Here is a 144,179-nt window from a genome sequence, read left to right as displayed (position 1 = left end):
AAGTGTTGACCTTACAGATTTAACCCTAAGAGTTAACCTTAGGACTGAAACGTTAAGACTTAACCCTAAGACTTATCCCCAAGACGTAACTCTAAAGAGTTAACCCTAAGACTTCAGCTTGTGATTTCAACTTTAGACTGAACGCTAAGACTTAAAATTACGATTTAACATTAAGATTTAACCATAAGACTTAACCCTAAGACTTCAGGTTAAGTTTTAACCTTAAGACTCAGCCCTGAGACTTAGTCGTGAAATTTATCCATAAGACTTATCCCTAAAACTGAAAACTGAGACTTAAACCTAAGATTTAACCTGAAGACTTAACCCTAAAACGTAGCCCTGAGACTTATCCTTGAGCTTTAACCTTGATACTTAATCCTGAGACTTAGCCCTAAGACTTATCCCCAAGACATAACTCTAAGGCTTAACCCTAAGACTTAACCTTAAGACTTAACATTAAGACTTAACCCTGAGACTTAACCATAAGACTTATCCTCAAGATTGTACTCTAAGACTTAAGATGAAGACTTAACCCTAAGACTCAATCTATGAGATGTAAACTTAAGACTTAATGAACCCTAAGACTCAATCTATGAGATGTAAACTTAAGACTTAACCTTTAGGAATTAACCCTGACACTTAACCTTAAGGCTTAACCCTAAGACTTAAGCTTAAGGTTTAAACTTAAGACTTATCCCTAAGACATAAGCCTGAGACTTAACCCTAAGACTTAACCTCAAGTTTAACTTCAAAACTTAACCCTAAGACTGAATCCTAAGACACAACTTGACCACGTAACCCTGAGACTTAACCTTGAGACTTTACCTTGAAATTTAACCCTGGGATTTAACCCTAAGTCTTAATGCTAAGACTTAACTTGAAGATGTACCATTAAGACTTAACCTTAAAGCGTAACCTTAAGATTTACACTCAATACTTAACCCTAAGACTTAACCCTATGACTTAAACTTAAGGTTAAACCTTAAGACAAAACCTGAAGACTTAATTCAAAGACTTATCCCTAAGACTCAACACTGAGACTTAAACCTAAGATTTAAGACTTAACCCTAAGACTTAGCCCCAAGACTTAAGTCTAAGACTTCAAGTTATGAATTAAACTTTAGACTTAACCCTAAGACTCAAGCCATAAGACTTCACCTTAAGACTTAGCCTGAAGACTTAACCTTAAAATTTAACCCTAAGACTGAACCCTAAAATATAACTTTTAAGACTTAACAATAAGACTGAACATTAGGACACAACCTTACGACTTCTACCCTGAGACCTAACCTTGAGACTTAACACTGAGATTTAACCCTAAGACTTAACTTTAAGATGTAACATTCGGACTTTACCTTAAAACTTAACCCTAAGCCTCAACCTTAAGAAGTAACTTGAAGACTTAACCCTGAGAATGAACTCTAAGACTTCAACTTAATAATGAACGCTCAGATATAACCCTCAGACTTAAACTTAAGAAATAACCCTAAGACTTAACCTTAATATTTAACTTGAAGATGTAACCTTAAGGCTTAACCCTAAACTTAACCCTAAGAGTTAACCTTAAGTGTTGACCTTACAGATTTAACCCTAAGAGTTAACCTTAGGACTGAAACGTTAAGACTTAACCCTAAGACTTATCCCCAAGACGTAACTCTAAAGAGTTAACCCTAAGACTTCAGCTTGTGATTTCAACTTTAGACTGAACGCTAAGACTTAAAATTACGATTTAACATTAAGATTTAACCATAAGACTTAACCCTAAGACTTCAGGTTAAGTTTTAACCTTAAGACTCAGCCCTGAGACTTAGTCGTGAAATTTATCCATAAGACTTATCCCTAAAACTGAAAACTGAGACTTAAACCTAAGATTTAACCTGAAGACTTAACCCTAAAACGTAGCCCTGAGACTTATCCTTGAGCTTTAACCTTGATACTTAATCCTGAGACTTAGCCCTAAGACTTATCCCCAAGACATAACTCTAAGGCTTAACCCTAAGACTTAACCTTAAGACTTAACATTAAGACTTAACCCTGAGACTTAACCATAAGACTTATCCTCAAGATTGTACTCTAAGACTTAAGATGAAGACTTAACCCTAAGACTCAATCTATGAGATGTAAACTTAAGACTTAATGAACCCTAAGACTCAATCTATGAGATGTAAACTTAAGACTTAACCTTTAGGAATTAACCCTGACACTTAACCTTAAGGCTTAACCCTAAGACTTAAGCTTAAGGTTTAAACTTAAGACTTATCCCTAAGACATAATCCTGAGACTTAACCCTAAGACTTAACCTCAAGTTTAACTTCAAAACTTAACCCTAAGACTGAATCCTAAGACACAACTTGACCACGTAACCCTGAGACTTAACCTTGAGACTTTACCTTGAAATTTAACCCTGGGATTTAACCCTAAGTCTTAATGCTAAGACTTAACTTGAAGATGTACCATTAAGACTTAACCTTAAAGCGTAACCTTAAGATTTACACTCAATACTTAACCCTAAGACTTAACCCTATGACTTAAACTTAAGGTTAAACCTTAAGACAAAACCTGAAGACTTAATTCAAAGACTTATCCCTAAGACTCAACACTGAGACTTAAACCTAAGATTTAAGACTTAACCCTAAGACTTAGCCCCAAGACTTAAGTCTAAGACTTCAAGTTATGAATTAAACTTTAGACTTAACCCTAAGACTCAAGCCATAAGACTTCACCTTAAGACTTAGCCTGAAGACTTAACCTTAAAATTTAACCCTAAGACTGAACCCTAAAATATAACTTTTAAGACTTAACAATAAGACTGAACATTAGGACACAACCTTACGACTTCTACCCTGAGACCTAACCTTGAGACTTAACACTGAGATTTAACCCTAAGACTTAACTTTAAGATGTAACATTCGGACTTTACCTTAAAACTTAACCCTAAGCCTCAACCTTAAGAAGTAACTTGAAGACTTAACCCTGAGAATGAACTCTAAGACTTCAACTTAATAATGAACGCTCAGATATAACCCTCAGACTTAAACTTAAGAAATAACCCTAAGACTTAACCTTAATATTTAACTTGAAGATGTAACCTTAAGGCTTAACCCTAAACTTAACCCTAAGAGTTAACCTTAAGTGTTGACCTTACAGATTTAACCCTAAGAGTTAACCTTAGGACTGAAACGTTAAGACTTAACCCTAAGACTTATCCCCAAGACGTAACTCTAAAGAGTTAACCCTAAGACTTCAGCTTGTGATTTAAACTTTAGACTGAACGCTAAGACTTAAAATTACGATTTAACATTAAGATTTAACCATAAGACTTAACCCTAAGACTTCAGGTTAAGTTTTAACCTTAAGACTCAGCCCTGAGACTTAGTCGTGAAATTTATCCATAAGACTTATCCCTAAAACTGAAAACTGAGACTTAAACCTAAGATTTAACCTGAAGACTTAACCCTAAAACGTAGCCCTGAGACTTATCCTTGAGCTTTAACCTTGATACTTAATCCTGAGACTTAGCCCTAAGACTTATCCCCAAGACATAACTCTAAGGCTTAACCCTAAGACTTAACCTTAAGGCTCAACCTCAAGACTTAACCCTGAGACTTAACCATAAGACTTATCCTCAAGATTGTACTCTAAGACTTAACCCTAAGACTTAAGATGAAGACTTAACCCTAAGACTCAATCTATGAGATGTAAACTTAAGACTTAATTAACCCTAAGGCTCAATCTATGAGATGTAAACTTAAGACTTAACCTTTAGGAATTAACCCTGACACTTAACCTTAAGGCTTAACCCTAAGACTTAAGCTTAAGGTTTAAACTTAAGACTTATCCCTAAGACATAATCCTGAGACTTAACCCTAAGACTTAACCTCAAGTTTAACTTCAAAACTTAACCCTAAGACTGAATCCTAAGACACAACTTGACCACGTAACCCTGAGACTTAACCTTGAGACTTTACCTTGAAATTTAACCCTGGGATTTAACCCTAAGTCTTAATGCTAAGACTTAACTTGAAGATGTACCATTAAGACTTAACCTTAAAGCGTAACCTTAAGATTTACACTCAATACTTAACCCTAAGACTTAACCCTATGACTTAAACTTAAGGTTAAACCTTAAGACAAAACCTGAAGACTTAATTCAAAGACTTATCCCTAAGACTCAACACTGAGACTTAAACCTAAGATTTAAGACTTAACCCTAAGACTTAGCCCCAAGACTTAAGTCTAAGACTTAAACTTATGAATTAAACTTTAGACTTAACCCTAAGACTCAAGCCATAAGACTTCACCTTAAGACTTAACCTTAAAATTTAACCCTAAGACTGAACCCTAAAATATAACTTTTAAGACTTAACAATAAGACTGAACATTAAGACACAACCTTACGACTTCTACCCTGAGACCTAACCTTGAGACTTAACACTGAGATTTAACCCTAAGACTTAACTTTAAGATGTAACATTCGGACTTTACCTTAAAACTTAACCCTAAGCCTCAACCTTAAGAAGTAACTTGAAGACTTAACCCTGAGAATGAACTCTAAGACTTCAACTTAATAATGAACGCTCAGATATAACCCTCAGACTTAAACTTAAGAAATAACCCTAAGACTTAACCTTAATATTTAACTTGAAGATGTAACCTTAAGGCTTAACCCTAAACTTAACCCTAAGAGTTAACCTTAAGTGTTGACCTTACAGATTTAACCCTAAGAGTTAACCTTAGGACTGAAACGTTAAGACTTAACCCTAAGACTTATCCCCAAGACGTAACTCTAAAGAGTTAACCCTAAGACTTCAGCTTGTGATTTAAACTTTAGACTGAACGCTAAGACTTAAAATTACGATTTAACATTAAGATTTAACCATAAGACTTAACCCTAAGACTTCAGGTTAAGTTTTAACCTTAAGACTCAGCCCTGAGACTTAGTCGTGAAATTTATCCATAAGACTTATCCCTAAAACTGAAAACTGAGACTTAAACCTAAGATTTAACCTCAAGACTTAACCCTAAAACGTAGCCCTGAGACTTATCCTTGAGCTTTAACCTTGATACTTAATCCTGAGACTTAGCCCTAAGACTTATCCCCAAGACATAACTCTAAGGCTTAACCCTAAGGCTCAACCTTAAGACTTAACATTAAGACTTAACCCTGAGACTTAACCATAAGACTTATCCTCAAGATTGTACTCTAAGACTTAAGATGAAGACTTAACCCTAAGACTCAATCTATGAGATGTAAACTTAAGACTTAATGAACCCTAAGACTCAATCTATGAGATGTAAACTTAAGACTTAACCTTTAGGAATTAACCCTGACACTTAACCTTAAGGCTTAACCCTAAGACTTAAGCTTAAGGTTTAAACTTAAGACTTATCCCTAAGACATAAGCCTGAGACTTAACCCTAAGACTTAACCTCAAGTTTAACTTCAAAACTTAACCCTAAGACTGAATCCTAAGACACAACTTGACCACGTAACCCTGAGACTTAACCTTGAGACTTTACCTTGAAATTTAACCCTGGGATTTAACCCTAAGTCTTAATGCTAAGACTTAACTTGAAGATGTACCATTAAGACTTAACCTTAAAGCGTAACCTTAAGATTTACACTCAATACTTAACCCTAAGACTTAACCCTATGACTTAAACTTAAGGTTAAACCTTAAGACAAAACCTGAAGACTTAATTCAAAGACTTATCCCTAAGACTCAACACTGAGACTTAAACCTAAGATTTAAGACTTAACCCTAAGACTTAGCCCCAAGACTTAAGTCTAAGACTTAAACTTATGAATTAAACTTTAGACTTAACCCTAAGACTCAAGCCATAAGACTTCACCTTAAGACTTAACCTTAAAATTTAACCCTAAGACTGAACCCTAAAATATAACTTTTAAGACTTAACAATAAGACTGAACATTAAGACACAACCTTACGACTTCTACCCTGAGACCTAACCTTGAGACTTAACACTGAGATTTAACCCTAAGACTTAACTTTAAGATGTAACATTCGGAGTTAACCTTAAAACTTAACCCTAAGCCTCAACCTTAAGAAGTAACTTGAAGACTTAACCCTGAGAATGAACTCTAAGACTTCAACTTAATAATGAACGCTCAGATATAACCCTCAGACTTAAACTTAAGAAATAACCCTAAGACTTAACCTTAATATTTAACTTGAAGATGTAACCTTAAGGCTTAACCCTAAACTTAACCCTAAGAGTTAACCTTAAGTGTTGACCTTACAGATTTAACCCTAAGAGTTAACCTTAGGACTGAAACGTTAAGACTTAACCCTAAGACTTATCCCCAAGACGTAACTCTAAAGAGTTAACCCTAAGACTTCAGCTTGTGATTTAAACTTTAGACTGAACGCTAAGACTTAAAATTACGATTTAACATTAAGATTTAACCATAAGACTTAACCCTAAGACTTCAGGTTAAGTTTTAACCTTAAGACTCAGCCCTGAGACTTAGTCGTGAAATTTATCCATAAGACTTATCCCTAAAACTGAAAACTGAGACTTAAACCTAAGATTTAACCTGAAGACTTAACCCTAAAACGTAGCCCTGAGACTTATCCTTGAGCTTTAACCTTGATACTTAATCCTGAGACTTAGCCCTAAGACTTATCCCCAAGACATAACTCTAAGGCTTAACCCTAAGACTTAACCTTAAGACTTAACATTAAGACTTAACCCTGAGACTTAACCCTAAGACTTATCCTCAAGATTGTACTCTAAGACTTAACCCTAAGACTTAAGATGAAGACTTAACCCTAAGACTCAATCTATGAGATGTAAACTTAAGACTTAATGAACCCTAAGACTCAATCTATGAGATGTAAACTTAAGACTTAACCTTTAGGAATTAACCCTGACACTTAACCTTAAGGCTTAACCCTAAGACTTAAGCTTAAGGTTTAAACTTAAGACTTATCCCTAAGACATAAGCCTGAGACTTAACCCTAAGACTTAACCTCAAGTTTAACTTCAAAACTTAACCCTAAGACTGAATCCTAAGACACAACTTGACCACGTAACCCTGAGACTTAACCTTGAGACTTTACCTTGAAATTTAACCCTGGGATTTAACCCTAAGTCTTAATGCTAAGACTTAACTTGAAGATGTACCATTAAGACTTAACCTTAAAGCGTAACCTTAAGATTTACACTCAATACTTAACCCTAAGACTTAACCCTATGACTTAAACTTAAGGTTAAACCTTAAGACAAAACCTGAAGACTTAATTCAAAGACTTATCCCTAAGACTCAACACTGAGACTTAAACCTAAGATTTAAGACTTAACCCTAAGACTTAGCCCCAAGACTTAAGTCTAAGATTTCAAGTTATGAATTAAACTTTAGACTTAACCCTAAGACTCAAGCCATAAGACTTCACCTTAAGACTTCACCTGAAGACTTAACCTTAAAATTTAACCATAAGACTGAACCCTAAAATATAACTTTTAAGACTTAACAATAAGACTGAACATTAAGACACAACCTTACGACTTCTACCCTGAGACCTAACCTTGAGACTTAACACTGAGATTTAACCCTAAGACTTAACTTTAAGATGTAACATTCGGAGTTAACCTTAAAACTTAACCCTAAGCCTCAACCTTAAGAAGTAACTTGAAGACTTAACCCTGAGAATGAACTCTAAGACTTCAACTTAATAATGAACGCTCAGATATAACCCTCAGACTTAAACTTAAGAAATAACCCTAAGACTTAACCTTAATATTTAACTTGAAGATGTAACCTTAAGGCTTAACCCTAAACTTAACCCTAAGAGTTAACCTTAAGTGTTGACCTTACAGATTTAACCCTAAGAGTTAACCTTAGGACTGAAACGTTAAGACTTAACCCTAAGACTTATCCCCAAGACGTAACTCTAAAGAGTTAACCCTAAGACTTCAGCTTGTGATTTAAACTTTAGACTGAACGCTAAGACTTAAAATTACGATTTAACATTAAGATTTAACCATAAGACTTAACCCTAAGACTTCAGGTTAAGTTTTAACCTTAAGACTCAGCCCTGAGACTTAGTCGTGAAATTTATCCATAAGACTTATCCCTAAAACTGAAAACTGAGACTTAAACCTAAGATTTAACCTGAAGACTTAACCCTAAAACGTAGCCCTGAGACTTATCCTTGAGCTTTAACCTTGATACTTAATCCTGAGACTTAGCCCTAAGACTTATCCCCAAGACATAACTCTAAGGCTTAACCCTAAGACTTAACCTTAAGACTTAACATTAAGACTTAACCCTGAGACTTAACCCTAAGACTTATCCTCAAGATTGTACTCTAAGACTTAACCCTAAGACTTAAGATGAAGACTTAACCCTAAGACTCAATCTATGAGATGTAAACTTAAGACTTAATGAACCCTAAGACTCAATCTATGAGATGTAAACTTAAGACTTAACCTTTAGGAATTAACCCTGACACTTAACCTTAAGGCTTAACCCTAAGACTTAAGCTTAAGGTTTAAACTTAAGACTTATCCCTAAGACATAAGCCTGAGACTTAACCCTAAGACTTAACCTCAAGTTTAACTTCAAAACTTAACCCTAAGACTGAATCCTAAGACACAACTTGACCACGTAACCCTGAGACTTAACCTTGAGACTTTACCTTGAAATTTAACCCTGGGATTTAACCCTAAGTCTTAATGCTAAGACTTAACTTGAAGATGTACCATTAAGACTTAACCTTAAAGCGTAACCTTAAGATTTACACTCAATACTTAACCCTAAGACTTAACCCTATGACTTAAACTTAAGGTTAAACCTTAAGACAAAACCTGAAGACTTAATTCAAAGACTTATCCCTAAGACTCAACACTGAGACTTAAACCTAAGATTTAAGACTTAACCCTAAGACTTAGCCCCAAGACTTAAGTCTAAGATTTCAAGTTATGAATTAAACTTTAGACTTAACCCTAAGACTCAAGCCATAAGACTTCACCTTAAGACTTCACCTGAAGACTTAACCTTAAAATTTAACCATAAGACTGAACCCTAAAATATAACTTTTAAGACTTAACAATAAGACTGAACATTAAGACACAACCTTACGACTTCTACCCTGAGACCTAACCTTGAGACTTAACACTGAGATTTAACCCTAAGACTTAACTTTAAGATGTAACATTCGGACTTAACCTTAAAACTTAATCCTAAGCCTCAACCTTTAGAAGTAACTTGAAGACTTAACCCTGAGAATGAACTCTAAGACTTCAACTTAATAATTAACGCTCAGATATAACCCTCAGACTTAAACTTAAGAAATAGCCCTAAGACTTAACCTTAATATTTAACTTGAAGATGTAACCTTAAGGCTTAACCCTAAACTTAACCCTAAGAGTTAACCTTAAGTGTTGACCTTACAGATTTAACCCTAAGAGTTAACCTTAGGACTGAAACGTTAAGACTTAACCCTAAGACTTATCCCCAAGACTTAACTCTAAAGAGTTAACCCTAAGACTTCAACTTGTGATTTAAACTTTAGACTGAACCCTAAGACTTAAAATTACGATTTAACATTAAGATTTAACCCTAAGACTTAACCCTAAGACTTCAGGTTAAGTTTTAACCTTAAGACTCAACCCTGAGACTTAGTCGTGAAATTTATCCATAAGACTTATCCCTAAAACTGAAAACTGAGACTTAAACCTAAGATTTAACCTGAAGACTTAACCCTAAAACGTAGCCCTGAGACTTATCCTTGAGCTTTAACCGTGATACTTAATCCTGAGACTTAGCCCTAAGACTTATCCCCAAGACATAACTCTAAGGCTTAACCCTAAGACTTAACCTTAAGGCTCAACCTTAAGACTGAACCCTGAGACTTAACCATAAGACTTATCCTCAAGATTGTACTCTAAGACTTAACCCTAAGACTTAAGATGAAGACTTAACCCTAAGACTCAATCTATGAGATGTAAACTAAAGACTTAATTAACCCTAAGACTCAATCTATGAGATGTAAACTTAAGACTTAACCTTTAGGAATTAACCCTGACACTTAACCTTAAGGCTTAACCCTAAGACTTAAGCTTAAGGTTTAAACTTAAGACTTATCCCTAAGACATAATCCTGAGACTTAACCCTAAGACTTAACCTCAAGTTTAACTTTCAAAACTTAAGCCTAAGACTGAATCCTAAGACACAACTTGACCACGTAACCCTGAGACTTAACCTTGAGACTTTACCTTGAAATTTAACCCTGGGATTTAACCCTAAGTCTTAATGCTAAGACTTAACTTGAAGATGTACCATTAAGACTTAACCTTAAAGCGTAACCTTAAGATTTACACTCAATACTTAACCCTAAGACTTAACCCTATGACTTAAACTTAAGGTTAAACCTTAAGACAAAACTGGAAGACTTAATTCAAAGACTTATCCCTAAGACTCAACACTGAGACTTAAACCTAAGATTTAAGACTTAACCCTAAGACTTAGCCCCAAGACTTAAGTCTAAGACTTCAAGTTATGAATTAAACTTTAGACTTAACCCTAAGACTCAAGCCATAAGACTTCACCTTAAGACTTAACCTGAAGACTTAACCTTAAAATTTAACCCTAAGACTGAACCCTAAAATATAACTTTTAAGACTTAACAATAAGACTGAACATTAAGACACAACCTTACGACTTCTACCCTGAGACCTAACCTTGAGACTTAACACTGAGATTTAACCCTAAGACTTAACTTTAAGATGTAACATTCGGACTTAACCTTAAAACTTAATCCTAAGCCTCAACCTTTAGAAGTAACTTGAAGACTTAACCCTGAGAATGAACTCTAAGACTTCAACTTAATAATTAACGCTCAGATATAACCCTCAGACTTAAACTTAAGAAATAGCCCTAAGACTTAACCTTAATATTTAACTTGAAGATGTAACCTTAAGGCTTAACCCTAAACTTAACCCTAAGAGTTAACCTTAAGTGTTGACCTTACAGATTTAACCCTAAGAGTTAACCTTAGGACTGAAACGTTAAGACTTAACCCTAAGACTTATCCCCAAGACTTAACTCTAAAGAGTTAACCCTAAGACTTCAACTTGTGATTTAAACTTTAGACTGAACCCTAAGACTTAAAATTACGATTTAACATTAAGATTTAACCCTAAGACTTAACCCTAAGACTTCAGGTTAAGTTTTAACCTTAAGACTCAACCCTGAGACTTAGTCGTGAAATTTATCCATAAGACTTATCCCTAAAACTGAAAACTGAGACTTAAACCTAAGATTTAACCTGAAGACTTAACCCTAAAACGTAGCCCTGAGACTTATCCTTGAGCTTTAACCTTGATACTTAATCCTGAGACTTAGCCCTAAGACTTATCCCCAAGACATAACTCTAAGGCTTAACCCTAAGACTTAACCTTAAGGCTCAACCTTAAGACTGAACCCTGAGACTTAACCATAAGACTTATCCTCAAGATTGTACTCTAAGACTTAACCCTAAGACTTAAGATGAAGACTTAACCCTAAGACTCAATCTATGAGATGTAAACTAAAGACTTAATTAACCCTAAGACTCAATCTATGAGATGTAAACTTAAGACTTAACCTTTAGGAATTAACCCTGACACTTAACCTTAAGGCTTAACCCTAAGACTTAAGCTTAAGGTTTAAACTTAAGACTTATCCCTAAGACATAATCCTGAGACTTAACCCTAAGACTTAACCTCAAGTTTAACTTTCAAAACTTAAGCCTAAGACTGAATCCTAAGACACAACTTGACCACGTAACCCTGAGACTTAACCTTGAGACTTTACCTTGAAATTTAACCCTGGGATTTAACCCTAAGTCTTAATGCTAAGACTTAACTTGAAGATGTACCATTAAGACTTAACCTTAAAGCGTAACCTTAAGATTTACACTCAATACTTAACCCTAAGACTTAACCCTATGACTTAAACTTAAGGTTAAACCTTAAGACAAAACTGGAAGACTTAATTCAAAGACTTATCCCTAAGACTCAACACTGAGACTTAAACCTAAGATTTAAGACTTAACCCTAAGACTTAGCCCCAAGACTTAAGTCTAAGACTTCAAGTTATGAATTAAACTTTAGACTTAACCCTAAGACTCAAGCCATAAGACTTCACCTTAAGACTTAACCTGAAGACTTAACCTTAAAATTTAACCCTAAGACTGAACCCTAAAATATAACTTTTAAGACTTAACAATAAGACTGAACATTAAGACACAACCTTACGACTTCTACCCTGAGACCTAACCTTGAGACTTAACACTGAGATTTAACCCTAAGACTTAACTTTAAGATGTAACATTCGGACTTAACCTTAAAACTTAACCCTAAGCCTCAACCTTAAGAAGTAACTTGAAGACTTAACCCTGAGAATGAACTCTAAGACTTCAACTTTAATAATTAACGCTCAGATATAACCCTCAGACTTAAACTTAAGAAATAGCCCTAAGACTTAACCTTAATATTTAACTTGAAGATGTAACCTTAAGGCTTAACCCTAAACTTAACCCTAAGAGTTAACCTTAAGTGTTGACCTTACAGATTTAACCCTAAGAGTTAACCTTAGGACTGAAACGTTAAGACTTAACCCTAAGACTTATCCCCAAGACTTAACTCTAAAGAGTTAACCCTAAGACTTCAACTTGTGATTTAAACCTTAGACTGAACGCTAAGACTTAAAATTACGATTTAACATTAAGATTTAACCCTAAGACTTAACCCTAAGACTTCAGGTTAAGTTTTAACCTTAAGACTCAACCCTGAGACTTAGTCGTGAAATTTATCCATAAGACTTATCCCTAAAACTGAAAACTGAGACTTAAACCTAAGATTTAACCTGAAGACTTAACCCTAAAACGTAGCCCTGAGACTTATCCTTGAGCTTTAACCTTGATACTTAATCCTGAGACTTAGCCCTAAGACTTATCCCCAAGACATAACTCTAAGGCTTAACCCTAAGACTTAACCTTAAGGCTCAACCTTAAGACTGAACCCTGAGACTTAACCCTAAGACTTATCCTCAAGATTGTACTCTAAGACTTAACCCTAAGACTTAAGATGAAGACTTAACCCTAAGACTCAATCTATGAGATGTAAACTTAAGACTTAATTAACCCTAAGACTCAATCTATGAGATGTCAACTTAAGACTTAACCTTTAGGAATTAACCCTGACACTTAACCTTAAGGCTTAACCCTAAGACTTAAGCTTAAGGTTTAAACTTAAGACTTATCCCTAAGACATAATCCTGAGACTTAACCCTAAGACTTAACCTCAAGTTTAACTTCAAAACTTAACCCTAAGACTGAATCCTAAGACACAACTTGACCACGTAACCCTGAGACTTAACCTTGAGACTTTACCTTGAAATTTAATCCTGGGATTTAACCCTAAGTCTTAATGCTAAGACTTAACTTTAAGATGTACCATTAAGACTTAACCTTAAAGCGTAACCTTAAGATTTACACTCAATACTTAACCCTAAGACTTAACCCTATGATTTAAACTTAAGGTTAAACCTTAAGACAAAACTTGAAGACTTAATTCAAAGACTTATCCCTAAGACTCAACACTGAGACTTAAACCTAAGACTTAAGACTTAACCCTAAGACTTAGCCCCAAGACTTAAGTCTAAGACTTAAACTTATGAATTAAACTTTAGACTTAACCCTAAGACTCAAGCCATAAGACTTCACCTTAAGACTTAACCTGAAGACTTAACCTTAAAATTTAACCCTAAGACTGAACCCTAAAATATAACTTTTAAGACTTAACAATAAGACTGAACATTAAGACACAACCTTACGACTTCTACCCTGAGACCTAACCTTGAGACTTAACACTGAGATTTAACCCTAAGACTTAACTTTAAGATGTAACATTCGGACTTAACCTTAAAACTTAATCCTAAGCCTCAACCTTTAGAAGTAACTTGAAGACTTAACCCTGAGAATGAACTCTAAGACTTCAACTTAATAATTAACGCTCAGATATAACCCTCAGACTTAAACATAAGAAATAGCCCTAAGACTTAACCTTAATATTTAACTTGAAGATGTAACCTTAAGGCTTAACCCTAAACTTAACCCTAAGAGTTAACCTTAAGTGTTGACCTTACAGATTTAACCCTAAGAGTTAACCTTAGGACTGAAACGTTAAGACTTAACCCTAAGACTTATCCCCAAGACTTAACTCTAAAGAGTTAACCCTAAGACTTCAACTTGTGATTTAAACTTTAGACTGAACGCTAAGACTTAAAATTACGATTTAACATTAAGATTTAACCCTAAGACTTAACCCTAAGACTTCAGGTTAAGTTTTAACCTTAAGACTCAACCCTGAGACTTAGTCGTGAAATTTATCCATAAGACTTATCCCTAAAACTGAAAACTGAGACTTAAACCTAAGATTTAACCTGAAGACTTAACCCTAAAACGTAGCCCTGAGACTTATCCTTGAGCTTTAACCTTGATACTTAATCCTGAGACTTAGCCCTAAGACTTATCCCCAAGACATAACTCTAAGGCTTAACCCTAAGACTTAACCTTAAGGCTCAACCTTAAGACTGAACCCTGAGACTTAACCATAAGACTTATCCTCAAGATTGTACTCTAAGACTTAACCCTAAGACTTAAGATGAAGACTTAACCCTAAGACTCAATCTATGAGATGTAAACTAAAGACTTAATTAACCCTAAGACTCAATCTATGAGATGTAAACTTAAGACTTAACCTTTAGGAATTAACCCTGACACTTAACCTTAAGGCTTAACCCTAAGACTTAAGCTTAAGGTTTAAACTTAAGACTTATCCCTAAGACATAATCCTGAGACTTAACCCTAAGACTTAACCTCAAGTTTAACTTTCAAAACTTAAGCCTAAGACTGAATCCTAAGACACAACTTGACCACGTAACCCTGAGACTTAACCTTGAGACTTTACCTTGAAATTTAACCCTGGGATTTAACCCTAAGTCTTAATGCTAAGACTTAACTTGAAGATGTACCATTAAGACTTAACCTTAAAGCGTAACCTTAAGATTTACACTCAATACTTAACCCTAAGACTTAACCCTATGACTTAAACTTAAGGTTAAACCTTAAGACAAAACTGGAAGACTTAATTCAAAGACTTATCCCTAAGACTCAACACTGAGACTTAAACCTAAGATTTAAGACTTAACCCTAAGACTTAGCCCCAAGACTTAAGTCTAAGACTTCAAGTTATGAATTAAACTTTAGACTTAACCCTAAGACTCAAGCCATAAGACTTCACCTTAAGACTTAACCTGAAGACTTAACCTTAAAATTTAACCCTAAGACTGAACCCTAAAATATAACTTTTAAGACTTAACAATAAGACTGAACATTAAGACACAACCTTACGACTTCTACCCTGAGACCTAACCTTGAGACTTAACACTGAGATTTAACCCTAAGACTTAACTTTAAGATGTAACATTCGGACTTAACCTTAAAACTTAACCCTAAGCCTCAACCTTAAGAAGTAACTTGAAGACTTAACCCTGAGAATGAACTCTAAGACTTCAACTTTAATAATTAACGCTCAGATATAACCCTCAGACTTAAACTTAAGAAATAGCCCTAAGACTTAACCTTAATATTTAACTTGAAGATGTAACCTTAAGGCTTAACCCTAAACTTAACCCTAAGAGTTAACCTTAAGTGTTGACCTTACAGATTTAACCCTAAGAGTTAACCTTAGGACTGAAACGTTAAGACTTAACCCTAAGACTTATCCCCAAGACTTAACTCTAAAGAGTTAACCCTAAGACTTCAACTTGTGATTTAAACCTTAGACTGAACGCTAAGACTTAAAATTACGATTTAACATTAAGATTTAACCCTAAGACTTAACCCTAAGACTTCAGGTTAAGTTTTAACCTTAAGACTCAACCCTGAGACTTAGTCGTGAAATTTATCCATAAGACTTATCCCTAAAACTGAAAACTGAGACTTAAACCTAAGATTTAACCTGAAGACTTAACCCTAAAACGTAGCCCTGAGACTTATCCTTGAGCTTTAACCTTGATACTTAATCCTGAGACTTAGCCCTAAGACTTATCCCCAAGACATAACTCTAAGGCTTAACCCTAAGACTTAACCTTAAGACTTAACATTAAGACTGAACCCTGAGACTTAACCCTAAGACTTATCCTCAAGATTGTACTCTAAGACTTAACCCTAAGACTTAAGATGAAGACTTAACCCTAAGACTCAATCTATGAGATGTAAACTTAAGACTTAATTAACCCTAAGACTCAATCTATGAGATGTAAACTTAAGACTTAACCTTTAGGAATTAACCCTGACACTTAACCTTAAGGCTTAACCCTAAGACTTAAGCTTAAGGTTTAAACTTAAGACTTATCCCTAAGACATAATCCTGAGACTTAACCCTAAGACTTAACCTCAAGTTTAACTTCAAAACTTAACCCTAAGACTGAATCCTAAGACACAACTTGACCACGTAACCCTGAGACTTAACCTTGAGACTTTACCTTGAAATTTAATCCTGGGATTTAACCCTAAGTCTTAATGCTAAGACTTAACTTTAAGATGTACCATTAAGACTTAACCTTAAAGCGTAACCTTAAGATTTACACTCAATACTTAACCCTAAGACTTAACCCTATGATTTAAACTTAAGGTTAAACCTTAAGACAAAACTTGAAGACTTAATTCAAAGACTTATCCCTAAGACTCAACACTGAGACTTAAACCTAAGACTTAAGACTTAACCCTAAGACTTAGCCCCAAGACTTAAGTCTAAGACTTAAACTTATGAATTAAACTTTAGACTTAACCCTAAGACTCAAGCCATAAGACTTCACCTTAAGACTTAACCTGAAGACTTAACCTTAAAATTTAACCCTAAGACTGAACCCTAAAATATAACTTTTAAGACTTAACAATAAGACTGAACATTAAGACACAACCTTACGACTTCTACCCTGAGACCTAACCTTGAGACTTAACACTGAGATTTAACCCTAAGACTTAACTTTAAGATGTAACATTCGGACTTAACCTTAAAACTTAATCCTAAGCCTCAACCTTTAGAAGTAACTTGAAGACTTAACCCTGAGAATGAACTCTAAGACTTCAACTTAATAATTAACGCTCAGATATAACCCTCAGACTTAAACATAAGAAATAGCCCTAAGACTTAACCTTAATATTTAACTTGAAGATGTAACCTTAAGGCTTAACCCTAAACTTAACCCTAAGAGTTAACCTTAAGTGTTGACCTTACAGATTTAACCCTAAGAGTTAACCTTAGGACTGAAACGTTAAGACTTAACCCTAAGACTTATCCCCAAGACTTAACTCTAAAGAGTTAACCCTAAGACTTCAACTTGTGATTTAAACTTTAGACTGAACGCTAAGACTTAAAATTACGATTTAACATTAAGATTTAACCCTAAGACTTAACCCTAAGACTTCAGGTTAAGTTTTAACCTTAAGACTCAACCCTGAGACTTAGTCGTGAAATTTATCCATAAGACTTATCCCTAAAACTGAAAACTGAGACTTAAACCTAAGATTTAACCTGAAGACTTAACCCTAAAACGTAGCCCTGAGACTTATCCTTGAGCTTTAACCTTGATACTTAATCCTGAGACTTAGCCCTAAGACTTATCCCCAAGACATAACTCTAAGGCTTAACCCTAAGACTTAACCTTAAGGCTCAACCTTAAGACTGAACCCTGAGACTTAACCATAAGACTTATCCTCAAGATTGTACTCTAAGACTTAACCCTAAGACTTAAGATGAAGACTTAACCCTAAGACTCAATCTATGAGATGTAAACTAAAGACTTAATTAACCCTAAGACTCAATCTATGAGATGTAAACTTAAGACTTAACCTTTAGGAATTAACCCTGACACTTAACCTTAAGGCTTAACCCTAAGACTTAAGCTTAAGGTTTAAACTTAAGACTTATCCCTAAGACATAATCCTGAGACTTAACCCTAAGACTTAACCTCAAGTTTAACTTTCAAAACTTAAGCCTAAGACTGAATCCTAAGACACAACTTGACCACGTAACCCTGAGACTTAACCTTGAGACTTTACCTTGAAATTTAACCCTGGGATTTAACCCTAAGTCTTAATGCTAAGACTTAACTTGAAGATGTACCATTAAGACTTAACCTTAAAGCGTAACCTTAAGATTTACACTCAATACTTAACCCTAAGACTTAACCCTATGACTTAAACTTAAGGTTAAACCTTAAGACAAAACTGGAAGACTTAATTCAAAGACTTATCCCTAAGACTCAACACTGAGACTTAAACCTAAGATTTAAGACTTAACCCTAAGACTTAGCCCCAAGACTTAAGTCTAAGACTTCAAGTTATGAATTAAACTTTAGACTTAACCCTAAGACTCAAGCCATAAGACTTCACCTTAAGACTTAACCTGAAGACTTAACCTTAAAATTTAACCCTAAGACTGAACCCTAAAATATAACTTTTAAGACTTAACAATAAGACTGAACATTAAGACACAACCTTACGACTTCTACCCTGAGACCTAACCTTGAGACTTAACACTGAGATTTAACCCTAAGACTTAACTTTAAGATGTAACATTCGGACTTAACCTTAAAACTTAACCCTAAGCCTCAACCTTAAGAAGTAACTTGAAGACTTAACCCTGAGAATGAACTCTAAGACTTCAACTTTAATAATTAACGCTCAGATATAACCCTCAGACTTAAACTTAAGAAATAGCCCTAAGACTTAACCTTAATATTTAACTTGAAGATGTAACCTTAAGGCTTAACCCTAAACTTAACCCTAAGAGTTAACCTTAAGTGTTGACCTTACAGATTTAACCCTAAGAGTTAACCTTAGGACTGAAACGTTAAGACTTAACCCTAAGACTTATCCCCAAGACTTAACTCTAAAGAGTTAACCCTAAGACTTCAACTTGTGATTTAAACCTTAGACTGAACGCTAAGACTTAAAATTACGATTTAACATTAAGATTTAACCCTAAGACTTAACCCTAAGACTTCAGGTTAAGTTTTAACCTTAAGACTCAACCCTGAGACTTAGTCGTGAAATTTATCCATAAGACTTATCCCTAAAACTGAAAACTGAGACTTAAACCTAAGATTTAACCTGAAGACTTAACCCTAAAACGTAGCCCTGAGACTTATCCTTGAGCTTTAACCTTGATACTTAATCCTGAGACTTAGCCCTAAGACTTATCCCCAAGACATAACTCTAAGGCTTAACCCTAAGACTTAACCTTAAGACTTAACATTAAGACTGAACCCTGAGACTTAACCCTAAGACTTATCCTCAAGATTGTACTCTAAGACTTAACCCTAAGACTTAAGATGAAGACTTAACCCTAAGACTCAATCTATGAGATGTAAACTTAAGACTTAATTAACCCTAAGACTCAATCTATGAGATGTAAACTTAAGACTTAACCTTTAGGAATTAACCCTGACACTTAACCTTAAGGCTTAACCCTAAGACTTAAGCTTAAGGTTTAAACTTAAGACTTATCCCTAAGACATAATCCTGAGACTTAACCCTAAGACTTAACCTCAAGTTTAACTTCAAAACTTAACCCTAAGACTGAATCCTAAGACACAACTTGACCACGTAACCCTGAGACTTAACCTTGAGACTTTACCTTGAAATTTAACCCTGGGATTTAACCCTAAGTCTTAATGCTAAGACTTAACTTTAAGATGTACCATTAAGACTTAACCTTAAAGCGTAACCTTAAGATTTACACTCAATACTTAACCCTAAGACTTAACCCTATGACTTAAACTTAAGGTTAAACCTTAAGACAAAACTTGAAGACTTAATTCAAAGACTTATCCCTAAGACTCAACACTGAGACTTAAACCTAAGACTTAAGACTTAACCCTAAGACTTAGCCCCAAGACTTAAGTCTAAGACTTAAACTTATGAATTAAACTTTAGACTTAACCCTAAGACTCAAGCCATAAGACTTCACCTTAAGACTTAACCTGAAGACTTAACCTTAAAATTTAACCCTAAGACTGAACCCTAAAATATAACTTTTAAGACTTAACAATAAGACTGAACATTAAGACACAACCTTACGACTTCTACCCTGAGACCTAACCTTGAGACTTAACACTGAGATTTAACCCTAAGACTTAACTTTAAGATGTAACATTCGGACTTAACCTTAAAACTTAATCCTAAGCCTCAACCTTTAGAAGTAACTTGAAGACTTAACCCTGAGAATGAACTCTAAGACTTCAACTTAATAATTAACGCTCAGATATAACCCTCAGACTTAAACATAAGAAATAGCCCTAAGACTTAACCTTAATATTTAACTTGAAGATGTAACCTTAAGGCTTAACCCTAAACTTAACCCTAAGAGTTAACCTTAAGTGTTGACCTTACAGATTTAACCCTAAGAGTTAACCTTAGGACTGAAACGTTAAGACTTAACCCTAAGACTTATCCCCAAGACTTAACTCTAAAGAGTTAACCCTAAGACTTCAACTTGTGATTTAAACTTTAGACTGAACCCTAAGACTTAAAATTACGATTTAACATTAAGATTTAACCCTAAGACTTAACCCTAAGACTTCAGGTTAAGTTTTAACCTTAAGACTCAACCCTGAGACTTAGTCGTGAAATTTATCCATAAGACTTATCCCTAAAACTGAAAACTGAGACTTAAACCTAAGATTTAACCTGAAGACTTAACCCTAAAACGTAGCCCTGAGACTTATCCTTGAGCTTTAACCTTGATACTTAATCCTGAGACTTAGCCCTAAGACTTATCCCCAAGACATAACTCTAAGGCTTAACCCTAAGACTTAACCTTAAGGCTCAACCTTAAGACTGAACCCTGAGACTTAACCATAAGACTTATCCTCAAGATTGTACTCTAAGACTTAACCCTAAGACTTAAGATGAAGACTTAACCCTAAGACTCAATCTATGAGATGTAAACTAAAGACTTAATTAACCCTAAGACTCAATCTATGAGATGTAAACTTAAGACTTAACCTTTAGGAATTAACCCTGACACTTAACCTTAAGGCTTAACCCTAAGACTTAAGCTTAAGGTTTAAACTTAAGACTTATCCCTAAGACATAATCCTGAGACTTAACCCTAAGACTTAACCTCAAGTTTAACTTTCAAAACTTAAGCCTAAGACTGAATCCTAAGACACAACTTGACCACGTAACCCTGAGACTTAACCTTGAGACTTTACCTTGAAATTTAACCCTGGGATTTAACCCTAAGTCTTAATGCTAAGACTTAACTTGAAGATGTACCATTAAGACTTAACCTTAAAGCGTAACCTTAAGATTTACACTCAATACTTAACCCTAAGACTTAACCCTATGACTTAAACTTAAGGTTAAACCTTAAGACAAAACCTGAAGACTTAATTCAAAGACTTATCCCTAAGACTCAACACTGAGACTTAAACCTAAGATTTAAGACTTAACCCTAAGACTTAGCCCCAAGACTTAAGTCTAAGATTTCAAGTTATGAATTAAACTTTAGACTTAACCCTAAGACTCAAGCCATAAGACTTCACCTTAAGACTTCACCTGAAGACTTAACCTTAAAATTTAACCATAAGACTGAACCCTAAAATATAACTTTTAAGACTTAACAATAAGACTGAACATTAAGACACAACCTTACGACTTCTACCCTGAGACCTAACCTTGAGACTTAACACTGAGATTTAACCCTAAGACTTAACTTTAAGATGTAACATTCGGACTTAACCTTAAAACTTAACCCTAAGCCTCAACCTTAAGAAGTAACTTGAAGACTTAACCCTGAGAATGAACTCTAAGACTTCAACTTTAATAATTAACGCTCAGATATAACCCTCAGACTTAAACTTAAGAAATAGCCCTAAGACTTAACCTTAATATTTAACTTGAAGATGTAACCTTAAGGCTTAACCCTAAACTTAACCCTAAGAGTTAACCTTAAGTGTTGACCTTACAGATTTAACCCTAAGAGTTAACCTTAGGACTGAAACGTTAAGACTTAACCCTAAGACTTATCCCCAAGACTTAACTCTAAAGAGTTAACCCTAAGACTTCAACTTGTGATTTAAACCTTAGACTGAACGCTAAGACTTAAAATTACGATTTAACATTAAGATTTAACCCTAAGACTTAACCCTAAGACTTCAGGTTAAGTTTTAACCTTAAGACTCAACCCTGAGACTTAGTCGTGAAATTTATCCATAAGACTTATCCCTAAAACTGAAAACTGAGACTTAAACCTAAGATTTAACCTGAAGACTTAACCCTAAAACGTAGCCCTGAGACTTATCCTTGAGCTTTAACCTTGATACTTAATCCTGAGACTTAGCCCTAAGACTTATCCCCAAGACATAACTCTAAGGCTTAACCCTAAGACTTAACCTTAAGGCTCAACCTTAAGACTGAACCCTGAGACTTAACCCTAAGACTTATCCTCAAGATTGTACTCTAAGACTTAACCCTAAGACTTAAGATGAAGACTTAACCCTAAGACTCAATCTATGAGATGTAAACTTAAGACTTAATTAACCCTAAGACTCAATCTATGAGATGTCAACTTAAGACTTAACCTTTAGGAATTAACCCTGACACTTAACCTTAAGGCTTAACCCTAAGACTTAAGCTTAAGGTTTAAACTTAAGACTTATCCCTAAGACATAATCCTGAGACTTAACCCTAAGACTTAACCTCAAGTTTAACTTCAAAACTTAACCCTAAGACTGAATCCTAAGACACAACTTGACCACGTAACCCTGAGACTTAACCTTGAGACTTTACCTTGAAATTTAACCCTGGGATTTAACCCTAAGTCTTAATGCTAAGACTTAACTTGAAGATGTACCATTAAGACTTAACCTTAAAGCGTAACCTTAAGATTTACACTCAATACTTAACCCTAAGACTTAACCCTATGATTTAAACTTAAGGTTAAACCTTAAGACAAAACTTGAAGACTTAATTCAAAGACTTATCCCTAAGACTCAACACTGAGACTTAAACCTAAGACTTAAGACTTAACCCTAAGACTTAGCCCCAAGACTTAAGTCTAAGACTTAAACTTATGAATTAAACTTTAGACTTAACCCTAAGACTCAAGCCATAAGACTTCACCTTAAGACTTAACCTGAAGACTTAACCTTAAAATTTAACCCTAAGACTGAACCCTAAAATATAACTTTTAAGACTTAACAATAAGACTGAACATTAAGACACAACCTTACGACTTCTACCCTGAGACCTAACCTTGAGACTTAACACTGAGATTTAACCCTAAGACTTAACTTTAAGATGTAACATTCGGACTTAACCTTAAAACTTAACCCTAAGCCTCAACCTTAAGAAGTAACTTGAAGACTTAACCCTGAGAATGAACTCTAAGACTTCAACTTAATAATTAACGCTCAGATATAACCCTCAGACTTAAACTTAAGAAATAACCCTAAGACTTAACCTTAATATTTAACTTGAAGATGTAACCTTAAGGCTTAACCCTAAACTTAACCCTAAGAGTTAACCTTAAGTGTTGACCTTACAGATTTAACCCTAAGAGTTAACCTTAGGACTGAAACGTTAAGACTTAACCCTAAGACTTATCCCCAAGACTGAACTCTAAAGAGTTAACCCTAAGACTTCAACTTGTGATTTAAACTTTAGACTGAACCCTAAGACTTAAAATTACGATTTAACATTAAGATTTAACCCTAAGATTTAACCCTAAGACTTCAGGTTAAGTTTTAACCTTAAGACTCAACCCTGAGACTTAGTCGTGAAATTTATCCATAAGACTTATCCCTAAAACTGAAAACTGAGACTTAAACCTAAGATTTAACCTCAAGACTTAACCCTAAAACGTAGCCCTGAGACTTATCCTTGAGCTTTAACCTTGATACTTAATCCTGAGACTTAGCCCTAAGACTTATCCCCAAGACATAACTCTAAGGCTTAACCCTAAGACTTAACCTTAAGACTTAACATTAAGACTGAACCCTGAGACTTAACCCTAAGACTTATCCTCAAGATTGTACTCTAAGACTTAACCCTAAGACTTAAGATGAAGACTTAACCCTAAGACTCAATCTATGAGATGTAAACTTAAGACTTAATTAACCCTAAGACTCAATCTATGAGATGTAAACTTAAGACTTAACCTTTAGGAATTAACCCTGACACTTAACCTTAAGGCTTAACCCTAAGACTTAAGCTTAAGGTTTAAACTTAAGACTTATCCCTAAGACATAATCCTGAGACTTAACCCTAAGACTTAACCTCAAGTTTAACTTCAAAACTTAAGCCTAAGACTGAATCCTAAGACACAACTTGACCACGTAACCCTGAGACTTAACCTTGAGACTTTACCTTGAAATTTAACCCTGGGATTTAACCCTAAGTCTTAATGCTAAGACTTAACTTTAAGATGTACCATTAAGACTTAACCTTAAAGCGTAACCTTAAGATTTACACTCAATACTTAACCCTAAGACTTAACCCTATGACTTAAACTTAAGGTTAAACCTTAAGACAAAACTTGAAGACTTAATTCAAAGACTTATCCCTAAGACTCAACACTGAGACTTAAACCTAAGATTTAAGACTTAACCCTAAGACTTAGCCCCAAGACTTAAGTCTAAGATTTCAAGTTATGAATTAAACTTTAGACTTAACCCTAAGACTCAAGCCATAAGACTTCACCTTAAGACTTAACCCGAAGACTTAACCTTAAAATTTAACCCTAAGACTGAACCCTAAAATATAACTTTTAAGACTTAACAATAAGACTGAACATTAAGACACAACCTTACGACTTCTACCCTGAGACCTAACCTTGAGACTTAACACTGAGATTTAACCCTAAGACTTAACTTTAAGATGTAACATTCGGACTTAACCTTAAAACTTAACCCTAAGCCTCAACCTTAAGAAGTAACTTGAAGACTTAACCCTGAGAATGAACTCTAAGACTTCAACTTTAATAATTAACGCTCAGATATAACCCTCAGACTTAAACTTAAGAAATAGCTCTAAGACTTAACCTTAATATTTAACTTGAAGATGTAACCTTAAGGCTTAACCCTAAACTTAACCCTAAGAGTTAACCTTAAGTGTTGACCTTACAGATTTAACCCTAAGAGTTAACCTTAGGACTGAAACGTTAAGACTTAACCCTAAGACTTATCCCCAAGACTTAACTCTAAAGAGTTAACCCTAAGACTTCAACTTGTGATTTAAACTTTAGACTGAACGCTAAGACTTAAAATTACGATTTAACATTAAGATTTAACCCTAAGACTTAACCCTAAGACTTCAGGTTAAGTTTTAACCTTAAGACTCAACCCTGAGACTTAGTCGTGAAATTTATCCATAAGACTTATCCCTAAAACTGAAAACTGAGACTTAAACCTAAGATTTAACCTGAAGACTTAACCCTAAAACGTAGCCCTGAGACTTATCCTTGAGCTTTAACCTTGATACTTAATCCTGAGACTTAGCCCTAAGACTTATCCCCAAGACATAACTCTAAGGCTTAACCCTAAGACTTAACCTTAAGGCTCAACCTTAAGACTTAACATTAAGACTTAACCCTAAGACTTATCCTCAAGATTGTACTCTAAGACTTAACCCTAAGACTTAAGATGAAGACTTAACCCTAAGACTCAATCTATGAGATGTAAACTTAAGACTTAATGAACCCTAAGACTCAATCTATGAGATGTAAACTTAAGACTTAACCTTTAGGAATTAACCCTGACACTTAACCTTAAGGCTTAACCCTAAGACTTAAGCTTAAGGTTTAAACTTAAGACTTATCCCTAAGACATAATCCTGAGACTTAACCCTAAGACTTAACCTCAAGTTTAACTTCAAAACTTAACCCTAAGACTGAATCCTAAGACACAACTTGACCACGTAACCCTGAGACTTAACCTTGAGACTTTACCTTGAAATTTAACCCTGGGATTTAACCCTAAGTCTTAATGCTAAGACTTAACTTGAAGATGTACCATTAAGACTTAACCTTAAAGCGTAACCTTAAGATTTACACTCAATACTTAACCCTAAGACTTAACCCTATGACTTAAACTTAAGGTTAAACCTTAAGACAAAACTTGAAGACTTAATTCAAAGACTTATCCCTAAGACTCAACACTGAGACTTAAACCTAAGATTTAAGACTTAACCCTAAGACTTAGCCCCAAGACTTAAGTCTAAGACTTCAAGTTATGAATTAAACTTTAGACTTAACCCTAAGACTCAAGCCATAAGACTTCACCTTAAGACTTAACCTGAAGACTTAACCTTAAAATTTAACCCTAAGACTGAACCCTAAAATATAACTTTTAAGACTTAACAATAAGACTGAACATTAAGACACAACCTTACGACTTCTACCCTGAGACCTAACCTTGAGACTTAACACTGAGATTTAACCCTAAGACTTAACTTTAAGATGTAACATTCGGACTTAACCTTAAAACTTAATCCTAAGCCTCAACCTTTAGAAGTAACTTGAAGACTTAACCCTGAGAATGAACTCTAAGACTTCAACTTAATAATTAACGCTCAGATATAACCCTCAGACTTAAACTTAAGAAATAGCCCTAAGACTTAACCTTAATATTTAACTTGAAGATGTAACCTTAAGGCTTAACCCTAAACTTAACCCTAAGAGTTAACCTTAAGTGTTGACCTTACAGATTTAACCCTAAGAGTTAACCTTAGGACTGAAACGTTAAGACTTAACCCTAAGACTTATCCCCAAGACTTAACTCTAAAGAGTTAACCCTAAGACTTCAACTTGTGATTTAAACTTTAGACTGAACCCTAAGACTTAAAATTACGATTTAACATTAAGATTTAACCCTAAGACTTAACCCTAAGACTTCAGGTTAAGTTTTAACCTTAAGACTCAAGCCTGAGACTTAGTCGTGAAATTTATCCATAAGACTTATCCCTAAAACTGAAAACTGAGACTTAAACCTAAGATTTAACCTGAAGACTTAACCCTAAAACGTAGCCCTGAGACTTATCCTTGAGCTTTAACCTTGATACTTAATCCTGAGACTTAGCCCTAAGACTTATCCCCAAGACATAACTCTAAGGCTTAACCCTAAGACTTAACCTTAAGGCTCAACCTTAAGACTGAACCCTGAGACTTAACCATAAGACTTATCCTCAAGATTGTACTCTAAGACTTAACCCTAAGACTTAAGATGAAGACTTAACCCTAAGACTCAATCTATGAGATGTAAACTAAAGACTTAATTAACCCTAAGACTCAATCTATGAGATGTAAACTTAAGACTTAACCTTTAGGAATTAACCCTGACACTTAACCTTAAGGCTTAACCCTAAGACTTAAGCTTAAGGTTTAAACTTAAGACTTATCCCTAAGACATAATCCTGAGACTTAACCCTAAGACTTAACCTCAAGTTTAACTTTCAAAACTTAAGCCTAAGACTGAATCCTAAGACACAACTTGACCACGTAACCCTGAGACTTAACCTTGAGACTTTACCTTGAAATTTAACCCTGGGATTTAACCCTAAGTCTTAATGCTAAGACTTAACTTGAAGATGTACCATTAAGACTTAACCTTAAAGCGTAACCTTAAGATTTACACTCAATACTTAACCCTAAGACTTAACCCTATGATTTAAACTTAAGGTTAAACCTTAAGACAAAACTGGAAGACTTAATTCAAAGACTTATCCCTAAGACTCAACACTGAGACTTAAACCTAAGATTTAAGACTTAACCCTAAGACTTAGCCCCAAGACTTAAGTCTAAGACTTAAACTTATGAATTAAACTTTAGACTTAACCCTAAGACTCAAGCCATAAGACTTCACCTTAAGACTTAACCCGAAGACTTAACCTTAAAATTTAACCCTAAGACTGAACCCTAAAATATAACTTTTAAGACTTAACAATAAGACTGAACATTAAGACACAACCTTACGACTTCTACCCTGAGACCTAACCTTGAGACTTAACACTGAGATTTAACCCTAAGACTTAACTTTAAGATGTAACATTCGGACTTAACCTTAAAACTTAACCCTAAGCCTCAACCTTAAGAAGTAACTTGAAGACTTAACCCTGAGAATGAACTCTAAGACTTCAACTTAATAATTAACGCTCAGATATAACCCTCAGACTTAAACTTAAGAAATAGCCCTAAGACTTAACCTTAATATTTAACTTGAAGATGTAACCTTAAGGCTTCACCCTAAACTTAACCCTAAGAGTTAACCTTAAGTGTTGACCTTACAGATTTAACCCTAAGAGTTAACCTTAGGACTGAAACGTTAAGACTTAACCCTAAGACTTATCCCCAAGACTTAACTCTAAAGAGTTAACCCTAAGACTTCAACTTGTGATTTAAACTTTAGACTGAACCCTAAGACTTAAAATTACGATTTAACATTAAGATTTAACCCTAAGACTTAACCCTAAGACTTCAGGTTAAGTTTTAACCTTAAGACTCAACCCTGAGACTGAGTCGTGAAATTTATCCATAAGACTTATCCCTAAAACTGAAAACTGAGACTTAAACCTAAGATTTAACCTGAAGACTTAACCCTAAAACGTAGCCCTGAGACTTATCCTTGAGCTTTAACCTTGATACTTAATCCTGAGACTTAGCCCTAAGACTTATCCCCAAGACATAACTCTAAGGCTTAACCCTAAGACTTAACCTTAAGGCTCAACCTTAAGACTTAACATTAAGACTTAACCCTAAGACTTATCCTCAAGATTGTACTCTAAGACTTAACCCTAAGACTTAAGATGAAGACTTAACCCTAAGACTCAATCTATGAGATGTAAACTTAAGACTTAATTAACCCTAAGACTCAATCTATGAGATGTAAACTTAAGACTTAACCTTTAGGAATTAACCCTGACACTTAACCTTAAGGCTTAACCCTAAGACTTAAGCTTAAGGTTTAAACTTAAGACTTATCCCTAAGACATAATCCTGAGACTTAACCCTAAGACTTAACCTCAAGTTTAACTTCAAAACTTAAGCCTAAGACTGAATCCTAAGACACAACTTGACCACGTAACCCTGAGACTTAACCTTGAGACTTTACCTTGAAATTTAACCCTGGGATTTAACCCTAAGTCTTAATGCTAAGACTTAACTTTAAGATGTACCATTAAGACTTAACCTTAAAGCATAACCTTAAGATTTACACTCAATACTTAACCCTAAGACTTAACCCTATGACTTAAACTTAAGGTTAAACCTTAAGACAAAACTTGAAGACTTAATTCAAAGACTTATCCCTAAGACTCAACACTGAGACTTAAACCTAAGATTAAAGACTTAACCCTAAGACTTAGCCCCAAGACTTAAGTCTAAGACTTCAAGTTATGAATTAAACTTTAGACTTAACCCTAAGACTCAAGCCATAAGACTTCACCTTAAGACTTAACCTGAAGACTTAACCTTAAAATTTAACCCTAAGACTGAACCCTAAAATATAACTTTTAAGACTTAACAATAAGACTGAACATTAAGACACAACCTTACGACTTCTACCCTGAGACCTAACCTTGAGACTTAACACTGAGATTTAACCCTAAGACTTAACTTTAAGATGTAACATTCGGACTTAACCTTAAAACTTAACCCTAAGCCTCAACCTTAAGAAGTAACTTGAAGACTTAACCCTGAGAATGAACTCTAAGACTTCAACTTTAATAATTAACGCTCAGATATAACCCTCAGACTTAAACTTAAGAAATAGCTCTAAGACTTAACCTTAATATTTAACTTGAAGATGTAACCTTAAGGCTTAACCCTAAACTTAACCCTAAGAGTTAACCTTAAGTGTTGACCTTACAGATTTAACCCTAAGAGTTAACCTTAGGACTGAAACGTTAAGACTTAACCCTAAGACTTATCCCCAAGACTTAACTCTAAAGAGTTAACCCTAAGACTTCAACTTGTGATTTAAACTTTAGACTGAACGCTAAGACTTAAAATTACGATTTAACATTAAGATTTAACCCTAAGACTTAACCCTAAGACTTCAGGTTAAGTTTTAACCTTAAGACTCAACCCTGAGACTTAGTCGTGAAATTTATCCATAAGACTTATCCCTAAAACTGAAAACTGAGACTTAAACCTAAGATTTAACCTGAAGACTTAACCCTAAAACGTAGCCCTGAGACTTATCCTTGAGCTTTAACCTTGATACTTAATCCTGAGACTTAGCCCTAAGATTTATCCCCAAGACATAACTCTAAGGCTTAACCCTAAGACTTAACCTTAAGGCTCAACCTTCATTAAGACTTAACCCTGAGACTTAACCATAAGACTTATCCTCAAGATTGTACTCTAAGACTTAACCCTAAGACTTAAGATGAAGACTTAACCCTAAGACTCAATCTATGAGATGTAAACTTAAGACTTAATGAACCCTAAGACTCAATCTATGAGATGTAAACTTAAGACTTAACCTTTAGGAATTAACCCTGACACTTAACCTTAAGGCTTAACCCTAAGACTTAAGCTTAAGGTTTAGACTTAAGACTTATCCCTAAGACATAATCCTGAGACTTAACCCTAAGACTTAACCTCAAGTTTAACTTCAAAACTTAAGCCTAAGACTGAATCCTAAGACACAACTTGACCACGTAACCCTGAGACTTAACCTTGAGACTTTACCTTGAAATTTAACCCTGGGATTTAACCCTAAGTCTTAATGCTAAGACTTAACTTTAAGATGTACCATTAAGACTTAACCTTAAAGCGTAACCTTAAGATTTACACTCAATACTTAACCCTAAGACTTAACCCTATGACTTAAACTTAAGGTTAAACCTTAAGACAAAACTTGAAGACTTAATTCAAAGACTTATCCCTAAGACTCAACACTGAGACTTAAACCTAAGATTTAAGACTTAACCCTAAGACTTAGCCCCAAGACTTAAGTCTAAGACTTCAAGTTATGAATTAAACTTTAGACTTAACCCTAAGACTCAAGCCATAAGACTTCCCCTTAAGACTTAACCCAAAGACTTAACCTTAAAATTTAACCCTAAGACTGAACCCTAAAATATAACTTTTAAGACTTAACAATAAGACTGAACATTAAGACACAAACTTACGACTTCTACCCTGAGACATAACCTTGAGACTTAACACTGAGATTTAACCCTAAGACTTAACTTTAAGATGGAACATTCGGACTTAACCTTAAAACTTAACCCTAAGCCTCAACCTTAAGAAGTAACTTGAAGACTTAACCCTGAGAATGAACTCTAAGACTTCAACTTTAATAATTAACGCTCAGATATAACCCTCAGACTTAAACTTAAGAAATAGCTCTAAGACTTAACCTTAATATTTAACTTGAAGATGTAACCTTAAGGCTTAACCCTAAACTTAACCCTAAGAGTTAACCTTAAGTGTTGACCTTACAGATTTAACCCTAAGAGTTAACCTTAGGACTGAAACGTTAAGACTTAACCCTAAGACTTATCCCCAAGACTTAACTCTAAAGAGTTAACCCTAAGACTTCAACTTGTGATTTAAACTTTAGACTGAACCCTAAGACTTAAAATTACGATTTAACATTAAGATTTAACCCTAAGACTTCAGGTTAAGTTTTAACCTTAAGACTCAACCCTGAGACTTAGTCGTGAAATTTATCCATAAGACTTATCCCTAAAACTGAAAACTGAGACTTAAACCTAAGATTTAACCTGAAGACTTAACCCTAAAACGTAGCCCTGAGACTTATCCTTGAGCTTTAACCTTGATACTTAATCCTGAGACTTAGCCCTAAGACTTATCCCCAAGACATAACTCTAAGGCTTAACCCTAAGACTTAACCTTAAGGCTCAACCTTAAGACTTAACATTAAGACTTAACCCTAAGACTTATCCTCAAGATTGTACTCTAAGACTTAACCCTAAGACTTAAGATGAAGACTTAACCCTAAGACTCAATCTATGAGATGTAAACTTAAGACTTAATTAACCCTAAGACTCAATCTATGAGATGTAAACTTAAGACTTAACCTTTAGGAATTAACCCTGACACTTAACCTTAAGGCTTAACCCTAAGACTTAAGCTTAAGGTTTAAACTTAAGACTTTTCCCTAAGACATAATCCTGAGACTTAACCCTAAGACTTAACCTCAAGTTTAACTTCAAAACTTAAGCCTAAGACTGAATCCTAAGACACAACTTGACCACGTAACCCTGAGACTTAACCTTGAGACTTTACCTTGAAATTTAACCCTGGGATTTAACCCTAAGTCTTAATGCTAAGACTTAACTTTAAGATGTACCATTAAGACTTAACCTTAAAGCGTAACCTTAAGATTTACACTCAATACTTAACCCTAAGACTTAACCCTATGACTTAAACTTAAGGTTAAACCTTAAGACAAAACTTGAAGACTTAATTCAAAGACTTATCCCTAAGACTCAACACTGAGACTTAAACCTAAGATTTAAGACTTAACCCTAAGACTTAGCCCCAAGACTTAAGTCTAAGACTTCAAGTTATGAATTAAACTTTAGACTTAACCCTAAGACTCAAGCCATAAGACTTCACCTTAAGACTTAACCCGAAGACTTAACCTTAAAATTTAACCCTAAGACTGAACCCTAAAATATAACTTTTAAGACTTAACAATAAGACTGAACATTAAGACACAACCTTACGACTTCTACCCTGAGACCTAACCTTGAGACTTAACACTGAGATTTAACCCTAAGACTTAACTTTAAGATGTAACATTCGGACTTAACCTTAAAACTTAACCCTAAGCCTCAACCTTAAGAAGTAACTTGAAGACTTAACCCTGAGAATGAACTCTAAGACTTCAACTTAATAATTAACGCTCAGATATAACCCTCAGACTTAAACTTAAGAAATAGCCCTAAGACTTAACCTTAATATTTAACTTGAAGATGTAACCTTAAGGCTTAACCCTAAACTTAACCCTAAGAGTTAACCTTAAGTGTTGACCTTACAGATTTAACCCTAAGAGTTAACCTTAGGACTGAAACGTTAAGACTTAACCCTAAGACTTATCCCCAAGACTTAACTCTAAAGAGTTAACCCTAAGACTTCAACTTGTGATTTAAACTTTAGACTGAACCCTAAGACTTAAAATTACGATTTAACATTAAGATTTAACCATAAGACTTAACCCTAAGACTTCAGGTTAAGTTTTAACCTTAAGACTCAACCCTGAGACTTAGTCGTGAAATTTATCCATAAGACTTATCCCTAAAACTGAAAACTGAGACTTAAACCTAAGATTTAACCTGAAGACTTAACCCTAAAACGTAGCCCTGAGACTTATCCTTGAGCTTTAACCTTGATACTTAATCCTGAGACTTAGCCCTAAGACTTATCCCCAAGACATAACTCTAAGGCTTAACCCTAAGACTTAACCTTAAGGCTCAACCTTAAGACTTAACATTAAGACTTAACCCTGAGACTTAACCATAAGACTTATCCTCAAGATTGTACTCTAAGACTTAACCCTAAGACTTAAGATGAAGACTTAACCCTAAGACTCAATCTATGAGATGTAAACTTAAGACTTAATTAACCCTAAGGCTCAATCTATGAGATGTAAACTTAAGACTTAACCTTTAGGAATTAACCCTGACACTTAACCTTAAGGCTTAACCCTAAGACTTAAGCTTAAGGTTTAAACTTAAGACTTATCCCTAAGACATAATCCTGAGACTTAACCCTAAGACTTAACCTCAAGTTTAACTTCAAAACTTAACCCTAAGACTGAATCCTAAGACACAACTTGACCACGTAACCCTGAGACTTAACCTTGAGACTTTACCTTGAAATTTAACCCTGGGATTTAACCCTAAGTCTTAATGCTAAGACTTAACTTTAAGATGTACCATTAAGACTTAACCTTAAAGCGTAACCTTAAGATTTACACTCAATACTTAACCCTAAGACTTAACCCTAAGATTTAAACTTAAGGTTAAACCTTAAGACAAAACTTGAAGACTTAATTCAAAGACTTATCCCTAAGACTCAACACTGAGACTTAAACCTAAGATTTAAGACTTAACCCTAAGACTTAGCCCCAAGACTTAAGTCTAAGACTTAAACTTATGAATTAAACTTTAGACATAACCCTAAGACTCAAGCCATAAGACTTCACCTTAAGACTTAACCTGAAGACTTATCCTTAAAATTTAACCCTAAGACTGAACCCTAAAATATAACTTTTAAGACTTAACAATAAGACTGAACATTAAGACACAACCTTACGACTTCTACCCTGAGACCTAACCTTGAGACTTAACACTGAGATTTAACCCTAAGACTTAACTTTAAGATGTAACATTCGGACTTAACCTTAAAACTTAACCCTAAGCCTCAACCTTAAGAAGTAACTTGAAGACTTAACCCTGAGAATGAACTCTAAGACTTCAACTTAATAATGAACGCTCAGATATAACCCTCAGACTTAAACTTAAGAAATAGCCCTAAGACTTAACCTTAATATTTAACTTTAAGATGTAACCTTAAGGCTTAACCCTAAACTTAACCCTAAGAGTTAACCTTAAGTGTTGACCTTGCAGATTTAACCCTAAGAGTTAACCTTAGGACTGAAACGTTAAGACTTAACCCTAAGACTTATCCCCAAGACTTAACTCTAAAGAGTTAACCCTAAGACTTCAACTTGTGATTTAAACTTTAGACTGAACGCTAAGACTTAAAATTACGATTTAACATTAAGATTTAACCATAAGACTTAACCCTAAGACTTCAGGTTAAGTTTTAACCTTAAGACTCAACCCTGAGACTTAGTCGCGAAATTTATCCATAAGACTTATCCCTAAAACTGAAAACTGAGACTTAAACCTAAGATTTAACCTGAAGACTTAACCCTAAAACGTAGCCCTGAGACTTATCCTTGAGCTTTAACCTTGATACTTAATCCTGAGACTTAGCCCTAAGACTTATCCCCAAGACATAACTCTAAGGCTTAACCCTAAGACTTAACCTTAAGGCTCAACCTTAAGACTTAACATTAAGACTTAACCCTGAGACTTAACCATAAGACTTATCCTCAAGATTGTACTCTAAGACTTAACCCTAAGACTTAAGATGCAGACTTAACCCTAAGACTCAATCTATGAGATGTAAACTTAAGACTTAATTAACCCTAAGGCTCAATCTATGAGATGTAAACTTAAGACTTAACCTTTAGGAATTAACCCTGACACTTAACCTTAAGGCTTAACCCTAAGACTTAAGCTTAAGGTTTAAACTTAAGACTTATCCCTAAGACATAATCCTGAGACTTAACCCTAAGACTTAACCTCAAGTTTAACTTCAAAACTTAACCCTAAGACTGAATCCTAAGACACAACTTGACCACGTAACCCTGAGACTTAACCTTGAGACTTTACCTTGAAATTTAACCCTGGGATTTAACCCTAAGTCTTAATGCTAAGACTTAACTTTAAGATGTACCATTAAGACTTAACCTTAAAGCGTAACCTTAAGATTTACACTCAATACTTAACCCTAAGACTTAACCCTAAGATTTAAACTTAAGGTTAAACCTTAAGACAAAACTTGAAGACTTAATTCAAAGACTTATCCCTAAGACTCAACACTGAGACTTAAACCTAAGATTTAAGACTTAACCCTAAGACTTAGCCCCAAGACTTAAGTCTAAGACTTAAACTTATGAATTAAACTTTAGACATAACCCTAAGACTCAAGCCATAAGACTTCACCTTAAGACTTAACCTGAAGACTTATCCTTAAAATTTAACCCTAAGACTGAACCCTAAAATATAACTTTTAAGACTTAACAATAAGACTGAACATTAAGACACAACCTTACGACTTCTACCCTGAGACCTAACCTTGAGACTTAACACTGAGATTTAACCCTAAGACTTAACTTTAAGATGTAACATTCGGACTTAACCTTAAAACTTAACCCTAAGCCTCAACCTTAAGAAGTAACTTGAAGACTTAACCCTGAGAATGAACTCTAAGACTTCAACTTAATAATGAACGCTCAGATATAACCCTCAGACTTAAACTTAAGAAATAGCCCTAAGACTTAACCTTAATATTTAACTTTAAGATGTAACCTTAAGGCTTAACCCTAAACTTAACCCTAAGAGTTAACCTTAAGTGTTGACCTTACAGATTTAACCCTAAGAGTTAACCTTAGGACTGAAACGTTAAGACTTAACCCTAAGACTTATCCCCAAGACTTAACTCTAAAGAGTTAACCCTAAGGCTTCAGCTTGTGATTTAAACTTTAGACTGAACGCTAAGACTTAAAATTACGATTTAACATTAAGATTTAACCATAAGACTTAACCCTAAGACTTCAGGTTAAGTTTTAACCTTAAGACTCAGCCCTGAGACTTAGTCGCGAAATTTATCCATAAGACTTATCCCTAAAGCTGAAAACTGAGACTTAAACCTAAGATTTAACCTGAAGACTTAACCCTAAAACGTAGCCCTGAGACTTATCCTTGAGCTTTAACCTTGATACTTAATCCTGAGACTTAGCCCTAAGACTTATCCCCAAGACATAACTCTAAGGCTTAACCCTAAGACTTAACCTTAAGGCTCAACCTTAAGACTTAACATTAAGACTTAACCCTGAGACTTAACCATAAGACTTATCCTCAAGATTGTACTCTAAGACTTAACCCTAAGACTTAAGATGCAGACTTAACCCTAAGACTCAATCTATGAGATGTAAACTTAAGACTTAATTAACCCTAAGGCTCAATCTATGAGATGTAAACTTAAGACTTAACCTTTAGGAATTAACCCTGACACTTAACCTTAAGGCTTAACCCTAAGACTTAAGCTTAAGGTTTAAACTTAAGACTTATCCCTAAGACATAATCCTGAGACTTAACCCTAAGACTTAACCTCAAGTTTAACTTCAAAACTTAACCCTAAGACTGAATCCTAAGACACAACTTGACCACGTAACCCTGAGACTTAACCTTGAGACTTTACCTTGAAATTTAACCCTGGGATTTAACCCTAAGTCTTAATGCTAAGACTTAACTTTAAGATGTACCATTAAGACTTAACCTTAAAGCGTAACCTTAAGATTTACACTCAATACTTAACCCTAAGACTTAACCCTAAGATTTAAACTTAAGGTTAAACCTTAAGACAAAACTTGAAGACTTAATTCAAAGACTTATCCCTAAGACTCAACACTGAGACTTAAACCTAAGATTTAAGACTTAACCCTAAGACTTAGCCCCAAGACTTAAGTCTAAGACTTAAACTTATGAATTAAACTTTAGACATAACCCTAAGACTCAAGCCATAAGACTTCACCTTAAGACTTAACCTGAAGACTTATCCTTAAAATTTAACCCTAAGACTGAACCCTAAAATATAACTTTTAAGACTTAACAATAAGACTGAACATTAAGACACAACCTTACGACTTCTACCCTGAGACCTAACCTTGAGACTTAACACTGAGATTTAACCCTAAGACTTAACTTTAAGATGTAACATTCGGACTTAACCTTAAAACTTAACCCTAAGCCTCAACCTTAAGAAGTAACTTGAAGACTTAACCCTGAGAATGAACTCTAAGACTTCAACTTAATAATGAACGCTCAGATATAACCCTCAGACTTAAACTTAAGAAATAGCCCTAAGACTTAACCTTAATATTTAACTTTAAGATGTAACCTTAAGGCTTAACCCTAAACTTAACCCTAAGAGTTAACCTTAAGTGTTGACCTTACAGATTTAACCCTAAGAGTTAACCTTAGGACTGAAACGTTAAGACTTAACCCTAAGACTTATCCCCAAGACTTAACTCTAAAGAGTTAACCCTAAGGCTTCAGCTTGTGATTTAAACTTTAGACTGAACGCTAAGACTTAAAATTACGATTTAACATTAAGATTTAACCATAAGACTTAACACTAAGACTTCAGGTTAAGTTTTAACCTTAAGACTCAGCCCTGAGACTTAGTCGTGAAATTTATCCATAAGACTTATCCCTAAAGCTGAAAACTGAGACTTAAACCTAAGATTTAACCTGAAGACTTAACCCTAAAACGTAGCCCTGAGACTTATCCTTGAGCTTTAACCTTGATACTTAATCCTGAGACTTAGCCCTAAGACTTATCCCCAAGACATAACTCTAAGGCTTAACCCTAAGACTTAACCTTAAGGCTCAACCTTAAGACTTAACATTAAGACTTAACCCTGAGACTTAACCATAAGACTTATCCTCAAGATTGTACTCTAAGACTTAACCCTAAGACTTAAGATGAAGACTTAACCCTAAGACTCAATCTATGAGATGTAAACTTAAGACTTAATTAAACCCTAAGACTCAATCTATGAGATGTAAACTTAAGACTTAACCTTTAGGAATTAACCCTGACACTTAACCTTAAGGCTTAACCCTAAGACTTAAGCTTAAGGTTTAAACTTAAGACTTATCCCTAAGACATAATCCTGAGACTTAACCCTAAGACTTAACCTCAAGTTTAACTTCAAAACTTAACCCTAAGACTGAATCCTAAGACACAACTTGACCACGTAACCCTGAGACTTAACCTTGAGACTTTACCTTGAAATTTAACCCTGGGATTTAACCCTAAGTCTTAATGCTAAGACTTAACTTTAAGATGTACCATTAAGACTTAACCTTAAAGCGTAACCTTAAGATTTACACTCAATACTTAACCCTAAGACTTAACCCTATGACTTAAACTTAAGGTTAAACCTTAAGACAAAACTTGAAGACTTAATTCAAAGACTTATCCCTAAGACTCAACACTGAGACTTAAACCTAAGATTTAAGACTTAACCCTAAGACTTAGCCCCAAGACTTAAGTCTAAGACTTCAAGTTATGAATTAAACTTTAGACTTAACCCTAAGACTCAAGCCATAAGACTTCACCTTAAGACTTAACCTGAAGACTTAACCTTAAAATTTAACCCTAAGACTGAACCCTAAAATATAACTTTTAAGACTTAACAATAAGCCTGAACATTAAGACACAACCTTACGACTTTAACCCTGAGACCTAACCTTGAGACTTAACACTGAGATTTAACCCTAAGACTTAACTTTAAGATGTAACATTCGGACTTAACCTTAAAACTTAACCCTAAGCCTCAACCTTAAGAAGTAACTTGAAGACTTAACCCTGAGAATGAACTCTAAGACTTCAACTTAATAATGAACGCTCAGATATAACCCTCAGACTTAAACTTAAGAAATAGCCCTAAGACTTAACCTTAATATTTAACTTTAAGATGTAACCTTAAGGCTTAACCCTAAACTTAACCCTAAGAGTTAACCTTAAGTGTTGACCTTACAGATTTAACCCTAAGAGTTAACCTTAGGACTGAAACGTTAAGACTTAACCCTAAGACTTATCCCCAAGACTTAACTCTAAAGAGTTAACCCTAAGACTTCAACTTGTGATTTAAACTTTAGACTGAACGCTAAGACTTAAAATTACGATTTAACATTAAGATTTAACCATAAGACTTAACCCTAAGACTTCAGGTTAAGTTTTAACCTTAAGACTCAGCCCTGAGACTTAGTCGCGAAATTTATCCATAAGACTTATCCCTAAAGCTGAAAACTGAGACTTAAACCTAAGATTTAACCTGAAGACTTAACCCTAAAACGTAGCCCTGAGACTTATCCTTGAGCTTTAACCTTGATACTTAATCCTGAGACTTAGCCCTAAGACTTATCCCCAAGACATAACTCTAAGGCTTAACCCTAAGACTTAACCTTAAGGCTCAACCTTAAGACTTAACATTAAGACTTAACCCTGAGACTTAACCATAAGACTTATCCTCAAGATTGTACTCTAAGACTTAACCCTAAGACTTAAGATGCAGACTTAACCCTAAGACTCAATCTATGAGATGTAAACTTAAGACTTAATTAACCCTAAGGCTCAATCTATGAGATGTAAACTTAAGACTTAACCTTTAGGAATTAACCCTGACACTTAACCTTAAGGCTTAACCCTAAGACTTAAGCTTAAGGTTTAAACTTAAGACTTATCCCTAAGACATAATCCTGAGACTTAACCCTAAGACTTAACCTCAAGTTTAACTTCAAAACTTAACCCTAAGACTGAATCCTAAGACACAACTTGACCACGTAACCCTGAGACTTAACCTTGAGACTTTACCTTGAAATTTAACCCTGGGATTTAACCCTAAGTCTTAATGCTAAGACTTAACTTTAAGATGTACCATTAAGACTTAACCTTAAAGCGTAACCTTAAGATTTACACTCAATACTTAACCCTAAGACTTAACCCTATGACTTAAACTTAAGGTTAAACCTTAAGACAAAACTTGAAGACTTAATTCAAAGACTTATCCCTAAGACTCAACACTGAGACTTAAACCTAAGATTTAAGACTTAACCCTAAGACTTAGCCCCAAGACTTAAGTCTAAGACTTCAAGTTATGAATTAAACTTTAGACTTAACCCTAAGACTCAAGCCATAAGACTTCACCTTAAGACTTAACCTGAAGACTTAACCTTAAAATTTAACCCTAAGACTGAACCCTAAAATATAACTTTTAAGACTTAACAATAAGCCTGAACATTAAGACACAACCTTACGACTTCTACCCTGAGACCTAACCTTGAGACTTAACACTGAGATTTAACCCTAAGACTTAACTTTAAGATGTAACATTCGGACTTAACCTTAAAACTTAACCCTAAGCCTCAACCTTAAGAAGTAACTTGAAGACTAAACCCTGAGAATGAACTCTAAGACTTCAACTTAATAATGAACGCTCAGATATAACCCTCAGACTTAAACTTAAGAAATAACCCTAAGACTTAACCTTAATATTTAACTTTAAGATGTAACCTTAAGGCTTCACCCTAAACTTAACCCTAAGAGTTAACCTTAAGTGTTGACCTTGCAGATTTAACCCTAAGAGTTAACCTTAGGACTGAAACGTTAAGACTTAACCCTAAGACTTATCCCCAAGACTTAACTCTAAAGAGTTAACCCTAAGACTTCAACTTGTGATTTAAACTTTAGACTGAACGCTAAGACTTAAAATTACGATTTAACATTAAGATTTAACCATAAGACTTAACCCTAAGACTTCAGGTTAAGTTTTAACCTTAAGACTCAACCCTGAGACTTAGTCGCGAAATTTATCCATAAGACTTATCCCTAAAACTGAAAACTGAGACTTAAACCTAAGATTTAACCTGAAGACTTAACCCTAAAACGTAGCCCTGAGACTTATCCTTGAGCTTTAACCTTGATACTTAATCCTGAGACTTAGCCCTAAGACTTATCCCCAAGACATAACTCTAAGGCTTAACCCTAAGACTTAACCTTAAGGCTCAACCTTAAGACTTAACATTAAGACTTAACCCTGAGACTTAACCATAAGACTTATCCTCAAGATTGTACTCTAAGACTTAACCCTAAGACTTAAGATGCAGACTTAACCCTAAGACTCAATCTATGAGATGTAAACTTAAGACTTAATTAACCCTAAGGCTCAATCTATGAGATGTAAACTTAAGACTTAACCTTTAGGAATTAACCCTGACACTTAACCTTAAGGCTTAACCCTAAGACTTAAGCTTAAGGTTTAAACTTAAGACTTATCCCTAAGACATAATCCTGAGACTTAACCCTAAGACTTAACCTCAAGTTTAACTTCAAAACTTAACCCTAAGACTGAATCCTAAGACACAACTTGACCACGTAACCCTGAGACTTAACCTTGAGACTTTACCTTGAAATTTAACCCTGGGATTTAACCCTAAGTCTTAATGCTAAGACTTAACTTTAAGATGTACCATTAAGGCTTAACCTTAAAGCGTAACCTTAAGATTTACACTCAATACTTAACCCTAAGACTTAACCCTAAGATTTAAACTTAAGGTTAAACCTTAAGACAAAACTTGAAGACTTAATTCAAAGACTTATCCCTAAGACTCAACACTGAGACTTAAACCTAAGATTTAAGACTTAACCCTAAGACTTAGCCCCAAGACTTAAGTCTAAGACTTCAAGTTATGAATTAAACTTTAGACTTAACCCTAAGACTCAAGCCATAAGACTTCACCTTAAGACTTAACCTGAAGACTTAACCTTAAAATTTAACCCTAAGACTGAACCCTAAAATATAACTTTTAAGACTTAACAATAAGCCTGAACATTAAGACACAACCTTACGACTTTAACCCTGAGACCTAACCTTGAGACTTAACACTGAGATTTAACCCTAAGACTTAACTTTAAGATGTAACATTCGGACTTAACCTTAAAACTTAACCCTAAGCCTCAACCTTAAGAAGTAACTTGAAGACTTAACCCTGAGAATGAACTCTAAGACTTCAACTTAATAATGAACGCTCAGATATAACCCTCAGACTTAAACTTAAGAAATAACCCTAAGACTTAACCTTAATATTTAACTTTAAGATGTAACCTTAAGGCTTCACCCTAAACTTAACCCTAAGAGTTAACCTTAAGTGTTGACCTTACAGATTTAACCCTAAGAGTTAACCTTAGGACTGAAACGTTAAGACTTAACCCTAAGACTTATCCCCAAGACTTAACTCTAAAGAGTTAACCCTAAGACTTCAACTTGTGATTTCAACTTTAGACTGAACGCTAAGACTTAAAATTACGATTTAACATTAAGATTTAACCATAAGACTTAACCCTAAGACTTCAGGTTAAGTTTTAACCTTAAGACTCAACCCTGAGACTTAGTCGTGAAATTTATCCATAAGACTTATCCCTAAAACTGAAAACTGAGACTTAAACCTAAGATTTAACCTGAAGACTTAACCCTAAAACGTAGCCCTGAGACTTATCCTTGAGCTTTAACCTTGATACTTAATCCTGAGACTTAGCCCTAAGACTTATCCCCAAGACATAACTCTAAGGCTTAACCCTAAGACTTAACCTTAAGGCTCAACCTTAAGACTTAACATTAAGACTTAACCCTGAGACTTAACCATAAGACTTATCCTCAAGATTGTACTCTAAGACTTAACCCTAAGACTTAAGATGAAGACTTAACCCTAAGACGCAATCTATGAGATGTAAACTTAAGACTTAATTAACCCTAAGACTCAATCTATGAGATGTAAACTTAAGACTTAACCTTTAGGAATTAACCCTGACACTTAACCTTAAGGCTTAACCCTAAGACTTAAGCTTAAGGTTTAAACTTAAGACTTATCCCTAAGACATAATCCTGAGACTTAACCCTAAGACTTAACCTCAAGTTTAACTTCAAAACTTAACCCTAAGACTGAATCCTAAGACACAACTTGACCACGTAACCCTGAGACTTAACCTTGAGACTTTACCTTGAAATTTAACCCTGGGATTTAACCCTAAGTCTTAATGCTAAGACTTAACTTGAAGATGTACCATTAAGACTTAACCTTAAAGCGTAACCTTAAGATTTACACTCAATACTTAACCCTAAGACTTAACCCTAAGATTTAAACTTAAGGTTAAACCTTAAGACAAAACTTGAAGACTTAATTCAAAGACTTATCCCTAAGACTCAACACTGAGACTTAAACCTAAGATTTAAGACTTAACCCTAAGACTTAGCCCCAAGACTTAAGTCTAAGACTTCAAGTTATGAATTAAACTTTAGACTTAACCCTAAGACTCAAGCCATAAGACTTCACCTTAAGACTTAACCTGAAGACTTAACCTTAAAATTTAACCCTAAGACTGAACCCTAAAATATAACTTTTAAGACTTAACAATAAGCCTGAACATTAAGACACAACCTTACGACTTTAACCCTGAGACCTAACCTTGAGACTTAACACTGAGATTTAACCCTAAGACTTAACTTTAAGATGTAACATTCGGACTTAACCTTAAAACTTAACCCTAAGCCTCAACCTTAAGAAGTAACTTGAAGACTTAACCCTGAGAATGAACTCTAAGACTTCAACTTAATAATGAACGCTCAGATATAACCCTCAGACTTAAACTTAAGAAATAACCCTAAGACTTAACCTTAATATTTAACTTTAAGATGTAACCTTAAGGCTTCACCCTAAACTTAACCCTAAGAGTTAACCTTAAGTGTTGACCTTACAGATTTAACCCTAAGAGTTAACCTTAGGACTGAAACGTTAAGACTTAACCCTAAGACTTATCCCCAAGACTTAACTCTAAAGAGTTAACCCTAAGACTTCAACTTGTGATTTCAACTTTAGACTGAACGCTAAGACTTAAAAATACGATTTAACATTAAGATTTAACCATAAGACTTAACCCTAAGACTTCAGGTTAAGTTTTAACCTTAAGACTCAACCCTGAGACTTAGTCGTGAAATTTATCCATAAGACTTATCCCTAAAACTGAAAACTGAGACTTAAACCTAAGATTTAACCTGAAGACTTAACCCTAAAACGTAGCCCTGAGACTTATCCTTGAGCTTTAACCTTGATACTTAATCCTGAGACTTAGCCCTAAGACTTATCCCCAAGACATAACTCTAAGGCTTAACCCTAAGACTTAACCTTAAGGCTCAACCTTAAGACTTAACATTAAGACTTAACCCTGAGACTTAACCATAAGACTTATCCTCAAGATTGTACTCTAAGACTTAACCCTAAGACTTAAGATGAAGACTTAACCCTAAGACGCAATCTATGAGATGTAAACTTAAGACTTAATTAACCCTAAGACTCAATCTATGAGATGTAAACTTAAGACTTAACCTTTAGGAATTAACCCTGACACTTAACCTTAAGGCTTAACCCTAAGACTTAAGCTTAAGGTTTAAACTTAAGACTTATCCCTAAGACATAATCCTGAGACTTAACCCTAAGACTTAACCTCAAGTTTAACTTCAAAACTTAACCCTAAGACTGAATCCTAAGACACAACTTGACCACGTAACCCTGAGACTTAACCTTGAGACTTTACCTTGAAATTTAACCCTGGGATTTAACCCTAAGTCTTAATGCTAAGACTTAACTTGAAGATGTACCATTAAGACTTAACCTTAAAGCGTAACCTTAAGATTTACACTCAATACTTAACCCTAAGACTTAACCCTAAGATTTAAACTTAAGGTTAAACCTTAAGACAAAACTTGAAGACTTAATTCAAAGACTTATCCCTAAGAGTCAACACTGAGACTTAAACCTAAGATTTAAGACTTAACCCTAAGACTTAGCCCCAAGACTTAAGTCTAAGACTTCAAGTTATGAATTAAACTTTAGACTTAACCCTAAGACTCAAGCCATAAGACTTCACCTTAAGACTTAACCTGAAGACTTAACCTTAAAATTTAACCCTAAGACTGAACCCTAAAATATAACTTTTAAGACTTAACAATAAGCCTCAACATTAAGACACAACCTTACGACTTTAACCCTGAGACCTAACCTTGAGACTTAACACTGAGATTTAACCCTAAGACTTAACTTTAAGATGTAACATTCGGACTTAACCTTAAAACTTAACCCTAAGCCTCAACCTTAAGAAGTAACTTGAAGACTTAACCCTGAGAATGAACTCTAAGACTTCAACTTAATAATTAACGCTCAGATATAACCCTCAGACTTAAACTTAAGAAATAACCCTAAGACTTAACCTTAATATTTAACTTTAAGATGTAACCTTAAGGCTTCACCCTAAACTTAACCCTAAGAGTTAACCTTAAGTGTTGACCTTACAGATTTAACCCTAAGAGTTAACCTTAGGACTGAAACGTTAAGACTTAACCCTAAGACTTATCCCCAAGACTTAACTCTAAAGAGTTAACCCTAAGACTTCAACTTGTGATTTAAACTTTAGACTGAACGCTAAGACTTAAAAATACGATTTAACATTAAGATTTAACCATAAGACTTAACCCTAAGACTTCAGGTTAAGTTTTAACCTTAAGACTCAACCCTGAGACTTAGTCGTGAAATTTATCCATAAGACTTATCCCTAAAACTGAAAACTGAGACTTAAACCTAAGATTTAACCTGAAGATTTAACCCTAAAACGTAGCCCTGAGACTTATCCTTGAGCTTTAACCTTGATACTTAATCCTGAGACTTAGCCCTAAGACTTATCCCCAAGACATAACTCTAAGGCTTAACCCTAAGACTTAACCTTAAGGCTCAACCTTAAGACTTAACCCTGAGACTTAACCATAAGACTTATCCTCAAGATTGTACTCTAAGACTTAACCCTAAGACTTAAGATGCAGACTTAACCCTAAGACTCAATCTATGAGATGTAAACTTAAGACTTAATTAAACCCTAAGGCTCAATCTATGAGATGTAAACTTAAGACTTAACCTTTAGGAATTAACCCTGACACTTAACCTTAAGGCTTAACCCTAAGACTTAAGCTTAAGGTTTAAACTTAAGACTTATCCCTAAGACATAATCCTGAGACTTAACCCTAAGACTTAACCTCAAGTTTAACTTCAAAACTTAACCCTAAGACTGAATCCTAAGACACAACTTGACCACGTAACCCTGAGACTTAACCTTGAGACTTTACCTTGAAATTTAACCCTGGGATTTAACCCTAAGTCTTAATGCTAAGACTTAACTTGAAGATGTACCATTAAGACTTAACCTTAAAGCGTAACCTTAAGATTTACACTCAATACTTAACCCTAAGACTTAACCCTATGACTTAAACTTAAGGTTAAACCTTAAGACAAAACTTGAAGACTTAATTCAAAGACTTATCCCTAAGACTCAACACTGAGACTTAAACCTAAGATTTAAGACTTAACCCTAAGACTTAGCCCCAAGACTTAAGTCTAAGACTTCAAGTTATGAATTAAACTTTAGACTTAACCCTAAGACTCAAGCCATAAGACTTCACCTTAAGACTTAACCTGAAGACTTAACCTTAAAATTTAACCCTAAGACTGAACCCTAAAATATAACTTTTAAGACTTAACAATAAGCCTGAACATTAAGACACAACCTTACGACTTTAACCCTGAGACCTAACCTTGAGACTTAACACTGAGATTTAACCCTAAGACTTAACTTTAAGATGTAACATTCGGACTTAACCTTAAAACTTAACCCTAAGCCTCAACCTTAAGAAGTAACTTGAAGACTTAACCCTGAGAATGAACTCTAAGACTTCAACTTAATAATTAACGCTCAGATATAACCCTCAGACTTAAACTTAAGAAATAACCCTAAGACTTAACCTTAATATTTAACTTTAAGATGTAACCTTAAGGCTTCACCCTAAACTTAACCCTAAGAGTTAACCTTAAGTGTTGACCTTACAGATTTAACCCTAAGAGTTAACCTTAGGACTGAAACGTTAAGACTTAACCCTAAGACTTATCCCCAAGACTTAACTCTAAAGAGTTAACCCTAAGACTTCAACTTGTGATTTAAACTTTAGACTGAACGCTAAGACTTAAAATTACGATTTAACATTAAGATTTAACCATAAGACTTAACCCTAAGACTTCAGGTTAAGTTTTAACCTTAAGACTCAACCCTGAGACTTAGTCGTGAAATTTATCCATAAGACTTATCCCTAAAACTGAAAACTGAGACTTAAACCTAAGATTTAACCTGAAGACTTAACCCTAAAACGTAGCCCTGAGACTTATCCTTGAGCTTTAACCTTGATACTTAATCCTGAGACTTAGCCCTAAGACTTATCCCCAAGACATAACTCTAAGGCTTAACCCTAAGACTTAACCTTAAGGCTCAACCTTAAGACTTAACATTAAGACTTAACCCTGAGACTTAACCATAAGACTTATCCTCAAGATTGTACTCTAAGACTTAACCCTAAGACTTAAGATGAAGACTTAACCCTAAGACGCAATCTATGAGATGTAAACTTAAGACTTAATTAACCCTAAGGCTCAATCTATGAGATGTAAACTTAAGACTTAACCTTTAGGAATTAACCCTGACACTTAACCTTAAGGCTTAACCCTAAGACTTAAGCTTAAGGTTTAAACTTAAGACTTATCCCTAAGACATAATCCTGAGACTTAACCCTAAGACTTAACCTCAAGTTTAACTTCAAAACTTAACCCTAAGACTGAATCCTAAGACACAACTTGACCACGTAACCCTGAGACTTAACCTTGAGACTTTACCTTGAAATTTAACCCTGGGATTTAACCCTAAGTCTTAATGCTAAGACTTAACTTGAAGATGTACCATTAAGACTTAACCTTAAAGCGTAACCTTAAGATTTACACTCAATACTTAACCCTAAGACTTAACCCTAAGATTTAAACTTAAGGTTAAACCTTAAGACAAAACTTGAAGACTTAATTCAAAGACTTATCCCTAAGACTCAACACTGAGACTTAAACCTAAGATTTAAGACTTAACCCTAAGACTTAGCCCCAAGACTTAAGTCTAAGACTTCAAGTTATGAATTAAACTTTAGACTTAACCCTAAGACTGAAGCCATAAGACTTCACCTTAAGACTTAACCTGAAGACTTAACCTTAAAATTTAACCCTAAGACTGAACCCTAAAATATAACTTTTAAGACTTAACAATAAGCCTGAACATTAAGACACAACCTTACGACTTTAACCCTGAGACCTAACCTTGAGACTTAACACTGAGATTTAACCCTAAGACTTAACTTTAAGATGTAACATTCGGACTTAACCTTAAAACTTAACCCTAAGCCTCAACCTTAAGAAGTAACTTGAAGACTTAACCCTGAGAATGAACTCTAAGACTTCAACTTAATAATTAACGCTCAGATATAACCCTCAGACTTAAACTTAAGAAATAACCCTAAGACTTAACCTTAATATTTAACTTTAAGATGTAACCTTAAGGCTTCACCCTAAACTTAACCCTAAGAGTTAACCTTAAGTGTTGACCTTACAGATTTAACCCTAAGAGTTAACCTTAGGACTGAAACGTTAAGACTTAACCCTAAGACTTATCCCCAAGACTTAACTCTAAAGAGTTAACCCTAAGACTTCAACTTGTGATTTAAACTTTAGACTGAACGCTAAGACTTAAAATTACGATTTAACATTAAGATTTAACCATAAGACTTAACCCTAAGACTTCAGGTTAAGTTTTAACCTTAAGACTCAACCCTGAGACTTAGTCGTGAAATTTATCCATAAGACTTATCCCTAAAACTGAAAACTGAGACTTAAACCTAAGATTTAACCTGAAGACTTAACCCTAAAACGTAGCCCTGAGACTTATCCTTGAGCTTTAACCTTGATACTTAATCCTGAGACTTAGCCCTAAGACTTATCCCCAAGACATAACTCTAAGGCTTAACCCTAAGACTTAAGATGCAGACTTAACCCTAAGACTCAATCTATGAGATGTAAACTTAAGACTTAATTAACCCTAAGGCTCAATCTATGAGATGTAAACTTAAGACTTAACCTTTAGGAATTAACCCTGACACTTAACCTTAAGGCTTAACCCTAAGACTTAAGCTTAAGGTTTAAACTTAAGACTTATCCCTAAGACATAATCCTGAGACTTAACCCTAAGACTTCACCTCAAGTTTAACTTCAAAACTTAACCCTAAGACTGAATCCTAAGACACAACTTGACCACGTAACCCTGAGACTTAACCTTGAGACTTTACCTTGAAATTTAACCCTGGGATTTAACCCTAAGTCTTAATGCTAAGACTTAACTTTAAGATGTACCATTAAGACTTAACCTTAAAGCGTAACCTTAAGATTTACACTCAATACTTAACCCTAAGACTTAACCCTAAGATTTAAACTTAAGGTTAAACCTTAAGACAAAACTTGAAGACTTAATTCAAAGACTTATCCCTAAGACTCAACACTGAGACTTAAACCTAAGATTTAAGACTTAACCCTAAGACTTAGCCCCAAGACTTAAGTCTAAGACTTCAAGTTATGAATTAAACTTTAGACTTAACCCTAAGACTCAAGCCATAAGACTTCACCTTAAGACTTAACCTGAAGACTTAACCTTAAAATTTAACCCTAAGACTGAACCCTAAAATATAACTTTTAAGACTTAACAATAAGCCTGAACATTAAGACACAACCTTACGACTTTAACCCTGAGACCTAACCTTGAGACTTAACACTGAGATTTAACCCTAAGACTTAACTTTAAGATGTAACATTCGGACTTAACCTTAAAACTTAACCCTAAGCCTCAACCTTAAGAAGTAACTTGAAGACTTAACCCTGAGAATGAACTCTAAGACTTCAACTTAATAATTAACGCTCAGATATAACCCTCAGACTTAAACTTAAGAAATAACCCTAAGACTTAACCTTAATATTTAACTTTAAGATGTAACCTTAAGGCTTCACCCTAAACTTAACCCTAAGAGTTAACCTTAAGTGTTGACCTTACAGATTTAACCCTAAGAGTTAACCTTAGGACTGAAACGTTAAGACTTAACCCTAAGACTTATCCCCAAGACTTAACTCTAAAGAGTTAACCCTAAGACTTCAACTTGTGATTTCAACTTTAGACTGAACGCTAAGACTTAAAATTACGATTTAACATTAAGATTTAACCATAAGACTTAACCCTAAGACTTCAGGTTAAGTTTTAACCTTAAGACTCAACCCTGAGACTTAGTCGTGAAATTTATCCATAAGACTTATCCCTAAAACTGAAAACTGAGACTTAAACCTAAGATTTAACCTGAAGACTTAACCCTAAAACGTAGCCCTGAGACTTATCCTTGAGCTTTAACCTTGATACTTAATCCTGAGACTTAGCCCTAAGACTTATCCCCAAGACATAACTCTAAGGCTTAACCCTAAGACTTAACCTTAAGGCTCAACCTTAAGACTTAGCCCTGAGACTTAACCATAAGACTTATCCTCAAGATTGTACTCTAAGACTTAACCCTAAGACTTAAGATGAAGACTTAACCCTAAGACTCAATCTATGAGATGTAAACTTAAGACTTAATTAACCCTAAGGCTCAATCTATGAGATGTAAACTTAAGACTTAACCTTTAGGAATTAACCCTGACACTTAACCTTAAGGCTTAACCCTAAGACTTAAGCTTAAGGTTTAAACTTAAGACTTATCCCTAAGACATAATCCTGAGACTTAACCCTAAGACTTAACCTCAAGTTTAACTTCAAAACTTAACCCTAAGACTGAATCCTAAGACACAACTTGACCACGTAACCCTGAGACTTAACCTTGAGACTTTACCTTGAAATTTAACCCTGGGATTTAACCCTAAGTCTTAATGCTAAGACTTAACTTGAAGATGTACCATTAAGACTTAACCTTAAAGCGTAACCTTAAGATTTACACTCAATACTTAACCCTAAGACTTAACCCTAAGATTTAAACTTAAGGTTAAACCTTAAGACAAAACTTGAAGACTTAATTCAAAGACTTATCCCTAAGACTCAACACTGAGACTTAAACCTAAGATTTAAGACTTAACCCTAAGACTTAGCCCCAAGACTTAAGTCTAAGACTTCAAGTTATGAATTAAACTTTAGACTTAACCCTAAGACTCAAGCCATAAGACTTCACCTTAAGACTTAACCTGAAGACTTAACCTTAAAATTTAACCCTAAGACTGAACCCTAAAATATAACTTTTAAGACTTAACAATAAGCCTGAACATTAAGACACAACCTTACGACTTTAACCCTGAGACCTAACCTTGAGACTTAACACTGAGATTTAACCCTAAGACTTAACTTTAAGATGTAACATTCGGACTTAACCTTAAAACTTAACCCTAAGCCTCAACCTTAAGAAGTAACTTGAAGACTTAACCCTGAGAATGAACTCTAAGACTTCAACTTAATAATTAACGCTCAGATATAACCCTCAGACTTAAACTTAAGAAATAACCCTAAGACTTAACCTTAATATTTAACTTTAAGATGTAACCTTAAGGCTTCACCCTAAACTTAACCCTAAGAGTTAACCTTAAGTGTTGACCTTACAGATTTAACCCTAAGAGTTAACCTTAGGACTGAAACGTTAAGACTTAACCCTAAGACTTATCCCCAAGACTTAACTCTAAAGAGTTAACCCTAAGACTTCAACTTGTGATTTAAACTTTAGACTGAACGCTAAGACTTAAAATTACGATTTAACATTAAGATTTAACCATAAGACTTAACCCTAAGACTTCAGGTTAAGTTTTAACCTTAAGACTCAACCCTGAGACATAGTCGCGAAATTTATCCATAAGACTTATCCCTAAAACTGAAAACTGAGACTTAAACCTAAGATTTAACCTGAAGACTTAACCCTAAAACGTAGCCCTGAGACTTATCCTTGAGCTTTAACCTTGATACTTAATCCTGAGACTTCGCCCTAAGACTTATCCCCAAGACATAACTCTAAGGCTTAACCCTAAGACTTAACCTTAAGGCTCAACCTTAAGACTTAACATTAAGACTTAACCCTGAGACTTAACCATAAGACTTATCCTCAAGATTGTACTCTAAGACTTAACCCTAAGACTTAAGATGCAGACTTAACCCTAAGACTCAATCTATGAGATGTAAACTTAAGACTTAATTAACCCTAAGACTCAATCTATGAGATGTCAACTTAAGACTTAACCTTTAGGAATTAACCCTGACACTTAACCTTAAGGCTTAACCCTAAGACTTAAGCTTAAGGTTTAAACTTAAGACTTATCCCTAAGACATAATCCTGAGACTTAACCCTAAGACTTAACCTCAAGTTTAACTTCAAAACTTAACCCTAAGACTGAATCCTAAGACACAACTTGACCACGTAACCCTGAGACTTAACCTTGAGACTTTACCTTGAAATTTAACCCTGGGATTTAACCCTAAGTCTTAATGCTAAGACTTAACTTTAAGATGTACCATTAAGGCTTAACCTTAAAGCGTAACCTTAAGATTTACACTCAATACTTAACCCTAAGACTTAACCCTATGACTTAAACTTAAGGTTACACCTTAAGACAAATCTTGAAGACTTAATTCAAAGACTTATCCCTAAGACTCAACACTGAGACTTAAACCTAAGATTTAAGACTTAACCCTAAGACTTAGCCCCAAGACTTAAGTCTAAGACTTCAAGTTATGAATTAAACTTTAGACTTAACCCTAAGATTCAAGCCATAAGACTTCACCTTAAGACTTAACCTGAAGACTTAACCTTAAAATTTAACCCTAAGACTGAACCCTAAAATATAACTTTTAAGAGTTAACAATAAGACTGAACATTAAGACACAACCTTACGACTTCTACCCTGAGACCTAACCTTGAGACTTAACACTGAGATTTAACCCTAAGACTTAACTTTAAGATGGAACATTCGGACTTAACCTTAAAACTTAACCCTAAGCCTCAACCTTAAGAAGTAACTTGAAGACTTAACCCTGAGAATGAACTCTAAGACTTCAACTTAATAATTAACGCTCAGATATAACCCTCAGACTTAAACTTAAGAAATAGCCCTAAGACTTAACCTTAATATTTAACTTGAAGATGTAACCTTAAGGCTTCACCCTAAACTTAACCCTAAGAGTTAACCTTAAGTGTTGACCTTACAGATTTAACCCTAAGAGTTAACCTTAGGACTGAAACGTTAAGACTTAACCCTAAGACTTATCCCCAAGACTTAACTCTAAAGAGTTAACCCTAAGACTTCAACTTGTGATTTAAACTTTAGACTGAACGCTAAGACTTAAAATTACGATTTAACATTAAGATTTAACCATAAGACTTAACCCTAAGACTTCAGGTTAAGTTTTAACCTTAAGACTCAACCCTGAGACTTAGTCGTGAAATTTATCCATAAGACTTATCCCTAAAACTGAAAACTGAGACTTAAACCTAAGATTTAACCTGAAGACTTAACCCTAAAACGTAGCCCTGAGACTTATCCTTGAGCTTTAACCTTGATACTTAATCCTGAGACTTAGCCCTAAGACTTATCCCCAAGACATAACTCTAAGGCTTAACCCTAAGACTTAACCTTAAGGCTCAACCTTAAGACTTAACCCTGAGACTTAACCATAAGACTTATCCTCAAGATTGTACTCTAAGACTTAACCCTAAGACTTAAGATGAAGACTTAACCCTAAGACTCAATCTATGAGATGTAAACTTAAGACTTAATTAACCCTAAGACGCAATCTATGAGATGTCAACTTAAGACTTAACCTTTAGGAATTAACCCTGACACTTAACCTTAAGGCTTAACCCTAAGACTTAAGCTTAAGGTTTAAACTTAAGACTTATCCCTAAGACATAATCCTGAGACTTAACCCTAAGACTTAACCTCAAGTTTAACTTCAAAACTTAACCCTAAGACTGAATCCTAAGACACAACTTGACCACGTAACCCTGAGACTTAACCTTGAGACTTTACCTTGAAATTTAACCCTGGGATTTAACCCTAAGTCTTAATGCTAAGACTTAACTTTAAGATGTACCATTAAGGCTTAACCTTAAAGCGTAACCTTAAGATTTACACTCAATACTTAACCCTAAGACTTAACCCTATGACTTAAACTTAAGGTTACACCTTAAGACAAAACTTGAAGACTTAATTCAAAGACTTATCCCTAAGACTCAACACTGAGACTTAAACCTAAGATTTAAGACTTAACCCTAAGACTTAGCCCCAAGACTTAAGTCTAAGACTTCAAGTTATGAATTAAACTTTAGACTTAACCCTAAGACTCAAGCCATAAGACTTCACCTTAAGACTTAACCTGAAGACTTAACCTTAAAATTTAACCCTAAGACTGAACCCTAAAATATAACTTTTAAGACTTAACAATAAGCCTGAACATTAAGACACAACCTTACGACTTTAACCCTGAGACCTAACCTTGAGACTTAACACTGAGATTTAACCCTAAGACTTAACTTTAAGATGGAACATTCGGACTTAACCTTAAAACTTAACCCTAAGCCTCAACCTTAAGAAGTAACTTGAAGACTTAACCCTGAGAATGAACTCTAAGACTTCAACTTAATAATTAACGCTCAGATATAACCCTCAGACTTAAACTTAAGAAATAGCCCTAAGACTTAACCTTAATATTTAACTTGAAGATGTAACCTTAAGGCTTAACCCTAAACTTAACCCTAAGAGTTAACCTTAAGTGTTGACCTTACAGATTTAACCCTAAGAGTTAACCTTAGGACTGAAACGTTAAGACTTAACCCTAAGACTTATCCCCAAGACTTAACTCTAAAGAGTTAACCCTAAGACTTCAACTTGTGATTTAAACTTTAGACTGAACGCTAAGACTTAAAATTACGATTTAACATTAAGATTTAACCATAAGACTTAACCCTAAGACTTCAGGTTAAGTTTTAACCTTAAGACTCAACCCTGAGACTTAGTCGCGAAATTTATCCATAAGACTTATCCCTAAAACTGAAAACTGAGACTTAAACCTAAGATTTAACCTGAAGACTTAACCCTAAAACGTAGCCCTGAGACTTATCCTTGAGCTTTAACCTTGATACTTAATCCTGAGACTTAGCCCTAAGACTTATCCCCAAGACATAACTCTAAGGCTTAACCCTAAGACTTAACCTTAAGGCTCAACCTTAAGACTTAACCCTGAGACTTAACCATAAGACTTATCCTCAAGATTGTACTCTAAGACTTAACCCTAAGACTTAAGATGCAGACTTAACCCTAAGACTCAATCTATGAGATGTAAACTTAAGACTTAATTAACCCTAAGACTCAATCTATGAGATGTCAACTTAAGACTTAACCTTTAGGAATTAACCCTGACACTTAACCTTAAGGCTTAACCCTAAGACTTAAGCTTAAAGTTTAAACTTAAGACTTATCCCTAAGACATAATCCTGAGACTTAACCCTAAGACTTAACCTCAAGTTTAACTTCAAAACTTAACCCTAAGACTGAATCCTAAGACACAACTTGACCACGTAACCCTGAGACTTAACCTTGAGACTTTACCTTGAAATTTAACCCTGGGATTTAACCCTAAGTCTTAATGCTAAGACTTAACTTTAAGATGTACCATTAAGACTTAACCTTAAAGCGTAACCTTAAGATTTACACTCAATACTTAACCCTAAGACTTAACCCTATGACTTAAACTTAAGGTTACACCTTAAGACAAATCTTGAAGACTTAATTCAAAGACTTATCCCTAAGACTCAACACTGAGACTTAAACCTAAGATTTAAGACTTAACCCTAAGACTTAGCCCCAAGACTTAAGTCTAAGACTTAAACTTATGAATTAAACTTTAGACTTAACCCTAAGATTCAAGCCATAAGACTTCACCTTAAGACTTAACCTGAAGACTTAACCTTAAAATTTAACCCTAAGACTGAACCCTAAAATATAACTTTTAAGAGTTAACAATAAGACTGAACATTAAGACACAACCTTACGACTTCTACCCTGAGACCTAACCTTGAGACTTAACACTGAGATTTAACCCTAAGACTTAACTTTAAGATGGAACATTCGGACTTAACCTTAAAACTTAACCCTAAGCCTCAACCTTAAGAAGTAACTTGAAGACTTAACCCTGAGAATGAACTCTAAGACTTCAACTTAATAATTAACGCTCAGATATAACCCTCAGACTTAAACTTAAGAAATAGCCCTAAGACTTAACCTTAATATTTAACTTGAAGATGTAACCTTAAGGCTTCACCCTAAACTTAACCCTAAGAGTTAACCTTAAGTGTTGACCTTACAGATTTAACCCTAAGAGTTAACCTTAGGACTGAAACGTTAAGACTTAACCCTAAGACTTATCCCCAAGACTTAACTCTAAAGAGTTAACCCTAAGACTTCAACTTGTGATTTAAACTTTAGACTGAACGCTAAGACTTAAAATTACGATTTAACATTAAGATTTAACCATAAGACTTAACCCTAAGACTTCAGGTTAAGTTTTAACCTTAAGACTCAACCCTGAGACTTAGTCGTGAAATTTATCCATAAGACTTATCCCTAAAACTGAAAACTGAGACTTAAACCTAAGATTTAACCTGAAGACTTAACCCTAAAACGTAGCCCTGAGACTTATCCTTGAGCTTTAACCTTGATACTTAATCCTGAGACTTAGCCCTAAGACTTATCCCCAAGACATAACTCTAAGGCTTAACCCTAAGACTTAACCTTAAGGCTCAACCTTAAGACTTAACCCTGAGACTTAACCATAAGACTTATCCTCAAGATTGTACTCTAAGACTTAACCCTAAGACTTAAGATGCAGACTTAACCCTAAGACTCAATCTATGAGATGTAAACTTAAGACTTAATTAACCCTAAGACTCAATCTATGAGATGTCAACTTAAGACTTAACCTTTAGGAATTAACCCTGACACTTAACCTTAAGGCTTAACCCTAAGACTTAAGCTTAAGGTTTAAACTTAAGACTTATCCCTAAGACATAATCCTGAGACTTAACCCTAAGACTTAACCTCAAGTTTAACTTCAAAACTTAACCCTAAGACTGAATCCTAAGACACAACTTGACCACGTAACCCTGAGACTTAACCTTGAGACTTTACCTTGAAATTTAACCCTGGGATTTAACCCTAAGTCTTAATGCTAAGACTTAACTTTAAGATGTACCATTAAGGCTTAACCTTAAAGCGTAACCTTAAGATTTACACTCAATACTTAACCCTAAGACTTAACCCTATGACTTAAACTTAAGGTTACACCTTAAGACAAAACTTGAAGACTTAATTCAAAGACTTATCCCTAAGACTCAACACTGAGACTTAAACCTAAGATTTAAGACTTAACCCTAAGACTTAGCCCCAAGACTTAAGTCTAAGACTTCAAGTTATGAATTAAACTTTAGACTTAACCCTAAGACTCAAGCCATAAGACTTCACCTTAAGACTTAACCTGAAGACTTAACCTTAAAATTTAACCCTAAGACTGAACCCTAAAATATAACTTTTAAGACTTAACAATAAGCCTGAACATTAAGACACAACCTTACGACTTTAACCCTGAGACCTAACCTTGAGACTTAACACTGAGATTTAACCCTAAGACTTAACTTTAAGATGGAACATTCGGACTTAACCTTAAAACTTAACCCTAAGCCTCAACCTTAAGAAGTAACTTGAAGACTTAACCCTGAGAATGAACTCTAAGACTTCAACTTAATAATTAACGCTCAGATATAACCCTCAGACTTAAACTTAAGAAATAGCCCTAAGACTTAACCTTAATATTTAACTTGAAGATGTAACCTTAAGGCTTAACCCTAAACTTAACCCTAAGAGTTAACCTTAAGTGTTGACCTTACAGATTTAACCCTAAGAGTTAACCTTAGGACTGAAACGTTAAGACTTAACCCTAAGACTTATCCCCAAGACTTAACTCTAAAGAGTTAACCCTAAGACTTCAACTTGTGATTTAAACTTTAGACTGAACGCTAAGACTTAAAATTACGATTTAACATTAAGATTTAACCATAAGACTTAACCCTAAGACTTCAGGTTAAGTTTTAACCTTAAGACTCAACCCTGAGACTTAGTCATGAAATTTATCCATAAGACTTATCCCTAAAACTGAAAACTGAGACTTAAACCTAAGATTTAACCTGAAGACTTAACCCTAAAACGTAGCCCTGAGACTTATCCTTGAGCTTTAACCTTGATACTTAATCCTGAGACTTAGCCCTAAGACTTATCCCCAAGACATAACTCTAAGGCTTAACCCTAAGACTTAACCTTAAGGCTCAACCTTAAGACTTAACCCTGAGACTTAACCATAAGACTTATCCTCAAGATTGTACTCTAAGACTTAACCCTAAGACTTAAGATGAAGACTTAACCCTAAGACTCAATCTATGAGATGTAAACTAAAGACTTAATTAACCCTAAGACTCAATCTATGAGATGTCAACTTAAGACTTAACCTTTAGGAATTAACCCTGACACTTAACCTTAAGGCTTAACCCTAAGACTTAAGCTTAAGGTTTAAACTTAAGACTTATCCCTAAGACATAATCCTGAGACTTAACCCTAAGACTTAACCTCAAGTTTAACTTCAAAACTTAACCCTAAGACTGAATCCTAAGACACAACTTGACCACGTAACCCTGAGACTTAACCTTGAGACTTTACCTTGAAATTTAACCCTGGGATTTAACCCTAAGTCTTAATGCTAAGACTTAACTTGAAGATGTACCATTAAGACTTAACCTTAAAGCGTAACCTTAAGATTTACACTCAATACTTAACCCTATGACTTAAACTTAAGGTTACACCTTAAGACAAAACTTGAAGACTTAATTCAAAGACTTATCCCTAAGACTCAACACTGAGACTTAAACCTAAGATTTAAGACTTAACCCTAAGACTTAGCCCCAAGACTTAAGTCTAAGACTTCAAGTTATGAATTAAACTTTAGACTTAACCCTAAGATTCAAGCCATAAGACTTCACCTTAAGACTTAACCTGAAGACTTAACCTTAAAATTTAACCCTAAGACTGAACCCTAAAATATAACTTTTAAGAGTTAACAATAAGACTGAACATTAAGACACAACCTTACGACTTCTACCCTGAGACCTAACCTTGAGACTTAACACTGAGATTTAACCCTAAGACTTAACTTTAAGATGGAACATTCGGACTTAACCTTAAAACTTAACCCTAAGCCTCAACCATAAGAAGTAACTTGAAGACTTAACCCTGAGAATGAACTCTAAGACTTCAACTTAATAATGAACGCTCAGATATAACCCTCAGACTTAAACTTAAGAAATAGCCCTAAGACTTAACCTTAATATTTAACCTTAATATTTAACTTGAAGATGTAACCTTAAGGCTTCACCCTAAACTTAACCCTAAGAGTTAACCTTAAGTGTTGACCTTACAGATTTAACCCTAAGAGTTAACCTTAGGACTGAAACGTTAAGACTTAACCCTAAGACTTATCCCCAAGACTTAACTCTAAAGAGTTAACCCTAAGACTTCAACTTGTGATTTAAACTTTAGACTGAACGCTAAGACTTAAAATTATGATTTAACATTAAGATTTAACCATAAGACTTAACCCTAAGACTTCAGGTTAAGTTTTAACCTTAAGACTCAACCCTGAGACTTAGTCGTGAAATTTATCCATAAGACTTATCCCTAAAACTGAAAACTGAGACTTAAACCTAAGATTTAACCTGAAGACTTAACCCTAAAACGTAGCCCTGAGACTTATCCTTGAGCTTTAACCTTGATACTTAATCCTGAGACTTAGCCCTAAGACTTATCCCCAAGACATAACTCTAAGGCTTAACCCTAAGACTTAACCTTAAGGCTCAACCTTAAGACTTAACCCTGAGACTTAACCATAAGACTTATCCTCAAGATTGTACTCTAAGACTTAACCCTAAGACTTAAGATGCAGACTTAACCCTAAGACTCAATCTATGAGATGTAAACTTAAGACTTAATTAACCCTAAGACTCAATCTATGAGATGTCAACTTAAGACTTAACCTTTAGGAATTAACCCTGACACTTAACCTTAAGGCTTAACCCTAAGACTTAAGCTTAAGGTTTAAACTTAAGACTTATCCCTAAGACATAATCCTGAGACTTAACCCTAAGACTTAACCTCAAGTTTAACTTCAAAACTTAACCCTAAGACTGAATCCTAAGACACAACTTGACCACGTAACCCTGAGACTTAACCTTGAGACTTTACCTTGAAATTTAACCCTGGGATTTAACCCTAAGTCTTAATGCTAAGACTTAACTTTAAGATGTACCATTAAGGCTTAACCTTAAAGCGTAACCTTAAGATTTACACTCAATACTTAACCCTAAGACTTAACCCTATGACTTAAACTTAAGGTTACACCTTAAGACAAATCTTGAAGACTTAATTCAAAGACTTATCCCTAAGACTCAACACTGAGACTTAAACCTAAGATTTAAGACTTAACCCTAAGACTTAGCCCCAAGACTTAAGTCTAAGACTTAAACTTATGAATTAAACTTTAGACTTAACCCTAAGATTCAAGCCATAAGACTTCACCTTAAGACTTAACCTGAAGACTTAACCTTAAAATTTAACCCTAAGACTGAACCCTAAAATATAACTTTTAAGAGTTAACAATAAGACTGAACATTAAGACACAACCTTACGACTTCTACCCTGAGACCTAACCTTGAGACTTAACACTGAGATTTAACCCTAAGACTTAACTTTAAGATGGAACATTCGGACTTAACCTTAAAACTTAACCCTAAGCCTCAACCTTAAGAAGTAACTTGAAGACTTAACCCTGAGAATGAACTCTAAGACTTCAACTTAATAATTAACGCTCAGATATAACCCTCAGACTTAAACTTAAGAAATAGCCCTAAGACTTAACCTTAATATTTAACTTGAAGATGTAACCTTAAGGCTTCACCCTAAACTTAACCCTAAGAGTTAACCTTAAGTGTTGACCTTACAGATTTAACCCTAAGAGTTAACCTTAGGACTGAAACGTTAAGACTTAACCCTAAGACTTATCCCCAAGACTTAACTCTAAAGAGTTAACCCTAAGACTTCAACTTGTGATTTAAACTTTAGACTGAACGCTAAGACTTAAAATTACGATTTAACATTAAGATTTAACCATAAGACTTAACCCTAAGACTTCAGGTTAAGTTTTAACCTTAAGACTCAACCCTGAGACTTAGTCGTGAAATTTATCCATAAGACTTATCCCTAAAACTGAAAACTGAGACTTAAACCTAAGATTTAACCTGAAGACTTAACCCTAAAACGTAGCCCTGAGACTTATCCTTGAGCTTTAACCTTGATACTTAATCCTGAGACTTAGCCCTAAGACTTATCCCCAAGACATAACTCTAAGGCTTAACCCTAAGACTTAACCTTAAGGCTCAACCTTAAGACTTAACCCTGAGACTTAACCATAAGACTTATCCTCAAGATTGTACTCTAAGACTTAACCCTAAGACTTAAGATGCAGACTTAACCCTAAGACTCAATCTATGAGATGTAAACTTAAGACTTAATTAACCGTAAGACTCAATCTATGAGATGTCAACTTAAGACTTAACCTTTAGGAATTAACCCTGACACTTAACCTTAAGGCTTAACCCTAAGACTTAAGCTTAAGGTTTAAACTTAAGACTTATCCCTAAGACATAATCCTGAGACTTAACCCTAAGACTTAACCTCAAGTTTAACTTCAAAACTTAACCCTAAGACTGAATCCTAAGACACAACTTGACCACGTAACCCTGAGACTTAACCTTGAGACTTTACCTTGAAATTTAACCCTGGGATTTAACCCTAAGTCTTAATGCTAAGACTTAACTTTAAGATGTACCATTAAGGCTTAACCTTAAAGCGTAACCTTAAGATTTACACTCAATACTTAACCCTAAGACTTAACCCTATGACTTAAACTTAAGGTTACACCTTAAGACAAAACTTGAAGACTTAATTCAAAGACTTATCCCTAAGACTCAACACTGAGACTTAAACCTAAGATTTAAGACTTAACCCTAAGACTTAGCCCCAAGACTTAAGTCTAAGACTTCAAGTTATGAATTAAACTTTAGACTTAACCCTAAGACTCAAGCCATAAGACTTCACCTTAAGACTTAACCTGAAGACTTAACCTTAAAATTTAACCCTAAGACTGAACCCTAAAATATAACTTTTAAGACTTAACAATAAGCCTGAACATTAAGACACAACCTTACGACTTTAACCCTGAGACCTAACCTTGAGACTTAACACTGAGATTTAACCCTAAGACTTAACTTTAAGATGGAACATTCGGACTTAACCTTAAAACTTAACCCTAAGCCTCAACCTTAAGAAGTAACTTGAAGACTTAACCCTGAGAATGAACTCTAAGACTTCAACTTAATAATTAACGCTCAGATATAACCCTCAGACTTAAACTTAAGAAATAGCCCTAAGACTTAACCTTAATATTTAACTTGAAGATGTAACCTTAAGGCTTAACCCTAAACTTAACCCTAAGAGTTAACCTTAAGTGTTGACCTTACAGATTTAACCCTAAGAGTTAACCTTAGGACTGAAACGTTAAGACTTAACCCTAAGACTTATCCCCAAGACTTAACTCTAAAGAGTTAACCCTAAGACTTCAACTTGTGATTTAAACTTTAGACTGAACGCTAAGACTTAAAATTACGATTTAACATTAAGATTTAACCATAAGACTTAACCCTAAGACTTCAGGTTAAGTTTTAACCTTAAGACTCAACCCTGAGACTTAGTCATGAAATTTATCCATAAGACTTATCCCTAAAACTGAAAACTGAGACTTAAACCTAAGATTTAACCTGAAGACTTAACCCTAAAACGTAGCCCTGAGACTTATCCTTGAGCTTTAACCTTGATACTTAATCCTGAGACTTAGCCCTAAGACTTATCCCCAAGACATAACTCTAAGGCTTAACCCTAAGACTTAACCTTAAGGCTCAACCTTAAGACTTAACCCTGAGACTTAACCATAAGACTTATCCTCAAGATTGTACTCTAAGACTTAACCCTAAGACTTAAGATGAAGACTTAACCCTAAGACTCAATCTATGAGATGTAAACTAAAGACTTAATTAACCCTAAGACTCAATCTATGAGATGTAAACTTAAGACTTAACCTTTAGGAATTAACCCTGACACTTAACCTTAAGGCTTAACCCTAAGACTTAAGCTTAAGGTTTAAACTTAAGACTTATCCCTAAGACATAATCCTGAGACTTAACCCTAAGACTTAACCTCAAGTTTAACTTCAAAACTTAACCCTAAGACTGAATCCTAAGACACAACTTGACCACGTAACCCTGAGACTTAACCTTGAGACTTTACCTTGAAATTTAACCCTGGGATTTAACCCTAAGTCTTAATGCTAAGACTTAACTTGAAGATGTACCATTAAGACTTAACCTTAAAGCGTAACCTTAAGATTTACACTCAATACTTAACCCTATGACTTAAACTTAAGGTTACACCTTAAGACAAAACTTGAAGACTTAATTCAAAGACTTATCCCTAAGACTCAACACTGAGACTTAAACCTAAGATTTAAGACTTAACCCTAAGACTTAGCCCCAAGACTTAAGTCTAAGACTTCAAGTTATGAATTAAACTTTAGACTTAACCCTAAGATTCAAGCCATAAGACTTCACCTTAAGACTTAACCTGAAGACTTAACCTTAAAATTTAACCCTAAGACTGAACCCTAAAATATAACTTTTAAGAGTTAACAATAAGACTGAACATTAAGACACAACCTTACGACTTCTACCCTGAGACCTAACCTTGAGACTTAACACTGAGATTTAACCCTAAGACTTAACTTTAAGATGTAACATTCGGACTTAACCTTAAAACTTAACCCTAAGCCTCAACCATAAGAAGTAACTTGAAGACTTAACCCTGAGAATGAACTCTAAGACTTCAACTTAATAATGAACGCTCAGATATAACCCTCAGACTTAAACTTAAGAAATAGCCCTAAGACTTAACCTTAATATTTAACTTGAAGATGTAACCTTAAGGCTTCACCCTAAACTTAACCCTAAGAGTTAACCTTAAGTGTTGACCTTACAGATTTAACCCTAAGAGTTAACCTTAGGACTGAAACGTTAAGACTTAACCCTAAGACTTATCCCCAAGACTTAACTCTAAAGAGTTAACCGTAAGACTTCAACTTGTGATTTAAACTTTAGACTGAACGCTAAGACTTAAAATTATGATTTAACATTAAGATTTAACCATAAAACTTAACCCTAAGACTTCAGGTTAAGTTTTAACCTTAAGACTCAACCCTGAGACTTAGTCGTGAAATTTATCCATAAGACTTATCCCTAAAACTGAAAACTGAGACTTAAACCTAAGATTTAACCTGAAGACTTAACCCTAAAACGTAGCCCTGAGACTTATCCTTGAGCTTTAACCTTGATACTTAATCCTGAGACTTAGCCCTAAGACTTATCCCCAAGACATAACTCTAAGGCTTAACCCTAAGACTTAACCTTAAGGCTCAACCTTAAGACTTAACCCTGAGACTTAACCATAAGACTTATCCTCAAGATTGTACTCTAAGACTTAACCCTAAGACTTAAGATGAAGACTTAACCCTAAGACTCAATCTATGAGATGTAAACTTAAGACTTAATTAACCCTAAGACTCAATCTATGAGATGTCAACTTAAGACTTAACCTTTAGGAATTAACCCTGACACTTAACCTTAAGGCTTAACCCTAAGACTTAAGCTTAAGGTTTAAACTTAAGACTTATCCCTAAGACATAATCCTGAGACTTAACCCTAAGACTTAACCTCAAGTTTAACTTCAAAACTTAACCCTAAGACTGAATCCTAAGACACAACTTGACCACGTAACCCTGAGACTTAACCTTGAGACTTTACCTTGAAATTTAACCCTGGGATTTAACCCTAAGTCTTAATGCTAAGACTTAACTTTAAGATGTACCATTAAGGCTTAACCTTAAAGCGTAACCTTAAGATTTACACTCAATACTTAACCCTAAGACTTAACCCTATGACTTAAACTTAAGGTTACACCTTAAGACAAATCTTGAAGACTTAATTCAAAGACTTATCCCTAAGACTCAACACTGAGACTTAAACCTAAGATTTAAGACTTAACCCTAAGACTTAGCCCCAAGACTTAAGTCTAAGACTTAAACTTATGAATTAAACTTTAGACTTAACCCTAAGATTCAAGCCATAAGACTTCACCTTAAGACTTAACCTGAAGACTTAACCTTAAAATTTAACCCTAAGACTGAACCCTAAAATATAACTTTTAAGAGTTAACAATAAGCCTGAACATTAAGACACAACCTTACGACTTCTACCCTGAGACCTAACCTTGAGACTTAACACTGAGATTTAACCCTAAGACTTAACTGTAAGATGGAACATTCGGACTTAACCTTAAAACTTAACCCTAAGCCTCAACCTTAAGAAGTAACTTGAAGACTTAACCCTGAGAATGAACTCTAAGACTTCAACTTAATAATTAACGCTCAGATATAACCCTCAGACTTAAACTTAAGAAATAGCCCTAAGACTTAACCTTAATATTTAACTTGAAGATGTAACCTTAAGGCTTAACCCTAAACTTAACCCTAAGAGTTAACCTTAAGTGTTGACCTTACAGATTTAACCCTAAGAGTTAACCTTAGGACTGAAACGTTAAGACTTAACCCTAAGACTTATCCCCAAGACTTAACTCTAAAGAGTTAACCCTAAGACTTCAACTTGTGATTTAAACTTTAGACTGAACGCTAAGACTTAAAATTACGATTTAACATTAAGATTTAACCATAAGACTTAACCCTAAGACTTCAGGTTAAGTTTTAACCTTAAGACTCAACCCTGAGACTTAGTCGCGAAATTTATCCATAAGACTTATCCCTAAAACTGAAAACTGAGACTTAAACCTAAGATTTAACCTGAAGACTTAACCCTAAAACGTAGCCCTGAGACTTATCCTTGAGCTTTAACCTTGATACTTAATCCTGAGACTTAGCCCTAAGACTTATCCCCAAGACATAACTCTAAGGCTTAACCCTAAGACTTAACCTTAAGGCTCAACCTTAAGACTTAACCCTGAGACTTAACCATAAGACTTATCCTCAAGATTGTACTCTAAGACTTAACCCTAAGACTTAAGATGAAGACTTAACCCTAAGACTCAATCTATGAGATGTAAACTAAAGACTTAATTAACCCTAAGACTCAATCTATGAGATGTAAACTTAAGACTTAACCTTTAGGAATTAACCCTGACACTTAACCTTAAGGCTTAACCCTAAGACTTAAGCTTAAGGTTTAAACTTAAGACTTATCCCTAAGACATAATCCTGAGACTTAACCCTAAGACTTAACCTCAAGTTTAACTTCAAAACTTAACCCTAAGACTGAATCCTAAGACACAACTTGACCACGTAACCCTGAGACTTAACCTTGAGACTTTACCTTGAAATTTAACCCTGGGATTTAACCCTAAGTCTTAATGCTAAGACTTAACTTGAAGATGTACCATTAAGACTTAACCTTAAAGCGTAACCTTAAGATTTACACTCAATACTTAACCCTATGACTTAAACTTAAGGTTACACCTTAAGACAAAACTTGAAGACTTAATTCAAAGACTTATCCCTAAGACTCAACACTGAGACTTAAACCTAAGATTTAAGACTTAACCCTAAGACTTAGCCCCAAGACTTAAGTCTAAGACTTCAAGTTATGAATTAAACTTTAGACTTAACCCTAAGACTCAAGCCATAAGACTTCACCTTAAGACTTAACCTGAAGACTTAACCTTAAAATTTAACCCTAAGACTGAACCCTAAAATATAACTTTTAAGACTTAACAATAAGACTGAACATTAAGACACAACCTTACGACTTCTACCCTGAGACCTAACCTTGAGACTTAACACTGAGATTTAACCCTAAGACTTAACTTTAAGATGGAACATTCGGACTTAACCTTAAAACTTAACCCTAAGCCTCAACCTTAAGAAGTAACTTGAAGACTTAACCCTGAGAATGAACTCTAAGACTTCAACTTAATAATTAACGCTCAGATATAACCCTCAGACTTAAACTTAAGAAATAGCCCTAAGACTTAACCTTAATATTTAACTTGAAGATGTAACCTTAAGGCTTAACCCTAAACTTAACCCTAAGAGTTAACCTTAAGTGTTGACCTTACAGATTTAACCCTAAGAGTTAACCTTAGGACTGAAACGTTAAGACTTAACCCTAAGACTTATCCCCAAGACTTAACTCTAAAGAGTTAACCCTAAGACTTCAACTTGTGATTTAAACTTTAGACTGAACGCTAAGACTTAAAATTACGATTTAACATTAAGATTTAACCATAAGACTTAACCCTAAGACTTCAGGTTAAGTTTTAACCTTAAGACTCAACCCTGAGACTTAGTCATGAAATTTATCCATAAGACTTATCCCTAAAACTGAAAACTGAGACTTAAACCTAAGATTTAACCTGAAGACTTAACCCTAAAACGTAGCCCTGAGACTTATCCTTGAGCTTTAACCTTGATACTTAATCCTGAGACTTAGCCCTAAGACTTATCCCCAAGACATAACTCTAAGGCTTAACCCTAAGACTTAACCTTAAGGCTCAACCTTAAGACTTAACCCTGAGACTTAACCATAAGACTTATCCTCAAGATTGTACTCTAAGACTTAACCCTAAGACTTAAGATGAAGACTTAACCCTAAGACTCAATCTATGAGATGTAAACTAAAGACTTAATTAACCCTAAGACTCAATCTATGAGATGTAAACTTAAGACTTAACCTTTAGGAATTAACCCTGACACTTAACCTTAAGGCTTAACCCTAAGACTTAAGCTTAAGGTTTAAACTTAAGACTTATCCCTAAGACATAATCCTGAGACTTAACCCTAAGACTTAACCTCAAGTTTAACTTCAAAACTTAACCCTAAGACTGAATCCTAAGACACAACTTGACCACGTAACCCTGAGACTTAACCTTGAGACTTTACCTTGAAATTTAACCCTGGGATTTAACCCTAAGTCTTAATGCTAAGACTTAACTTGAAGATGTACCATTAAGACTTAACCTTAAAGCGTAACCTTAAGATTTACACTCAATACTTAACCCTATGACTTAAACTTAAGGTTACACCTTAAGACAAAACTTGAAGACTTAATTCAAAGACTTATCCCTAAGACTCAACACTGAGACTTAAACCTAAGATTTAAGACTTAACCCTAAGACTTAGCCCCAAGACTTAAGTCTAAGACTTCAAGTTATGAATTAAACTTTAGACTTAACCCTAAGACTCAAGCCATAAGACTTCACCTTAAGACTTAACCTGAAGACTTAACCTTAAAATTTAACCCTAAGACTGAACCCTAAAATATAACTTTTAAGACTTAACAATAAGACTGAACATTAAGACACAACCTTACGACTTCTACCCTGAGACCTAACCTTGAGACTTAACACTGAGATTTAACCCTAAGACTTAACTGTAAGATGGAACATTCGGACTTAACCTTAAAACTTAACCCTAAGCCTCAACCTTAAGAAGTAACTTGAAGACTTAACCCTGAGAATGAACTCTAAGACTTCAACTTAATAATTAACGCTCAGATATAACCCTCAGACTTAAGAAATAGCCCTAAGACTTAACCTTAATATTTAACTTGAAGATGTAACCTTAAGGCTTAACCCTAAACTTAACCCTAAGAGTTAACCTTAAGTGTTGACCTTACAGATTTAACCCTAAGAGTTAACCTTAGGACTGAAACGTTAAGACTTAACCCTAAGACTTATCCCCAAGACTTAACTCTAAAGAGTTAACCCTAAGACTTCAATTTGTGATTTAAACTTTAGACTGAACGCTAAGACTTAAAATTACGATTTAACATTAAGATTTAACCATAAGACTTAACCCTAAGACTTCAGGTTAAGTTTTAACCTTAAGACTCAACCCTGAGACTTAGTCGTGAAATTTATCCATAAGACTTATCCCTAAAACTGAAAACTGAGACTTAAACCTAAGATTTAACCTGAAGACTTAACCCTAAAACGTAGCCCTGAGACTTATCCTTGAGCTTTAACCTTGATACTTAATCCTGAGACTTCGCCCTAAGACTTATCCCCAAGACATAACTCTAAGGCTTAACCCTAAGACTTAACCTTAAGGCTCAACCTTAAGACTTAACATTAAGACTTAACCCTGAGACTTAACCATAAGACTTATCCTCAAGATTGTACTCTAAGACTTAACCCTAAGACTTAAGATGAAGACTTAACCCTAAGACTCAATCTATGAGATGTAAACTTAAGACTTAATTAACCCTAAGACTCAATCTATGAGATGTAAACTTAAGACTTAACCTTTAGGAATTAACCCTGACACTTAACCTTAAGGCTTAACCCTAAGACTTAAGCTTAAGGTTTAAACTTAAGACTTATCCCTAAGACATAATCCTGAGACTTAACCCTAAGACTTAACCTCAAGTTTAACTTCAAAACTTAACCCTAAGACTGAATCCTAAGACACAACTTGACCACGTAACCCTGAGACTTAACCTTGAGACTTTACCTTGAAATTTAACCCTGGGATTTAACCCTAAGTCTTAATGCTAAGACTTAACTTTAAGATGTACCATTAAGACTTAACCTTAAAGCGTAACCTTAAGATTTACACTCAATACTTAACCCTAAGACTTAACCCTATGACTTAAACTTAAGGTTAAACCTTAAGACAAAACTTGAAGACTTAATTCAAAGACTTATCCCTAAGACTCAACACTGAGACTTAAACCTAAGATTTAAGACTTAACCCTAAGACTTAGCCCCAAGACTTAAGTCTAAGACTTAAACTTATGAATTAAACTTTAGACATAACCCTAAGACTGAAGCCATAAGACTTCCCCTTAAGACTTAACCTGAAGACTTAACCTTAAAATTTAACCCTAAGACTGAACCCTAAAATATAACTTTTAAGAGTTAACAATAAGCCTGAACATTAAGACACAACCTTACGACTTCTACCCTGAGACCTAACCTTGAGACTTAACACTGAGATTTAACCCTAAGACTTAACTTTAAGATGTAACATTCAGACTTAACCTTAAAACTTAACCCTAAGCCTCAACCTTAAGAAGTAACTTGAAGACTTAACCCTGAGAATGAACTCTAAGACTTCAACTTAATAATTAACGCTCAGATATAACCCTCAGACTTAAACTTAAGAAATAACCCTAAGACTTAACCTTAATATTTAACTTTAAGATGTAACCTTAAGGCTTCACCCTAAACTTAACCCTAAGAGTTAACCTTAAGTGTTGACCTTACAGATTTAACCCTAAGAGTTAACCTTAGGACTGAAACGTTAAGACTTAACCCTAAGACTTATCCCCAAGACTTAACTCTAAAGAGTTAACCCTAAGACTTCAACTTGTGATTTAAACTTTAGACTGAACGCTAAGACTTAAAATTACGATTTAACATTAAGATTTAACCATAAGACTTAACCTTAAGACTTCAGGTTAAGTTTTAACCTTAAGACTCAACCCTGAGACTTAGTCGCGAAATTTATCCATAAGACTTATCCCTAAAACTGAAAACTGAGACTTAAACCTAAGATTTAACCTGAAGACTTAACCCTAAAACGTAGCCCTGAGACTTATCCTTGAGCTTTAACCTTGATACTTAATCCTGAGACTTCGCCCTAAGACTTATCCCCAAGACATAACTCTAAGGCTTAACCCTAAGACTTAACCTTAAGGCTCAACCTTAAGACTTAACATTAAGACTTAACCCTGAGACTTAACCATAAGACTTATCCTCAAGATTGTACTCTAAGACTTAACCCTCAGACTTAAGATGAAGACTTAACCCTAAGACTCAATCTATGAGATGTAAACTTAAGACTTAATTAACCCTAAGGCTCAATCTATGAGATGTCAACTTAAGACTTAACCTTTAGGAATTAACCCTGACACTTAACCTTAAGGCTTAACCCTAAGACTTAAGCTTAAGGTTTAAACTTAAGACTTATCCCTAAGACATAATCCTGAGACTTAACCCTAAGACTTAACCTCAAGTTTAACTTCAAAACTTAACCCTAAGACTGAATCCTAAGACACAACTTGACCACGTAACCCTGAGACTTAACCTTGAGACTTTACCTTGAAATTTAACCCTGGGATTTAACCCTAAGTCTTAATGCTAAGACTTAACTTGAAGATGTACCATTAAGACTTAACCTTAAAGCGTAACCTTAAGATTTACACTCAATACTTAACCCTAAGACTTAACCCTATGACTTAAGGTTAAACCTTAAGACAAAACTTGAAGACTTAATTCAAAGACTTATCCCTAAGACTCAACACTGAGACTTAAACCTAAGATTTAAGACTTAACCCTAAGACTTAGCCCCAAGACTTAAGTCTAAGACTTCAAGTTATGAATTAAACTTTAGACTTAACCCTAAGACTCAAGCCATAAGACTTCACCTTAAGACTTAACCTGAAGACTTAACCTTAAAATTTAACCCTAAGACTGAACCCTAAAATATAACTTTTAAGACTTAACAATAAGCCTGAACATTAAGACACAACCTTACGACTTTAACCCTGAGACCTAACCTTGAGACTTAACACTGAGATTTAACCCTAAGACTTAACTTTAAGATGTAACATTCGGACTTAACCTTAAAACTTAACCCTAAGCCTCAACCTTAAGAAGTAACCTGAAGACTTAACCCTGAGAATGAACTCTAAGACTTCAACTTAATAATGAACGCTCAGATATAACCCTCAGACTTAAACTTAAGAAATAACCCTAAGACTTAACCTTAATATTTAACTTGAAGATGTAACCTTAAGGCTTCACCCTAAACTTAACCCTAAGAGTTAACCTTAAGTGTTGACCTTACAGATTTAACCCTAAGAGTTAACCTTAGGACTGAAACGTTAAGACTTAACCCTAAGACTTATCCCCAAGACTTAACTCTAAAGAGTTAACCCTAAGACTTCAACTTGTGATTTAAACTTTAGACTGAACGCTAAGACTTAAAATTACGATTTAACATTAAGATTTAACCATAAGACTTAACCCTAAGACTTCAGGTTAAGTTTTAACCTTAAGACTCAACCCTGAGACATAGTCGCGAAATTTATCCATAAGACTTATCCCTAAAACTGAAAACTGAGACTTAAACCTAAGATTTAACCTGAAGACTTAACCCTAAAACGTAGCCCTGAGACTTATCCTTGAGCTTTAACCTTGATACTTAATCCTGAGACTTAGCCCTAAGACTTACCCCCAAGACATAACTCTAAGGCTTAACCCTAAGACTTAACCTTAAGACTTAACATTAAGACTTAACCCTGAGACTTAACCATAAGACTTATCCTCAAGATTGTACTCTAAGACTTAACCCTAAGACTTAAGATGCAGACTTAACCCTAAGACGCAATCTATGAGATGTCAACTTAAGACTTAACCTTTAGGAATTAACCCTGACACTTAACCTTAAGGCTTAACCCTAAGACTTAAGCTTAAGGTTTAAACTTAAGACTTATCCCTAAGACATAATCCTGAGACTTAACCCTAAGACTTAACCTCAAGTTTAACTTCAAAACTTAACCCTAAGACTGAATCCTAAGACACAACTTGACCACGTAACCCTGAGACTTAACCTTGAGACTTTACCTTGAAATTTAACCCTGGGATTTAACCCTAAGTCTTAATGCTAAGACTTAACTTTAAGATGTACCATTAAGACTTAACCTTAAAGCGTAACCTTAAGATTTACACTCAATACTTAACCCTAAGACTTAACCCTAAGATTTAAACTTAAGGTTAAACCTTAAGACAAAACTTGAAGACTTAATTCAAAGACTTATCCCTAAGACTCAACACTGAGACTTAAACCTAAGATTTAAGACTTAACCCTAAGACTTAGCCCCAAGACTTAAGTCTAAGACTTCAAGTTATGAATTAAACTTTAGACTTAACCCTAAGACTCAAGCCATAAGACTTCACCTTAAGACTTAACCTGAAGACTTAACCTTAAAATTTAACCCTAAGACTGAACCCTAAAATATAACTTTTAAGACTTAACAATAAGCCTGAACATTAAGACACAACCTTACGACTTTAACCCTGAGACCTAACCTTGAGACTTAACACTGAGATTTAACCCTAAGACTTAACTTTAAGATGTAACATTCGGACTTAACCTTAAAACTTAACCCTAAGCCTCAACCTTAAGAAGTAACTTGAAGACTTAACCCTGAGAATGAACTCTAAGACTTCAACTTAATAATGAACGCTCAGATATAACCCTCAGACTTAAACTTAAGAAATAACCCTAAGACTTAACCTTAATATTTAACTTTAAGATGTAACCTTAAGGCTTCACCCTAAACTTAACCCTAAGAGTTAACCTTAAGTGTTGACCTTACAGATTTAACCCTAAGAGTTAACCTTAGGACTGAAACGTTAAGACTTAACCCTAAGACTTATCCCCAAGACTTAACTCTAAAGAGTTAACCGTAAGACTTCAACTTGTGATTTAAACTTTAGACTGAACGCTAAGACTTAAAATTACGATTTAACATTAAGATTTAACCATAAGACTTAACCCTAAGACTTCAGGTTAAGTTTTAACCTTAAGACTCAACCCTGAGACATAGTCGCGAAATTTATCCATAAGACTTATCCCTAAAACTGAAAACTGAGACTTAAACCTAAGATTTAACCTGAAGACTTAACCCTAAAACGTAGCCCTGAGACTTATCCTTGAGCTTTAACCTTGATACTTAATCCTGAGACTTCGCCCTAAGACTTATCCCCAAGACATAACTCTAAGGCTTAACCCTAAGACTTAACCTTAAGGCTCAACCTTAAGACTTAACATTAAGACTTAACCCTGAGACTTAACCATAAGACTTATCCTCAAGATTGTACTCTAAGACTTAACCCTAAGACTTAAGATGCAGACTTAACCCTAAGACTCAATCTATGAGATGTAAACTTAAGACTTAATTAACCCTAAGACTCAATCTATGAGATGTAAACTTAAGACTTAACCTTTAGGAATTAACCCTGACACTTCACCTTAAGGCTTAACCCTAAGACTTAAGCTTAAGGTTTAAACTTAAGACTTATCCCTAAGACATAATCCTGAGACTTAACCCTAAGACTTAACCTCAAGTTTAACTTCAAAACTTAACCCTAAGACTGAATCCTAAGACACAACCTGACCACGTAACCCTGAGACTTATCCTTGAGACTTTACCTTGAAATTTAACCCTGGGATTTAACCCTAAGTCTTAATGCTAAGACTTAACTTTAAGATGTACCATTAAGACTTAACCTTAAAGCGTAACCTTAAGATTTACACTCAATACTTAACCCTAAGACTTAACCCTATGACTTAAGGTTAAACCTTAAGACAAAACTTGAAGACTTAATTCAAAGACTTATCCCTAAGACTCAACACTGAGACTTAAACCTAAGATTTAAGACTTAACCCTAAGACTTAGCCCCAAGACTTAAGTCTAAGACTTCAAGTTATGAATTAAACTTTAGACATAACCCTAAGACTCAAGCCATAAGACTTCACCTTAAGACTTAACCTGAAGACTTAACCTTAAAATTTAACCCTAAGACTGAACCCTAAAATATAACTTTTAAGACTTAACAATAAGCCTGAACATTAAGACACAACCTTACGACTTCTACCCTGAGACCTAACCTTGAGACTTAACACTGAGATTTAACCCTAAGACTTAACTTTAAGATGTAACATTCAGACTTAACCTTAAAACTTAACCCTAAGCCTCAACCTTAAGAAGTAACTTGAAGACTTAACCCTGAGAATGAACTCTAAGACTTCAACTTAATAATTAACGCTCAGATATAACCCTCAGACTTAAACTTAAGAAATAACCCTAAGACTTAACCTTAATATTTAACTTTAAGATGTAACCTTAAGGCTTCACCCTAAACTTAACCCTAAGAGTTAACCTTAAGTGTTGACCTTACAGATTTAACCCTAAGAGTTAACCTTAGGACTGAAACGTTAAGACTTAACCCTAAGACTTATCCCCAAGACTTAACTCTAAAGAGTTAACCGTAAGACTTCAACTTGTGATTTAAACTTTAGACTGAACGCTAAGACTTAAAATTACGATTTAACATTAAGATTTAACCATAAGACTTAACCTTAAGACTTCAGGTTAAGTTTTAACCTTAAGACTCAACCCTGAGACTTAGTCGCGAAATTTATCCATAAGACTTATCCCTAAAACTGAAAACTGAGACTTAAACCTAAGATTTAACCTGAAGACTTAACCCTAAAACGTAGCCCTGAGACTTATCCTTGAGCTTTAACCTTGATACTTAATCCTGAGACTTAGCCCTAAGACTTATCCCCAAGACATAACTCTAAGGCTTAACCCTAAGACTTAACCTTAAGGCTCAACCTTAAGACTTAACATTAAGACTTAACCCTGAGACTTAACCATAAGACTTATCCTCAAGATTGTACTCTAAGACTTAACCCTCAGACTTAAGATGAAGACTTAACCCTAAGACTCAATCTATGAGATGTAAACTTAAGACTTAATTAACCCTAAGGCTCAATCTATGAGATGTCAACTTAAGACTTAACCTTTAGGAATTAACCCTGACACTTAACCTTAAGGCTTAACCCTAAGACTTAAGCTTAAGGTTTAAACTTAAGACTTATCCCTAAGACATAATCCTGAGACTTAACCCTAAGACTTAACCTCAAGTTTAACTTCAAAACTTAACCCTAAGACTGAATCCTAAGACACAACTTGACCACGTAACCCTGAGACTTAACCTTGAGACTTTACCTTGAAATTTAACCCTGGGATTTAACCCTAAGTCTTAATGCTAAGACTTAACTTGAAGATGTACCATTAAGACTTAACCTTAAAGCGTAACCTTAAGATTTACACTCAATACTTAACCCTAAGACTTAACCCTATGACTTAAGGTTAAACCTTAAGACAAAACTTGAAGACTTAATTCAAAGACTTATCCCTAAGACTCAACACTGAGACTTAAACCTAAGATTTAAGACTTAACCCTAAGACTTAGCCCCAAGACTTAAGTCTAAGACTTCAAGTTATGAATTAAACTTTAGACTTAACCCTAAGACTCAAGCCATAAGACTTCACCTTAAGACTTAACCTGAAGACTTAACCTTAAAATTTAACCCTAAGACTGAACCCTAAAATATAACTTTTAAGACTTAACAATAAGCCTGAACATTAAGACACAACCTTACGACTTTAACCCTGAGACCTAACCTTGAGACTTAACACTGAGATTTAACCCTAAGACTTAACTTTAAGATGTAACATTCGGACTTAACCTTAAAACTTAACCCTAAGCCTCAACCTTAAGAAGTAACCTGAAGACTTAACCCTGAGAATGAACTCTAAGACTTCAACTTAATAATGAACGCTCAGATATAACCCTCAGACTTAAACTTAAGAAATAACCCTAAGACTTAACCTTAATATTTAACTTGAAGATGTAACCTTAAGGCTTCACCCTAAACTTAACCCTAAGAGTTAACCTTAAGTGTTGACCTTACAGATTTAACCCTAAGAGTTAACCTTAGGACTGAAACGTTAAGACTTAACCCTAAGACTTATCCCCAAGACTTAACTCTAAAGAGTTAACCCTAAGACTTCAACTTGTGATTTAAACTTTAGACTGAACGCTAAGACTTAAAATTACGATTTAACATTAAGATTTAACCATAAGACTTAACCCTAAGACTTCAGGTTAAGTTTTAACCTTAAGACTCAACCCTGAGACATAGTCGCGAAATTTATCCATAAGACTTATCCCTAAAACTGAAAACTGAGACTTAAACCTAAGATTTAACCTGAAGACTTAACCCTAAAACGTAGCCCTGAGACTTATCCTTGAGCTTTAACCTTGATACTTAATCCTGAGACTTAGCCCTAAGACTTACCCCCAAGACATAACTCTAAGGCTTAACCCTAAGACTTAACCTTAAGACTTAACATTAAGACTTAACCCTGAGACTTAACCATAAGACTTATCCTCAAGATTGTACTCTAAGACTTAACCCTAAGACTTAAGATGCAGACTTAACCCTAAGACGCAATCTATGAGATGTCAACTTAAGACTTAACCTTTAGGAATTAACCCTGACACTTAACCTTAAGGCTTAACCCTAAGACTTAAGCTTAAGGTTTAAACTTAAGACTTATCCCTAAGACATAATCCTGAGACTTAACCCTAAGACTTAACCTCAAGTTTAACTTCAAAACTTAACCCTAAGACTGAATCCTAAGACACAACTTGACCACGTAACCCTGAGACTTAACCTTGAGACTTTACCTTGAAATTTAACCCTGGGATTTAACCCTAAGTCTTAATGCTAAGACTTAACTTGAAGATGTACCATTAAGACTTAACCTTAAAGCGTAACCTTAAGATTTACACTCAATACTTAACCCTAAGACTTAACCCTAAGATTTAAACTTAAGGTTAAACCTTAAGACAAAACTTGAAGACTTAATTCAAAGACTTATCCCTAAGACTCAACACTGAGACTTAAACCTAAGATTTAAGACTTAACCCTAAGACTTAGCCCCAAGACTTAAGTCTAAGACTTCAAGTTATGAATTAAACTTTAGACTTAACCCTAAGACTCAAGCCATAAGACTTCACCTTAAGACTTAACCTGAAGACTTAACCTTAAAATTTAACCCTAAGACTGAACCCTAAAATATAACTTTTAAGACTTAACAATAAGCCTGAACATTAAGACACAACCTTACGACTTTAACCCTGAGACCTAACCTTGAGACTTAACACTGAGATTTAACCCTAAGACTTAACTTTAAGATGTAACATTCGGACTTAACCTTAAAACTTAACCCTAAGCCTCAACCTTAAGAAGTAACTTGAAGACTTAACCCTGAGAATGAACTCTAAGACTTCAACTTAATAATTAACGCTCAGATATAACCCTCAGACTTAAACTTAAGAAATAACCCTAAGACTTAACCTTAATATTTAACTTTAAGATGTAACCTTAAGGCTTCACCCTAAACTTAACCCTAAGAGTTAACCTTAAGTGTTGACCTTACAGATTTAACCCTAAGAGTTAACCTTAGGACTGAAACGTTAAGACTTAACCCTAAGACTTATCCCCAAGACTTAACTCTAAAGAGTTAACCGTAAGACTTCAACTTGTGATTTAAACTTTAGACTGAACGCTAAGACTTAAAATTACGATTTAACATTAAGATTTAACCATAAGACTTAACCCTAAGACTTCAGGTTAAGTTTTAACCTTAAGACTCAACCCTGAGACATAGTCGCGAAATTTATCCATAAGACTTATCCCTAAAACTGAAAACTGAGACTTAAACCTAAGATTTAACCTGAAGACTTAACCCTAAAACGTAGCCCTGAGACTTATCCTTGAGCTTTAACCTTGATACTTAATCCTGAGACTTCGCCCTAAGACTTATCCCCAAGACATAACTCTAAGGCTTAACCCTAAGACTTAACCTTAAGGCTCAACCTTAAGACTTAACATTAAGACTTAACCCTGAGACTTAACCATAAGACTTATCCTCAAGATTGTACTCTAAGACTTAACCCTAAGACTTAAGATGCAGACTTAACCCTAAGACTCAATCTATGAGATGTAAACTTAAGACTTAATTAACCCTAAGACTCAATCTATGAGATGTAAACTTAAGACTTAACCTTTAGGAATTAACCCTGACACTTAACCTTAAGGCTTAACCCTAAGACTTAAGCTTAAGGTTTAAACTTAAGACTTATCCCTAAGACATAATCCTGAGACTTAACCCTAAGACTTAACCTCAAGTTTAACTTCAAAACTTAACCCTAAGACTGAATCCTAAGACACAACCTGACCACGTAACCCTGAGACTTATCCTTGAGACTTTACCTTGAAATTTAACCCTGGGATTTAACCCTAAGTCTTAATGCTAAGACTTAACTTTAAGATGTACCATTAAGACTTAACCTTAAAGCGTAACCTTAAGATTTACACTCAATACTTAACCCTAAGACTTAACCCTATGACTTAAGGTTAAACCTTAAGACAAAACTTGAAGACTTAATTCAAAGACTTATCCCTAAGACTCAACACTGAGACTTAAACCTAAGATTTAAGACTTAACCCTAAGACTTAGCCCCAAGACTTAAGTCTAAGACTTCAAGTTATGAATTAAACTTTAGACATAACCCTAAGACTCAAGCCATAAGACTTCACCTTAAGACTTAACCTGAAGACTTAACCTTAAAATTTAACCCTAAGACTGAACCCTAAAATATAACTTTTAAGACTTAACAATAAGCCTGAACATTAAGACACAACCTTACGACTTCTACCCTGAGACCTAACCTTGAGACTTAACACTGAGATTTAACCCTAAGACTTAACTTTAAGATGTAACATTCAGACTTAACCTTAAAACTTAACCCTAAGCCTCAACCTTAAGAAGTAACTTGAAGACTTAACCCTGAGAATGAACTCTAAGACTTCAACTTAATAATTAACGCTCAGATATAACCCTCAGACTTAAACTTAAGAAATAACCCTAAGACTTAACCTTAATATTTAACTTTAAGATGTAACCTTAAGGCTTCACCCTAAACTTAACCCTAAGAGTTAACCTTAAGTGTTGACCTTACAGATTTAACCCTAAGAGTTAACCTTAGGACTGAAACGTTAAGACTTAACCCTAAGACTTATCCCCAAGACTTAACTCTAAAGAGTTAACCGTAAGACTTCAACTTGTGATTTAAACTTTAGACTGAACGCTAAGACTTAAAATTACGATTTAACATTAAGATTTAACCATAAGACTTAACCCTAAGACTTCAGGTTAAGTTTTAACCTTAAGACTCAACCCTGAGACTTAGTCGCGAAATTTATCCATAAGACTTATCCCTAAAACTGAAAACTGAGACTTAAACCTAAGATTTAACCTGAAGACTTAACCCTAAAACGTAGCCCTGAGACTTATCCTTGAGCTTTAACCTTGATACTTAATCCTGAGACTTCGCCCTAAGACTTATCCCCAAGACATAACTCTAAGGCTTAACCCTAAGACTTAACCTTAAGGCTCAACCTTAAGACTTAACCCTGAGACTTAACCATAAGACTTATCCTCAAGATTGTACTCTAAGACTTAACCCTAAGACTTAAGATGCAGACTTAACCCTAAGACTCAATCTATGAGATGTAAACTTAAGACTTAATTAACCCTAAGGCTCAATCTATGAGATGTAAACTTAAGACTTAACCTTTAGGAATTAACCCTGACACTTAACCTTAAGGCTTAACCCTAAGACTTAAGCTTAAGGTTTAAACTTAAGACTTATCCCTAAGACATAATCCTGAGACTTAACCCTAAGACTTAACCTCAAGTTTAACTTCAAAACTTAACCCTAAGACTGAATCCTAAGACACAACTTGACCACGTAACCCTGAGACTTAACCTTGAGACTTTACCTTGAAATTTAACCCTGGGATTTAACCCTAAGTCTTAATGCTAAGACTTAACTTTAAGATGTACCATTAAGACTTAACCTTAAAGCGTAACCTTAAGATTTACACTCAATACTTAACCCTAAGACTTAACCCTATGACTTAAACTTAAGGTTAAACCTTAAGACAAAACTTGAAGACTTAATTCAAAGACTTATCCCTAAGACTCAACACTGAGACTTAAACCTAAGATTTAAGACTTAACCCTAAGACTTAGCCCCAAGACTTAAGTCTAAGACTTCAAGTTATGAATTAAACTTTAGACTTAACCCTAAGACTCAAGCCATAAGACTTCACCTTAAGACTTAACCTGAAGACTTAACCTTAAAATTTAACCCTAAGACTGAACCCTAAAATATAACTTTTAAGACTTAACAATAAGCCTGAACATTAAGACACAACCTTACGACTTTAACCCTGAGACCTAACCTTGAGACTTAACACTGAGATTTAACCCTAAGACTTAACTTTAAGATGTAACATTCGGACTTAACCTTAAAACTTAACCCTAAGCCTCAACCTTAAGAAGTAACTTGAAGACTTAACCCTGAGAATGAACTCTAAGACTTCAACTTAATAATTAACGCTCAGATATAACCCTCAGACTTAAACTTAAGAAATAACCCTAAGACTTAACCTTAATATTTAACTTTAAGATGTAACCTTAAGGCTTCACCCTAAACTTAACCCTAAGAGTTAACCTTAAGTGTTGACCTTACAGATTTAACCCTAAGAGTTAACCTTAGGACTGAAACGTTAAGACTTAACCCTAAGACTTATCCCCAAGACTTAACTCTAAAGAGTTAACCGTAAGACTTCAACTTGTGATTTAAACTTTAGACTGAACGCTAAGACTTAAAATTACGATTTAACATTAAGATTTAACCATAAGACTTAACCCTAAGACTTCAGGTTAAGTTTTAACCTTAAGACTCAACCCTGAGACATAGTCGCGAAATTTATCCATAAGACTTATCCCTAAAACTGAAAACTGAGACTTAAACCTAAGATTTAACCTGAAGACTTAACCCTAAAACGTAGCCCTGAGACTTATCCTTGAGCTTTAACCTTGATACTTAATCCTGAGACTTCGCCCTAAGACTTATCCCCAAGACATAACTCTAAGGCTTAACCCTAAGACTTAACCTTAAGGCTCAACCTTAAGACTTAACATTAAGACTTAACCCTGAGACTTAACCATAAGACTTATCCTCAAGATTGTACTCTAAGACTTAACCCTAAGACTTAAGATGCAGACTTAACCCTAAGACTCAATCTATGAGATGTAAACTTAAGACTTAATTAACCCTAAGACTCAATCTATGAGATGTAAACTTAAGACTTAACCTTTAGGAATTAACCCTGACACTTCACCTTAAGGCTTAACCCTAAGACTTAAGCTTAAGGTTTAAACTTAAGACTTATCCCTAAGACATAATCCTGAGACTTAACCCTAAGACTTAACCTCAAGTTTAACTTCAAAACTTAACCCTAAGACTGAATCCTAAGACACAACTTGACCACGTAACCCTGAGACTTATCCTTGAGACTTTACCTTGAAATTTAACCCTGGGATTTAACCCTAAGTCTTAATGCTAAGACTTAACTTTAAGATGTACCATTAAGACTTAACCTTAAAGCGTAACCTTAAGATTTACACTCAATACTTAACCCTAAGACTTAACCCTATGACTTAAGGTTAAACCTTAAGACAAAACTTGAAGACTTAATTCAAAGACTTATCCCTAAGACTCAACACTGAGACTTAAACCTAAGATTTAAGACTTAACCCTAAGACTTAGCCCCAAGACTTAAGTCTAAGACTTCAAGTTATGAATTAAACTTTAGACATAACCCTAAGACTGAAGCCATAAGACTTCACCTTAAGACTTAACCTGAAGACTTAACCTTAAAATTTAACCCTAAGACTGAACCCTAAAATATAACTTTTAAGACTTAACAATAAGCCTGAACATTAAGACACAACCTTACGACTTTAACCCTGAGACCTAACCTTGAGACTTAACACTGAGATTTAACCCTAAGACTTAACTTTAAGATGTAACATTCGGACTTAACCTTAAAACTTAACCCTAAGCCTCAACCTTAAGAAGTAACTTGAAGACTTAACCCTGAGTATGAACTCTAAGACTTCAACTTAATAATTAACGCTCAGATATAACCCTCAGACTTAAACTTAAGAAATAACCCTAAGACTTAACCTTAATATTTAACTTTAAGATGTAACCTTAAGGCTTCACCCTAAACTTAACCCTAAGAGTTAACCTTAAGTGTTGACCTTACAGATTTAACCCTAAGAGTTAACCTTAGGACTGAAACGTTAAGACTTAACCCTAAGACTTATCCCCAAGACTTAACTCTAAAGAGTTAACCCTAAGACTTCAACTTGTGATTTAAACTTTAGACTGAACGCTAAGACTTAACATTACGATTTAACATTAAGATTTAACCATAAGACTTAACCCTAAGACTTCAGGTTAAGTTTTAACCTTAAGACTCAACCCTGAGACTTAGTCGCGAAATTTATCCATAAGACTTATCCCTAAAACTGAAAACTGAGACTTAAACCTAAGATTTAACCTGAAGACTTAACCCTAAAACGTAGCCCTGAGACTTATCCTTGAGCTTTAACCTTGATACTTAATCCTGAGACTTCGCCCTAAGACTTAGCCCCAAGACATAACTCTAAGGCTTAACCCTAAGACTTAACCTTAAGGCTCAACCTTAAGACTTAACCCTGAGACTTAACCATAAGACTTATCCTCAAGATTGTACTCTAAGACTTAACCCTAAGACTTAAGATGCAGACTTAACCCTAAGACTCAATCTATGAGATGTAAACTTAAGACTTAATTAACCCTAAGGCTCAATCTATGAGATGTCAACTTAAGACTTAACCTTTAGGAATTAACCCTGACACTTAACCTTAAGGCTTAACCCTAAGACTTAAGCTTAAGGTTTAAACTTAAGACTTATCCCTAAGACATAATCCTGAGACTTAACCCTAAGACTTAACCTCAAGTTTAACTTCAAAACTTAACCCTAAGACTGAATCCTAAGACACAACTTGACCACGTAACCCTGAGACTTAACCTTGAGACTTTACCTTGAAATTTAACCCTGGGATTTAACCCTAAGTCTTAATGCTAAGACTTAACTTTAAGATGTACCATTAAGACTTAACCTTAAAGCGTAACCTTAAGATTTACACTCAATACTTAACCCTAAGACTTAACCCTATGACTTAAGGTTAAACCTTAAGACAAAACTTGAAGACTTAATTCAAAGACTTATCCCTAAGACTCAACACTGAGACTTAAACCTAAGATTTAAGACTTAACCCTAAGACTTAGCCCCAAGACTTAAGTCTAAGACTTAAACTTATGAATTAAACTTTAGACTTAACCCTAAGACTCAAGCCATAAGACTTCACCTTAAGACTTAACCTGAAGACTTAACCTTAAAATTTAACCCTAAGACTGAACCCTAAAATATAACTTTTAAGACTTAACAATAAGCCTGAACATTAAGACACAACCTTACGACTTCTACCCTGAGACCTAACCTTGAGACTTAACACTGAGATTTAACCCTAAGACTTAACTTTAAGATGTAACATTCGGACTTAACCTTAAAACTTAACCCTAAGCCTCAACCTTAAGAAGTAACTTGAAGACTTAACCCTGAGAATGAACTCTAAGACTTCAACTTAATAATTAACGCTCAGATATAACCCTCAGACTTAAACTTAAGAAATAACCCTAAGACTTAACCTTAATATTTAACTTTAAGATGTAACCTTAAGGCTTCACCCTAAACTTAACCCTAAGAGTTAACCTTAAGTGTTGACCTTACAGATTTAACCCTAAGAGTTAACCTTAGGACTGAAACGTTAAGACTTAACCCTAAGACTTATCCCCAAGACTTAACTCTAAAGAGTTAACCCTAAGACTTCAACTTGTGATTTAAACTTTAGACTGAACGCTAAGACTTAAAATTACGATTTAACATTAAGATTTAACCATAAGACTTAACCCTAAGACTTCAGGTTAAGTTTTAACCTTAAGACTCAACCCTGAGACTTAGTCGCGAAATTTATCCATAAGACTTATCCCTAAAACTGAAAACTGAGACTTAAACCTAAGATTTAACCTGAAGACTTAACCCTAAAACGTAGCCCTGAGACTTATCCTTGAGCTTTAACCTTGATACTTAATCCTGAGACTTCGCCCTAAGACTTATCCCCAAGACATAACTCTAAGGCTTAACCCTAAGACTTAACCTTAAGGCTCAACCTTAAGACTTAACATTAAGACTTAACCCTGAGACTTAACCATAAGACTTATCCTCAAGATTGTACTCTAAGACTTAACCCTAAGACTTAAGATGCAGACTTAACCCTAAGACTCAATCTATGAGATGTAAACTTAAGACTTAATTAACCCTAAGGCTCAATCTATGAGATGTAAACTTAAGACTTAACCTTTAGGAATTAACCCTGACACTTAACCTTAAGGCTTAACCCTAAGACTTAAGCTTAAGGTTTAAACTTAAGACTTATCCCTAAGACATAATCCTGAGACTTAACCCTAAGACTTAACCTCAAGTTTAACTTCAAAACTTAACCCTAAGACTGAATCCTAAGACACAACTTGACCACGTAACCCTGAGACTTAACCTTGAGACTTTACCTTGAAATTTAACCCTGGGATTTAACCCTAAGTCTTAATGCTAAGACTTAACTTGAAGATGTACCATTAAGACTTAACCTTAAAGCGTAACCTTAAGATTTACACTCAATACTTAACCCTAAGACTTAACCCTATGACTTAAACTTAAGGTTAAACCTTAAGACAAAACTGGAAGACTTAATTCAAAGACTTATCCCTAAGACTCAACACTGAGACTTAAACCTAAGATTTAAGACTTAACCCTAAGACTTAGCCCCAAGACTTAAGTCTAAGACTTCAAGTTATGAATTAAACTTTAGACTTAACCCTAAGACTCAAGCCATAAGACTTCACCTTAAGACTTAACCTGAAGACTTAACCTTAAAATTTAACCCTAAGACTGAACCCTAAAATATAACTTTTAAGACTTAACAATAAGACTGAACATTAAGACACAACCTTACGACTTTAACCCTGAGACCTAACCTTGAGACTTAACACTGAGATTTAACCCTAAGACTTAACTTTAAGATGTAACATTCGGACTTAACCTTAAAACTTAACCCTAAGCCTCAACCATAAGAAGTAACTTGAAGACTTAACCCTGAGAATGAACTCTAAGACTTCAACTTAATAATTAACGCTCAGATATAACCCTCAGACTTAAACTTAAGAAATAGCCCTAAGACTTAACCTTAATATTTAACTTGAAGATGTAACCTTAAGGCTTAACCCTAAACTTAACCCTAAGAGTTAACCTTAAGTGTTGACCTTACAGATTTAACCCTAAGAGTTAACCTTAGGACTGAAACGTTAAGACTTAACCCTAAGACTTATCCCCAAGACTTAACTCTAAAGAGTTAACCCTAAGACTTCAACTTGTGATTTAAACTTTAGACTGAACGCTAAGACTTAAAATTACGATTTAACATTAAGATTTAACCATAAGACTTAACCCTAAGACTTCAGGTTAAGTTTTAACCTTAAGACTCAACCCTGAGACTTAGTCGCGAAATTTATCCATAAGACTTATCCCTAAAACTGAAAACTGAGACTTAAACCTAAGATTTAACCTGAAGACTTAACCCTAAAACGTAGCCCTGAGACTTATCCTTGAGCTTTAACCTTGATACTTAATCCTGAGACTTCGCCCTAAGACTTATCCCCAAGATAAACTCTAAGGCTTAACCCTAAGACTTAACCTTTAAGGCTCAATCTTAAGGCTTAACCCTGAGACTTAACCATAAGACTTATCCTCAAGATTGTACTCTAAGACTTAACCCTAAGACTTAAGATGCAGACTTAACCCTAAGACTCAATCTATGAGATGTAAACTTAAGACTTAATTAACCCTAAGGCTCAATCTATGAGATGTAAACTTAAGACTTAACCTTTAGGAATTAACCCTGACACTTAACCTTAAGGCTTAACCCTAAGACTTAAGCTTAAGGTTTAAACTTAAGACTTATCCCTAAGACATAATCCTGAGACTTAACCCTAAGACTTAACCTCAAGTTTAACTTCAAAACTTAACCCTAAGACTGAATCCTAAGACACAACTTGACCACGTAACCCTGAGACTTAACCTTGAGACTTTACCTTGAAATTTAACCCTGGGATTTAACCCTAAGTCTTAATGCTAAGACTTAACTTTAAGATGTACCATTAAGACTTAACCTTAAAGCGTAACCTTAAGATTTACACTCAATACTTAACCCTAAGACTTAACCCTATGACTTAAACTTAAGGTTAAACCTTAAGACAAAACTTGAAGACTTAATTCAAAGACTTATCCCTAAGACTCAACACTGAGACTTAAACCTAAGATTTAAGACTTAACCCTAAGACTTAGCCCCAAGACTTAAGTCTAAGACTTCAAGTTATGAATTAAACTTTAGACTTAACCCTAAGACTCAAGCCATAAGACTTCACCTTAAGACTTAACCTGAAGACTTAACCTTAAAATTTAACCCTAAGACTGAACCCTAAAATATAACTTTTAAGACTTAACAATAAGCCTGAACATTAAGACACAACCTTACGACTTTAACCCTGAGACCTAACCTTGAGACTTAACACTGAGATTTAACCCTAAGACTTAACTTTAAGATGTAACATTCGGACTTAACCTTAAAACTTAACCCTAAGCCTCAACCTTAAGAAGTAACTTGAAGACTTAACCCTGAGAATGAACTCTAAGACTTCAACTTAATAATTAACGCTCAGATATAACCCTCAGACTTAAACTTAAGAAATAGCCCTAAGACTTAACCTTAATATTTAACTTGAAGATGTAACCTTAAGGCTTAACCCTAAACTTAACCCTAAGAGTTAACCTTAAGTGTTGACCTTACAGATTTAACCCTAAGAGTTAACCTTAGGACTGAAACGTTAAGACTTAACCCTAAGACTTATCCCCAAGACTTAACTCTAAAGAGTTAACCCTAAGACTTCAACTTGTGATTTAAACTTTAGACTGAACGCTAAGACTTAAAATTACGATTTAACATTAAGATTTAACCATAAGACTTAACCCTAAGACTTCAGGTTAAGTTTTAACCTTAAGACTCAACCCTGAGACTTAGTCGCGAAATTTATCCATAAGACTTATCCCTAAAACTGAAAACTGAGACTTAAACCTAAGATTTAACCTGAAGACTTAACCCTAAAACGTAGCCCTGAGACTTATCCTTGAGCTTTAACCTTGATACTTAATCCTGAGACTTCGCCCTAAGACTTATCCCCAAGACATAACTCTAAGGCTTAACCCTAAGACTTAACCTTTAAGGCTCAATCTTAAGGCTTAACCCTGAGACTTAACCATAAGACTTATCCTCAAGATTGTACTCTAAGACTTAACCCTAAGACTTAAGATGCAGACTTAACCCTAAGACTCAATCTATGAGATGTAAACTTAAGACTTAATTAACCCTAAGACGCAATCTATGAGATGTCAACTTAAGACTTAACCTTTAGGAATTAACCCTGACACTTAACCTTAAGGCTTAACCCTAAGACTTAAGCTTAAGGTTTAAACTTAAGACTTATCCCTAAGACATAATCCTGAGACTTAACCCTAAGACTTAACCTCAAGTTTAACTTCAAAACTTAACCCTAAGACTGAATCCTAAGACACAACTTGACCACGTAACCCTGAGACTTAACCTTGAGACTTTACCTTGAAATTTAACCCTGGGATTTAACCCTAAGTCTTAATGCTAAGACTTAACTTTAAGATGTACCATTAAGACTTAACCTTAAAGCGTAACCTTAAGATTTACACTCAATACTTAACCCTAAGACTTAACCCTAAGATTTAAACTTAAGGTTAAACCTTAAGACAAAACTTGAAGACTTAATTCAAAGACTTATCCCTAAGACTCAACACTGAGACTTAAACCTAAGATTTAAGACTTAACCCTAAGACTTAGCCCCAAGACTTAAGTCTAAGACTTCAAGTTATGAATTAAACTTTAGACTTAACCCTAAGACTCAAGCCATAAGACTTCACCTTAAGACTTAACCTGAAGACTTAACCTTAAAATTTAACCCTAAGACTGAACCCTAAAATATAACTTTTAAGACTTAACAATAAGCCTGAACATTAAGACACAACCTTACGACTTTAACCCTGAGACCTAACCTTGAGACTTAACACTGAGATTTAACCCTAAGACTTAACTTTAAGATGTAACATTCGGACTTAACCTTAAAACTTAACCCTAAGCCTCAACCTTAAGAAGTAACTTGAAGACTTAACCCTGAGAATGAACTCTAAGACTTCAACTTAATAATTAACGCTCAGATATAACCCTCAGACTTAAACTTAAGAAATAGCCCTAAGACTTAACCTTAATATTTAACTTTAAGATGTAACCTTAAGGCTTCACCCTAAACTTAACCCTAAGAGTTAACCTTAAGTGTTGACCTTACAGATTTAACCCTAAGAGTTAACCTTAGGACTGAAACGTTAAGACTTAACCCTAAGACTTATCCCCAAGACTTAACTCTAAAGAGTTAACCCTAAGATTTCAACTTGTGATTTAAACTTTAGACTGAACGCTAAGACTTAAAATTACGATTTAACATTAAGATTTAACCATAAGACTTAACCCTAAGACTTCAGGTTAAGTTTTAACCTTAAGACTCAACCCTGAGACATAGTCGCGAAATTTATCCATAAGACTTATCCCTAAAACTGAAAACTGAGACTTAAACCTAAGATTTAACCTGAAGACTTAACCCTAAAACGTAGCCCTGAGACTTATCCTTGAGCTTTAACCTTGATACTTAATCCTGAGACTTCGCCCTAAGACTTATCCCCAAGACATAACTCTAAGGCTTAACCCTAAGACTTAACCTTAAGGCTCAACCTTAAGACTTAACATTAAGACTTAACCCTGAGACTTAACCATAAGACTTATCCTCAAGATTGTACTCTAAGACTTAACCCTAAGACTTAAGATGCAGACTTAACCCTAAGACTCAATCTATGAGATGTAAACTTAAGACTTAATTAACCCTAAGACTCAATCTATGAGATGTAAACTTAAGACTTAACCTTTAGGAATTAACCCTGACACTTCACCTTAAGGCTTAACCCTAAGACTTAAGCTTAAGGTTTAAACTTAAGACTTATCCCTAAGACATAATCCTGAGACTTAACCCTAAGACTTAACCTCAAGTTTAACTTCAAAACTTAACCCTAAGACTGAATCCTAAGACACAACTTGACCACGTAACCCTGAGACTTAACCTTGAGACTTTACCTTGAAATTTAACCCTGGGATTTAACCCTAAGTCTTAATGCTAAGACTTAACTTTAAGATGTACCATTAAGACTTAACCTTAAAGCGTAACCTTAAGATTTACACTCAATACTTAACCCTAAGACTTAACCCTATGACTTAAACTTAAGGTTAAACCTTAAGACAAAACTTGAAGACTTAATTCAAAGACTTATCCCTAAGACTCAACACTGAGACTTAAACCTAAGATTTAAGACTTAACCCTAAGACTTAGCCCCAAGACTTAAGTCTAAGACTTCAAGTTATGAATTAAACTTTAGACTTAACCCTAAGACTCAAGCCATAAGACTTCACCTTAAGACTTAACCTGAAGACTTAACCTTAAAATTTAACCCTAAGACTGAACCCTAAAATATAACTTTTAAGACTTAACAATAAGACTGAACATTAAGACACAACCTTACGACTTTAACCCTGAGACCTAACCTTGAGACTTAACACTGAGATTTAACCCTAAGACTTAACTTTAAGATGGAACATTCGGACTTAACCTTAAAACTTAACCCTAAGCCTCAACCTTTAGAAGTAACTTGAAGACTTAACCCTGAGAATGAACTCTAAGACTTCAACTTAATAATGAACGCTCAGATATAACCCTCAGACTTAAACTTAAGAAATAGCCCTAAGACTTAACCTTAATATTTAACTTGAAGATGTAACATTAAGGCTTAACCCTAAACTTAACCCTAAGAGTTAACCTTAAGTGTTGACCTTACAGATTTAACCCTAAGAGTTAACCTTAGGACTGAAACGTTAAGACTTAACCCTAAGACTTATCCCCAAGACTTAACTCTAAAGAGTTAACCCTAAGACTTCAACTTGTGATTTAAACTTTAGACTGAACGCTAAGACTTAAAATTACGATTTAACATTAAGATTTAACCATAAGACTTAACCCTAAGACTTCAGGTTAAGTTTTAACCTTAAGACTCAACCCTGAGACTTAGTCGCGAAATTTATCCATAAGACTTATCCCTAAAACTGAAAACTGAGACTTAAACCTAAGATTTAACCTGAAGACTTAACCCTAAAACGTAGCCCTGAGACTTATCCTTGAGCTTTAACCTTGATACTTAATCCTGAGACTTCGCCCTAAGACTTATCCCCAAGACATAACTCTAAGGCTTAACCCTAAGACTTAACCTTTAAGGCTCAATCTTAAGGCTTAACCCTGAGACTTAACCATAAGACTTATCCTCAAGATTGTACTCTAAGACTTAACCCTAAGACTTAAGATGAAGACTTAACCCTAAGACTCAATCTATGAGATGTAAACTTAAGACTTAATGAACCCTAAGACTCAATCTATGAGATGTCAACTTAAGACTTAACCTTTAGGAATTAACCCTGACACTTAACCTTAAGGCTTAACCCTAAGACTTAAGCTTAAGGTTTAAACTTAAGACTTATCCCTAAGACATAATCCTGAGACTTAACCCTAAGACTTAACCTCAAGTTTAACTTCAAAACTTAACCCTAAGACTGAATCCTAAGACACAACTTGACCACGTAACCCTGAGACTTAACCTTGAGACTTTACCTTGAAATTTAACCCTGGGATTTAACCCTAAGTCTTAATGCTAAGACTTAACTTTAAGATGTACCATTAAGACTTAACCTTAAAGCGTAACCTTAAGATTTACACTCAATACTTAACCCTAAGACTTAACCCTATGACTTAAACTTAAGGTTAAACCTTAAGACAAAACTTGAAGACTTAATTCAAAGACTTATCCCTAAGACTCAACACTGAGACTTAAACCTAAGATTTAAGACTTAACCCTAAGACTTAGCCCCAAGACTTAAGTCTAAGACTTCAAGTTATGAATTAAACTTTAGACTTAACCCTAAGACTCAAGCCATAAGACTTCACCTTAAGACTTAACCTGAAGACTTAACCTTAAAATTTAACCCTAAGACTGAACCCTAAAATATAACTTTTAAGACTTAACAATAAGCCTGAACATTAAGACACAACCTTACGACTTTAACCCTGAGACCTAACCTTGAGACTTAACACTGAGATTTAACCCTAAGACTTAACTTTAAGATGTAACATTCGGACTTAACCTTAAAACTTAACCCTAAGCCTCAACCTTAAGAAGTAACTTGAAGACTTAACCCTGAGAATGAACTCTAAGACTTCAACTTAATAATTAACGCTCAGATATAACCCTCAGACTTAAACTTAAGAAATAGCCCTAAGACTTAACCTTAATATTTAACTTTAAGATGTAACCTTAAGGCTTCACCCTAAACTTAACCCTAAGAGTTAACCTTAAGTGTTGACCTTACAGATTTAACCCTAAGAGTTAACCTTAGGACTGAAACGTTAAGACTTAACCCTAAGACTTATCCCCAAGACTTAACTCTAAAGAGTTAACCCTAAGATTTCAACTTGTGATTTAAACTTTAGACTGAACGCTAAGACTTAAAATTACGATTTAACATTAAGATTTAACCATAAGACTTAACCCTAAGACTTCAGGTTAAGTTTTAACCTTAAGACTCAACCCTGAGACTTAGTCGCGAAATTTATCCATAAGACTTATCCCTAAAACTGAAAACTGAGACTTAAACCTAAGATTTAACCTGAAGACTTAACCCTAAAACGTAGCCCTGAGACTTATCCTTGAGCTTTAACCTTGATACTTAATCCTGAGACTTCGCCCTAAGACTTATCCCCAAGACATAACTCTAAGGCTTAACCCTAAGACTTAACCTTAAGGCTCAACCTTAAGACTTAACATTAAGACTTAACCCTGAGACTTAACCATAAGACTTATCCTCAAGATTGTACTCTAAGACTTAACCCTAAGACTTAAGATGCAGACTTAACCCTAAGACTCAATCTATGAGATGTAAACTTAAGACTTAATTAACCCTAAGGCTCAATCTATGAGATGTAAACTTAAGACTTAACCTTTAGGAATTAACCCTGACACTTAACCTTAAGGCTTAACCCTAAGACTTAAGCTTAAGGTTTAAACTTAAGACTTATCCCTAAGACATAATCCTGAGACTTAACCCTAAGACTTAACCTCAAGTTTAACTTCAAAACTTAACCCTAAGACTGAATCCTAAGACACAACTTGACCACGTAACCCTGAGACTTAACCTTGAGACTTTACCTTGAAATTTAACCCTGGGATTTAACCCTAAGTCTTAATGCTAAGACTTAACTTTAAGATGTACCATTAAGACTTAACCTTAAAGCGTAACCTTAAGATTTACACTCAATACTTAACCCTAAGACTTAACCCTATGACTTAAACTTAAGGTTAAACCTTAAGACAAAACTTGAAGACTTAATTCAAAGACTTATCCCTAAGACTCAACACTGAGACTTAAACCTAAGATTTAAGACTTAACCCTAAGACTTAGCCCCAAGACTTAAGTCTAAGACTTCAAGTTATGAATTAAACTTTAGACTTAACCCTAAGACTCAAGCCATAAGACTTCACCTTAAGACTTAACCTGAAGACTTAACCTTAAAATTTAACCCTAAGACTGAACCCTAAAATATAACTTTTAAGACTTAACAATAAGACTGAACATTAAGACACAACCTTACGACTTTAACCCTGAGACCTAACCTTGAGACTTAACACTGAGATTTAACCCTAAGACTTAACTTTAAGATGTAACATTCGGACTTAACCTTAAAACTTAACCCTAAGCCTCAACCTTAAGAAGTAACTTGAAGACTTAACCCTGAGAATGAACTCTAAGACTTCAACTTAATAATTAACGCTCAGATATAACCCTCAGACTTAAACTTAAGAAATAGCCCTAAGACTTAACCTTAATATTTAACTTGAAGATGTAACCTTAAGGCTTAACCCTAAACTTAACCCTAAGAGTTAACCTTAAGTGTTGACCTTACAGATTTAACCCTAAGAGTTAACCTTAGGACTGAAACGTTAAGACTTAACCCTAAGACTTATCCCCAAGACTTAACTCTAAAGAGTTAACCCTAAGACTTCAACTTGTGATTTAAACTTTAGACTGAACCCTAAGACTTAAAATTACGATTTAACATTAAGATTTAACCATAAGACTTAACCCTAAGACTTCAGGTTAAGTTTTAACCTTAAGACTCAACCCTGAGACTTAGTCGCGAAATTTATCCATAAGACTTATCCCTAAAACTGAAAACTGAGACTTAAACCTAAGATTTAACCTGAAGACTTAACCCTAAAACGTAGCCCTGAGACTTATCCTTGAGCTTTAACCTTGATACTTAATCCTGAGACTTCGCCCTAAGACTTATCCCCAAGACATAACTCTAAGGCTTAACCCTAAGACTTAACCTTTAAGGCTCAATCTTAAGGCTTAACCCTGAGACTTAACCATAAGACTTATCCTCAAGATTGTACTCTAAGACTTAACCCTAAGACTTAAGATGCAGACTTAACCCTAAGACTCAATCTATGAGATGTAAACTTAAGACTTAATTAACCCTAAGACGCAATCTATGAGATGTCAACTTAAGACTTAACCTTTAGGAATTAACCCTGACACTTAACCTTAAGGCTTAACCCTAAGACTTAAGCTTAAGGTTTAAACTTAAGACTTATCCCTAAGACATAATCCTGAGACTTAACCCTAAGACTTAACCTCAAGTTTAACTTCAAAACTTAACCCTTAACCCTAAGACTGAATCCTAAGACACAACTTGACCACGTAACCCTGAGACTTAACCTTGAGACTTTACCTTGAAATTTAACCCTGGGATTTAACCCTAAGTCTTAATGCTAAGACTTAACTTTAAGATGTACCATTAAGACTTAACCTTAAAGCGTAACCTTAAGATTTACACTCAATACTTAACCCTAAGACTTAACCCTAAGATTTAAACTTAAGGTTAAACCTTAAGACAAAACTTGAAGACTTAATTCAAAGACTTATCCCTAAGACTCAAACACTGAGACTTAAACCTAAGATTTAAGACTTAACCCTAAGACTTAGCCCAAGACTTAAGTCTAAGACTTCAAGTTATGAATTAAACTTTAGACTTAACCCTAAGACTCAAGCCATAAGACTTCACCTTAAGACTTACCCTGAAGACTTAACCTTAAAATTTAACCCTAAGGACTGAACCCTAAAATATAACTTTTAAGACTTAACAATAGCCTGAACATTAAGACACAACCTTACGACTTTAACCCTGAGACCTAACCTTGAGACTTAACACTGAGATTTAACGCCTAAGGACTTAACTTTAAGATGTAACATTCGGACTTAACCTTAAAACTTAACCCTAAGCCTCAACCTTAAGAAGTAACTTGAAGACTTAACCCTGAGAATGAACTCTAAGACTTCAACTTAATAATTAACGCTCAGATATAACCCTCAGACTTAAACTTAAGAAATAGCCCTAAGACTTAACCTTAATATTTAACTTGAAGATGTAACCTTAAGGCTTCACCCTAAACTTAACCCTAAGAGTTAACCTTAAGTGTTGACCTTACAGATTTAACCCTAAGAGTTAACCTTAGGACTGAAACGTTAAGACTTAACCCTAAGACTTATCCCCAAGACTTAACTCTAAAGAGTTAACCCTAAGATTTCAACTTGTGATTTAAACTTTAGACTGAACGCTAAGACTTAAAATTACGATTTAACATTAAGATTTAACCATAAGACTTAACCCTAAGACTTCAGGTTAAGTTTTAACCTAAGACTCAACCCTGAGACTTAGTTGCGAAATTTATCCATAAGACTTATCCCTAAAACTGAAAACTGAGACTTAAACCTAAGATTTAACCTGAAGACTTAACCCTAAAACGTAGCCCTGAGACTTATCCTTGAGCTTTAACCTTGATACTTAATCCTGAGACTTCGCCCTAAGACTTATCCCCAAGACATAACTCTAAGGCTTAACCTAAGACTTAACCTTAAGACTTAACATTAAGACTTAACCCTGAGACTTAACCATAAGACTTATCCTCAAGATTGTACTCTAAGACTTAACCCTAAGACTTAAGATGCAGACTTAACCCTAAGACTCAATCTATGAGATGTAAACTTAAGACTTAATTAACCCTAAGGCTCAATCTATGAGATGTAAACTTAAGACTTAACCTTTAGGAATTAACCCTGACACTTAACCTTAAGGCTTAACCCTAAGACTTAAGCTTAAGTTTAAACTTAAGACTTATCCTAAGACATAATCCTGAGACTTAACCCTAAGACTTAACCTCAAGTTTAACTTCAAAACTTAACCCTAAGACTGAATCCTAAGACACAACTTGACCACGTAACCCTGAGACTTAACCTTGAGACTTTACCTTGAAATTTAACCCTGGATTTAACCCTAAGTCTTAATGCTAAGACTTAACTTTAAGATGTACCATTAAGACTTAACCTTAAAGCGTAACCTTAAGATTTACACTCAATACTTAACCCTAAGACTTAACCCTATGACTTAAACTTAAGGTTACACCTTAAGACAAAACTTGAAGACTTAATTCAAAGACTTATCCTAAGACTCAACACTGAGACTTAAACCTAAGATTTAAGACTTAACCCTAAGACTTAGCCCAAGACTTAAGTCTAAGACTTCAAGTTATGAATTAAACTTTAGACTTAACCCTAAGACTCAAGCATAAGACTTCACCTTAAGACTAACCTGAAGACTTAACCTTAAAATTTAACCCTAAGACTGAACCCTAAAATATAACTTTTAAGACTTAACAATAAGCCTGAACATTAAGACACAACCTTACGACTTTAACCCTGAGACCTAACCTTGAGACTTAACACTGAGATTTAACCCTAAGACTTAACTTTAAGATGTAACATTCGGACTTAAACTTAAAACTTAACCCTAAGCCTCAACCTTAAGAAGTAACTTGAAGACTTAACCCTGAGAATGAACTCTAAGACTTCAACTTAATAATTAACGCTCAGATATAACCCTCAGACTTAAACTTAAGAAATAGCCCTAAGGACTTAACCTTAATATTTAACTTTAAGATGTAACCTTAAGGCTTCACCCTAAACTTAACCCTAAGAGTTAACCTTAAGTGTTGACCTTACAGATTTAACCCTAAGAGTTAACCTTAGGACTGAAACGTTAAGACTTAACCCTAAGACTATCCCCAAGACTTAACTCTAAAGAGTTAACCCTAAGACTTCAACTTGTGATTTAAACTTTAGACTGAACGCTAAGACTTAAAATTACGATTTAACATTAAGATTTAACCATAAGACTTAACCCTAAGACTTCAGGTTAAGTTTTAACCTTAAGACTCAACCCTGAGACTTAGTCGCGAAATTTATCCATAAGACTTATCCCTAAAACTGAAAACTGAGACTTAAACCTAAGATTTAACCTGAAGACTTAACCCTAAAACGTAGCCCTGAGACTTATCCTTGAGCTTTAACCTTGATACTTAATCCTGAGACTTCGCCCTAAGACTTATCCCCAAGACATAACTCTAAGGCTTAACCCTAAGACTTAACCTTAAGGCTCAACCTTAAGACTTAACATTAAGACTTAACCCTGAGACTTAACCATAAGACTTATCTCAAGATTGTACTCTAAGACTTAACCCTATGACTTAAGATGCAGACTTAACCCTAAGACACAATCTATGAGATGTAAACTTAAGACTTAATTAACCCTAAGGCTCAATCTATGAGATGTAAACTTAAGACTTAACCTTTAGGAATTAACCCTGACCACTTAACCTTAAGGCTTACCCCTAAGACTTAAGCTTAAGGTTTAAACTTAAGACTTATCCCTAAGACATAATCCTGAGACTTAACCCTAAGACTTAACCTCAAGTTTAACCTTCAAAACTTAACCCTAAGACTGAATCCTAAGACACAACTTGACCACGTAACCCTGAGACTTAACCTTGAGACTTTACCTTAAATTTAACCCTGGGATTTAACCCTAAGTCTTAATGCTAAGACTTAACTTTAAGATGTACCATTAAGACTTAACCTTAAAGCGTAACCTTAAGATTTACACTCAATACTTAACCCTAAGACTTAACCCTAAGATTTAAACTTAAGGTTAAACCTTAAGACAAAACTTGAAGACTTAATTCAAAGACTTATCCCTAAGGACTCAACACTGAGACTTAAACCTAAGATTTAAGACTTAACCCTAAGACTTAGCCCCAAGACTTAAGTCTAAGACTTCAAGTTATGAATTAAACTTTAGACTTAACCCTAAGACTCAAGCCATAAGACTTCACCTTAAGACTTAACCTGAAGACTTAACCTTAAAATTTAACCCTAGACTGAACCCTAAAATATAACTTTTAAGACTTAAACAATAAGCCTGAACATTAAGACACAACCTTACGACTTTAACCCTGAGACCTAACCTTGAGACTTAACACTGAGATTTAACCCTAAGACTTAACTTTAAGATGTAACATTCGGACTTAACCTTAAAACTTACCCTAAGCCTCAACCTTAAGAAGTAACTTGAAGACTTAACCCTGAGAATGAACTCTAAGACTTCAACTTAATAATTAACGCTCAGATATAACCCTCAGACTTAAACTTAAGAAATAACCCTAAGACTTAACCTTAATATTTAACTTTAAGATGTAACCTTAAGGCTTCACCCTAAACTTAACCCTAAGAGTTAACCTTAAGTGTTGACCTTACAGATTTAACCCTAAGAGTTAACCTTAGGACTGAAACGTTAAGACTTAACCCTAAGACTTATCCCCAAGACTTAACTCTAAAGAGTTAACCCTAAGACTTCAACTTGTGATTTAAACTTTAGACTGAACGCTAAGACTTAAAATTACGATTTAACATTAAGATTTAACCATAAGACTTAACCCTAAGACTTCAGGTTAAGTTTTAACCTTAAGACTCAACCCTGAGACTTAGTCGCGAAATTTATCCATAAGACTTATCCCTAAAACTGAAAACTGAGACTTAAACCTAAGATTTAACCTGAAGACTTAACCCTAAAACGTAGCCCTGAGACTTATCCTTGAGCTTTAACCTTGATACTTAATCCTGAGACTTAGCCCTAAGACTTATCCCCAAGACATAACTCTAAGGCTTAACCCTAAGACTTAACCTTAAGGCTCAACCTTAAGACTTAACATTAAGACTTAACCCTAAGACATATCCTCAAGATTGTACTCTAAGACTTAACCCTAAGACTTAAGATGAAGACTTAACCCTAAGACTCAATCTATGAGATGTAAACTTAAGACTTAATTAACCCTAAGACTCAATCTATGAGATGTAAACTTAAGACTTAACCTTTAGGAATTAACCCTGACACTTAACCTTAAGGCTTAACCCTAAGACTTAAGCTTAAGGTTTAAACTTAAGACTTATCCCTAAGACATAATCCTGAGACTTAACCCTAAGACTTAACCTCAAGTTTAACTTCAAAACTTAAGCCTAAGACTGAATCCTAAGACACAACTTGACCACGTAACCCTGAGACTTAACCTTGAGACTTTACCTTGAAATTTAACCCTGGGATTTAACCCTAAGTCTTAATGCTAAGACTTAACTTTAAGATGTACCATTAAGACTTAACCTTAAAGCGTAACCTTAAGATTTACACTCAATACTTAACCCTAAGACTTAACCCTATGACTTAAACTTAAGGTTAAACCTTAAGACAAAACTTGAAGACTTAATTCAAAGACTTATCCCTAAGACTCAACACTGAGACTTAAACCTAAGATTTAAGACTTAACCCTAAGACTTAGCCCCAAGACTTAAGTCTAAGACTTCAAGTTATGAATTAAACTTTAGACTTAACCCTAAGACTCAAGCCATAAGACTTCACCTTAAGACTTAACCTGAAGACTTAACCTTAAAATTTAACCCTAAGACTGAACCCTAAAATATAACTTTTAAGACTTAACAATAAGACTGAACATTAAGACACAACCTTACGACTTTAACCCTGAGACCTAACCTTGAGACTTAACACTGAGATTTAACCCTAAGACTTAACTTTAAGATGTAACATTCGGACTTAACCTTAAAACTTAACCCTAAGCCTCAACCTTAAGAAGTAACTTGAAGACTTAACCCTGAGAATGAACTCTAAGACTTCAACTTAATAATTAACGCTCAGATATAACCCTCAGACTTAAACTTAAGAAATAGCCCTAAGACTTAACCTTAATATTTAACTTTAAGATGTAACCTTAAGGCTTCACCCTAAACTTAACCCTAAGAGTTAACCTTAAGTGTTGACCTTACAGATTTAACCCTAAGAGTTAACCTTAGGACTGAAACGTTAAGACTTAACCCTAAGACTTATCCCCAAGACTTAACTCTAAAGAGTTAACCCTAAGACTTCAACTTGTGATTTAAACTTTAGACTGAACGCTAAGACTTAAAATTACGATTTAACATTAAGATTTAACCATAAGACTTAACCCTAAGACTTCAGGTTAAGTTTTAACCTTAAGACTCAACCCTGAGACTTAGTCGCGAAATTTATCCATAAGACTTATCCCTAAAACTGAAAACTGAGACTTAAACCTAAGATTTAACCTGAAGACTTAACCCTAAAACGTAGCCCTGAGACTTATCCTTGAGCTTTAACCTTGATACTTAATCCTGAGACTTAGCCCTAAGACTTATCCCCAAGACATAACTCTAAGGCTTAACCCTAAGACTTAACCTTAAGGCTCAACCTTAAGACTTAACCCTGAGACTTAACCATAAGACTTATCCTCAAGATTGTACTCTAAGACTTAACCCTAAGACTTAAGATGAAGACTTAACCCTAAGACTCAATCTATGAGATGTAAACTTAAGACTTAATTAACCCTAAGACTCAATCTATGAGATGTAAACTTAAGACTTAACCTTTAGGAATTAACCCTGACACTTAACCTTAAGGCTTAACCCTAAGACTTAAGCTTAAGGTTTAAACTTAAGACTTATCCCTAAGACATAATCCTGAGACTTAACCCTAAGACTTAACCTCAAGTTTAACTTCAAAACTTAACCCTAAGACTGAATCCTAAGACACAACTTGACCACGTAACCCTGAGACTTAACCTTGAGACTTTACCTTGAAATTTAACCCTGGGATTTAACCCTAAGTCTTAATGCTAAGACTTAACTTTAAGATGTACCATTAAGGCTTAACCTTAAAGCGTAACCTTAAGATTTACACTCAATACTTAACCCTAAGACTTAACCCTAAGATTTAAACTTAAGGTTAAACCTTAAGACAAAACTTGAAGACTTAATTCAAAGACTTATCCCTAAGACTCAACACTGAGACTTAAACCTAAGATTTAAGACTTAACCCTAAGACTTAGCCCCAAGACTTAAGTCTAAGACTTCAAGTTATGAATTAAACTTTAGACTTAACCCTAAGACTCAAGCCATAAGACTTCACCTTAAGACTTAACCTGAAGACTTAACCTTAAAATTTAACCCTAAGACTGAACCCTAAAATATAACTTTTAAGACTTAACAATAAGCCTGAACATTAAGACACAACCTTACGACTTCTACCCTGAGACCTAACCTTGAGACTTAACACTGAGATTTAACCCTAAGACTTAACTTTAAGATGTAACATTCGGACTTAACCTTAAAACTTAACCCTAAGCCTCAACCTTAAGAAGTAACTTGAAGACTTAACCCTGAGAATGAACTCTAAGACTTCAACTTAATAATTAACGCTCAGATATAACCCTCAGACTTAAACTTAAGAAATAACCCTAAGACTTAACCTTAATATTTAACTTTAAGATGTAACCTTAAGGCTTCACCCTAAACTTAACCCTAAGAGTTAACCTTAAGTGTTGACCTTACAGATTTAACCCTAAGAGTTAACCTTAGGACTGAAACGTTAAGACTTAACCCTAAGACTTATCCCCAAGACTTAACTCTAAAGAGTTAACCCTAAGACTTCAACTTGTGATTTAAACTTTAGACTGAACGCTAAGACTTAAAATTACGATTTAACATTAAGATTTAACCATAAGACTTAACCTTAAGACTTCAGGTTAAGTTTTAACCTTAAGACTCAACCCTGAGACTTAGTCGCGAAATTTATCCATAAGACTTATCCCTAAAACTGAAAACTGAGACTTAAACCTAAGATTTAACCTGAAGACTTAACCCTAAAACGTAGCCCTGAGACTTATCCTTGAGCTTTAACCTTGATACTTAATCCTGAGACTTAGCCCTAAGACTTATCCCCAAGACATAACTCTAAGGCTTAACCCTAAGACTTAACCTTAAGGCTCAACCTTAAGACTTAACCCTGAGACTTAACCATAAGACTTATCCTCAAGATTGTACTCTAAGACTTAACCCTAAGACTTAAGATGAAGACTTAACCCTAAGACTCAATCTATGAGATGTAAACTTAAGACTTAATTAACCCTAAGACTCAATCTATGAGATGTCAACTTAAGACTTAACCTTTAGGAATTAACCCTGACACTTAACCTTAAGGCTTAACCCTAAGACTTAAGCTTAAGGTTTAAACTTAAGACTTATCCCTAAGACATAATCCTGAGACTTAACCCTAAGACTTAACCTCAAGTTTAACTTCAAAACTTAAGCCTAAGACTGAATCCTAAGACACAACTTGACCACGTAACCCTGAGACTTAACCTTGAGACTTTACCTTGAAATTTAACCCTAAGTCTTAATGCTAAGACTTAACTTTAAGATGTACCATTAAGGCTTAACCTTAAAGCGTAACCTTAAGATTTACACTCAATACTTAACCCTAAGACTTAACCCTATGACTTAAACTTAAGGTTAAACCTTAAGACAAAACTTGAAGACTTAATTCAAAGACTTATCCCTAAGACTCAACACTGAGACTTAAACCTAAGATTTAAGACTTAACCCTAAGACTTAGCCCCAAGACTTAAGTCTAAGACTTAAACTTATGAATTAAACTTTAGACATAACCCTAAGACTCAAGCCATAAGACTTCACCTTAAGACTTAACCTGAAGACTTAACCTTAAAATTTAACCCTAAGACTGAACCCTAAAATATAACTTTTAAGACTTAACAATAAGCCTGAACATTAAGACACAACCTTACGACTTTAACCCTGAGACCTAACCTTGAGACTTAACACTGAGATTTAACCCTAAGACTTAACTTTAAGATGTAACATTCGGACTTAACCTTAAAACTTAACCCTAAGCCTCAACCTTAAGAAGTAACTTGAAGACTTAACCCTGAGAATGAACTCTAAGACTTCAACTTAATAATTAACGCTCAGATATAACCCTCAGACTTAAACTTAAGAAATAGCCCTAAGACTTAACCTTAATATTTAACTTTAAGATGTAACCTTAAGGCTTCACCCTAAACTTAACCCTAAGAGTTAACCTTAAGTGTTGACCTTACAGATTTAACCCTAAGAGTTAACCTTAGGACTGAAACGTTAAGACTTAACCCTAAGACTTATCCCCAAGACTTAACTCTAAAGAGTTAACCCTAAGACTTCAACTTGTGATTTAAACTTTAGACTGAACGCTAAGACTTAAAATTACGATTTAACATTAAGATTTAACCATAAGACTTAACCCTAAGACTTCAGGTTAAGTTTTAACCTTAAGACTCAACCCTGAGACTTAGTCGCGAAATTTATCCATAAGACTTATCCCTAAAACTGAAAACTGAGACTTAAACCTAAGATTTAACCTGAAGACTTAACCCTAAAACGTAGCCCTGAGACTTATCCTTGAGCTTTAACCTTGATACTTAATCCTGAGACTTAGCCCTAAGACTTATCCCCAAGACATAACTCTAAGGCTTAACCCTAAGACTTAACCTTAAGGCTCAACCTTAAGACTTAACCCTGAGACTTAACCATAAGACTTATCCTCAAGATTGTACTCTAAGACTTAACCCTAAGACTTAAGATGAAGACTTAACCCTAAGACTCAATCTATGAGATGTAAACTTAAGACTTAATTAACCCTAAGACTCAATCTATGAGATGTAAACTTAAGACTTAACCTTTAGGAATTAACCCTGACACTTAACCTTAAGGCTTAACCCTAAGACTTAAGCTTAAGGTTTAAACTTAAGACTTATCCCTAAGACATAATCCTGAGACTTAACCCTAAGACTTAACCTCAAGTTTAACTTCAAAACTTAACCCTAAGACTGAATCCTAAGACACAACTTGACCACGTAACCCTGAGACTTAACCTTGAGACTTTACCTTGAAATTTAACCCTGGGATTTAACCCTAAGTCTTAATGCTAAGACTTAACTTTAAGATGTACCATTAAGGCTTAACCTTAAAGCGTAACCTTAAGATTTACACTCAATACTTAACCCTAAGACTTAACCCTAAGATTTAAACTTAAGGTTAAACCTTAAGACAAAACTTGAAGACTTAATTCAAAGACTTATCCCTAAGACTCAACACTGAGACTTAAACCTAAGATTTAAGACTTAACCCTAAGACTTAGCCCCAAGACTTAAGTCTAAGACTTCAAGTTATGAATTAAACTTTAGACTTAACCCTAAGACTCAAGCCATAAGACTTCACCTTAAGACTTAACCTGAAGACTTAACCTTAAAATTTAACCCTAAGACTGAACCCTAAAATATAACTTTTAAGACTTAACAATAAGCCTGAACATTAAGACACAACCTTACGACTTCTACCCTGAGACCTAACCTTGAGACTTAACACTGAGATTTAACCCTAAGACTTAACTTTAAGATGTAACATTCGGACTTAACCTTAAAACTTAACCCTAAGCCTCAACCTTAAGAAGTAACTTGAAGACTTAACCCTGAGAATGAACTCTAAGACTTCAACTTAATAATTAACGCTCAGATATAACCCTCAGACTTAAACTTAAGAAATAACCCTAAGACTTAACCTTAATATTTAACTTTAAGATGTAACCTTAAGGCTTCACCCTAAACTTAACCCTAAGAGTTAACCTTAAGTGTTGACCTTACAGATTTAACCCTAAGAGTTAACCTTAGGACTGAAACGTTAAGACTTAACCCTAAGACTTATCCCCAAGACTTAACTCTAAAGAGTTAACCCTAAGACTTCAACTTGTGATTTAAACTTTAGACTGAACGCTAAGACTTAAAATTACGATTTAACATTAAGATTTAACCATAAGACTTAACCTTAAGACTTCAGGTTAAGTTTTAACCTTAAGACTCAACCCTGAGACTTAGTCGCGAAATTTATCCATAAGACTTATCCCTAAAACTGAAAACTGAGACTTAAACCTAAGATTTAACCTGAAGACTTAACCCTAAAACGTAGCCCTGAGACTTATCCTTGAGCTTTAACCTTGATACTTAATCCTGAGACTTAGCCCTAAGACTTATCCCCAAGACATAACTCTAAGGCTTAACCCTAAGACTTAACCTTAAGGCTCAACCTTAAGACTTAACCCTGAGACTTAACCATAAGACTTATCCTCAAGATTGTACTCTAAGACTTAACCCTAAGACTTAAGATGAAGACTTAACCCTAAGACTCAATCTATGAGATGTAAACTTAAGACTTAATTAACCCTAAGACTCAATCTATGAGATGTCAACTTAAGACTTAACCTTTAGGAATTAACCCTGACACTTAACCTTAAGGCTTAACCCTAAGACTTAAGCTTAAGGTTTAAACTTAAGACTTATCCCTAAGACATAATCCTGAGACTTAACCCTAAGACTTAACCTCAAGTTTAACTTCAAAACTTAACCCTAAGACTGAATCCTAAGACACAACTTGACCACGTAACCCTGAGACTTAACCTTGAGACTTTACCTTGAAATTTAACCCTAAGTCTTAATGCTAAGACTTAACTTTAAGATGTACCATTAAGGCTTAACCTTAAAGCGTAACCTTAAGATTTACACTCAATACTTAACCCTAAGACTTAACCCTATGACTTAAACTTAAGGTTAAACCTTAAGACAAAACTTGAAGACTTAATTCAAAGACTTATCCCTAAGACTCAACACTGAGACTTAAACCTAAGATTTAAGACTTAACCCTAAGACTTAGCCCCAAGACTTAAGTCTAAGACTTAAACTTATGAATTAAACTTTAGACATAACCCTAAGACTCAAGCCATAAGACTTCACCTTAAGACTTAACCTGAAGACTTAACCTTAAAATTTAACCCTAAGACTGAACCCTAAAATATAACTTTTAAGACTTAACAATAAGCCTGAACATTAAGACACAACCTTACGACTTTAACCCTGAGACCTAACCTTGAGACTTAACACTGAGATTTAACCCTAAGACTTAACTTTAAGATCTAACATTCAGACTTAACCTTAAAACTTAACCCTAAGCCTCAACCTTAAGAAGTAACTTGAAGACTTAACCCTGAGAATGAACTCTAAGACTTCAACTTAATAATTAACGCTCAGATATAACCCTCAGACTTAAACTTAAGAAATAGCCCTAAGACTTAACCTTAATATTTAACTTTAAGATGTAACCTTAAGGCTTCACCCTAAACTTAACCCTAAGAGTTAACCTTAAGTGTTGACCTTACAGATTTAACCCTAAGAGTTAACCTTAGGACTGAAACGTTAAGACTTAACCCTAAGACTTATCCCCAAGACTTAACTCTAAAGAGTTAACCCTAAGACTTCAACTTGTGATTTAAACTTTAGACTGAACGCTAAGACTTAAAATTACGATTTAACATTAAGATTTAACCATAAGACTTAACCCTAAGACTTCAGGTTAAGTTTTAACCTTAAGACTCAACCCTGAGACTTAGTCGCGAAATTTATCCATAAGACTTATCCCTAAAACTGAAAACTGAGACTTAAACCTAAGATTTAACCTGAAGACTTAACCCTAAAACGTAGCCCTGAGACTTATCCTTGAGCTTTAACCTTGATACTTAATCCTGAGACTTCGCCCTAAGACTTATCCCCAAGACATAACTCTAAGGCTTAACCCTAAGACTTAACCTTAAGGCTCAACCTTAAGACTTAACCCTGAGACTTAACCATAAGACTTATCCTCAAGATTGTACTCTAAGACTTAACCCTAAGACTTAAGATGAAGACTTAACCCTAAGACTCAATCTATGAGATGTAAACTTAAGACTTAATTAACCCTAAGACTCAATCTATGAGATGTCAACTTAAGACTTAACCTTTAGGAATTAACCCTGACACTTAACCTTAAGGCTTAACCCTAAGACTTAAGCTTAAGGTTTAAACTTAAGACTTATCCCTAAGACATAATCCTGAGACTTAACCCTAAGACTTAACCTCAAGTTTAACTTCAAAACTTAACCCTAAGACTGAATCCTAAGACACAACTTGACCACGTAACCCTGAGACTTAACCTTGAGACTTTACCTTGAAATTTAACCCTGGGATTTAACCCTAAGTCTTAATGCTAAGACTTAACTTTAAGATGTACCATTAAGACTTAACCTTAAAGCGTAACCTTAAGATTTACACTCAATACTTAACCCTAAGACTTAACCCTATGACTTAAACTTAAGGTTAAACCTTAAGACAAAACTTGAAGACTTAATTCAAAGACTTATCCCTAAGACTCAACACTGAGACTTAAACCTAAGATTTAAGACTTAACCCTAAGACTTAGCCCCAATACTTAAGTCTATAACTTCAAGTTATGAATTAAACTTTAGACATAACCCTAAGACTCAAGCCATAAGACTTCACCTTAAGACTTAACCTGAAGACTTAACCTTAAAATTTAACCCTAAGACTGAACCCTAAAATATAACTTTTAAGACTTAACAATAAGCCTGAACATTAAGACACAACCTTACGACTTTAACCCTGAGACCTAACCTTGAGACTTAACACTGAGATTTAACCCTAAGACTTAACTTTAAGATCTAACATTCAGACTTAACCTTAAAACTTAACCCTAAGCCTCAACCTTAAGAAGTAACTTGAAGACTTAACCCTGAGAATGAACTCTAAGACTTCAACTTAATAATTAACGCTCAGATATAACCCTCAGACTTAAACTTAAGAAATAGCCCTAAGACTTAACCTTAATATTTAACTTTAAGATGTAACCTTAAGGCTTCACCCTAAACTTAACCCTAAGAGTTAACCTTAAGTGTTGACCTTACAGATTTAACCCTAAGAGTTAACCTTAGGACTGAAACGTTAAGACTTAACCCTAAGACTTATCCCCAAGACTTAACTCTAAAGAGTTAACCCTAAGACTTCAACTTGTGATTTAAACTTTAGACTGAACGCTAAGACTTAAAATTACGATTTAACATTAAGATTTAACCATAAGACTTAACCCTAAGACTTCAGGTTAAGTTTTAACCTTAAGACTCAACCCTGAGACTTAGTCGCGAAATTTATCCATAAGACTTATCCCTAAAACTGAAAACTGAGACTTAAACCTAAGATTTAACCTGAAGACTTAACCCTAAAACGTAGCCCTGAGACTTATCCTTGAGCTTTAACCTTGATACTTAATCCTGAGACTTCGCCCTAAGACTTATCCCCAAGACATAACTCTAAGGCTTAACCCTAAGACTTAACCTTAAGGCTCAACCTTAAGACTTAACATTAAGACTTAACCCTGAGACTTAACCATAAGACTTATCCTCAAGATTGTACTCTAAGACTTAACCCTAAGACTTAAGATGAAGACTTAACCCTAAGACTCAATCTATGAGATGTAAACTTAAGACTTAATTAACCCTAAGACTCAATCTATGAGATGTAAACTTAAGACTTAACCTTTAGGAATTAACCCTGACACTTAACCTTAAGGCTTAACCCTAAGACTTAAGCTTAAGGTTTAAACTTAAGACTTATCCCTAAGACATAATCCTGAGACTTAACCCTAAGACTTAACCTCAAGTTTAACTTCAAAACTTAACCCTAAGACTGAATCCTAAGACACAACTTGACCACGTAACCCTGAGACTTAACCTTGAGACTTTACCTTGAAATTTAACCCTGGGATTTAACCCTAAGTCTTAATGCTAAGACTTAACTTTAAGATGTACCATTAAGACTTAACCTTAAAGCGTAACCTTAAGATTTACACTCAATACTTAACCCTAAGACTTAACCCTAAGATTTAAACTTAAGGTTAAACCTTAAGACAAAACTTGAAGACTTAATTCAAAGACTTATCCCTAAGACTCAACACTGAGACTTAAACCTAAGATTTAAGACTTAACCCTAAGACTTAGCCCCAAGACTTAAGTCTAAGACTTCAAGTTATGAATTAAACTTTAGACATAACCCTAAGACTCAAGCCATAAGACTTCCCCTTAAGACTTAACCTGAAGACTTAACCTTAAAATTTAACCCTAAGACTGAACCCTAAAATATAACTTTTAAGACTTAACAATAAGACTGAACATTAAGACACAACCTTACGACTTCTACCCTGAGACCTAACCTTGAGACTTAACACTGAGATTTAACCCTAAGACTTAACTTTAAGATGTAACATTCGGACTTAACCTTAAAACTTAACCCTAAGCCTCAACCTTAAGAAGTAACTTGAAGACTTAACCCTGAGAATGAACTCTAAGACTTCAACTTAATAATTAACGCTCAGATATAACCCTCAGACTTAAACTTAAGAAATAACCCTAAGACTTAACCTTAATATTTAACTTTAAGATGTAACCTTAAGGCTTCACCCTAAACTTAACCCTAAGAGTTAACCTTAAGTGTTGACCTTACAGATTTAACCCTAAGAGTTAACCTTAGGACTGAAACGTTAAGACTTAACCCTAAGACTTATCCCCAAGACTTAACTCTAAAGAGTTAACCCTAAGACTTCAACTTGTGATTTAAACTTTAGACTGAACGCTAAGACTTAAAATTACGATTTAACATTAAGATTTAACCATAAGACTTAACCCTAAGACTTCAGGTTAAGTTTTAACCTTAAGACTCAACCCTGAGACTTAGTCGCGAAATTTATCCATAAGACTTATCCCTAAAACTGAAAACTGAGACTTAAACCTAAGATTTAACCTGAAGACTTAACCCTAAAACGTAGCCCTGAGACTTATCCTTGAGCTTTAACCTTGATACTTAATCCTGAGACTTCGCCCTAAGACTTATCCCCAAGACATAACTCTAAGGCTTAACCCTAAGACTTAACCTTAAGGCTCAACCTTAAGACTTAACATTAAGACTTAACCCTGAGACTTAACCATAAGACTTATCCTCAAGATTGTACTCTAAGACTTAACCCTAAGACTTAAGATGCAGACTTAACCCTAAGACTCAATCTATGAGATGTAAACTTAAGACTTAATTAACCCTAAGACGCAATCTATGAGATGTAAACTTAAGACTTAACCTTTAGGAATTAACCCTGACACTTAACCTTAAGGCTTAACCCTAAGACTTAAGCTTAAGGTTTAAACTTAAGACTTATCCCTAAGACATAATCCTGAGACTTAACCCTAAGACTTAACCTCAAGTTTAACTTCAAAACTTAACCCTAAGACTGAATCCTAAGACACAACTTGACCACGTAACCCTGAGACTTAACCTTGAGACTTTACCTTGAAATTTAACCCTGGGATTTAACCCTAAGTCTTAATGCTAAGACTTAACTTTAAGATGTACCATTAAGACTTAACCTTAAAGCGTAACCTTAAGATTTACACTCAATACTTAACCCTAAGACTTAACCCTATGACTTAAACTTAAGGTTAAACCTTAAGACAAAACTTGAAGACTTAATTCAAAGACTTATCCCTAAGACTCAACACTGAGACTTAAACCTAAGATTTAAGACTTAACCCTAAGACTTAGCCCCAAGACTTAAGTCTAAGACTTCAAGTTATGAATTAAACTTTAGACTTAACCCTAAGACTCAAGCCATAAGACTTCACCTTAAGACTTAACCTGAAGACTTAACCTTAAAATTTAACCCTAAGACTGAACCCTAAAATATAACTTTTAAGACTTAACAATAAGCCTGAACATTAAGACACAACCTTACGACTTTAACCCTGAGACCTAACCTTGAGACTTAACACTGAGATTTAACCCTAAGACTTAACTTTAAGATGTAACATTCGGACTTAACCTTAAAACTTAACCCTAAGCCTCAACCTTAAGAAGTAACTTGAAGACTTAACCCTGAGAATGAACTCTAAGACTTCAACTTAATAATTAACGCTCAGATATAACCCTCAGACTTAAACTTAAGAAATAACCCTAAGACTTAACCTTAATATTTAACTTTAAGATGTAACCTTAAGGCTTCACCCTAAACTTAACCCTAAGAGTTAACCTTAAGTGTTGACCTTACAGATTTAACCCTAAGAGTTAACCTTAGGACTGAAACGTTAAGACTTAACCCTAAGACTTATCCCCAAGACTTAACTCTAAAGAGTTAACCCTAAGACTTCAACTTGTGATTTAAACTTTAGACTGAACGCTAAGACTTAAAATTACGATTTAACATTAAGATTTAACCATAAGACTTAACCCTAAGACTTCAGGTTAAGTTTTAACCTTAAGACTCAACCCTGAGACTTAGTCGCGAAATTTATCCATAAGACTTATCCCTAAAACTGAAAACTGAGACTTAAACCTAAGATTTAACCTGAAGACTTAACCCTAAAACGTAGCCCTGAGACTTATCCTTGAGCTTTAACCTTGATACTTAATCCTGAGACTTCGCCCTAAGACTTATCCCCAAGACATAACTCTAAGGCTTAACCCTAAGACTTAACCTTAAGGCTCAACCTTAAGACTTAACATTAAGACTTAACCCTGAGACTTAACCATAAGACTTATCCTCAAGATTGTACTCTAAGACTTAACCCTAAGACTTAAGATGCAGACTTAACCCTAAGACTCAATCTATGAGATGTAAACTTAAGACTTAATTAACCCTAAGGCTCAATCTATGAGATGTAAACTTAAGACTTAACCTTTAGGAATTAACCCTGACACTTAACCTTAAGGCTTAACCCTAAGACTTAAGCTTAAGGTTTAAACTTAAGACTTATCCCTAAGACATAATCCTGAGACTTAACCCTAAGACTTAACCTCAAGTTTAACTTCAAAACTTAACCCTAAGACTGAATCCTAAGACACAACTTGACCACGTAACCCTGAGACTTAACCTTGAGACTTTACCTTGAAATTTAACCCTGGGATTTAACCCTAAGTCTTAATGCTAAGACTTAACTTTAAGATGTACCATTAAGACTTAACCTTAAAGCGTAACCTTAAGATTTACACTCAATACTTAACCCTAAGACTTAACCCTAAGATTTAAACTTAAGGTTAAACCTTAAGACAAAACTTGAAGACTTAATTCAAAGACTTATCCCTAAGACTCAACACTGAGACTTAAACCTAAGATTTAAGACTTAACCCTAAGACTTAGCCCCAAGACTTAAGTCTAAGACTTCAAGTTATGAATTAAACTTTAGACTTAACCCTAAGACTCAAGCCATAAGACTTCACCTTAAGACTTAACCTGAAGACTTAACCTTAAAATTTAACCCTAAGACTGAACCCTAAAATATAACTTTTAAGACTTAACAATAAGCCTGAACATTAAGACACAACCTTACGACTTTAACCCTGAGACCTAACCTTGAGACTTAACACTGAGATTTAACCCTAAGACTTAACTTTAAGATGTAACATTCGGACTTAACCTTAAAACTTAACCCTAAGCCTCAACCTTAAGAAGTAACTTGAAGACTTAACCCTGAGAATGAACTCTAAGACTTCAACTTAATAATTAACGCTCAGATATAACCCTCAGACTTAAACTTAAGAAATAACCCTAAGACTTAACCTTAATATTTAACTTTAAGATGTAACCTTAAGGCTTCACCCTAAACTTAACCCTAAGAGTTAACCTTAAGTGTTGACCTTACAGATTTAACCCTAAGAGTTAACCTTAGGACTGAAACGTTAAGACTTAACCCTAAGACTTATCCCCAAGACTTAACTCTAAAGAGTTAACCCTAAGACTTCAGCTTGTGATTTAAACTTTAGACTGAACGCTAAGACTTAAAATTACGATTTAACATTAAGATTTAACCATAAGACTTAACCCTAAGACTTCAGGTTAAGTTTTAACCTTAAGACTCAACCCTGAGACTTAGTCGCGAAATTTATCCATAAGACTTATCCCTAAAACTGAAAACTGAGACTTAAACCTAAGATTTAACCTGAAGACTTAACCCTAAAACGTAGCCCTGAGACTTATCCTTGAGCTTTAACCTTGATACTTAATCCTGAGACTTCGCCCTAAGACTTATCCCCAAGACATAACTCTAAGGCTTAACCCTAAGACTTAACCTTAAGGCTCAACCTTAAGACTTAACATTAAGACTTAACCCTGAGACTTAACCATAAGACTTATCCTCAAGATTGTACTCTAAGACTTAACCCTAAGACTTAAGATGCAGACTTAACCCTAAGACTCAATCTATGAGATGTAAACTTAAGACTTAATTAACCCTAAGGCTCAATCTATGAGATGTAAACTTAAGACTTAACCTTTAGGAATTAACCCTGACACTTAACCTTAAGGCTTAACCCTAAGACTTAAGCTTAAGGTTTAAACTTAAGACTTATCCCTAAGACATAATCCTGAGACTTAACCCTAAGACTTAACCTCAAGTTTAACTTCAAAACTTAACCCTAAGACTGAATCCTAAGACACAACTTGACCACGTAACCCTGAGACTTAACCTTGAGACTTTACCTTGAAATTTAACCCTGGGATTTAACCCTAAGTCTTAATGCTAAGACTTAACTTTAAGATGTACCATTAAGGCTTAACCTTAAAGCGTAACCTTAAGATTTACACTCAATACTTAACCCTAAGACTTAACCCTAAGATTTAAACTTAAGGTTAAACCTTAAGACAAAACTTGAAGACTTAATTCAAAGACTTATCCCTAAGACTCAACACTGAGACTTAAACCTAAGATTTAAGACTTAACCCTAAGACTTAGCCCCAAGACTTAAGTCTAAGACTTAAACTTATGAATTAAACTTTAGACTTAACCCTAAGATTCAAGCCATAAGACTTCACCTTAAGACTTAACCTGAAGACTTAACCTTAAAATTTAACCCTAAGACTGAACCCTAAAATATAACTTTTAAGAGTTAACAATAAGCCTGAACATTAAGACACAACCTTACGACTTCTACCCTGAGACCTAACCTTGAGACTTAACACTGAGATTTAACCCTAAGACTTAACTTTAAGATGGAACATTCGGACTTAACCTTAAAACTTAACCCTAAGCCTCAACCTTAAGAAGTAACTTGAAGACTTAACCCTGAGAATGAACTCTAAGACTTCAACTTAATAATTAACGCTCAGATATAACCCTCAGACTTAAACTTAAGAAATAGCCCTAAGACTTAACCTTAATATTTAACTTGAAGATGTAACCTTAAGGCTTAACCCTAAACTTAACCCTAAGAGTTAACCTTAAGTGTTGACCTTACAGATTTAACCCTAAGAGTTAACCTTAGGACTGAAACGTTAAGACTTAACCCTAAGACTAATCCCCAAGACTTAACTCTAAAGAGTTAACCCTAAGACTTCAACTTGTGATTTCAACTTTAGACTGAACGCTAAGACTTAAAATTACGATTTAACATTAAGATTTAACCATAAGACTTAACCCTAAGACTTCAGGTTAAGTTTTAACCTTAAGACTCAACCCTGAGACTTAGTCGCGAAATTTATCCATAAGACTTATCCCTAAAACTGAAAACTGAGACTTAAACCTAAGATTTAACCTGAAGACTTAACCCTAAAACGTAGCCCTGAGACTTATCCTTGAGCTTTAACCTTGATACTTAATCCTGAGACTTAGCCCTAAGACTTATCCCCAAGACATAACTCTAAGGCTTAACCCTAAGACTTAACCTTAAGGCTCAACCTTAAGACTTAACCCTGAGACTTAACCATAAGACTTATCCTCAAGATTGTACTCTAAGACTTAACCCTAAGACTTAAGATGAAGACTTAACCCTAAGACTCAATCTATGAGATGTAAACTTAAGACTTAATTAACCCTAAGACTCAATCTATGAGATGTAAACTTAAGACTTAACCTTTAGGAATTAACCCTGACACTTAACCTTAAGGCTTAACCCTAAGACTTAAGCTTAAGGTTTAAACTTAAGACTTATCCCTAAGACATAATCCTGAGACTTAACCCTAAGACTTAACCTCAAGTTTAACTTCAAAACTTAACCCTAAGACTGAATCCTAAGACACAACTTGACCACGTAACCCTGAGACTTAACCTTGAGACTTTACCTTGAAATTTAACCCTGGGATTTAACCCTAAGTCTTAATGCTAAGACTTAACTTTAAGATGTACCATTAAGGCTTAACCTTAAAGCGTAACCTTAAGATTTACACTCAATACTTAACCCTAAGACTTAACCCTAAGATTTAAACTTAAGGTTAAACCTTAAGACAAAACTTGAAGACTTAATTCAAAGACTTATCCCTAAGACTCAACACTGAGACTTAAACCTAAGATTTAAGACTTAACCCTAAGACTTAGCCCCAAGACTTAAGTCTAAGACTTAAACTTATGAATTAAACTTTAGACTTAACCCTAAGATTCAAGCCATAAGACTTCACCTTAAGACTTAACCTGAAGACTTAACCTTAAAATTTAACCCTAAGACTGAACCCTAAAATATAACTTTTAAGACTTAACAATAAGCCTGAACATTAAGACACAACCTTACAACTTCTACCCTGAGACCTAACCTTGAGACTTAACACTGAGATTTAACCCTAAGACTTAACTTTAAGATGGAACATTCGGACTTAACCTTAAAACTTAACCCTAAGCCTCAACCTTAAGAAGTAACTTGAAGACTTAACCCTGAGAATGAACTCTAAGACTTCAACTTAATAATTAACGCTCAGATATAACCCTCAGACTTAAACTTAAGAAATAGCCCTAAGACTTAACCTTAATATTTAACTTGAAGATGTAACCTTAAGGCTTAACCCTAAACTTAACCCTAAGAGTTAACCTTAAGTGTTGACCTTACAGATTTAACCCTAAGAGTTAACCTTAGGACTGAAACGTTAAGACTTAACCCTAAGACTTATCCCCAAGACTTAACTCTAAAGAGTTAACCCTAAGACTTCAACTTGTGATTTAAACTTTAGACTGAACGCTAAGACTTAAAATTACGATTTAACATTAAGATTTAACCATAAGACTTAACCCTAAGACTTCAGGTTAAGTTTTAACCTTAAGACTCAACCCTGAGACTTAGTCGTGAAATTTATCCATAAGACTTATCCCTAAAACTGAAAACTGAGACTTAAACCTAAGATTTAACCTGAAGACTTAACCCTAAAACGTAGCCCTGAGACTTATCCTTGAGCTTTAACCTTGATACTTAATCCTGAGACTTAGCCCTAAGACTTATCCCCAAGACATAACTCTAAGGCTTAACCCTAAGACTTAACCTTAAGGCTCAACCTTAAGTCTTAACCCTGAGACTTAACCATAAGACTTATCCTCAAGATTGTACTCTAAGACTTAACCCTAAGACTTAAGATGAAGACTTAACCCTAAGACTCAATCTATGAGATGTAAACTAAAGACTTAATTAACCCTAAGACTCAATCTATGAGATGTCAACTTAAGACTTAACCTTTAGGAATTAACCCTGACACTTAACCTTAAGGCTTAACCCTAAGACTTAAGCTTAAGGTTTAAACTTAAGACTTATCCCTAAGACATAATCCTGAGACTTAACCCTAAGACTTAACCTCAAGTTTAACTTCAAAACTTAACCCTAAGACTGAATCCTAAGACACAACTTGACCACGTAACCCTGAGACTTAACCTTGAGACTTTACCTTGAAATTTAACCCTGGGATTTAACCCTAAGTCTTAATGCTAAGACTTAACTTTAAGATGTACCATTAAGACTTAACCTTAAAGCGTAACCTTAAGATTTACACTCAATACTTAACCCTAAGACTTAACCCTAAGATTTAAACTTAAGGTTACACCTTAAGACAAAACTTGAAGACTTAATTCAAAGACTTATCCCTAAGACTCAACACTGAGACTTAAACCTAAGATTTAAGACTTAACCCTAAGACTTAGCCCCAAGACTTAAGTCTAAGACTTCAAGTTATGAATTAAACTTTAGACTTAACCCTAAGACTCAAGCCATAAGACTTCACCTTAAGACTTAACCTGAAGACTTAACCTTAAAATTTAACCCTAAGACTGAACCCTAAAATATAACTTTTAAGACTTAACAATAAGCCTGAACATTAAGACACAACCTTACGACTTCTACCCTGAGACCTAACCTTGAGACTTAACACTGAGATTTAACCCTAAGACTTAACTTTAAGATGTAACATTCGGACTTAACCTTAAAACTTAACCCTAAGCCTCAACCTTAAGAAGTAACTTGAAGACTTAACCCTGAGAATGAACTCTAAGACTTCAACTTAATAATTAACGCTCAGATATAACCCTCAGACTTAAACTTAAGAAATAGCCCTAAGACTTAACCTTAATATTTAACTTGAAGATGTAACCTTAAGGCTTAACCCTAAACTTAACCCTAAGAGTTAACCTTAAGTGTTGACCTTACAGATTTAACCCTAAGAGTTAACCTTAGGACTGAAACGTTAAGACTTAACCCTAAGACTTATCCCCAAGACTTAACTCTAAAGAGTTAACCCTAAGACTTCAACTTGTGATTTAAACTTTAGACTGAACGCTAAGACTTAAAATTACGATTTAACATTAAGATTTAACCATAAGACTTAACCCTAAGACTTCAGGTTAAGTTTTAACCTTAAGACTCAACCCTGAGACTTAGTCGTGAAATTTATCCATAAGACTTATCCCTAAAACTGAAAACTGAGACTTAAACCTAAGATTTAACCTGAAGACTTAACCCTAAAACGTAGCCCTGAGACTTATCCTTGAGCTTTAACCTTGATACTTAATCCTGAGACTTAGCCCTAAGACTTATCCCCAAGACATAACTCTAAGGCTTAACCCTAAGACTTAACCTTAAGGCTCAACCTTAAGACTTAACCCTGAGACTTAACCATAAGACTTATCCTCAAGATTGTACTCTAAGACTTAACCCTAAGACTTAAGATGAAGACTTAACCCTAAGACTCAATCTATGAGATGTAAACTTAAGACTTAATTAACCCTAAGACGCAATCTATGAGATGTAAACTTAAGACTTAACCTTTAGGAATTAACCCTGACACTTAACCTTAAGGCTTAACCCTAAGACTTAAGCTTAAGGTTTAAACTTAAGACTTATCCCTAAGACATAATCCTGAGACTTAACCCTAAGACTTAACCTCAATTTAACTTCAAAACTTAACCCTAAGACTGAATCCTAAGACACAACCTTACCACGTAACCCTGAGACTTAACCTTGAGACTTTACCTTGAAATTTAACCCTGGGATTTAACCCTAAGTCTTAATGCTAAGACTTAACTTTAAGATGTACCATTAAGACTTAACCTTAAAGCGTAACCTTAAGATTTACACTCAATACTTAACCCTAAGACTTAACCCTATGACTTAAACTTAAGGTTACACCTTAAGACAAAACTTGAAGACTTAATTCAAAGACTTATCCCTAAGACTCAACACTGAGACTTAAACCTAAGATTTAAGACTTAACCCTAAGACTTAGCCCCAAGACTTAAGTCTAAGACTTAAACTTATGAATTAAACTTTAGACTTAACCCTAAGACTCAAGCCATAAGACTTCCCCTTAAGACTTAACCTGAAGACTTAACCTTAAAATTTAACCCTAAGACTGAACCCTAAAATATAACTTTTAAGACTTAACAATAAGCCTGAACATTAAGACACAACCTTACGACTTCTACCCTGAGACCTAACCTTGAGACTTAACACTGAGATTTAACCCTAAGACTTAACTTTAAGATGTAACATTCGGACTTAACCTTAAAACTTAACCCTAAGCCTCAACCTTAAGAAGTAACTTGAAGACTTAACCCTGAGAATGAACTCTAAGACTTCAACTTAATAATTAACGCTCAGATATAACCCTCAGACTTAAACTTAAGAAATAGCCCTAAGACTTAACCTTAATATTTAACTTGAAGATGTAACCTTAAGGCTTAACCCTAAACTTAACCCTAAGAGTTAACCTTAAGTGTTGACCTTACAGATTTAACCCTAAGAGTTAACCTTAGGACTGAAACGTTAAGACTTAACCCTAAGACTTATCCCCAAGACTTAACTCTAAAGAGTTAACCCTAAGACTTCAACTTGTGATTTAAACTTTAGACTGAACGCTAAGACTTAAAATTACGATTTAACATTAAGATTTAACCCTAAGACTTAACCCTAAGACTTCAGGTTAAGTTTTAACCTTAAGACTCAACCCTGAGACTTAGTCGTGAAATTTATCCATAAGACTTATCCCTAAAACTGAAAACTGAGACTTAAACCTAAGATTTAACCTGAAGACTTAACCCTAAAACGTAGCCCTGAGACTTATCCTTGAGCTTTAACCTTGATACTTAATCCTGAGACTTAGCCCTAAGACTTATCCCCAAGACATAACTCTAAGGCTTAACCCTAAGACTTAACCTTAAGGCTCAACCTTAAGACTTAACCCTGAGACTTAACCATAAGACTTATCCTCAAGATTGTACTCTAAGACTTAACCCTAAGACTTAAGATGAAGACTTAACCCTAAGACTCAATCTATGAGATGTAAACTTAAGACTTAATTAACCCTAAGACGCAATCTATGAGATGTAAACTTAAGACTTAACCTTTAGGAATTAACCCTGACACTTAACCTTAAGGCTTAACCCTAAGACTTAAGCTTAAGGTTTAAACTTAAGACTTATCCCTAAGACATAATCCTGAGACTTAACCCTAAGACTTAACCTCAATTTAACTTCAAAACTTAACCCTAAGACTGAATCCTAAGACACAACCTTACCACGTAACCCTGAGACTTAACCTTGAGACTTTACCTTGAAATTTAACCCTGGGATTTAACCCTAAGTCTTAATGCTAAGACTTAACTTTAAGATGTACCATTAAGACTTAACCTTAAAGCGTAACCTTAAGATTTACACTCAATACTTAACCCTAAGACTTAACCCTATGACTTAAACTTAAGGTTACACCTTAAGACAAAACTTGAAGACTTAATTCAAAGACTTATCCCTAAGACTCAACACTGAGACTTAAACCTAAGATTTAAGACTTAACCCTAAGACTTAGCCCCAAGACTTAAGTCTAAGACTTAAACTTATGAATTAAACTTTAGACTTAACCCTAAGACTCAAGCCATAAGACTTCCCCTTAAGACTTAACCTGAAGACTTAACCTTAAAATTTAACCCTAAGACTGAACCCTAAAATATAACTTTTAAGACTTAACAATAAGACTGAACATTAAGACACAACCTTACGACTTCTACCCTGAGACCTAACCTTGAGACTTAACACTGAGATTTAACCCTAAGACTTAACTTTAAGATGTAACATTCGGACTTAACCTTAAAACTTAACCCTAAGCCTCAACCTTAAGAAGTAACTTGAAGACTTAACCCTGAGAATGAACTCTAAGACTTCAACTTAATAATTAACGCTCAGATATAACCCTCAGACTTAAACTTAAGAAATAGCCCTAAGACTTAACCTTAATATTTAACTTGAAGATGTAACCTTAAGGCTTAACCCTAAACTTAACCCTAAGAGTTAACCTTAAGTGTTGACCTTACAGATTTAACCCTAAGAGTTAACCTTAGGACTGAAACGTTAAGACTTAACCCTAAGACTTATCCCCAAGACTTAACTCTAAAGAGTTAACCCTAAGACTTCAACTTGTGATTTAAACTTTAGACTGAACGCTAAGACTTAAAATTACGATTTAACATTAAGATTTAACCATAAGACTTAACCCTAAGACTTCAGGTTAAGTTTTAACCTTAAGACTCAACCCTGAGACTTAGTCGTGAAATTTATCCATAAGACTTATCCCTAAAACTGAAAACTGAGACTTAAACCTAAGATTTAACCTGAAGACTTAACCCTAAAACGTAGCCCTGAGACTTATCCTTGAGCTTTAACCTTGATACTTAATCCTGAGACTTAGCCCTAAGACTTATCCCCAAGACATAACTCTAAGGCTTAACCCTAAGACTTAACCTTAAGGCTCAACCTTAAGACTTAACCCTGAGACTTAACCATAAGACTTATCCTCAAGATTGTACTCTAAGACTTAACCCTAAGACTTAAGATGAAGACTTAACCCTAAGACTCAATCTATGAGATGTAAACTTAAGACTTAATTAACCCTAAGACGCAATCTATGAGATGTAAACTTAAGACTTAACCTTTAGGAATTAACCCTGACACTTAACCTTAAGGCTTAACCCTAAGACTTAAGCTTAAGGTTTAAACTTAAGACTTATCCCTAAGACATAATCCTGAGACTTAACCCTAAGACTTAACCTCAATTTAACTTCAAAACTTAACCCTAAGACTGAATCCTAAGACACAACCTTACCACGTAACCCTGAGACTTAACCTTGAGACTTTACCTTGAAATTTAACCCTGGGATTTAACCCTAAGTCTTAATGCTAAGACTTAACTTTAAGATGTACCATTAAGACTTAACCTTAAAGCGTAACCTTAAGATTTACACTCAATACTTAACCCTAAGACTTAACCCTATGACTTAAACTTAAGGTTACACCTTAAGACAAAACTTGAAGACTTAATTCAAAGACTTATCCCTAAGACTCAACACTGAGACTTAAACCTAAGATTTAAGACTTAACCCTAAGACTTAGCCCCAAGACTTAAGTCTAAGACTTAAACTTATGAATTAAACTTTAGACTTAACCCTAAGACTCAAGCCATAAGACTTCCCCTTAAGACTTAACCTGAAGACTTAACCTTAAAATTTAACCCTAAGACTGAACCCTAAAATATAACTTTTAAGAGTTAACAATAAGCCTGAACATTAAGACACAACCTTACGACTTCTACCCTGAGACCTAACCTTGAGACTTAACACTGAGATTTAACCCTAAGACTTAACTTTAAGATGTAACATTCGGACTTAACCTTAAAACTTAACCCTAAGCCTCAACCTTAAGAAGTAACTTGAAGACTTAACCCTGAGAATGAACTCTAAGACTTCAACTTAATAATTAACGCTCAGATATAACCCTCAGACTTAAACTTAAGAAATAGCCCTAAGACTTAACCTTAATATTTAACTTTAAGATGTAACCTTAAGGCTTCACCCTAAACTTAACCCTAAGAGTTAACCTTAAGTGTTGACCTTACAGATTTAACCCTAAGAGTTAACCTTAGGACTGAAACGTTAAGACTTAACCCTAAGACTTATCCCCAAGACTTAACTCTAAAGAGTTAACCCTAAGACTTCAACTTGTGATTTCAACTTTAGACTGAACGCTAAGACTTAAAATTACGATTTAACATTAAGATTTAACCATAAGACTTAACCCTAAGACTTCAGGTTAAGTTTTAACCTTAAGACTCAACCCTGAGACTTAGTCGTGAAATTTATCCATAAGACTTATCCCTAAAACTGAAAACTGAGACTTAAACCTAAGATTTAACCTGAAGACTTAACCCTAAAACGTAGCCCTGAGACTTATCCTTGAGCTTTAACCTTGATACTTAATCCTGAGACTTAGCCCTAAGACTTATCCCCAAGACATAACTCTAAGGCTTAACCCTAAGACTTAACCTTAAGGCTCAACCTTAAGACTTAACCCTGAGACTTAACCCTAAGACTTATCCTCAAGATTGTACTCTAAGACTTAACCCTAAGACTTAAGATGAAGACTTAACCCTAAGACTCAATCTATGAGATGTAAACTTAAGACTTAATTAACCCTAAGACTCAATCTATGAGATGTAAACTTAAGACTTAACCTTTAGGAATTAACCCTGACACTTAACCTTAAGGCTTAACCCTAAGACTTAAGCTTAAGGTTTAAACTTAAGACTTATCCCTAAGACATAATCCTGAGACTTAACCCTAAGACTTAACCTCAAGTTTAACTTCAAAACTTAACCCTAAGACTGAATCCTAAGACACAACTTGACCACGTAACCCTGAGACTTAACCTTGAGACTTTACCTTGAAATTTAACCCTGGGATTTAACCCTAAGTCTTAATGCTAAGACTTAACTTTAAGATGTACCATTAAGGCTTAACCTTAAAGCGTAACCTTAAGATTTACACTCAATACTTAACCCTAAGACTTAACCCTATGACTTAAACTTAAGGTTACACCTTAAGACAAAACTTGAAGACTTAATTCAAAGACTTATCCCTAAGACTCAACACTGAGACTTAAACCTAAGATTTAAGACTTAACCCTAAGACTTAGCCCCAAGACTTAAGTCTAAGACTTAAACTTATGAATTAAACTTTAGACTTAACCCTAAGACTCAAGCCATAAGACTTCCCCTTAAGACTTAACCTGAAGACTTAACCTTAAAATTTAACCCTAAGACTGAACCCTAAAATATAACTTTTAAGACTTAACAATAAGCCTGAACATTAAGACACAACCTTACGACTTCTACCCTGAGACCTAACCTTGAGACTTAACACTGAGATTTAACCCTAAGACTTAACTTTAAGATGTAACATTCGGACTTAACCTTAAAACTTAACCCTAAGCCTCAACCTTAAGAAGTAACTTGAAGACTTAACCCTGAGAATGAACTCTAAGACTTCAACTTAATAATTAACGCTCAGATATAACCCTCAGACTTAAACTTAAGAAATAGCCCTAAGACTTAACCTTAATATTTAACTTTAAGATGTAACCTTAAGGCTTAACCCTAAACTTAACCCTAAGAGTTAACCTTAAGTGTTGACCTTACAGATTTAACCCTAAGAGTTAACCTTAGGACTGAAACGTTAAGACTTAACCCTAAGACTTATCCCCAAGACTTAACTCTAAAGAGTTAACCCTAAGACTTCAACTTGTGATTTCAACTTTAGACTGAACGCTAAGACTTAAAATTACGATTTAACATTAAGATTTAACCATAAGACTTAACCCTAAGACTTCAGGTTAAGTTTTAACCTTAAGACTCAACCCTGAGACTTAGTCGTGAAATTTATCCATAAGACTTATCCCTAAAACTGAAAACTGAGACTTAAACCTAAGATTTAACCTGAAGACTTAACCCTAAAACGTAGCCCTGAGACTTATCCTTGAGCTTTAACCTTGATACTTAATCCTGAGACTTAGCCCTAAGACTTATCCCCAAGACATAACTCTAAGGCTTAACCCTAAGACTTAACCTTAAGGCTCAACCTTAAGACTTAACATTAAGACTTAACCCTGAGACTTAACCATAAGACTTATCCTCAAGATTGTACTCTAAGACTTAACCCTAAGACTTAAGATGAAGACTTAACCCTAAGACTCAATCTATGAGATGTAAACTAAAGACTTAATTAACCCTAAGACGCAATCTATGAGATGTAAACTTAAGACTTAACCTTTAGGAATTAACCCTGACACTTAACCTTAAGGCTTAACCCTAAGACTTAGGCTTAAGGTTTAAACTTAAGACTTATCCCTAAGACATAATCCTGAGACTTAACCCTAAGACTTAACCTCAAGTTTAACTTCAAAACTTAACCCTAAGACTGAATCCTAAGACACAACTTGACCACGTAACCCTGAGACTTAACCTTGAGACTTTACCTTGAAATTTAACCCTGGGATTTAACCCTAAGTCTTAATGCTAAGACTTAACTTTAAGATGTACCATTAAGGCTTAACCTTAAAGCGTAACCTTAAGATTTACACTCAATACTTAACCCTAAGACTTAACCCTATGACTTAAACTTAAGGTTACACCTTAAGACAAAACTTGAAGACTTAATTCAAAGACTTATCCCTAAGACTCAACACTGAGACTTAAACCTAAGATTTAAGACTTAACCCTAAGACTTAGCCCCAAGACTTAAGTCTAAGACTTAAACTTATGAATTAAACTTTAGACTTAACCCTAAGACTCAAGCCATAAGACTTCCCCTTAAGACTTAACCTGAAGACTTAACCTTAAAATTTAACCCTAAGACTGAACCCTAAAATATAACTTTTAAGAGTTAACAATAAGCCTGAACATTAAGACACAACCTTACGACTTCTACCCTGAGACCTAACCTTGAGACTTAACACTGAGATTTAACCCTAAGACTTAACTTTAAGATGTAACATTCGGACTTAACCTTAAAACTTAACCCTAAGCCTCAACCTTAAGAAGTAACTTGAAGACTTAACCCTGAGAATGAACTCTAAGACTTCAACTTAATAATGAACGCTCAGATATAACCCTCAGACTTAAACTTAAGAAATAGCCCTAAGACTTAACCTTAATATTTAACTTGAAGATGTAACCTTAAGGCTTAACCCTAAACTTAACCCTAAGAGTTAACCTTAAGTGTTGACCTTACAGATTTAACCCTAAGAGTTAACCTTAGGACTGAAACGTTAAGACTTAACCCTAAGACTTATCCCCAAGACTTAACTCTAAAGAGTTAACCCTAAGACTTCAACTTGTGATTTAAACTTTAGACTGAACGCTAAGACTTAAAATTACGATTTAACATTAAGATTTAACCATAAGACTTAACCCTAAGACTTCAGGTTAAGTTTTAACCTTAAGACTCAACCCTGAGACTTAGTCGTGAAATTTATCCATAAGACTTATCCCTAAAACTGAAAACTGAGACTTAAACCTAAGATTTAACCTGAAGACTTAACCCTAAAACGTAGCCCTGAGACTTACCCTTGAGCTTTAACCTTGATACTTAATCCTGAGACTTAGCCCTAAGACTTATCCCCAAGACATAACTCTAAGGCTTAACCCTAAGACTTAACCTTAAGGCTCAACCTTAAGACTTAACATTAAGACTTAACCCTAAGACTTATCCTCAAGATTGTACTCTAAGACTTAACCCTAAGACTTAAGATGAAGACTTAACCCTAAGACTCAATCTATGAGATGTAAACTTAAGACTTAATTAACCCTAAGACTCAATCTATGAGATGTAAACTTAAGACTTAACCTTTAGGAATTAACCCTGACACTTAACCTTAAGGCTTAACCCTAAGACTTAAGCTTAAGGTTTAAACTTAAGACTTATCCCTAAGACATAATCCTGAGACTTAACCCTAAGACTTAACCTCAATTTAACTTCAAAACTTAACCCTAAGACTGAATCCTAAGACACAACTTGACCACGTAACCCTGAGACTTAACCTTGAGACTTTACCTTGAAATTTAACCCTGGGATTTAACCCTAAGTCTTAATGCTAAGACTTAACTTTAAGATGTACCATTAAGACTTAACCTTAAAGCGTAACCTTAAGATTTACACTCAATACTTAACCCTAAGACTTAACCCTATGACTTAAACTTAAGGTTACACCTTAAGACAAAACTTGAAGACTTAATTCAAAGACTTATCCCTAAGACTCAACACTGAGACTTAAACCTAAGATTTAAGACTTAACCCTAAGACTTAGCCCCAAGACTTAAGTCTAAGACTTAAACTTATGAATTAAACTTTAGACTTAACCCTAAGACTCAAGCCATAAGACTTCCCCTTAAGACTTAACCTGAAGACTTAACCTTAAAATTTAACCCTAAGACTGAACCCTAAAATATAACTTTTAAGAGTTAACAATAAGCCTGAACATTAAGACACAACCTTACGACTTCTACCCTGAGACCTAACCTTGAGACTTAACACTGAGATTTAACCCTAAGACTTAACTTTAAGATGTAACATTCGGACTTAACCTTAAAACTTAACCCTAAGCCTCAACCTTAAGAAGTAACTTGAAGACTTAACCCTGAGAATGAACTCTAAGACTTCAACTTAATAATTAACGCTCAGATATAACCCTCAGACTTAAACTTAAGAAATAGCCCTAAGACTTAACCTTAATATTTAACTTTAAGATGTAACCTTAAGGCTTCACCCTAAACTTAACCCTAAGAGTTAACCTTAAGTGTTGACCTTACAGATTTAACCCTAAGAGTTAACCTTAGGACTGAAACGTTAAGACTTAACCCTAAGACTTATCCCCAAGACTTAACTCTAAAGAGTTAACCCTAAGACTTCAACTTGTGATTTAAACTTTAGACTGAACGCTAAGACTTAAAATTACGATTTAACATTAAGATTTAACCATAAGACTTAACCCTAAGACTTCAGGTTAAGTTTTAACCTTAAGACTCAACCCTGAGACTTAGTCGTGAAATTTATCCATAAGACTTATCCCTAAAACTGAAAACTGAGACTTAAACCTAAGATTTAACCTGAAGACTTAACCCTAAAACGTAGCCCTGAGACTTATCCTTGAGCTTTAACCTTGATACTTAATCCTGAGACTTAGCCCTAAGACTTATCCCCAAGACATAACTCTAAGGCTTAACCCTAAGACTTAACCTTAAGGCTCAACCTTAAGACTTAACATTAAGACTTAACCCTGAGACTTAACCATAAGACTTATCCTCAAGATTGTACTCTAAGACTTAACCCTAAGACTTAAGATGCAGACTTAACCCTAAGACTCAATCTATGAGATGTAAACTAAAGACTTAATTAACCCTAAGACTCAATCTATGAGATGTAAACTTAAGACTTAACCTTTAGGAATTAACCCTGACACTTAACCTTAAGGCTTAACCCTAAGACTTAAGCTTAAGGTTTAAACTTAAGACTTATCCCTAAGACATAATCCTGAGACTTAACCCTAAGACTTAACCTCAATTTAACTTCAAAACTTAACCCTAAGACTGAATCCTAAGACACAACTTGACCACGTAACCCTGAGACTTAACCTTGAGACTTTACCTTGAAATTTAACCCTGGGATTTAACCCTAAGTCTTAATGCTAAGACTTAACTTTAAGATGTACCATTAAGACTTAACCTTAAAGCGTAACCTTAAGATTTACACTCAATACTTAACCCTAAGACTTAACCCTATGACTTAAACTTAAGGTTACACCTTAAGACAAAACTTGAAGACTTAATTCAAAGACTTATCCCTAAGACTCAACACTGAGACTTAAACCTAAGATTTAAGACTTAACCCTAAGACTTAGCCCCAAGACTTAAGTCTAAGACTTAAACTTATGAATTAAACTTTAGACTTAACCCTAAGACTCAAGCCATAAGACTTCCCCTTAAGACTTAACCTGAAGACTTACCCTTAAAATTTAACCCTAAGACTGAACCCTAAAATATAACTTTTAAGACTTAACAATAAGACTGAACATTAAGACACAACCTTACGACTTCTACCCTGAGACCTAACCTTGAGACTTAACACTGAGATTTAACCCTAAGACTTAACTTTAAGATGTAACATTCGGACTTAACCTTAAAACTTAACCCTAAGCCTCAACCTTAAGAAGTAACTTGAAGACTTAACCCTGAGAATGAACTCTAAGACTTCAACTTAATAATTAACGCTCAGATATAACCCTCAGACTTAAACTTAAGAAATAGCCCTAAGACTTAACCTTAATATTTAACTTTAAGATGTAACCTTAAGGCTTCACCCTAAACTTAACCCTAAGAGTTAACCTTAAGTGTTGACCTTACAGATTTAACCCTAAGAGTTAACCTTAGGACTGAAACGTTAAGACTTAACCCTAAGACTTATCCCCAAGACTTAACTCTAAAGAGTTAACCCTAAGACTTCAACTTGTGATTTCAACTTTAGACTGAACGCTAAGACTTAAAATTACGATTTAACATTAAGATTTAACCATAAGACTTAACCCTAAGACTTCAGGTTAAGTTTTAACCTTAAGACTCAACCCTGAGACTTAGTCGTGAAATTTATCCATAAGACTTATCCCTAAAACTGAAAACTGAGACTTAAACCTAAGATTTAACCTGAAGACTTAACCCTAAAACGTAGCCCTGAGACTTATCCTTGAGCTTTAACCTTGATACTTAATCCTGAGACTTAGCCCTAAGACTTATCCCCAAGACATAACTCTAAGGCTTAACCCTAAGACTTAACCTTAAGGCTCAACCTTAAGACTTAACATTAAGACTTAACCCTGAGACTTAACCATAAGACTTATCCTCAAGATTGTACTCTAAGACTTAACCCTAAGACTTAAGATGAAGACTTAACCCTAAGACTCAATCTATGAGATGTAAACTAAAGACTTAATTAACCCTAAGACGCAATCTATGAGATGTAAACTTAAGACTTAACCTTTAGGAATTAACCCTGACACTTAACCGTAAGGCTTAACCCTAAGACTTAAGCTTAAGGTTTAAACTTAAGACTTATCCCTAAGACATAATCCTGAGACTTAACCCTAAGACTTAACCTCAAGTTTAACTTCAAAACTTAACCCTAAGACTGAATCCTAAGACACAACCTGACCACGTAACCCTGAGACTTAACCTTGAGACTTTACCTTGAAATTTAACCCTGGGATTTAACCCTAAGTCTTAATGCTAAGACTTAACTTTAAGATGTACCATTAAGACTTAACCTTAAAGCGTAACCTTAAGATTTACACTCAATACTTAACCCTAAGACTTAACCCTATGACTTAAACTTAAGGTTACACCTTAAGACAAAACTTGAAGACTTAATTCAAAGACTTATCCCTAAGACTCAACACTGAGACTTAAACCTAAGATTTAAGACTTAACCCTAAGACTTAGCCCCAAGACTTAAGTCTAAGACTTCAAGTTATGAATTAAACTTTAGACTTAACCCTAAGACTCAAGCCATAAGACTTCACCTTAAGACTTAACCTGAAGACTTAACCTTAAAATTTAACCCTAAGACTGAACCCTAAAATATAACTTTTAAGAGTTAACAATAAGACTGAACATTAAGACACAACCTTACGACTTCTACCCTGAGACCTAACCTTGAGACTTAACACTGAGATTTAACCCTAAGACTTAACTTTAAGATGTAACATTCGGACTTAACCTTAAAACTTAACCCTAAGCCTCAACCTTAAGAAGTAACTTGAAGACTTAACCCTGAGAATGAACTCTAAGACTTCAACTTAATAATTAACGCTCAGATATAACCCTCAGACTTAAACTTAAGAAATAGCCCTAAGACTTAACCTTAATATTTAACTTTAAGATGTAACCTTAAGGCTTAACCCTAAACTTAACCCTAAGAGTTAACCTTAAGTGTTGACCTTACAGATTTAACCCTAAGAGTTAACCTTAGGACTGAAACGTTAAGACTTAACCCTAAGACTTATCCCCAAGACTTAACTCTAAAGAGTTAACCCTAAGACTTCAACTTGTGATTTCAACTTTAGACTGAACGCTAAGACTTAAAATTACGATTTAACATTAAGATTTAACCATAAGACTTAACCCTAAGACTTCAGGTTAAGTTTTAACCTTAAGACTCAACCCTGAGACTTAGTCGTGAAATTTATCCATAAGACTTATCCCTAAAACTGAAAACTGAGACTTAAACCTAAGATTTAACCTGAAGACTTAACCCTAAAACGTAGCCCTGAGACTTATCCTTGAGCTTTAACCTTGATACTTAATCCTGAGACTTAGCCCTAAGACTTATCCCCAAGACATAACTCTAAGGCTTAACCCTAAGACTTAACCTTAAGGCTCAACCTTAAGACTTAACATTAAGACTTAACCCTGAGACTTAACCATAAGACTTATCCTCAAGATTGTACTCTAAGACTTAACCCTAAGACTTAAGATGAAGACTTAACCCTAAGACTCAATCTATGAGATGTAAACTAAAGACTTAATTAACCCTAAGACGCAATCTATGAGATGTAAACTTAAGACTTAACCTTTAGGAATTAACCCTGACACTTAACCTTAAGGCTTAACCCTAAGACTTAAGCTTAAGGTTTAAACTTAAGACTTATCCCTAAGACATAATCCTGAGACTTAACCCTAAGACTTAACCTCAAGTTTAACTTCAAAACTTAACCCTAAGACTGAATCCTAAGACACAACCTGACCACGTAACCCTGAGACTTAACCTTGAGACTTTACCTTGAAATTTAACCCTGGGATTTAACCCTAAGTCTTAATGCTAAGACTTAACTTTAAGATGTACCATTAAGACTTAACCTTAAAGCGTAACCTTAAGATTTACACTCAATACTTAACCCTAAGACTTAACCCTATGACTTAAACTTAAGGTTACACCTTAAGACAAAACTTGAAGACTTAATTCAAAGACTTATCCCTAAGACTCAACACTGAGACTTAAACGTAAGATTTAAGACTTAACCCTAAGATTTAGCCCCAAGACTTAAGTCTAAGACTTAAACTTATGAATTAAACTTTAGACTTAACCCTAAGACTCAAGCCATAAGACTTCCCCTTAAGACTTAACCTGAAGACTTAACCTTAAAATTTAACCCTAAGACTGAACCCTAAAATATAACTTTCAAGACTTAACAATAAGCCTGAACATTAAGACACAACCTTACGACTTCTACCCTGAGACCTAACCTTGAGACTTAACACTGAGATTTAACCCTAAGACTTAACTTTAAGATGTAACATTCGGACTTAACCTTAAAACTTAATCCTAAGCCTCAACCTTAAGAAGTAACTTGAAGACTTAACCCTGAGAATGAACTCTAAGACTTCAACTTAATAATTAACGCTCAGATATAACCCTCAGACTTAAACTTAAGAAATAGCCCTAAGACTTAACCTTAATATTTAACTTTAAGATGTAACCTTAAGGCTTAACCCTAAACTTAACCCTAAGAGTTAACCTTAAGTGTTGACCTTACAGATTTAACCCTAAGAGTTAACCTTAGGACTGAAACGTTAAGACTTAACCCTAAGACTTATCCCCAAGACTTAACTCTAAAGAGTTAACCCTAAGACTTCAACTTGTGATTTAAACTTTAGACTGAACGCTAAGACTTAAAATTACGATTTAACATTAAGATTTAACCATAAGACTTAACCCTAAGACTTCAGGTTAAGTTTTAACCTTAAGACTCAACCCTGAGACTTAGTCGTGAAATTTATCCATAAGACTTATCCCTAAAACTGAAAACTGAGACTTAAACCTAAGATTTAACCTGAAGACTTAACCCTAAAACGTAGCCCTGAGACTTATCCTTGAGCTTTAACCTTGATACTTAATCCTGAGACTTAGCCCTAAGACTTATCCCCAAGACATAACTCTAAGGCTTAACCCTAAGACTTAACCTTAAGGCTCAACCTTAAGACTTAACCCTGAGACTTAACCATAAGACTTATCCTCAAGATTGTACTCTAAGACTTAACCCTAAGACTTAAGATGCAGACTTAACCCTAAGACTCAATCTATGAGATGTAAACTTAAGACTTAATTAACCCTAAGACTCAATCTATGAGATGTAAACTTAAGACTTAACCTTTAGGAATTAACCCTGACACTTAACCTTAAGGCTTAACCCTAAGACTTAAGCTTAAGGTTTAAACTTAAGACTTATCCCTAAGACATAATCCTGAGACTTAACCCTAAGACTTAACCTCAAGTTTAACTTCAAAACTTAACCCTAAGACTGAATCCTAAGACACAACTTGACCACGTAACCCTGAGACTTAACCTTGAGACTTTACCTTGAAATTTAACCCTGGGATTTAACCCTAAGTCTTAATGCTAAGACTTAACTTTAAGATGTACCATTAAGACTTAACCTTAAAGCGTAACCTTAAGATTTACACTCAATACTTAACCCTAAGACTTAACCCTATGACTTAAACTTAAGGTTAAACCTTAAGACAAAACTTGAAGACTTAATTCAAAGACTTATCCCTAAGACTCAACACTGAGACTTAAACCTAAGATTTAAGACTTAACCCTAAGCCTTAGCCCCAAGACTTAAGTCTAAGACTTAAACTTATGAATTAAACTTTAGACTTAACCCTAAGACTCAAGCCATAAGACTTCCCCTTAAGACTTAACCTGAAGACTTAACCTTAAAATTTAACCCTAAGACTGAACCCTAAAATATAACTTTTAAGACTTAACAATAAGACTGAACATTAAGACACAACCTTACGACTTCTACCCTGAGACCTAACCTTGAGACTTAACACTGAGATTTAACCCTAAGACTTAACTTTAAGATGTAACATTCGGACTTAACCTTAAAACTTAACCCTAAGCCTCAACCTTAAGAAGTAACTTGAAGACTTAACCCTGAGAATGAACTCTAAGACTTCAACTTAATAATTAACGCTCAGATATAACCCTCAGACTTAAACTTAAGAAATAGCCCTAAGACTTAACCTTAATATTTAACTTGAAGATGTAACCTTAAGGCTTCACCCTAAACTTAACCCTAAGAGTTAACCTTAAGTGTTGACCTTACAGATTTAACCCTAAGAGTTAACCTTAGGACTGAAACGTTAAGACTTAACCCTAAGACTTATCCCCAAGACTTAACTCTAAAGAGTTAACCCTAAGACTTCAACTTGTGATTTAAACTTTAGACTGAACGCTAAGACTTAAAATTACGATTTAACATTAAGATTTAACCATAAGACTTAACCCTAAGACTTCAGGTTAAGTTTTAACCTTAAGACTCAACCCTGAGACTTAGTCGTGAAATTTATCCATAAGACTTATCCCTAAAACTGAAAACTGAGACTTAAACCTAAGATTTAACCTGAAGACTTAACCCTAAAACGTAGCCCTGAGACTTATCCTTGAGCTTTAACCTTGATACTTAATCCTGAGACTTAGCCCTAAGACTTATCCCCAAGACATAACTCTAAGGCTTAACCCTAAGACTTAACCTTAAGGCTCAACCTTAAGACTTAACATTAAGACTTAACCCTGAGACTTAACCATAAGACTTATCCTCAAGATTGTACTCTAAGACTTAACCCTAAGACTTAAGATGAAGACTTAACCCTAAGACTCAATCTATGAGATGTAAACTAAAGACTTAATTAACCCTAAGACGCAATCTATGAGATGTCAACTTAAGACTTAACCTTTAGGAATTAACCCTGACACTTAACCTTAAGGCTTAACCCTAAGACTTAAGCTTAAGGTTTAAACTTAAGACTTATCCCTAAGACATAATCCTGAGACTTAACCCTAAGACTTAACCTCAATTTAACTTCAAAACTTAACCCTAAGACTGAATCCTAAGACACAACCTGACCACGTAACCCTGAGACTTAACCTTGAGACTTTACCTTGAAATTTAACCCTGGGATTTAACCCTAAGTCTTAATGCTAAGACTTAACTTTAAGATGTACCATTAAGACTTAACCTTAAAGCGTAACCTTAAGATTTACACTCAATACTTAACCCTAAGACTTAACCCTATGACTTAAACTTAAGGTTACACCTTAAGACAAAACTTGAAGACTTAATTCAAAGACTTATCCCTAAGACTCAACACTGAGACTTAAACCTAAGATTTAAGACTTAACCCTAAGATTTAGCCCCAAGACTTAAGTCTAAGACTTAAACTTATGAATTAAACTTTAGACTTAACCCTAAGACTCAAGCCATAAGACTTCCCCTTAAGACTTAACCTGAAGACTTAACCTTAAAATTTAACCCTAAGACTGAACCCTAAAATATAACTTTCAAGACTTAACAATAAGCCTGAACATTAAGACACAACCTTACGACTTCTACCCTGAGACCTAACCTTGAGACTTAACACTGAGATTTAACCCTAAGACTTAACTTTAAGATGTAACATTCGGACTTAACCTTAAAACTTAACCCTAAGCCTCAACCTTAAGAAGTAACTTGAAGACTTAACCCTGAGAATGAACTCTAAGACTTCAACTTAATAATTAACGCTCAGATATAACCCTCAGACTTAAACTTAAGAAATAGCCCTAAGACTTAACCTTAATATTTAACTTTAAGATGTAACCTTAAGGCTTAACCCTAAGAGTTAACCTTAAGTGTTGACCTTACAGATTTAACCCTAAGAGTTAACCTTAGGACTGAAACGTTAAGACTTAACCCTAAGACTTATCCCCAAGACTTAACTCTAAAGAGTTAACCCTAAGACTTCAACTTGTGATTTCAACTTTAGACTGAACGCTAAGACTTAAAATTACGATTTAACATTAAGATTTAACCATAAGACTTAACCCTAAGACTTCAGGTTAAGTTTTAACCTTAAGACTCAACCCTGAGACTTAGTCGTGAAATTTATCCATAAGACTTATCCCTAAAACTGAAAACTGAGACTTAAACCTAAGATTTAACCTGAAGACTTAACCCTAAAACGTAGCCCTGAGACTTATCCTTGAGCTTTAACCTTGATACTTAATCCTGAGACTTAGCCCTAAGACTTATCCCCAAGACATAACTCTAAGGCTTAACCCTAAGACTTAACCTTAAGGCTCAACCTTAAGACTTAACCCTGAGACTTAACCATAAGACTTATCCTCAAGATTGTACTCTAAGACTTAACCCTAAGACTTAAGATGAAGACTTAACCCTAAGACTCAATCTATGAGATGTAAACTAAAGACTTAATTAACCCTAAGACGCAATCTATGAGATGTAAACTTAAGACTTAACCTTTAGGAATTAACCCTGACACTTAACCTTAAGGCTTAACCCTAAGACTTAAGCTTAAGGTTTAAACTTAAGACTTATCCCTAAGACATAATCCTGAGACTTAACCCTAAGACTTAACCTCAAGTTTAACTTCAAAACTTAACCCTAAGACTGAATCCTAAGACACAACCTGACCACGTAACCCTGAGACTTAACCTTGAGACTTTACCTTGAAATTTAACCCTGGGATTTAACCCTAAGTCTTAATGCTAAGACTTAACTTTAAGATGTACCATTAAGACTTAACCTTAAAGCGTAACCTTAAGATTTACACTCAATACTTAACCCTAAGACTTAACCCTATGACTTAAACTTAAGGTTACACCTTAAGACAAAACTTGAAGACTTAATTCAAAGACTTATCCCTAAGACTCAACACTGAGACTTAAACCTAAGATTTAAGACTTAACCCTAAGATTTAGCCCCAAGACTTAAGTCTAAGACTTAAACTTATGAATTAAACTTTAGACTTAACCCTAAGACTCAAGCCATAAGACTTCCCCTTAAGACTTAACCTGAAGACTTAACCTTAAAATTTAACCCTAAGACTGAACCCTAAAATATAACTTTTAAGACTTAACAATAAGACTGAACATTAAGACACAACCTTACGACTTCTACCCTGAGACCTAACCTTGAGACTTAACACTGAGATTTAACCCTAAGACTTAACTTTAAGATGTAACATTCGGACTTAACCTTAAAACTTAACCCTAAGCCTCAACCTTAAGAAGTAACTTGAAGACTTAACCCTGAGAATGAACTCTAAGACTTCAACTTAATAATGAACGCTCAGATATAACCCTCAGACTTAAACTTAAGAAATAGCCCTAAGACTTAACCTTAATATTTAACTTGAAGATGTAACCTTAAGGCTTAACCCTAAACTTAACCCTAAGAGTTAACCTTAAGTGTTGACCTTACAGATTTAACCCTAAGAGTTAACCTTAGGACTGAAACGTTAAGACTTAACCCTAAGACTTATCCCCAAGACTTAACTCTAAAGAGTTAACCCTAAGACTTCAACTTGTGATTTAAACTTTAGACTGAACGCTAAGACTTAAAATTACGATTTAACATTAAGATTTAACCATAAGACTTAACCCTAAGACTTCAGGTTAAGTTTTAACCTTAAGACTCAACCCTGACTTAGTCGTGAAATTTATCCATAAGACTTATCCCTAAAACTGAAAACTGAGACTTAAACCTAAGATTTAACCTGAAGACTTAACCCTAAAACGTAGCCCTGAGACTTATCCTTGAGCTTTAACCTTGATACTTAATCCTGAGACTTAGCCCTAAGACTTATCCCCAAGACATAACTCTAAGGCTTAACCCTAAGACTTAACCTTAAGGCTCAACCTTAAGACTTAACATTAAGACTTAACCCTGAGACTTAACCATAAGACTTATCCTCAAGATTGTACTCTAAGACTTAACCCTAAGACTTAAGATGAAGACTTAACCCTAAGACTCAATCTATGAGATGTAAACTAAAGACTTAATTAACCCTAAGACGCAATCTATGAGATGTCAACTTAAGACTTAACCTTTAGGAATTAACCCTGACACTTAACCTTAAGGCTTAACCCTAAGACTTAAGCTTAAGGTTTAAACTTAAGACTTATCCCTAAGACATAATCCTGAGACTTAACCCTAAGACTTAACGTCAATTTAACTTCAAAACTTAACCCTAAGACTGAATCCTAAGACACAACCTGACCACGTAACCCTGAGACTTAACCTTGAGACTTTACCTTGAAATTTAACCCTGGGATTTAACCCTAAGTCTTAATGCTAAGACTTAACTTGAAGATGTACCATTAAGACTTAACCTTAAAGCGTAACCTTAAGATTTACACTCAATACTTAACCCTAAGACTTAACCCTATGACTTAAACTTAAGGTTACACCTTAAGACAAAACTTGAAGACTTAATTCAAAGACTTATCCCTAAGACTCAACACTGAGACTTAAACCTAAGATTTAAGACTTAACCCTAAGATTTAGCCCCAAGACTTAAGTCTAAGACTTAAACTTATGAATTAAACTTTAGACTTAACCCTAAGACTCAAGCCATAAGACTTCCCCTTAAGACTTAACCTGAAGACTTAACCTTAAAATTTAACCCTAAGACTGAACCCTAAAATATAACTTTTAAGAGTTAACAATAAGACTGAACATTAAGACACAACCTTACGACTTCTACCCTGAGACCTAACCTTGAGACTTAACACTGAGATTTAACCCTAAGACTTAACTTTAAGATGGAACATTCGGACTTAACCTTAAAACTTAACCCTAAGCCTCAACCTTAAGAAGTAACTTGAAGACTTAACCCTGAGAATGAACTCTAAGACTTCAACTTAATAATTAACGCTCAGATATAACCCTCAGACTTAAACTTAAGAAATAGCCCTAAGACTTAACCTTAATATTTAACTTGAAGATGTAACCTTAAGGCTTAACCCTAAACTTAACCCTAAGAGTTAACCTTAAGTGTTGACCTTACAGATTTAACCCTAAGAGTTAACCTTAGGACTGAAACGTTAAGACTTAACCCTAAGACTTATCCCCAAGACTTAACTCTAAAGAGTTAACCGTAAGACTTCAACTTGTGATTTAAACTTTAGACTGAACGCTAAGACTTAAAATTACGATTTAACATTAAGATTTAACCATAAGACTTAACCCTAAGACTTCAGGTTAAGTTTTAACCTTAAGACTCAACCCTGAGACTTAGTCGTGAAATTTATCCATAAGACTTATCCCTAAAACTGAAAACTGAGACTTAAACCTAAGATTTAACCTGAAGACTTAACCCTAAAACGTAGCCCTGAGACTTATCCTTGAGCTTTAACCTTGATACTTAATCCTGAGACTTAGCCCTAAGACTTATCCCCAAGACATAACTCTAAGGCTTAACCCTAAGACTTAACCTTAAGGCTCAACCTTAAGACTTAACATTAAGACTTAACCCTGAGACTTAACCATAAGACTTATCCTCAAGATTGTACTCTAAGACTTAACCCTAAGACTTAAGATGAAGACTTAACCCTAAGACTCAATCTATGAGATGTAAACTAAAGACTTAATTAACCCTAAGACGCAATCTATGAGATGTAAACTTAAGACTTAACCTTTAGGAATTAACCCTGACACTTAACCTTAAGGCTTAACCCTAAGACTTAAGCTTAAGGTTTAAACTTAAGACTTATCCCTAAGACATAATCCTGAGACTTAACCCTAAGACTTAACCTCAAGTTTAACTTCAAAACTTAACCCTAAGACTGAATCCTAAGACACAACCTGACCACGTAACCCTGAGACTTAACCTTGAGACTTTACCTTGAAATTTAACCCTGGGATTTAACCCTAAGTCTTAATGCTAAGACTTAACTTTAAGATGTACCATTAAGACTTAACCTTAAAGCGTAACCTTAAGATTTACACTCAATACTTAACCCTAAGACTTAACCCTATGACTTAAACTTAAGGTTACACCTTAAGACAAAACTTGAAGACTTAATTCAAAGACTTATCCCTAAGACTCAACACTGAGACTTAAACCTAAGATTTAAGACTTAACCCTAAGATTTAGCCCCAAGACTTAAGTCTAAGACTTAAACTTATGAATTAAACTTTAGACTTAACCCTAAGACTCAAGCCATAAGACTTCCCCTTAAGACTTAACCTGAAGACTTAACCTTAAAATTTAACCCTAAGACTGAACCCTAAAATATAACTTTTAAGACTTAACAATAAGACTGAACATTAAGACACAACCTTACGACTTCTACCCTGAGACCTAACCTTGAGACTTAACACTGAGATTTAACCCTAAGACTTAACTTTAAGATGTAACATTCGGACTTAACCTTAAAACTTAACCCTAAGCCTCAACCTTAAGAAGTAACTTGAAGACTTAACCCTGAGAATGAACTCTAAGACTTCAACTTAATAATGAACGCTCAGATATAACCCTCAGACTTAAACTTAAGAAATAGCCCTAAGACTTAACCTTAATATTTAACTTGAAGATGTAACCTTAAGGCTTAACCCTAAACTTAACCCTAAGAGTTAACCTTAAGTGTTGACCTTACAGATTTAACCCTAAGAGTTAACCTTAGGACTGAAACGTTAAGACTTAACCCTAAGACTTATCCCCAAGACTTAACTCTAAAGAGTTAACCCTAAGACTTCAACTTGTGATTTAAACTTTAGACTGAACGCTAAGACTTAAAATTACGATTTAACATTAAGATTTAACCATAAGACTTAACCCTAAGACTTCAGGTTAAGTTTTAACCTTAAGACTCAACCCTGACTTAGTCGTGAAATTTATCCATAAGACTTATCCCTAAAACTGAAAACTGAGACTTAAACCTAAGATTTAACCTGAAGACTTAACCCTAAAACGTAGCCCTGAGACTTATCCTTGAGCTTTAACCTTGATACTTAATCCTGAGACTTAGCCCTAAGACTTATCCCCAAGACATAACTCTAAGGCTTAACCCTAAGACTTAACCTTAAGGCTCAACCTTAAGACTTAACATTAAGACTTAACCCTGAGACTTAACCATAAGACTTATCCTCAAGATTGTACTCTAAGACTTAACCCTAAGACTTAAGATGAAGACTTAACCCTAAGACTCAATCTATGAGATGTAAACTAAAGACTTAATTAACCCTAAGACGCAATCTATGAGATGTCAACTTAAGACTTAACCTTTAGGAATTAACCCTGACACTTAACCTTAAGGCTTAACCCTAAGACTTAAGCTTAAGGTTTAAACTTAAGACTTATCCCTAAGACATAATCCTGAGACTTAACCCTAAGACTTAACGTCAATTTAACTTCAAAACTTAACCCTAAGACTGAATCCTAAGACACAACCTGACCACGTAACCCTGAGACTTAACCTTGAGACTTTACCTTGAAATTTAACCCTGGGATTTAACCCTAAGTCTTAATGCTAAGACTTAACTTGAAGATGTACCATTAAGACTTAACCTTAAAGCGTAACCTTAAGATTTACACTCAATACTTAACCCTAAGACTTAACCCTATGACTTAAACTTAAGGTTACACCTTAAGACAAAACTTGAAGACTTAATTCAAAGACTTATCCCTAAGACTCAACACTGAGACTTAAACCTAAGATTTAAGACTTAACCCTAAGATTTAGCCCCAAGACTTAAGTCTAAGACTTAAACTTATGAATTAAACTTTAGACTTAACCCTAAGACTCAAGCCATAAGACTTCCCCTTAAGACTTAACCTGAAGACTTAACCTTAAAATTTAACCCTAAGACTGAACCCTAAAATATAACTTTTAAGAGTTAACAATAAGACTGAACATTAAGACACAACCTTACGACTTCTACCCTGAGACCTAACCTTGAGACTTAACACTGAGATTTAACCCTAAGACTTAACTTTAAGATGGAACATTCGGACTTAACCTTAAAACTTAACCCTAAGCCTCAACCTTAAGAAGTAACTTGAAGACTTAACCCTGAGAATGAACTCTAAGACTTCAACTTAATAATTAACGCTCAGATATAACCCTCAGACTTAAACTTAAGAAATAGCCCTAAGACTTAACCTTAATATTTAACTTGAAGATGTAACCTTAAGGCTTAACCCTAAACTTAACCCTAAGAGTTAACCTTAAGTGTTGACCTTACAGATTTAACCCTAAGAGTTAACCTTAGGACTGAAACGTTAAGACTTAACCCTAAGACTTATCCCCAAGACTTAACTCTAAAGAGTTAACCGTAAGACTTCAACTTGTGATTTAAACTTTAGACTGAACGCTAAGACTTAAAATTACGATTTAACATTAAGATTTAACCATAAGACTTAACCCTAAGACTTCAGGTTAAGTTTTAACCTTAAGACTCAACCCTGAGACTTAGTCGTGAAATTTATCCATAAGACTTATCCCTAAAACTGAAAACTGAGACTTAAACCTAAGATTTAACCTGAAGACTTAACCCTAAAACGTAGCCCTGAGACTTATCCTTGAGCTTTAACCTTGATACTTAATCCTGAGACTTAGCCCTAAGACTTATCCCCAAGACATAACTCTAAGGCTTAACCCTAAGACTTAACCTTAAGGCTCAACCTTAAGACTTAACATTAAGACTTAACCCTGAGACTTAACCATAAGACTTATCCTCAAGATTGTACTCTAAGACTTAACCCTAAGACTTAAGATGAAGACTTAACCCTAAGACTCAATCTATGAGATGTAAACTAAAGACTTAATTAACCCTAAGACGCAATCTATGAGATGTAAACTTAAGACTTAACCTTTAGGAATTAACCCTGACACTTAACCTTAAGGCTTAACCCTAAGACTTAAGCTTAAGGTTTAAACTTAAGACTTATCCCTAAGACATAATCCTGAGACTTAACCCTAAGACTTAACCTCAAGTTTAACTTCAAAACTTAACCCTAAGACTGAATCCTAAGACACAACCTGACCACGTAACCCTGAGACTTAACCTTGAGACTTTACCTTGAAATTTAACCCTGGGATTTAACCCTAAGTCTTAATGCTAAGACTTAACTTTAAGATGTACCATTAAGACTTAACCTTAAAGCGTAACCTTAAGATTTACACTCAATACTTAACCCTAAGACTTAACCCTATGACTTAAACTTAAGGTTACACCTTAAGACAAAACTTGAAGACTTAATTCAAAGACTTATCCCTAAGACTCAACACTGAGACTTAAACCTAAGATTTAAGACTTAACCCTAAGATTTAGCCCCAAGACTTAAGTCTAAGACTTAAACTTATGAATTAAACTTTAGACTTAACCCTAAGACTCAAGCCATAAGACTTCACCTTAAGACTTAACCTGAAGACTTAACCTTAAAATTTAACCCTAAGACTGAACCCTAAAATATAACTTTTAAGAGTTAACAATAAGACTGAACATTAAGACACAACCTTACGACTTCTACCCTGAGACCTAACCTTGAGACTTAACACTGAGATTTAACCCTAAGACTTAACTTTAAGATGTAACATTCGGACTTAACCTTAAAACTTAACCCTAAGCCTCAACCTTAAGAAGTAACTTGAAGACTTAACCCTGAGAATGAACTCTAAGACTTCAACTTAATAATTAACGCTCAGATATAACCCTCAGACTTAAACTTAAGAAATAGCCCTAAGACTTAACCTTAATATTTAACTTTAAGATGTAACCTTAAGGCTTAACCCTAAACTTAACCCTAAGAGTTAACCTTAAGTGTTGACCTTACAGATTTAACCCTAAGAGTTAACCTTAGGACTGAAACGTTAAGACTTAACCCTAAGACTTATCCCCAAGACTTAACTCTAAAGAGTTAACCCTAAGACTTCAACTTGTGATTTAAACTTTAGACTGAACGCTAAGACTTAAAATTACGATTTAACATTAAGATTTAACCATAAGACTTAACCCTAAGACTTCAGGTTAAGTTTTAACCTTAAGACTCAACCCTGAGACTTAGTCGTGAAATTTATCCATAAGACTTATCCCTAAAACTGAAAACTGAGACTTAAACCTAAGATTTAACGTGAAGACTTAACCCTAAAACGTAGCCCTGAGACTTATCCTTGAGCTTTAACCTTGATACTTAATCCTGAGACTTAGCCCTAAGACTTATCCCCAAGACATAACTCTAAGGCTTAACCCTAAGACTTAACCTTAAGGCTCAACCTTAAGACTTAACCCTGAGACTTAACCATAAGACTTATCCTCAAGATTGTACTCTAAGACTTA

This window comes from Falco punctatus (genome assembly GCF_963210335.1).
Source record: "Falco punctatus genome assembly, contig: scaffold_27, whole genome shotgun sequence".
Classification (NCBI taxonomy): Eukaryota; Metazoa; Chordata; class Aves; order Falconiformes; family Falconidae; genus Falco; species Falco punctatus.
The sequence above is the reverse complement of the archived record's forward strand: the minus strand, read 5'-3'. Positions refer to the sequence as shown.